This window comes from Equus przewalskii, chromosome 10 (assembly GCF_037783145.1).
Source record: "Equus przewalskii isolate Varuska chromosome 10, EquPr2, whole genome shotgun sequence".
NCBI lineage: Eukaryota > Metazoa > Chordata > Mammalia > Perissodactyla > Equidae > Equus > Equus przewalskii.
Genome location: NC_091840.1, coordinates 10050756 through 10194934, shown reverse-complemented (window position 1 = coordinate 10194934; position 144179 = coordinate 10050756). Strand labels below are relative to the sequence as shown.

General features: G+C 37.2%; 3 long non-coding RNA genes across 4 annotated transcripts; 2 read left to right on the top strand and 1 right to left on the bottom strand.

The window, feature by feature from the left end:
- Positions 1 to 29707: 29707 nt before the first annotated feature.
- On the bottom strand, positions 29708 to 143394 carry LOC139073854 (uncharacterized). Its single transcript, XR_011522940.1, has 6 exons — positions 143143 to 143394; positions 56278 to 56345; positions 43082 to 54567; positions 41925 to 42005; positions 40160 to 40601; positions 29708 to 35176 (listed from the first exon to the last, which is right to left on the bottom strand). It is a non-coding gene; the product is annotated as an uncharacterized lncRNA (long non-coding RNA).
- LOC139073853 (uncharacterized) lies at positions 35158 to 49920 on the top strand. Its single transcript, XR_011522938.1, has 3 exons — positions 35158 to 35617; positions 35737 to 35796; positions 49790 to 49920. It is a non-coding gene; the product is annotated as an uncharacterized lncRNA (long non-coding RNA).
- LOC139073851 (uncharacterized) lies at positions 100386 to 118459 on the top strand. Of its 2 annotated transcripts, none has more exons than XR_011522936.1 (3): positions 100386 to 100966; positions 111766 to 112069; positions 115761 to 118459. It is a non-coding gene; the product is annotated as an uncharacterized lncRNA (long non-coding RNA). The 2 variants fall into 2 exon arrangements; XR_011522935.1 differs by having other exon boundaries at positions 115758 to 118459.
- Positions 143395 to 144179: the final 785 nt, after the last annotated feature.

Below are 144179 nucleotides of genomic sequence, written 5' to 3'. Positions count from 1 at the left end.
TACATATACATAAGCATATACTTTTATAAAAACAAAAATATACAAATAAAGTTTTGAGTTGTTACTTATTAGCCCTTTCAGTTATTATTGACAGGTTGTCCGATCCAGTCTCTGGTTTCGCTTTGGTTTCCACACTTGTTATCCAAATGAGATGACTTTAAGTGTAACAGATTTTGGAGGGTTGTTTGGTTATTTTTGTGGTGCTTGGTTTCAACTTTTGTTGAACAAAAAGCATTTATAATAATACTAAACAAAATATGTTAAAGTCGTTTATGATACGACGGGCACTGCAGTAAGTGTGTTGCACATGTTTTCTCATTTTAAAACTGCAACTCTGTGGGGGCTGCACTATTATTCCCGTTTAATAGATGAGGAAAATGAGCATCAGACAATTGGGCAACTACCCAAAGTTGTTCAACTTATAAGGGAGGATCTTAATTTTGAATGCATGTCTAACCGCCTCCAGGGTACATTCTTGTCAAAAGAAGCCGCTAATGACCCAATTCCTAGTAATTTAAACAATAGGACTGGATATGTTGCTACTGGGTAAATAAAGGACCTCATCATGTTTAAAAAAAAAGTATGCGCAACTTTACCTTACATAAGACTTTTATTTTTATTCTTCTTGTTTTTAATCAAGGGTCAGCAATGTAAGATACCTTGCTTGGTATTTGATAAGTCAAATCACAGACTTCAGGATAAATGCGCTGACTTAGAGGTGAGCCTCCAAAGAATGAAATGTTTGGTACTGAGTGGAAATTTCATTTACTATCAAATAATCATAAAATTATTTGAGTTTCAAAATTATAATGCCACAATCCTGTAAAAATATCACCTTGGACAAACCCGAGTGAGGGATGATTGGGTAAAAGTTTCTGGTTTACTGCTATCTTGATTATCGCTCCTAGGTTGTTTCAGGAACTTCCAGGCTGTAAATTTCCTGAGAGGCCATATTGTGATTAAGGAAATTAATTTAGTGGACAGCCCCAAAAGGAACAAGATACTGGGGTTGACCTGTCTCAGAGGCAACCCATGTACACTGATTCCAGTGGAAGAAGGTGTTTACTAGCAGGCTCTCAAGACTGATAGAAAGCCCGGGGCAAGTGTCAAATTGGAACAACAGCTGTGGAAGCTGAGTTTATCCCAAGGTTGAAAGAAACTAAACAATTGATTAATGAATATACTATTAGGTCAACCAAGATCATAGAGGAATAGGTCAAGAGAGATTCCAGATTCTGGGAGCCCTGAGTTCCCAAGTCTCCAAGACAGGTAAAGGCAGTGATTAAAATATTATTTCAATATGGTAAAATTTGAAGCTTAAGGGGTGAAGGGGGCCGGGGGACAGATCCAGATTAAATGTCTCCATTCACAGCCGTAAAGTCAGATCCAATATAAAACCTCCAAGGACATGAGATATATTTTGAAATTTCACTTAGATCTGGGATCAGAGAAGCATCGAAGTCTATATGCAGAGAAAGATAAGAAGCAGTTACTATAAGAGTCAAGAATCTTCTTTGTTCTAGAGAGAGTGTAACTTTAAAAGTTTGAGCATCTTTACACAGCATCTAGACTTTTAAGCTTTAAAAATATCTTTGTATCTATATATCTATTTTTTATAAATATGATGAACAAAAAGTATCAGTGGCATCATTGTATATATATAGAGAGAGAGAGAGAATAGAATCGATATTTTTTGCTCATTACATATAGAGAGAGAATATGTAGAGAATATAGAGGTAGATAAATAGATATATAGCTATCATGAACCACTTAGAAAATCTTATAACAGCTATTGAGCATCTCCCCCAAAATAGTGCTCATAAACATACTTGAAATATTTTTCCTAATTCCCTTTCACTGATTTGACATGTTCAAGAAGAATCCTGAAAATAAGGCAAATTAAAATTTGAATTTGTCTATTTCTTTTGTCGTAAATTATCACTCTGCATAAGTCAGGGTTCTCCAGAGAAACAGACCAGTAAGACTTTATTTATTTATTCATTTATTTATTTATTATGAGCAATTGGCCCCCAAGAACATGGAGGCTGAGAAGTCCCACCATCTGCTGTCTCCACAGTGGATACCCAGGAAAACCAGCGGTGTCACTCCAGTTCAAGTCCACAGGCCTGAGAACCAGGGGAGCTGATGATGTAAGTCCCCATCCAAGTGCAAGAGAAGACTGATGTCCAGCTCAAGCAGGCAGGCAGGCAGGCAGAAAAAGTGGCAAATTTCTCCTTCCTCCGCATTTTCTTCTGTTCGGGCCCTCAATGGATTGGATGATACCCACCCACATTGGGGAGGGCAGCCCACTTCACTGAGTCCACTGATTTAAATGCTAACCTCATCCAGAAGTACCCTCACAGACGCACCCAGGAATAATGTTTAACAGATATCTGGGCATCCTCTGATCCAGTCAAGTTCACGCACAAACTTAACAAATACACCTTGTATATCTCAAATGATTTGTATTTTTGTTGATTTTATTGGTTTTTAGTAGTAAAACTGCCTTTCAAAGCTTCAAGGCCATTGCGGATTATGAGGAGAAGTAAAAAGTGGGCAATATATAATACAATTAAAAGTAGAGGCTTCATTGCCAGATAAACCTCTGTCTAGACCCATCTCTCTCATCTTATAGCTCTGGGAATATAAGCAAATTATTTAAATTTCCAGTCTCAGTTTCCTCATGTATAAAGGGAGGATTAACTTCCTCAAAGATTTTAGTTAGGCCAAATAAGATATATTTGATACACAGCAAATTCCTTGGTAAGTACTAGGTACTCAGTATACGGAGTCCCAACTTCAGTGTGTGGTTTGTGTGTTTGTGCGTGTGCGTGTGTGTGTGTGTGGTAGGAACTCTATTCTCTCTCATGAGAGTATTAAAAAGAATTATATAAAAGTCCAAGAAATGCAATCTCTTTGAAAATTTGCCCTGGAGAAACTCGGAGACATTTTACTGCTCCTTGAGTAATGATGATGGTGGTGGTGATGTGTGTGTGTGTGTGTGTGTGTGTGTGTGTATGTGTGTGTGAGGGGATATTCTCCCTTTGCAAATAATTGAGGCAGAAGTGCGTTGCTTGTTCCACATAAATGCTCCACCACCAACAACAAAAACAAAACAAAACAAAAAAACAAGAAAGAAGCTCTAGATAATTAAGAAGGATTCCAAAAATCAGAGAATTGGCAAGGTAGCCCAGATGTGCAAGTACATATAGGTTGTTCATAAATTAAAATTTGAAGAAAAGAAAAAGTGTGTGAAAGAAATATTTGAGAAAGTGCATTAACAAAATTGTCTTATTTTCAATATCAAATTATCCCTTAAACTAACAACAAAAAGACACACAGAGAAGGACAGCAGACTATAAGAGCATTCAGCTGGGACGGTCATAGCAAATGGATTGGAGATGAGGGGACTCACTGGTGACAGCCGTGAATGGGAATCTCTGGCAGATAAGCAGCTGATAACAGATTGTTCCCTTCCTGGGGCTTCCCATCACAGAACTTCCAAATTCAAATTGAAGCAAAAATATCATAACCATGTTTTTCTTTTGTGATTAACATGTGGGTAGAATTCTAAAATTGCACCGTGCCAGTGATGCCATTGATGCTTTTATTCAAGTGAGGAATCTTCTATAGGCAAAGACCACTCAATATGCTATTACTGTATTTACCTCTAGAAAGGTCGATTTCTGCGCCCCAGAAGAATTGTCCTGTATTAGCTTTCAATTAAGATTTAATCGTGACAGATAACTTGTATCAGGCGTTCATCTTAAAATTCAGATTGAAGTCAATGCCTTAGGAGGGTTGTTTTCAATATTTGTGGATAAAAGTGACTGGTCAGAGTACTAGAGAATTTGGAATGGCTGATCAGTAGTTCATCAAATAACTGCCAGCCTAAATATACCCCAAATAGTGTTTTCTTACTGAGACTTCATTTTGGCCTCTCATTCCAAGACCCAAATCTTTCAACAGGAAAGCTCTATAAGCCAAGCATCAGCAAGAAAACATAATTATTACTAAAATTGAAGCAGGTACTATTAAATTCATTTCAATTTGGAAATATAAGATGAAGAGTTTAATATTAACTCAATCAGTCAGTTTCAATTAGGTCCCTGTGTATTACAGTTAATAGCATTAAGGTCACTAACACAGCTCCTTGAAAAACAAACGAAGTATTATAGTTAGTCCAAGTAGACATATTCTACAACGATTTGATTATATTTATATGTTTTCTTGCAAACTCCAGTGGTATTTCTCAAGATTTTTTAGGTGTCAACATATGGTTTCAATTTCTCTGAAATATATAGCATAGCTTGTTCTCAGAGAAAATGCTGCCAAACAGGACTTGTAAATGTATCTTGAGGTAAAACTTAACATCTCGTCCTTTCCTATAAGGCTCCTTGGCTAATGCCTTCATAACCACCTCTGATGGAAAATCGCACCATTACCCAAATGAACGTTTCTCAACTGAAAAGGGAAACAGGTTTCCCTTTCTTAAACACACCAACCTATCCTACAACAAAATTTTTGCCCATCGGGAAGATAAAAATATAGACATGTTTAGCTACTTCAAGTAATTGCCAATTATGATCAATTTCATAACAATTCACCCTAAAGGAATCAGGCTACCAAAAGTAATGAAACGGAATATTTTCAGGAGAAGAAATTTTTAAATTACTCTTAAACTTCTTTGGTATGCGTTTGCTCCAAATGCAGAAAAAGGGGGGAAAAAAGATTGCATTCCATTACTAATAAAATATTGCCAGAAATTGTGATAATGCTGTATTTCCTGGTGTACTAAATATTTGTACAGAACTGTTTATCTTTAAGGTACATTTCAAATTCACTATTTGTGCATTTAGTTAATACACATTCAAAAGTTTTCTGTTTATCTTTAGTGTGTGTGTGCATGTGTGTGTATACATATACACACTGTGTGTATTTATCAATTTCTTAAAAAATAAAGCTCTGGAATGTAAATTTAAAAATTCAGCTTGACATTAGTATGTTTTGTCTATATTATAACTCAAATCTAAGTCGTGTATGTATCCATTTTTATACCTAATAGCTTGCTGTAGATATTTTTTTATGTTGTAAATTCTCAGGGAACATGGGATTGACTTGCTTTGCTGGTTTTATATAGTGTCCATCCCTTTAGAATATGTACATACTCGTTGCCGAGGAAGACACAACATGGTTCACATAAAGAAAAGATTTTAAAATTTTGTTTTTGTGTTTAGGTGGAAAAGAAGAGAAAACTGGTGAGACAAGGAAAGATTTTGTCCATGAAGTTTTCCCCTCAGTTCCAAAGTATTATCTTGAATTCATAAACAATCCAGCAGTCCATTAAACTGCGTTCCTAAATTATTCAAGATTTCCATGCTTGACCACCTTCACTATTATTATTTCGTCTCATACCCATGGCGTTTATAAAATATGTATATAGGAACAGACTAAATAGAACTGGATCGCTCTGTGCTTCAGTGAGAACAGATTGTTCAGCGCATTTCCCCCTCAATTTTAGGAACGCGCTGCAGGAAGATTAAAACTCCAGTTACTTTTGTTTGTTTAGTACTGTCTTTCTTCTGATTATAAAAATAAAAGAGGTTATATACAGAAAAATGTCAAGCAAATATATGTTAAACAGATAAGCAAAAATAATGAAATTAAAAAGTATATAAGTTGCTATACAGAGATGTGTGACTATTCACATGTGTGTTTCTATCCTCTTTTAAGCAACTTAGGCCCATAACCTACACACTTTCGTTAACATATGAAGACAGATCAGGAACATCTTTCCTTTCCAGCAAATACTTTCAAGTTGCTTTTTTTTTTACAGCATCATATTAAAGTAATTATAGTTATGATGTTTCTGGAACACACCAAATTGTATTTACAAAAACTGTTGAACTTTGAAGTTATTTCCCATCTTGTGGTTATTTTTCTTATTTTTAAAAACTCACCATAAAAAAGACTCCTAGTTACTGCATGTTTACGACGTGTCCAGCACAGTGCTCAGTGCCCCACACGGGTAATCTTGTTCAGGGGCCACCACACTATGTACCACAGCCCCATCCAGACCCCTGCGTGTCTGTGTAAATAAACTTTTATTGGGAAGCTGATACTCTCATTCGTTTACATATTGTCTATGGTGGCTTTCCTGCTGCAATGGCAAAGTTAAGTAGCTGCAACAAACACCAGACGGCCTGCAAAGCCTAAAATATTTGTGTGCTAACCTCTGATACAGGTCCTATAGAACCTTCTGTGATGATGGAAATGTTCTAAATCTACGCTCTCCAATATGGCAGCCACGTTCTATGTGAGACTACTGAGCGCTTGAAATGTGGCTGATGTGACCGAGGAATCGAATGTCTAATCTTATTCAATTTTGATTAATTTAAATCTGTGACTACTGGCTACTGTACCAGATAGGACGAATCTGGAAATTCTGGTCTGTAATATCTCAAAGCCAATGCCCTTCATGTGTGATTTCTGAGAATTTCTGGAAGGCTAAAGATTTGGTAGCTAAATCTTCTGTGGTTGTCACTGTTTGTGCACTAAATTTTGGTTAATTTCGCCATACTGTATGAGGCAAGCTATCAAAACTGTTGTTATTTTAACAATGAAAGTTGCTTAAAATAATCACGTGACAGGGTAAACAGAAATAAAACCCTTTTTTCCCTAAACAAAATCAGAAAGTTATATTCTCCAACACTCAAATAAAATGTTACTTCTGTTGCTACTGATCCTTACTTAATTATTTAATAGACTAGCTGAAACACAAAGAGAAAAACAGTCTCCGAGTCTCCCAGTTTCTCATGAAATAAACCATAGAAATGTGAGAATCCTTATCCATTCTCTTTATGAAACCATAGAGATCATTTTCTAAGAAAAAAGTCATTTTAGTCTTAGATTCAGTTATTAATATGACTAAAAGGGTTGCCTTTTTTTTTTTTCTCTTTGATTCAGTTACTTGTTAGGAAAAATTGAGAGCCTGCGGGTGAATAGTTACTTTCTCCCGTGAGCAGCCAGGGCCACGTTATGACTTTCGAGATCCTACCCATTTTTGCTTTCATGGCTCCTTTCCTTCATTAAAGAAATAGGAAGGAGGGAGAGAAGGAAGGAGGGAGGAAGGAAGGGAGAAAGAAAGAGAGAGAAAGAAGGAAAAATAGACCTATATGTAAAATCGTATTTTTCCGACTGTATTGCTATGAAAATGAATCTTAGTATTATATATTAAAACATTTTCTTTGCCTGTGAAGTACATTTTGTTTCTTCTGATTTTAGAAGAATTTAAAACACTTTCGTGAGCCTCTGAAATTATTATGGAGCCTAGTACCTTGTCTCCTACGCTTCCTAGGATCGATAGGTCACATTAAGTATGAACTGCCTTTCGCTGGCCAGATTTTTAGGAGCGACACTAAAGAGGTGACTTGATCCTTCAAAATTCTTTCCTGCGCTTAGTAATTGATTCCTTTGGGATAAAGTTTAATTTATCCTTTCAACTGAAAGTATTTCAAAAGGTTAGATAACCAATGGAAGTTAATTAATTATGATTAATGATAATTAATGTACAATTTTGTAGAGTCATTTCCAGTGACCAAGAGTGATGATGAGAAAGGCATTAAAATAAGCTGGGGTGGCACAGACAAGGGTGTGGAACTATTAGGAACAGGTGGCTATTAAGAGCAAACCCATTGTGCACACGTGCTTCCTTCTGCAACTAGAAGAATGCATTCATACCTCCTTGCTTCTTTCAACACTTACGAAGCAACTGCCACATTCTGGGGAGGCTGCGCAAAGCAGCAGTTAGCCGCCCAGGTGCGGGAGCCAGGCTTGAATTCACATTTGGATTCTGGTTCTCTCCCCTCATAACTGTGTGCCTTGGGAAGTTTAAGCAAACTCGTGGGGCCTGTGTTTTCATCTGTGAAATGGGATTAGAGTCCTTAGTCTCATTTGGTTGTTGGGAGGCATCCATGAGTTAATAAATTACAGCTGCTAGGAAAGTGCCTGGTACACGGCAAGCACTGCCTAGGTGTTAGCTCTTATTGTCGATAATACTCAACCTAGGGGTAGAAGGATAAAGGCAAGGAAGCCTTGGCTTTGAGGAGCTCTCATCCAATACACGGATCTGCTCTGTCTCGTGTGCTGACTTCAACTGGTAGTAGGAGCTGCTTGGGCTGATTGTTGAGAACTCTGAGGTTTTTATTCAAATTTAGAGAAAAAGAGTGTCCTGAGTATAGGAAAGGGTATTGTCATATTATCAACCATTTTCATCCTTGGTCTAATAAGATGAAGGAAAAACAAAATCAAAACACTTTAATGAGTTATTTTTGTAAAATAATTATCTCCCTTAAAACAAAGATGCGTGGCTTAATGTAACTTAAATCTCTTTCATTCATAAGGTTTATCTATTTGAGTCAGTTGCAATGAGCACACAGACAGCAATTTGTTTCGTTTTTGACACATTGTTTTCCCAACCAAAGCACTGTGTTCTTCAATTTCACAAGAAGGAATTGAGAAATTGTAAAGAAGACATAAAAGAACAATAATTGAGAAGTGATGATTGCGTTTTGGAAAAAGAGCCAGTTTTTGTTAGAGCCGTCTATTTCTAACTTGGCTCTCTAAAGTTCTGTTCATCATGCATTTCGTTGCAAAAATACTTGGCTTTATAATGATCTGAAAGCCTGTTTCTGTTGGCTTCAACCTGCCACAAGCAAACGGAGGCAAACAAATGCTTTGTAAATGAAGAATGACCAAAACGGCCTAATACATCACTATAGCCAATAACAAATGTCCTCTCTGGGTAGCCATTTACAAAATTACTGACAATGCAAATCTTGATCAGAAAAACAAATCTATAAGGTACAATTCTTTTAACTTAAATTAATCGTACATAAATCTGTAGAGTTACCTGGCCTTGAATATATGCACATATGTACACATCTTTATCAATCTCCATGCACATCTCCCTATTTCATTTCCATGTAGGTAAACATCTGCGGGAACTATATCGTTCGGCGTTTACTTGAATTATAGCAAAGAGCTTAACTTTAGGTACTTTTTTAATCCTTTTCCATGAAAAAAGCATTAAAAATGGAAAATTCTTACCACAAAATTAATATTTATATAAATGGATTTTCTCTGTGTATAACTAAACAGTCAAATAAATCATTGGAAACTTAAAAGGTATTCTTTAACTCCAACAGCTACATTTCACATTTTAAATGTTCATTTTGTAACTAATTCATTAACATTACTTTTCCCAGTTTAGCAAAATAACAGGAACATATCAACATCCACTATACTCGTGAGATGTAGAGATGCTGCAATTAGACTATAATTTGATTTTTATTAAATGCACTTTTATTACTGAATAGTTATTTTTTGCAAAAATATGTGTTACTTGTATTTTTAGAGATCAAGTTAACTAGATGTTGTCTTTGGAGCCTTAATTAACAGAATATAGTTATAAAATATGAGTTCTTGTTTGATATACCAGAACCAAAGTGTAGAAATAACTCAACAGATTTTTATACAAATTGGTTTCATTTAAAAGTGTTTCTAGTTCCTTTTCTTTGATTTTCTAGTTTATAGATATCCCAAAAAAAGGCGAGGAGAAGGGGCGAACAGAAAGTCTGTAATTTCAATCTGAAGTCAAGTACTGTTAACATTCAAGCTTATTTCTTTTGAAGTAATTTACTTATTTTGATTTTACATAGCCAATATTACACTGTATATAATTTCCCATAGTGTCTTTATTTCCTTAACACTGTAATATCAGCAATTTCTTACATCATAAAAACCAACCACCAAAGGAAAACTAACTTTGTAAATAGGACTCTAGCGGCTATTCAGAATTCCATTGATCTATAGAGGGAGTGGGCTGACTTCTTCCATAAAGGGCCACATAGCCAATATGCTCTGCGTTAGGAGCCTATGGTGTCTTTCCCAACTATTCAGCTCTGCTCTTACAGGGCGAAAGCAGACTGACTACACGTGAACAAATGGACACAGCTGTGTTCCAATAAAACTTTATTTATGGACTCTGAATTTTGAATTTCATGCAATATTCACGTTATAAAATATTCATCTTTTTATGTTTTTCCAAACCTTTTAAAAATGTAAAAACCATTTTTAGCTGACAGGCTGTACAGAAGACAGGATCCCAGCTGGATTCAGTGAGCAGATTTTAGTTTGAGGATCTTGGTCTATAGCTTCACTGACTTGATCTTGCCGAGTCTCTCCTGGGCTGATCTGTCCTATAGCAGCTACGCTCTTCTTTACCTGTGTTGTTTCTACATCAGCCCTTCTTATATTATCTGAGAAGACTGCCAGTGGTACTTTACTTTTAATGAAAGCATTTAACAAACTGGAAGATTTTGTTGAAAGGGGTTTCTGGAAATTAATTCTAACTTTACCATCTCCCAGGGTCTAAAAACCAAGCAGAGGGAGGGGAGGAGAAGTCTTCCTTGACCTTCTTAGGGTTCCTGGCTGGGTGTGAAAATTAAACGGGCAAAGACAGATCAACGGGAGAAAAGCACACAAATTTATTTAATGTGAGTTCTATGTGACACAGAAGCCTCCGTAGGGAAATGAAGACCCAAAGAAATGGTAAGACCTGTGTATTTTTGTGTGCGGTTTGATGAAGAGTGGACAGTCATGGAGGAATATGATAGGGGAAGGAGCAGGGGGTAATTGTAGGGAACTGGGGAAACTTAGCAGGGCCTGTTAATTGGGGTCCTTCCTGGAGTACCTCTGTTCTCAGAGATAAGAATATTCTTTCCTTCAGATATAGAGATGCCACCTCTCACCTGAGGGTTTTATGACCTGTTTCAGGGAAGAAAGACAAAAAGGGGAGGAGGTCAGTGTGACCTTCCTGCTTCTGCTATTTTCTGAGACTCTTTCAACTTAAAATAGTCGATATACCAAGGTGCCATATTTTGGCGTAGCGTGTCCATATTGGGGTAGCATGTCTATCCCTGCTTTAGACACATTTGTCTGAAATTGTTTTTTGATCAGTAATTATAATTTGTCATTTTTCTCTCAAATGTTTATTTTCAAAACAATGACAGATGATGTAAGATATTCTGCATAGGGTATTTCTTAAACTTAGAAAAAAGGAAATCAACAAGGCCACCATGAGGATGAGGCTTTATTTCAAAATGCAAGCTCTGAGAGGGCTCCAAAGGAGCATGCAGCTTGGGCAGGGAGGGCGGAATCTCCTCTACGGCTTCAGCAGTGATGCCTTTCAGCAACTGTTTTCTGGAATCGTTGGTCAAGGATGATTCTTAGAAGAGGGAGAAATTGTTTCTGTGAATTAGCAGCCATTGTTTGGACAATTGGATTTTATCAAGACAGCCGAGGAGGAAGAGTTAGGGGCTCTCATCAAGTGCAAGAGAGGGTCAGGAGAAATGGCTGTGGTGACACACACGGGGGCTGTGGTGCAAAATTCACTGTCACACTATGGCACTAGTAATGTCTAATGGGGTATTCAAATTAGAAATATACTTTCCTAATAAGCCATTTACCAGAGTCTGTATCATTTGTTTTTCTATTGCCACTATGGTAAAAAAAAAAAAAAAAAAAAAAAAAGAATTATTGTGCTGGCTTAAATATGATAGAAAAAGTTAATATTAAATTATCTACTGATTATATAGAACAGGTTGTTGGAGTGAATTCAGCTGCAATTGATCAGATCCATGCAGAAAGGCGTCATTAAAAATTCCCAAATACTGCTTAGGGTGTGCAATATTCAATCAACTACTTAATTTCCCAAAGCAATGAAATAACAAGAACAATAATAGCTTTCCTAGAATGAAGGATGAACATGTGACAGGGACATTATCTTGTGCAGATTTGTAACAGTACCTTGAACTAGGTATTATAATCCTGATTTTAGAGATGAGGAAAATGACACAGAAGAGATTTTAAATAAGTTAGATCGCATAGTTAATCGAAATGACAAATTTGAACTTGGGTCAGTCTGACCCCTACTCTCTTCTTAACTATTATGTCAGCGAGATAAGACTTGATCTTTCACCACAGCGAGTTAAAACTACTTAAAGATCTTATTTGCAGAATTTATTTCCTGACAAATTTCATTTCTAGCCAAATAATTGGCAAATGTGTAAACAATAGTGACAGTTTCCCACTATATTTAAAGATTTCTTTAGTGATTTTACCTTCTGTTTATACTTATCCTCATAATATTCCAAAAGTGTAACATTCAACCTTATTGGAAAATCTGTCCCTGAGAGAAGATTCATAGGAAGCACCCGCAGTCGGGTTTTTTCCCTCCAGGATTAAGAGCCAAACTCTCACATTTTCTTTTAGATTTGCTAAGAGGAAGGGGAAAAAAATTACCCATGAGAGTACACTGAGACAACACAATTTGCATATCTTAACAGCCTCCCATGGTGCCCTGCAAACGGAGAACAGTTGAAGGATATAGAGTTCCTTTTACACAGGATAACCAGCGGAAATTACCATGATGTTAATTTGAAACAGAATGAGATAGCTACACTGAGGTGCCTTGAGGAAGTATACAAAGAGAGCCTTCTCTTGTTCCCGAGGTGCTGACAGTGTGGGTGAGAGTCCATCCTGTGCAGCTGATGTCAGGAATGGCACATCCTTAAATCTCAACACCTGGATGGAGCTTGGGAGATTTTGAAAGAGAGCTAGACAGACGGTTTCTCATAATGACACTGCAAAAATCCCAAAAGGCGTCTGCAGCTGGCTCACTTAGGAACTGAGTTTAAAAAAAAAAATCTTTTTCTGGAAAGGCTCATTTATCAGTGCAAACAGAATTAAGCTATTTAATAAATCCTTTCTACGTTCCTATTTGGGGTAGACATATTTGCATTATTGCTATTTCTGGGAACCCTGAAGTTATTGGCTGCCATCGACCTGTTTTAATTCCAAGTACAGTCTGAGAGCAGAGAATCGTCAGTTCATATTTAAAGCAATCGACCCTTCCCTGCCGAACTTCATTTTCTATTTGTTTTTCCTGTGAAAAATATCATTTCTCCTCAATCCTTATGTGATACAAAATGGAATTCATTGGGAATTTTATGGATTGCCCTTTGATAAGACATGTGGCTTAACCTCTGTGACTATGACTCTGCCACCAATCTGTCTACCTTCCAAAATAATCAGATTCTCTGTATCCATTAAACTGTCCATCGATGTCTCAAAGATGTGTGATTAAAATACTGGCTCGGAACCAGAAAAGTATTCTTCCTACATGGTGAGAGGCATACTGGGGAGGCAGTACAGGAAAGAAAACTTACTCCGTCAGAGCAGGATCTGTTTTTCTCTAACCTGTAGAGTAGTGACATATAGCCTCTTAATGTATAGAATTGGCACGAGGTTAAACAGAATGAAAATGATATAAAGGCATCATATAAGTGTACAGTGCAAAGCCATTCATTACAAAATAATTTATTATTCAGGTTCAGATACACTGCCTTGAAAGTCACTTTAAACCCTTTTTAGAACAAAGAGAGATAAGAATAAATAATGAAGAGAAAATAGTTTCCTCTGGTTGTATCATGAATTCCTAGCCTACATAATTTACGTACATTGAAAGGCTAAATTTAAAAAAGGAAAGAAAAGAAAGAAAAAACACTTCTGGCTTTCACCCCGGAAGCACTTACAACTTGTTTTAGGGTTAAGTGATATTCTTTGGGAATAAGTAGATAATCACACACCAAGGAGCATCTGTCACTAGATAATGGGACACCAACTTTAGGCGTCATGGAATTCCTCAGAGAAAGGAAATATCTCTACTGTACCTAGCAATCCTGCAAGACTGAGCTGGGCCTCCAAGGCAGGATGGAACTTATGTTGGCAGGGAGGAACAGGGGAGAAGTCCAGAAAAGAAATCTTTATGAGATAAGACCTTGAGATGAAAAGGAACAAGCATACATATTTGAGTCTGGCTATTGCAGGAAATGGAAGGAAGCTAAAAGTACAGTTCTGTGAGAAAGGAATGGAAATTTTGTACTATGAACAGAGGGAATAAATTGTAAGGCTATGATAGTTTGTGTTTGCATATTAATCTCTAAAGTATTCCACTTCAGGAAGTACTTTAATACAAGGTTGATGCATGAAGAAGAAAGACAAATCTCCCATTCCATTTAATCCTCACCGCTACCCCATGTGGGAGGCATGTTGATCTCCATTTAACAGATACTCAGAGTGACTCTGCACAAGGATGGTACTCAAGGTGGTGTTACTACACAAACATGGGGTTCTCCTACCCCATGCTTGTAAAAAAGCCAATTATTATGGCATCAGCTTTTGGGAAAAGACAACAGCTTTATTGCTAGATCCATCTGCAAGGAGACAAGGAGGTGTGAGGTCTCAGACCTGTCTCCCCGATCCAGGGCTTGGGGCAAAATTTACGGGATGAAGGGCAGGGTGGTCTGAAATGTGGACATAAATGATTGGAGGGAAGGAGAAGTGAGGTAATTCATGATCTGCGCAAGCACAGTCAAGCTTCACGGCTTTTCATAGGACACGTGTTCATGGACTGGTGGTGTTCGTAGGATCTGAGTGTGGAGTTTTCAGCCCCTTGATGTCAAAAGGGTCATTTATCAGGTGTTTGCTCAGGCCCAGTTGAAGGGTTGGTGGTCTCAACCGGCCTGCACTGGACAAGGGGTCATTTCTCAGTTCCTGAAAAACCGCTCTTAATTACTCTGTTGATAAGATGGGCTCGGTTAAACTGGTCCTAGTAGGTCCGTAGTTACAGTGGCACATCTAGTAAATGGAAAAACCCCAGAATTTGATGCCAGGTCTAACTCATTTCAGAGCTACTTTATCTACATCAAATACTTGTCCTCAAACATTGATTCTGGGACGTGGAGAACAATGGAAAGTAAGTTTAGATAACTAAGGTGGATGCAGTTTTCTGAAGATATTGCAACAGATCCAGTACCATTTCATGATTCCATGACAGTTTTCCAAATATTGCTGAATGGATATCTGTTTGTTTCTTTTTTTAAAGATTTTATTTTTCCTTTTTCTCCCCAAAGGCCCCTGGTGCATAGTTGTGTATTTTTAGTTGTGGGTCCTTTTCAGTTGTGGCATGTGGGACACCGCCTCAGCATGGACTGATGAGCAGTGCCATGTCCGCGCTCAGGATTCGAACCAGTGAAACCCTGGGCCACCGAAGCGGAGTGCACGAACTTAACCACTCAGCCACCAGGCCGGCCCCTGTTTGTTTTTTAATTATGTAATTTTATCATGGTGTACTTAACATTTATTTCAAAAGATACCTTTGTCCTGTGCTAGAAGGGGTGTTCTCTACTAGGGAAGGAAGATGAGGTAGATGCATAAATCAGTAGCACATATTTATAAGCTACTTACTGCCTAGTACTTACCAAGCATCTGAGGGAAAAAAAAAAAAAATCACAATATGAGACATGATTTGTGCCCCAAAAGAGGTTTAATCTCTTAAGAGAAGAAAGCCAATCTACACAAGGAAAACAGAGGCATAATCACAAATAATCATGTGATGTATTGTTTTTTAATAATAATATTATTATTAATGAAAGAGTTCTATGGAGAAGAAAAACTATGAAACAAAAAAATAGGAGAAAACGTATAATAAAAGTTTAGTGTTATTTTAAATTTCCAACATAGAAAAAAATTGGCTAATGAAGGAGTAATTGGGAAAATAATTCTGGCTGGAGAGCAAGGTAAACAAGTTATGGAGGCAGTCTAATATGGGAGAACTCTGCATCTGGCTGGAGAAAACGTTTATTTTTTTCAAATTAGTTCTGATCAGATGATGGAAGGCTTTGATGTCTAAGCTAAGGAACTGAAAATGAATGTAGCCACTTCCATTCTCTTAATGCTCTTAGAGAATTCTTCCAACTCCAAGGTTCTACGATCCTAGGTGTTATACAAATCTCAGCTTCTTTCAGTTTAAGTAGTTTTCTCCTACAACCCATTTTAAAGGGTAAGCACACATTCAACACTTACTTAATTCTGGAAAAATCTGGTTCATAATAATGATCTACTTGAATGAGATAAAAATATGAATTACATGTTTTATGATTTATTTTGTTTTGTTTTGTTTTGTTTCTACCGAAAGGCTGCTCTTTTGTTTTCCAGCTTTACTGAGGTATAATTGACATATAAAATTGTGTAAATTTAAGGTGTACAATCTGCTGGTTTGATACACTTATGTGTTGAGAGATGATTACAACCGTATCATTAGCGAATACCTCCATCACCTCACATAAATTACCACTTCTTTTTTGTGGTGAGAATATTTAAGATCTTCTCTCAAAGGCCACTCTTAAAACATTTTGTGCTTTATGAACAAATTTAAAAAGTTGGTGAGAATTCTATATGTTCAAGCGTGGTGAAAGGGAAGCACATCTCACTATAGTATTCAGATGTGGAGTAAGACTATGAATTTGGCTGCCCATCACATACTATCTGGTTGATAAGAAATTGGACCAGATGCTTAAGAATTTCCTGAATTCTTGGAGACACTGGGGTAGGCTCTTCCATGTGGGGCCCGAAGATACCATCATGGAGTTCAGCCAGTGCCTGTTGAGAGAATGAAGCAACAACACAAATGAGGGTAACCAAGTTACATGGAGAATTATTAGGACCTTTGTATAACCTAACAGTTTAAATCCATCAATTACAACAAAATAGCTTTGGGGGCTGAAAGTGAGAAAATAATTAAAAAGAAAAAATGTTACTAGGCTGTGTATTGGACAAAATTATAGTGCCACATCTGTCCAGCTGAAATCGAAACTTAGAATTACTGTTGTGCATAAAATGAAGACATTAACATTTAATTACTTGGCTAAAAGAAAATGCCACAGCATGGGAAAATAAAACTTCACAAAATAAGGATTAGATTAAAACTGTAGGCTGTCACCCACTGCTTCAGTGGCTCCTGTGAGCTCCGACAGCTTTCAAATTGCTTAAATAGTTAGTAAGGTGACTGTAACATTGACCAGCAAATGACATAAATCCAGAATTAATTATAAAGACTTAAATAAGCAAAAAGAAAGGGCTTCCCTGCATCCAGGTTTATTGTGAGATGTCGGCATAATGAAATTTTAATCGGTTTGTTTATTTAAGGAAGAATTAATTGCATATCATATTGCAGAAAATACAGTAATATAGTAAATTTACCTGACTTCAGACTATTATTTAAGTGGATTGCTTGTATCTTAATTTTCTGAGACAATTTATATAGTTTTGAGGTTTTATCAAGCCTGTGTTCTGCTTGTCACATTGACTAACATTAAACAATGCTTACAAGGTCTCTCAAGGGATCTCTTGCATCCTTAGGGAACTGCCCATCTTTGCCATCTCCACACCTCCCAAAATGTCATTCTCCCATCTAATTTGGAGTAAGTCATTATTTATGGATTGTTTTTAATTTATGAAGTGATGAGGGGTGTCATAGTTAACTGGATGCCCCTGTGAAGTTCCACAGATCAGTGGTGAAGCCATCCATTTACCAATTGACTTTTAACCTTCTCTAGCTGACAAAACTTGATTTATTTTCATGCAAAGAAAATGAGCTAAACCTTTGAATACAACTGGGTTTTTACATGCAAGCTGAGTACGTTGCACCTGAAAATCAACCATTTCCTAGAAATACAGTATGGATCAGAGTCAGTGCTTGCCAAGAAAGAAACCATAGGGCATTAATGTTCAAAGCGGGAATGCCTCTTTTTATTGCATTCATTCAGGTAATTTCTAAATCAGTTTCCGTCTGTGGAATAATTGTCTTATATACACATTAGAGGCTACAACAGCACTAAGATTTTCTTTGCTACCAAAATTTCTTACCTTTTATCCTGGAATTTAGTATAAGTAACAACAAAATGAAAATGAGACAGAGTGAAAGAGCTGTGTTTCAGGAGAACAGAATTCTATATATGACATTAATAATTATGTAAATTGTTATTTGAGCAAGGATTTATTGGAACCTCCAAACCCACTCACCTTGTCCTAGATAATGCTTTGTCAAGAGTCCAAGACTGCATGTTACTAGCATATGTTATTGAGTGTTTAATAGACACCAGGCACTGTTGTAAGTGCTTCATGTAGATTATTTCCCTTTTAGTCTTCATGGCAACTTTATGAGTTAGGTGTTATTATTATCCAAGTTATAAACAGGGAGAAACTGAGGCTTGAAGAGTCAAATAACACTCTGGTGTTACAACTGCTAGTGTACTATATTAATGATATTTTTTATTTTCTATATTTTATCATGATTTGATATCTTGGGGCCTTGCAAAGCCTAGGCCTCCAGAGGTACTGGTCCTCCCAGGACTAGCTCTTTCCTAGAGACGGCAAAGGATTTGCTGTGGGCACCCCTTTGATACGCAAACCGTCCAATCCAGAGTCAATACCTCAACCAGCTCTTTTACCAAATTCTCACACATCAAGCCATTCTTCTTCATTTAAATCACCCCAGGGCCAGCCAAAAGCTTTCAAACTATCCAATCCTAAACCCACTCAGCTACTTACCCTGCCTCAGCCCTTTCTTCCTGTCAAAATCACAATAAAGGCTCTGGTCCACGCTTCCTCGTACTCTGTCTGCCTCATGACTAACCTTGGTGCTTTCTCACGTGGTCCCACACAGCATGGCTCCTGCTCTCCCCTCTTGGAAACTGTGAATAACAAAGCATCTTTTCAACGGCAATTGTCTCCTTATCTGTTGACCTCACTATACCTGAATAAAAACAAAATCCTAGGTACATAATAAAACATGTACCCAGGGTTGAACTAAGGCCCTTTGACTGCACAAACTTCCCTCCACTCTTCTTTCAAACCCACAGGTCATATTCCTCTTCCTCCTTGCTTTTAATTTTAAAATAATTAAAGTTTCAAAGGAAGACACAAAGAAATATACAAGGAGGTCTCGTGCACCCTTCACCCAGCCTTCTCCAGTAACTACACCTTGCCCAACTAGAATTCAATATCACAAATAGGAAATTGACATTGGTACAATCCACAGACTTATTGGTACAATCCACCCACAGTTAAACATTCACTTCTTGCGTATATGTGTGTGTGAATGTGTGTGTAGCTCTGTGCAATTTTACCACATGTGTAGCTTCCACAACCACCACCACAATCAAGATATTCAACTATGCTATCACCACAAGGCTCCCTCAAATGAGCAATTTATAGCCACACCTACACCACCTCCCTATTTCCTACTTCAAGCAACAACTAATCCATTCTTCATCTCTATAAAATGTCATATGAATGGAATCATGTAGAATCATGTATCCTTTTGAGATTGACTTTTTTCACGCAGCGTTATTTTCTTGAGGTTAATCCCAGTTCTTGTACTTATTCCTTTTTATTGCTGAGTAGTATTCATTAGTATGGATGTACCAATTTGTTTAACCATTCATCCACTGAAGACATCTGGGTAGTTTCTAGTAGCAAATAAAACTGCTATGAACACTTGTGTACAGGTTTCTGTGTGATACATCGATGGCTCCTAGTGAAACACACGTCCTGATGTGCACACCCTTGTATAATCCTTTCCCATTGAATAAGGGTTGGCCCTATGAATCATACGAACCAATAGAAGGTGGCAGAAGTGACATTATGTTAGTTCTGAGCCTAAGCTTTAGGAAGCTTCTGCTCTGGCTCTTTTGAAAATCAAATACCTTGAGAACCCAATGCTATAAGGAAACGCAAGCCACAACCACCAGCACAATCAAGATACTTAACTGTACTATCACCACAAGGCTCCCTCCAATGACCCATTTATAGCCACACCTATGCCGCCTCCCTAGCCACACAGAGAGGCTTGGGGGTCAAGAACCGAGAAATTCAGACAGAGGCATGAACCAAATGCAAATGATACAGGTGAGTTCCAGCAAAAGATAGTCATCAACTTGCCAGATATGTGTAGCCAGCTTGGAAGTGTAGTCTTAAACACCTCGGCTGATTGAAGCAGGTGAGCCACGCTTGCCAAGCACTGACAAATGGCAGAATCATGAGCAAATAAAAAAAAGGGTTATTATTTTAAGCTACTAAGTTTTTAGGAGGTTTGTCCTGCCAAAAACTATACATAGCAATACATAACTGGAACAGAAAGTCACATCCTAGTGTAAGTGGATCCTGGATACACATTCATTTCTCATTAATTTGCTAAAAATTCCAGGCTTTTATTTAAAATAAATACAGTTATCAACTGTATGCATTTAAATAGGTAAAGTGCGACAATGTATATTTTATACAGCCTAAACATATATCACTTTCAGATATTCCAGAAATGCTCTGGATCTGGAGTCACAAGATCTAAGATCAAGCCACAGCTCTATCACTAACATTCTCTGAAACATCCCATATCATGGACAATGGTTAGGATCAGATAAAATAATTGATATAAAATTACTATGTATACTGTAAAACATTAAACAAATATAAGGTCTTTTGTGATACTGAGCCACTATAAAATACCATGTATTTATTTAATTTGTTTAGTTATAGTTGTTGATTAATACATAGATACAAAGGAAACACAGATGTTAATTATAGTTTAAGAAACATTGAATTTATCCCATGGTCGTCTTTATTATCAAACTCTCTGAGTATATTCAGATATTATACAGAGTGTATTATAATTTCATTAATTTGTTTAGAAATCCATGGTTTTTAACAAATTGAACATTTAATAAACTGTATGTGAAAACATAAGTGACTAGTAGTAATGTAGCTAACTTGAATTCAGCAAAGAATTGCGTTTTATTTTATAATTTCATTTCGTTTTATAATTTTACTTAGCAACTGCAACACCAGACAGGAGAAAACAATAATTAAGCTTTGTTCCCCAAATATTTCTAGCAATGAGTGTCAATCATCTTCTTTTTTTCTCTTTTCCTGCCAACAAAGAAAAAATTGTGGCTTGACAACATCTGATGTAGTGGCAGACATACGCTTTCCAAATTTGTTTGTTTCTGAGCTATTTTTGGCTTGCTTTCGTCATTTAGTCCAAATTAAACGTTGGTTAATGTGGTTACATTTTACTGGAGCTACTAAATAAGGTTACATAAAGCAGAAAATGGAAATAAAAGTTTACAACAAGCTTCATTCTGCTTTCTTTCTTTGAAGCTCAGTGGAAAGTATGACAGCATTGCACATTCAAGTCTTTGCATATTATTAAACTAAAAAAAATTATAAAGAACATGACAAGCTGAAAGGAAAAAGAAGTACAAGCCAGAACAAATTGTAGCTGTTGATTATTTCCCAAAGATATTCTCCTCCATGGTGCACAGAGAAAATCATCACAAATTCTGTCCAAAATCATGTTTCCCTAATGTCCAAAACCTGGAAAATTCGGAAAGTAGATTTCTTTGGGTTTATGCTGCACTAAACAATCGATTTGTGGCCAATTTTGTCCTCACCTAATTTGCCAGTTGTTTGCGTATTCATCTCATGTGTGATAGTCCTCAGAGTGGATTAAAAGCAAGTTAGTGACAAAACACAAATGGAAGCCTTTGGTCCCATTTCGTATGAAATTCATTTCAGAGAAACATGGTCACAAAAAATAGGTGAATGAAGAAAGACACTAAGGAAATTAAAAAGCTGTCACATACAGGTTAGTCGGGGCCATTGCTCAATCTAAGGCTTCTCTGACTCAGATTTTTTCTCTTCTATGTAGCATTCTTCTGACAAATTACACAGCTTAAAGTTTTTTGGTTTTTTTTGTTTGTTTGTTTAGGTCTTGGCCTGCAACATAAAGTGCCTCTCAGAGGATTTAAGGCTAGAATCTATTTTTTCCACTTTATATTGATTATAAAAATGAGATTGTAACAGAGGAGAAGAGGTTAAAAAATTATTAGAATCTAAATTTAAAAACAATTCAAATTCCTCGCTCAGTTGAGAGTATTTTGAAAACAGTCTAATTATGCAAGTGCTTAATAACAATTTACTGATGCTATTCTATGCTAACCAAGCCACGTTCTGGACATAAAAATTGCATCAAATTATAAAAGCTAAATAGAGAAATAATCAAACACGTTAATAACTTAGACCAAAAGACTTTGAACGGCACATGATTAGGCTGCATGCCAGAGGGTGGGTGGTAATAATAAATATTTGACTGATTGCCTAACTTCTTTTATTTTACTTATTTTTGCACATGCAGGCATCACCATTAAGCCACAGTTTCTCCAACTCTGACCAAAAAAGATATACCTCAAATGATCATATTTTTTAAAAAAATACAAATAGCAGTGAAATTAAGTTTCACTTAATCTGCTCCTATATTCCATTTATAGATCTAAAAACTTCATAGATTATGAGTATAAATCTGACTTTGACCTTCAAAAATTCATCTAGATTTTAGACATATATTTAAGGGTAGTCTAGATCTCTCTTTGATTATATGCTCTTCATTTACTAAGTGTGTAAACGCAATATTACATACAGTATGTTGGACAGAGAGTGGGTATGAGGACTTGGCAAGAAGTAGTCAAAATTCAGATATGTTTATTTAATTTAATAAAACTAATTGGAGAAAGAAAGTAAGTTTTGAAGATCAAAAATGATTTTGGATTAACTTTAAAAAATTTTTTACAGTTGTAATATTTTCATACATGGTTGTAGTCTTAAATATTATAGCCAGAAAGTCTGTTCCACCTCTAAGATTGTTAAAAATTAATCAAACAAAAAAACTACTCACCCGTATTTTCTTCTAATCCTTTAGTATTTTTATTTTCTGCCATTTAAGTCCATTTCACCTAGCACTTCCCTTTATGTACCTTAAGTTTTATTCATATTCTAACTATTTTTCCTAACTTTATAATCAAATAAAACACTATTTCCTCAGTGTGTTTGACATGCCACTTTTACTAAAAACTGCTTCACGGTACCTAATACCTCTCTTGCCTTACCAGATCTGTACAGTCCATTTGATACTCCAGTCATTGCTGCAGCAACCAGCGGACTATAATCTGACTGCAACTTGCCTCCACCGAAAGCAGAAATCTCTCCCTTTCAGCCGCAGGACTTTTTCTGCTACAGTTGCATAGGATGCTTGGTGAAACCACTCAGCCACTATGACACATGCACAAATCTGGAAGTGCAAGTGAATAGCACCCTGGACCAAGGGCAACATCTGCCCTGTGTGTGGGTCAGGAGAATACATAAATACGCTCCTCTTCTGTCCCTCTCTGAAGATGTATTTTACGTGGCTCCTCAGTGTGTCCCCATGGGACTGAGTCCCAGTTGCCCACTTGAGTTATTAGCTAGAAGACACATCCCTAGATTGGCTTTGTCTTCTTCCTCATTCCAGTCTTCCAACTTCCCTGCTCCTGTCCCTTGAAACGATTCCGTGCATGCAAAGCTATCTGGATGCAAAGGTTTGTCTTACACTCTGATTTTAAAGCAAACCCAACCTAAGATAATCATCATTTATTCTTGATTCTATTTCTTGGCTCTATTTTGTACTGTTAACCTTTGTTTGAAAACTACTCTTGGCTGCCCTCATGGAGTTATCTTTTTCAGCTTGACTTTGAACCATTAAAGCAATTTCAAAGTGCTCTTAATTTTTCAAATTAGAAATAAATTATACATTTCTATCTAATTTCACATTTCTCCAACTACCAGCAAGTGGACTCAAGCTTTTTCCTTCTTTAAGCCCCAATATCCTTTTTTATAAATTGAACAAAATAATTCCTTCTTCACTGAGTTAATATGAATAGTAATTGGGATATAAACACACATACACATGCACATGCTAATCATTATACAGTGGCTGACACATAGGATACCCTAAACATTTAATCAATGGATGGTATATATGCTGACATCACTATAATATTGAGTCTCCTAATCTATAAAGGTAGCAAATAATTTACCTTATATTCCATAGTAAAATCTAGCGTTTTCCTTTTTATTGTCCTATATTTTTTCCCTAAAATTTTTCTAAGAATTTTTTTTTATATTTCAATGACAATTTTGGATGAGATCATTTTAATTTCATTTTCCAACTAATTAAAACAAGTATGTTATGTTTCTTAAGCACTTCTATGATAGATATGGTACTAAATGCTTTGTGTATACTATATCAATTATGCTTACAACAATTGTTTGAGATGGGAACTATTATTACTCCATTTTACAGATAAAGAAATAGGTACAGAAAGGTTGAGTCTACTCCCGCAACTAGTAAGTGACTAATTCCAAATTTAATTCAAGGCTAACGTTGATTTTTAAGAAAGCAATTGATCACTCTATGTTGTTTTTATACCTAGCCACCAACAACTTATACTTGTTACTTATAATCGTTTTTGTTGGTCCTCTGTCCTTTTTGTTTTAGACAATCACACTAATTCTAACTATTGATAATCTTGTGTCTACTTTTCTAATGTTTATCTTACTAACGTTTCGTTGAACAAATAGAACTTTGATGAATTAAAAGCAATACTTTTTTTTAACTCATATTTTATGTTGTTAACAAAAATAAAAGACAAGTGTCCTGGGACAGAGTGTCCTCCACTTTTCCAAATCTAAAATATTTTGCTAAATTGTTTTGCCAAACCCTGAACACCTAGAGGTCCCCCATCTTTTTTTAAAAATAGGATACTGCTACCACCATATAATTGTCCCAACCTCATCTTGTGGACATTTTCTGATGCTTGGCTTGTAAGGGCAAACTCTCAGCTACTCGGGAACACATGGCCGGGAAAGGTGTTTGGGATTCAGGTTAACCACCTTTCCCACCCAGGACACCACATTTGGCTCACATTCGCCTCCAGTAAGCCTCACACAAACCAAAAGGCAGGAGTCTGGAGTCCAAGTTCTGAGTGAGCAGTTTAATTTTCAAAGGGCACATGACTAAGAGATGACTTAAATTTTCCAAGTCCTTCAGCTTCTTTTTGCTTCAAATTTATAGATTGGGACATTGAAATGGAGGCCCTGCATGGTGGTAGCTCCTTTATATGAAACTTGATTATTCACAAGACCCAAGGCATTGAACCGAAAGTTCTATTCTTAGAGAGTTACCGCTTTACCTCCTGTGAGCCAGGGATAGGAAAGAACGGCAGCCAAACATAGAGAAGGAGCAGATCTGCCCTCAAAGGCGAACCAGGTGAAGCAGAGAAATGGCATCAGCAAGAGAAGATTCCAACAAATCATCAAGGTCATTCTATGGTTGTTGTTGTTGTTTTCAGTTTTTTATTTTTATTTTTATTTTTGAGGAAGATTATCCCTGAGCTAATACCTGCTTCCAATTCTCCTCTTTTTGCTGAGGAAGACTGGGCCTGAGCTAACATCCGTGCCCATCTTCCTCTACTTTAGATGTGGGATACCTGCTACAGTACAGCTTGCCAAGCAGTGCCATGTCTGCACCCAGGATCCGAACTGGTGAACCCTGGGCCCTGAAGTACAATGTGCACACTTAACCGCTGTGCAAACAATCCGGCCCCTCTGTGGTTATTTTATTGATGGTTTTCCCAGATGATCACACGTGTGTTGATTAGTTAGACTGAGATACCAGAATATTTGTTACACATTTCCAAGATGTTCCAGTGTATTTCCTTGAAGACCTTTCTCAAACTTGTGTGATAAATGTTTCTACAACAGCGAGAAGGTTAAATGAATTTACGTAGTTTTTGATTTAGAAAAATAGCTGTTTTTTCCCCATTAAACTTTAAGAGACAGAAGACAAGAAAAGTATCACGAAAACCTCTTTCCATTAAAACAAAAAACAAAACACTACAGATTGAGCACCTATTTAGTGATAGGACGTTGGGAGTTGTCCATGCATTATTCCTAATATTTCCAATAATCCACTAACCTGATAAAAGAAATCTCCATCTTAGAGATGTGTACATGGAGGAAATAGAAACACAGTAGGATACATATATATATTTATATATATAAATGATGTCTATAAATGGAATAAGTGAAGTCTTCCGGTAAACGAAAGTAACATAACACCATAATAGCCAGGCTACTATCCTTTATTAGTCTTGAAATAAACAATGCGCAAAATGCCAGTACTGGCCCACATGTCTGTAATCCCCCTATGATAAGAGAATCTATGATTTGCAGACAAATGTATGTTATAGAGCACATCCATTGTATTCAACAAAGAGCAATAATGGAACTACTCCCGTAACTCTTTTACTGAAAGTTCCAAGACTAGGAACCATGCTTGTTTAAGTAAAAGTAGATTATCTAATCGCTAAAATAGGTAAAATACTCATTCTTTCTCTCTCAAGTATAGTGAACCGAGCTCTTTTTGGAAAAGATCACAGTACTTTGAGAAATCAGAAAAGACAGAATGACAGCTTCAGAAAAAACCAGGAAGACAGAGGGGGAAACAACCAGGTGGAGGAAACAGGAAGGCTGCATGAAGAGTTTAAGAGATGTGTGCATACAGCTGAGAGATGAAATACGCGCAGCCACGTGACTTTTATAAGGGAAATGATTTTCCAAAGAAATAAAATATAGAAGTGGCTAGTCTTGGTTTAAGGAATAACAGAAGGCCCAAATTAAATAGCGTTTCATTAGCTTTTTAAGTGGAGTGATCCAATAAATGACTTGTTTTAAAAACACAGACATCCAATTAACCAGACTACTGAAAGTGACAGTTGAAGAACCACTAATCTGAAGGGATATTTCCCTTCGGGCTTCTGGAATAGATCCTTAATCATTAGTGTGAGCACATATATATGTTTCCAAGTGGTATGTATATCCACATACGTGCTTAGATACACACCTAGAATTTTAAATTGACCTGCTTTCAACAGTGGACTACTGATTAGAACTCCCCCAGGCAAGTGGATGAAAGTGAATTCTTTACTAAGAACAAGGACACAGGAGTGGATAAGAGATGCTAAGCGTCCGCACCACGTCCCTCCAGCCCCCCTTCATCTGCGGTTTCTGTCTCCCTGGGATTGCCCTGCAGAGCGCAGTTACCTGCGGAAATAGCCAGGCTCCACTGCGAGCACCAGGCCGTCTCCCAGAGCCCCTACGTAGCCAAGCGGAGCCGAAGGGTTGATCCCCGAGCCCCCATACACAGCCTTCCTTTCACCACCTTCCGTTTATACAAAGACTGGCTTATCCCAATTTTTTTTTTTTTTCTGTTGCCTTTGCAATGAAAAGCTCTCCACGCGCAGCCTAATAAAGTTCTACGCCTACCCTACCCCCATCCCAAAACTCCCTGCCAAAAAAAAGAGAGAAGGGAGACTTAAAGCTGGAACTCATTTAGCTAAAGGGACTTTAGTTAACAAGAAAGTTACCCATCATGAACTGCAGGTAACACCTCTCGTGATCCTAAATCCATTACCTGGAGACTTAGCCCAGGCTGAGTTTGATTTTATGAACTGTGAGGTTGCAATGTTGAAAGTCTGCAAATTGGACATAAATTGGACGCAAAAGACTGGGGGAGCCGAGTGATTTTCTTTCTAATGGTGTAGCAGGCTTTGGCTCTTACGAGTGAGTCCTGTAATCTGGAGCAGGGACCAGGATGAGTGCCTGTGTCTGAACCTCTCTCAATCTAGGATCTCCCTCCCCTGCAAAGAGGTTTGTCTCTGACTCAAGCAGCTCTATCCAGAACAATTTTCTACATTACCATGTGAAGTCCTCATAATCACACTGCAGTGTTTGAGCAAGGAATCTTACACATTGCCCCCCCACCCCCGCGCCCCCCACACCCATGCAGCCTGAGATCAGTAACAGAAAATGAATTTTCTCCTACTCGTTGCCCCCTTCCTGTCAACAATGTCCTATGATGCTTTTTGAGTCAGTTGTCATCTGGTCCCCTTGGCATTCTTTCACAATTCTGTTCTGGAGACGACAGCTGATGCCCTGAGTAATGCAGTTGTCAGTTTCTGGGTTTTAAATAAACACAGACTACTTTTAGTTAGTAGTATCTTCTCCTCTCAAATTAAGTAAGCATTTATTTACTTTTACCTTCTTTGTTTATGTATTCATGTATTTTTGCTTTGTGAAAGGATGCAAGGATGATCCAGAGATCAAAGCCAGGGAATGCACACGTGTCATAACTGAAGTGTAAGACCAGGTATAACAAGTTCTCTCGTAGAGATGAAATATGAAGATACAGAGGAGGGAAGATTAAATCCAACTGGAGATTGAAAAACAGGTATGAAAATTCAAGCTTCAACAACTGAATTGTGATTAATCAAACGGATAGTGGTATTGCTGTAAGGGTGGAGAGTAGGGGTAGGTATCCCAAGCAGAAAGAAGGATTCTAGAAAAAACAGCAGGAGAAAAGTTCCTGGAACGGTCATGTGGGCCACATGTGCCTGGTCTCTGTCATAGGGGAGGAGAGGAGCAATGGCTGAACATCTGAAAGTGGCATTGTGGCCAAATCCAGACGGCAGGCTGAATGGTTGGAGCTCTATTCCATATATAATAGGAGGTTCTGGAACATTTTGAATGAAAATGTACCATAAATTTGTGTGTGTAAAAATGTGCTCAAATCAGCAATAATAGCCTACATGTCAGTGTTTCAAATGCATAAATTAATTACAGTCCATTCAAAGGATGGCATACTATACAGCATTTTAAACAAAAGAACTAGATCGAGTACTTCAAAAAAGTGAATGTAAAAAATGATTTTAAAAGTTGTATATAATATACTATCATTAAAAATAAGAAACAAAACATTAAGTATTTTTTATGCGTTCATATATATCAATTTCCTGATGGTAATTACCTATGAAGTAGAAGGGAGAAGAGATGTATTTATAATGTTTTACTTATTTTTTTAAAACAGAAAAAGTGTAAAATTGGAATCTCAAGAAAATATGGCAAAATGTTAACATCTCTTTTATCTGGGTAGTAGGTACTTGGTTGTTAGCATTTTCTTAATTTTCCAAAGAATTCAGATAATTCGTCATTTTTAAAACACAAATTCCACCGTCTCTTTCCCTCCACACACTCAGCACTCCAGCTCCATCTAAAGTGTCCTGAAGAATTTCTCAGAGTCTTGGGGAGCTTCTCACGCATGGTCACAAATAAATGTGGGCAGTGGCCAGGGGGTGACCCTACGTAGCGCTCGCCCTACAGCAGGGACCCAGGGCAGCTTCCCTGAGTCTCCGTGTGCCTCACTGAGCGCCTGCACGGTGCACCGTGTCTCCTTGGTATCTCTGAGCGCACTTCTCCAGAGGAAAGCTATCCTGCACAGGATTCTGTGCCTAGAGATGCATTTTGGTTCCAAAGACCCCTGTGGACTGCAGAGAAATGACGGCAAGAAAACTTTCTCTTTGTGTTACCCACAGTTTGCAGGATACCAAGTCATGATTATTTTGCTCTTAGGATATAAAGGGTTTTTAATAAAATATATCTTCAAGCTTTAGTCCCACAGCTTTCCTTTGGATGAAGACTCTAAATCCAGTAGAATAATCATAGGCTCCTGGCTGAACTCAGCATCATCTCTCACCTCTGACAACTCAGGTTTTATTACTTGACCAAGCTTTACTTTTTAATTCTCTTTTTCTCTCAAGATGAGTTTCTCCCAAGAGGCTCCCTGAACCCTCCTCCAGATAAATGTCTTGTCGTAACTGTCCATCAGTTTAAACGACATGCCCAGACGTAGTTTAGGCTCAAGTTGGGTTCTCCACTACTCCAGGAAGTTTATTCTGGCAGGAGAATGTGGGACAGGCTGGAAACAGGAAGAGGCTGGAGTCAGGGAGACCAGTGAAGAAGGAAGCTAGTGCAAGCATACAGGCAAACTTTTATTTTCACATTTAATCCTTTACAGCAGTCTTTCATGATGTATTGTGGATGCTTTACAGAATATACACTATATATTTATCCATTGCAATGGTGTTTTCTCTAGTTCTTCAAGTCTGAAAATCAACATAGTGAAAAACTGAGTCTTCACATAAATATCTCATTAGTCTACCTGACTCTTCCTAATATGTAGCTGTGGCCCTAAGCTAAAACTCTCAAGAAGATAAGAGAGGGATGAGGAAGGGGGAAGAAAGAGATATTTAGATTTGCAAACGATAAGTATTGCCTTTGTCTGCCTTTACATATTTAACACACTTACCTCTTTATTCTACCCAGAACTACTACTTATAAAACCAGCCGCACAAAAGCAAACAAACAAATAAACAAACAAACCAAAACAACAATAGTACATATTTAGAATCATTGATCAGGCCACCTTCTCTTATCATTAAAATTTTGAGTTCTAAAAGCAAAATGCCTACAGATCTCCTGGATGGAGCCTTATTGATCTTAAATGGTTATTGGCATGGTATCAAGAAGGATAAAGACAGAATAAGAAATGAGCAACATTTCAATAATCCCTGGAAACAGATAAATAGTTTCATTTGAGTAGTTCCGATTAATACAAAAACTAATGTCTTAAGTGAATACTGTTTTTTTCCAGTATCATTTGTGGATATGTTAGGTTTCTATAGCTTTGGATGTTCGCAGAATTTGCCTGCCAATTTTGGTAGCCAAGAGTATAACGGGAGCAGAAATGAATGAACCACCAAATAGAACACAGCGCAACATACGTCTAAAAGTACTCTGTGTTTTGTTGATTGTGGGGTAAAAATTCAATCTTGGCTGGACAGGGCAACAAGAACAAACTTTTATCCAGAGTATAGGTTTCCAAGTACTCACAGTAGGAGGAAAGATAGGGATGGGCTGGACAGGAGCATGAGGTTGCTCCAGTCTTAGGCATATTTATGTGGACAGCACAGCAAAATAACTCTACGCCCTAATTAAGCTAATTGCTACAGAACAGAATATGAGAGAATACCTTTCCTAATGTCTTCAATTACTGTCATTACCACCGCTAAACAACCAACAAAACATTTTAAAATGGTCCCCCATGTCATTTGCCATTGTGACATTATTTTAGGGAGGGCCCAGATTTCTAATAAACTCTGCTTTCTTTATAAGCATTAGGAAAATGGAAGAACTTCCTCCACATGGAATGAGAACATCCTTCCATCACTTCTGCCTCTAATTTTGACATAGCCAAGTCAATCAGTAAAGGCAAATTATGGTTGACATCTTCACTGTAGGGCAAGAGAAATCAACTTTGACAACAATATTATTCATTTGGATTTGTTTGTGCCCCAAATGCAGTTGGAAGCAAAAGCATAACCAGGAGCATGTGATTCTACAGTTAATTTACAACTTTATTGAAGTATATTCTGCCTACCTCTCCCCACTCTCCATCACAGAATAAAATAGTTATTCTTACATAAGGAAATTTTAAAGAATTAACTGTTGTGGGAGGTCACATCTTAAATAATTTAATTAAGCTTCTTAGTAAGAACTGGATAATTGCCTAAGCAATTGCCAGCTAAAATAATGACAAAAGCGAAACGGAGTCCTCTGCTGCAGGGTGTAAGCTGAGTAACAGCAGTGGCTTGAGAAGGCATTTCCCTCTGCTTATTTATTCATATTTACTGGACTCTCCCATTGCAGGAAAAGCCTGAGGGCACAGTTAGGAATGGCTAAATGTGGTGGCATGTAAGGTAGCTTTTTATCTATCTATCTATCTATTTATTTTTCTTTCTGCATCTTACAAGGGCATATAAATACAGGAAAAATTACCAGTCAGCAGTAATTTTGTTGCTTGAGCTGCATTATGGGCTGTCGTTGTGTGTATACATGGATTTTTCATCATCCTAAAAACACTAGGGACCAATTTTCATGAACATATGTGTATCTGATTGAGATATTACTGAGCTTTTATTGTCATAGTACAAGCTGTACTTTCTGGTTGAATTAAGAGAAGAGAACTTCAAAAGAAAACATGAACACATTTAAAAAAGAAAAACATTTTCGTGACTCCATCTTCTGTTTTCCACTCATATATTCTGATCACTGTAGACGACGCGAGGTTGTTGTGTAATTTTTACACTTTATAGCTGTGAATTTATAATACTCACATTGGGATTGTATGGTTATGACAAAGCACCACATGACCTCTTGTGAGTGGGACACAAGACTACTCAGGTGAACAAAAGCTTTCTCTGAGATTAGATAATTTCACAAACAGGATTTATTCACGGGACCCTCCTAATGCAGGAAAGGCTTACTGTCTGGGCAGCAGCCAGCCAGGTATTCAGGGTTAGTAGGAAGGCAGTCCAGTCGGTCATCTGAACAACATCAGGGTGTGCGTAGCGTTTGAAAGGGAGGCCCATAAGAGGATCTCTAGGAGCACAGTCCTGAATGTTGGGAATTTATCAGGGGAAAAAAGTCAATTCTAGAGGTTGCCAGGGCACCAAAGCAGCAGATGTCTACTTTAATATTCTGATGGCCACCGGCCTTTGGAGCATCGTCAATGTTTATGAGGACATAAGTGCAAGCTCCCAAATCTGAGATAAGTCATTCTAATTCCACCTTATGATTTTTTACTGTGCAACCTGATTCTCATTTCTACAAAAGGAGTCACTAAACGTTACAGTTACTCCCACTAGAGCTCTTATCAATTTATTTCTTATTAAAAGGTAATTACATGATTTAAATATAATTTGGGGGAAAATTGCTTAAAATAATATTTTCAAAGTTCAGTGCTAACAGTGGTTGGAAACATGCATATACAAATGAGTCATTATGACTCTCACTCTCTTTTGCTTAAAAATGGATCACAGCCTATAACCTGTTTCAAAATATTTTTCAAATTAATTCTGTGTTATGAAAATTTCCCCATATCATAAAAATATTTTTCTATAACCTGGATTTTAGTATGAGTACTATCTAATTAAGTTAACTAGTTATATTTTTTGATATTTCAAAATTTTGGTTAGCATCATTTGTAGCTTTTCTGAATATGCCTGTACACATTACTACTGTTATTTCCTGGAAATGCATAATCTATAATGTAGGTTACAAAATCAAGTGAGTATTTGTAAAGCTTTTGACGAGTACCACCAAATGCCTTCTAGAAATATTTTGCTCATTTTACCCCCACATTTGGAGCCCCTTATTTTTAACATGCTGATGTTGATTTTCTTTTAAAGTAACATGGACAATTTAGAGTATAACGCTTACAAAGCATCAATGTGTGAAAAGAAATGTGTGTCCATCTGCAGTTGGTTTGTAGCTGGTCATTGCTTGATCTGTGGGAATAGAACCATTGTATACAGCTCCACAAGGACAAAAACCATTGGCACCTTTTCCCTGAATTTCCAACATTGTCTGCTAAAGAAACTCTTCAATGAAACCACCCAAGTACCGCCTCAGAAAAAACTCATGGCCCCAGACAGCATTTTACTCTCACTGGGTCTCCATTTTCTAATTTCTAAAACCAAGAATTAATCTCAATCATATTTATTCTCATTGCATCAGGACACTGATGGACTCACAGTGACACAGAGTGAAGAATCACGACAAAGAGAATATTACTGTTGCGGGAGGAAAATGTGACAAAAGTGAGGGAATGTCATTTGGAAAAATTTTAGGGGAATCCTAGACACAAGACAAGGTATGATCTATGCATATCTCCACAACTGGAGTTGGAGTGACATTTACGATTCTGGAATTTAAGGGGAACTTCTTTCCTGCTCTGGGAAAGAATAATGAACTCTTCTCTGCTAGCAGACTGCCATTTTCTTAGCATACCTTGTGAACTGCCATTTTTGCCACGTTTAGATTAAATCGTATAATTTGCAAGTAGACTGTCGAAATAATAATAATAGTGATAGAACTGTCAAAGGTGGAATTCTGATTACTGCAGTTAACCAAAATCAAAGCTTCGTATCAGGGGCCGGCCCCGTGGCCGAGTGGTTAAGTCTGCACGCTCCGCTTTGGTGGCCCAGGGTTTCGCCAGTTTGGATCCTGGCATGGACATGGCATCACTCCTCGGGCCATGCTGAGGTGGCGTCCCACATGCCACAACTAGAAGGACCCACCGCAAAAATATACAACTATGTACTGGGAGGATTTGGGGAGAAAAAAAGCAGAAAATAAAAAGGAAAGATTGGCAACAGTTGTTAGCTCAGGTGCCAGTCTTTAAAAAAAAAAAAGAATTTAAAACATTTCATTTAAAAAAACAAAAAACTTCGCATCAAAGACTCCTTCAAATTAACATGGTGGGATAGAGAAGAGTTCTAGGCATCTCTAGTCAAGTAATTAGGAGGATTGGTGTAGACGTGATGATATAACATGAAGGAAAACATGTCCAGCCTTTGGAGATTAACAGACCTGGATTCGAATCCCTGCTGTGTGAGACTGCATGCATTTCTTAACCTCTCTGAGCTTCAGTTTCTTCATATATTGAATGCGCAAAAATTTTCCTTTGTATTTTCTTTTTTCTTTATTCATAAGGATTCAGGAAGATAAAGTGTATAATGACCTGAATGTAGAATAAAATATTCAAAGAATGGTAATTATTATTACTAGAATTAAGTGTAAAACTGCATAGAAATATCAAATATAAATGTGTTATCCAAGTTTCTTCACAGCTCTCCCATCCACTGGCAAATCCAAAACTTTTAAGAGTATGCCTGGAGTCATCATATAGCCCACTAAATAATTACCCCGTTTAGTTTGATCCAAATCCCCAATGATTATTAGCAATGAACTGTAGTGGGCTAGGTCCTAAGGTTATAGAGAGAAATAACTCACAATTTTGCTCTCTGAGAACAAATAGTTAGAAAACAACAAATAACTATCTGAAGATAGAGGAAAGTTTTCATCTCTACTCCTTCATATACCATTCTTGAGTTAATAATCAATTACTGCTTGCCAGTCTCCCATTTTCCAGCTTAATACATGTAACCATTTGTCTTTCCTCACATGAAAACTACTCAATTTCCCTTCTTATTTTTCTGGACTTTCCCTAGACTTTGCCAGCTCCACTGTGACTTTTGTTTTGAGGACTCGTCTGTGCAATGTACTTGATCCACTCCTTAATTAAGAATCATGAAGGAATTCTGAATTACCTGGGAAGGAATTATTGAAATTAAAGATTACCCGTGAATATTTCACTTTTAAATTCATTTGAACATTTTCATTGGTTCAGCTAATTATGCACTTTGTGGAAACAGACGGGATATTTACTTAAGGTTAGACTAGCAAGTAGAAAAATTTTCAAACGCCAAAATAAGTATCTCTTGCCCTGGAGAAAGTGCGAAGGAGCAAAATTTGCAAAAGACTGCTGTTTTTCAGGTTGGTGGTTTGGAGCAATCAATCTCAGAAGTGATAAAAATAATTCCTCCTGTGGAAAGAAGATGAGAAGAGCTAAGCGCAAAGGCAAAATGAGAAAGATGACTTTTCCTCATTCAACTTCGTTATATGAAGCATTAGATTAAGAGCTGAAAAAGTTCTATGAATGACATCACTGCCATCATATTAAAGTAAAACACTTCAAAGACCGAATGGAAATGATTGAGGATTATTCTCTTTCTAGAGTTAGCTGTGGCATATTTTGTCTCCCTCCTTTTTTTTACCCTTCAGTGCAAATAACTGATAGTTGACTGTGTGAGATGTCAAGTGGGGGCTGGTTCAAGACCATCACTCTCCTTGGAATATAAATGAGTGTATGCAGAGTACAATGAATGTGACAAAAAAGGCATTCCTACTCCATTCTACAATGACGATACTTTGCGTAATAAAGATGACTTGGACATTTATTTCTCTTCTTGTGAGTGGAATCAAGGTGGGTAGACTTCTTTCCTTTCCCCTCAAATACTAGCTCAATTCTCTGAATACTAGAACATTATTTGCAGATTAATTTATTTTGCGGATTTTTGAATCCAGTTTGTTTTCTTTTTGCAGTGTTTCTTAGGAGAGATTGAACAGAGAAAGGAAAGAAAAAGAAAAAAAACACACATTTGGGTGAGTAACAGAATTAACACACACTGGAGCCTTTGATAGGTGGGAGCAGGGTTTGTTCAGAGCCAAGTCCGCTAGAATTTTGAAAAGGAGAAAAGAAACACTAAGGCATTTCCGTTCAACTTTTGGTAACATGTTAATTTTTGGTTTATAATTAATTTGGGACCATTAACATTATATGGGGGGAAAAAAACAAAATTCCCCCACAGCATCTCAATTCTCCTGTGGAAGCATATCCAAAATAAATGCTGTCCCTTGATACTGTACCATGAAATACATTTCTAAGAAACCGTTGGCGCCTTTTCCCTGAATTTCCCTGAATTTCCAACATCATCTTCTAAAGAAACTCTTCGATGAAACCACACAGGTACCGTCTCAGAAAAAACTCAGGGCCCCAGAGAGCATTTTCCAGCCAGTTAGCTGGATGGATTCACACTTTTCATATTAGCCAAGAGATGTTCAGGATAGCATCCATAGCATAGGGATCTCTTCCAATATTTTAGACATATTTTTCTAATGAGACTGCGTCCTGATCTCTGTCTGTCTTTGTTTCTTTCTTTCTTTCTTTATTTTTTTTAGGCAGATTAGCCCTGAGCTAACATCTGCCACCAATGCTCCTCTTTTTGCTGAGGAAGGCTGGCCCTGAGCTAACATCTTTATATGTGGGACGCCTGCCACAGCATGGCTTGACAAGCAGTGCCATGTCTGCAGCCAGGATCTGACCCAGCGAACCCTGGGCCGCAGAAGCGGGATGTGCGAACTTAAACGTTGCGCCACCAGGCCGGCTCCAGTGTGTGTGTTTCTATATGTCTCTCTCTGTATTTCTTTGTCTCTCTTTCTGTCTGTCTCTCCCTCATTTTAAATCAGTGTCTCCTCTACAACTCAAAAGGGAGACATTCTCATAAACTAAGCAACAGACGCACCCACATTTCAAGATCTTAGAGTATTTATCTTACTACTGCTTTCCAATGTCATTTAAATAAATTATTTAGCAAGTCTAGTCTACTGTTATTTATTAACTTATTAGCTTTTTAACATAGATATGAATTAGGAAAAGATATAATTTACAATAGAAGGAATTATGTAGGGAAAGGGTATAAAGTATTTATTAAGAATATAGATATTTTCCTCTATTCTAAAGAAAAAAACATACAGATGTTTCTTAGCAAGAAAGAATTTTGTCTCAGATTAGTTGGGGGAAAACAAAACAAAATAAAAATCACGAGCATTAGGGTCATTGTATTTTTAAAATTATAATTCACAGACCATTTTTATAAGAATGAATCATGAAAGAAATAATACTGATAAAGCTATATTATGATCTCACTTTATATACTATCAGTACTACCCTGAGACTCAGAAAAGTGAGGCCTCACACTGGGTCCGAGCTTCAGCGTCTCCACACTTTAGAATGTTTTATAATTGTCATCCAGGTGTGGTACTCCAAATGGGGAGCCACCTGCACCTGACACCAGTCCCTGTTTTCCCCTTTGAGGCATTTTCTGGTCCTCTATTCAAGTGTGGGGCTGAACAGACACCTGGAATCATCCCAGGCCTTGGGTGTGGGGAATGCTGAATCAAAGAGGATAGCCTGGCAAGTGGACCCTTTGCATCTTGATTACTGTCTTCCTTTCACCTCCATGTTTCTTATAATTCTTGACAACTTTGATGTTCATACAGATGGATTGTCCACTAACCTACCAGTTCTTTCGCTTCTTTAGAATCTACAATGTTTCTTTACTCATTTGACTTTCATGGTTGTTTAATTTCATGGCATACCCAAGACTTTGTCAACACCAATAACTATACCAATTCTAAAATCTTAATTTCAAACACTACTGTCTTTGGCCATCTATCAACTACTAACTTTCCAGTTCACTTACTCTAATTCTCCCACTCTAGCAATTGACTGATATGTCAATACCTCCAATCCATCAATAGCGTTACATTTTCATTATCCATCAAAATTGCTTTGCCTCCAAGCCTTCATTTTTCTTCTTAAGCAATCTGGATCCCATGGTCTAGTACTATAACCAATTCCTTGCATATACTCTTAAATATGCCCTGCAATACCTGACACTAGTCAACTCAATCAGTCCCCTACTCAGTGCCAGGATCTGAGGATCTGAATACTTCCTGAAGCAACACACATGACAAATTCACTATCACAAATAAGCACCAACATAGAAGTATACTATTTTAGCATTTTAAAGTAATCATTTTTTTTCCCTATCAAAAATGACTTTTCTCCACTATCTCTCACCTGAAAGTTAAGGTGAGTTAAAGACTCATCCAGATTAAAGACTTGATTCATACTTCATAAAGAAAATAGATCCAGTTCAGTAAGAATTACTTTCTTACCAGAACCACATCTACCAATTTACCTACCTCTGTACCACATGTTGTGACTTCTCTCCTTTTATAGTATATCAACTTTCCCTGCTCCTGTTTAAAACCATTTATATACTCTGCATCTATTGCCCCATACCCTCTTAGGACTTCACTCCTGAAATTTCCCCCTTTCTCTCCTGCTTCACCTACTTCTTATCATTCCAATGGTTCATTCCCAAATGTATTTTAATATCACCCATCTTTAAAAGGAATTCCTTAGACCCCCATATCCACCTTCAGTTACTGTTCCATTTCTCTCTTCCCTTTGCTAGCAAGAGTCATCAAGAGTTGTCTATGTTCCCACTTCCTCAGCTACTCTTCTGTCCTTAGATCATTCCAATTGGATTTTCATTACCTTCATTCCATAGATCTTTCTCTTTTAATGTTACTAACAATCTTAATCTTTTGAAAGATGATGCTCAATTCTCTGTGCTCATTTTAAACCACATCTTAGCATCAGTTGACGCAGCAGACCAATCCCCTCTTCTTGAAAGTCTTTGTGCTCTGGTTTTCTCCCAACACCAACGCCCACCTGGTTTCATTTGCAAGCTTATCTTATCATCCTTTTTTCCTCTTTTTTACTTGTTTCTTCTCCCTTACTGGACCTCAAAATATTAGAATGCTCTAGAGCTCCATCCCCAATCTTCCTCTTTTTCAGCTTTACCTAATTCTTAGGAGATTTCATTTATTTTCATAATTTTAAACACTATCTGTATTCTAAAGTCTCCAATTTTCATCTCCAGACCCGTCTCCTGAGCTCAGGAGTTATATTAGACCACGCTTTGGGTGCTCCAATAGAATATTGAATTGCCATCTCAACAGAACATACCCCAAAAAAGAAAGGATTAATTTTTACCCACAAACTATTCCAAATCTTTAGACATTTCAGTAAACAACGTCACCAGCACTTTGTCCTTTAGAAATAGAATCTAAGAATTTTCACTGATTCTGCTTTCTTCTTATGCAAAGTAACTACTCCATGAGTAAGTCATGTCAGCTCTGCTTCTCAAATATTTTCTAAATCCAAACACTTCTTGCCAACACTGCTAAAATTATGTTGCAAGGTCAAAGTCAGCTTGCTTGGACTATTCTAATAGCTCTCTAACTGGTCTCTCCACCTCTAGCCCTATCCTCCCACCCAGTGCTGCCTACCTCTCCATTCTCTCCACATGGCAACAAGAATGATTTTTTCCAAATTGAGGCTTTTCTCACAACCTTCCCCTGCTTAAACCTTTCTAATTGTTTGCAACCAGATTATCCTCAGCATGGATTACAGGTCTTTTATGATCTGACACTTACCTACTTATCTGATCTCTACTATCTTAATTCTTCCCCTGTTCCTTTTGCATACGCTACAGTGCTGTCCTTCTGTCTCAAATTTGACATGCCTATTATTGTCTCAGAACTTCCATTTGCTATTCCTCTGCCTAGGGATTTTATTCTCTGAAGTTTCCTTGGCCGCTTGCTTCTCATCACTGAGATCCCAAATCATAAGTAACCTCCTCAGTGATGCCTTTCCTGACCACCTTAGCTAAAATGGACACCTGATCTCTATCACATTACCCTCTTTTATCCTTCTTTATAGTACTTATCAGTAGCTAGAATTATCTTAATCATTTTGTGCTCATCTTTAGTATCTCTTCTTAAACTCAAATAGAACGTAAGCTATTAGAATGCTTTGTTGTATCCCAAAACCTAGCAACGGAAGTGTTATTTTTTTTTTTTTAACTCATTAAATTTGTTTGCTGGACTAGCTACATCTGCCTCCATTAAGCTACAAACTGCTAAGCACACTTAACAAATTACAGCAACTTTAACGCACTCTCATCAGGTGATTGTAAGCAAATGATGAATAACAAAGTGACCCACTGCCTCAGACAATTGTCTACAGGTTAATACAGGACATCTCTACAACCCCGGGCAGACTGTGCCAGATCAGACTTTGGGGCAGTATTGTCGAGTCAAACCAAGGTACCTGGATTTCCTTCATGCATTGAAGAGCAATGATGATAGTGCGTATCAATAGAGGATCTCAGTGCCTTTGGGGTCTTTGGAAAGCAACTGGGTCATATGAAAGACTCCTCTGTCCCTCCTTTTCTGCATGTCAATCTTTAATTTAGAAGAAAAGAAAATTACAGCTCTCTATTTGGCTGTATTAAAATTTATGGGGCAGGGTGGTTTCCAAGCTGCTGCTCCTGCCGGGCACTGCTCTGATGATGTATGACTGCGACATGTCACCAGTGTAGCCGGGCTCTGATGATCCATTGCAGCAACAAGTCATTTGTCATACATCACTGCCTCAACAGCTGCCCCCATCCGGGCCTCTCCTGTCCACTCCAGCAGGGAGTCCTGGCTCAAAACAAGCTCCGTGTTCCTGCTGCACTCCCACGTTCACTGCATTCACCATGTATTTCTTACTGTGAGTGGGAGGGAAGAAAAATAATTTTTAGTAGCAAACTCTATTGGAGTGTCTTAAGACTTTTAAAGGTAAAGGGTTCATATATTCTGATGCCATGACCTACTGCAAATGATGATTTTGGGAGGTGCTTTATGCTTTTAGAATGCCACACTAATCCCAAAACTAGTAGTTAGGTAGCTATCATTTCCTGACAGCGAGTCTTCTAAAGGATTTACTGGCATTAACTAATTTAATCCTTTAACAGTCCCGTAAGGGAGGTGGTACTATTATCACCCATTTTACAGATGAAGGAAATGTGGCACAGCAAGATTAATTCACCCACTGTCACTCAGCTAGGTAAGTAGAATAAACTGGATATAGATCAAGACAGCCTAGGTCTGAAATCTTTGCTCTCAACCACTATGTCATGCTGCATGCATGGACTTTCTTAGACCATCCAAGGGGTTCTGCATATAGGCTTATATTGACCCCTGCCTTCCAGGGCGAAATAAACACACAGACACAGGGCAGGCATTGCATTTAATTTTTGTAGTTTACTTGTTACTAGTAACTATCATCATTGATGATAACACCATTTAACAACTGCTTGTTAGATTCTAAGGGATATAATAGGTGCTTTGCTTATGTTATTTAGGTCTCCCAACCTTGCAAGATATTGCTCTCTTTCCTGTTGTGTTTTAATAGATGGGTAGAGACGTAAACAAAAAGTTGTTGACAATGTTTTCAAGGAAGGCACATGAAAGGGGAATAAAGAGGGAAGACCAGATTGGGGACAGCTCTAAGTTGAAAAAGCGAATGAGTGACTGGAAATAATTTCTAGAAAATAGTTGAAATATCATTTGTTTACATTTTAAATAAATCAACCTAGTTACAATTATTCAAATGTCACTGAAACTAATCTATAGAGTATGTCTGTTCTTTTGTTCCAACTGACAAAGTTTTATGGGGCAGAAAAATCCCTTCACAGATTCATATTGTTTACAATTCTGAGCATCCAATTAAAACAGATTGATCCATGACAGAAAAAAATTGATAACTTGGACTGACTTAAAGTTAAAAACGTCTGCTCTGATAAACCACAGATGAGCTTATATTTGTAAAAAACATATCTGATAAAGGACATGTATCCAAAATATACAGAGAATTCTTAATCTCAACAGTAAGAAAATAAACAACGCAATTAAAAAATAGGCCAAAAAATCTGAATAGATACCTTACCAAAGATATGCACGGATAGAAAATAACTATATGAAAATATACTCAGCATCACCCACCATTAGGGAAATGTAAATTAAAATAACAATGAGATACCACTACTCACGTTATAGAGTGGCAAAAATCCAGAAAACTGCTGATACCAATGCTGGCAAGGATGAAGAAGAACAGAAGCTCTCATTTATTGCTGGTTTGGATGTAAAATGGTACAGTCACTTTGGAAGGCAATTTGGCAGTTTCTTACAAAGCTAAAACATAGTCTTAACCTACGATCCTGCAATCATGTTCCTAAGTCATTACCCAGCTGATTTAAAGCTTATGTCCATCCAAAACAAGCACATGCATGATTATAGCAGATTTCTTCATAATTCTCAAGAAGTGGGAGCAACCTTTCAATAAGTGTATGAATAAACTATGGTTCATCCATATAAGGGAATACTATTCAGTAATGAAAAGGAACTGGCTATCAAGTCACGTAAAGACATTGATGACTTTTAAATGCATATTACTAGATGAAAAGAGCCACTCTGTAAAGGCCACACATTGTGTGTTTCCACTTATATGACATTCTGGGAGTGAAAAAAACTATAGAGACAGTAAACAGATCAGTAGTTACCAAGGGGTGGGAGTGGGTGGGGAAGCACAGAGGATTTTTTAGGGCAGTGAAACTATTCTGTATAATACTATAAAAATGGATACATGACACTAAGGGTTTGTCAAAATCCATAGAACTTTCCAGTACAAAGAATGGTCTTTAACAAAATCATTTAGGAGTGAGGGGGACCCCAGGATGTAACTGAACTGTATCACAAACATATGAAACAGCGGTACTCAAGGAGATAGAATCTTACTCAAGCACTGGTCTGAGTAACTTTGGAAATGAGTTAAATCCGTAAGACTAAAGGCAAAAAGAACAGTGCTTAAGCCCTGTTGCTAGTATTGGATAATATCACAAAGGATAAAAGAAATATCCGTGAGTGCCTACTGATAGAAATAAATTATTTAGTAAATAGATAAATGCAGAACAGCCAAATCTCCCATGCAGACTTCCAAATAATTTATGTAGATATTCTGCCCTCATTGAAATGGGGTTTAACTCCCACTCCTTAAGTGTGGGCTAGCCATATTGACTTCCTTCCAAAGAGAGCAGTATGGAAAAGGGAAAAAAGAGCACCTTTACCGTGGAGAAACCTGACAAACTCTGTCTCACCCAGGTGATCAAGATTAGTAATGATAGCGATAAGTTATGTTGATAAAATGTACCTTTGATATGATGGCATGTAAATGGCACTTGGCCTCTGTGGACTTCCTCTCCAAAACCCATAACCCTAGTCTAATAATGAAAAAAAAAAAAAAAAAAGAAACACTTTAGACACATACTGGTTGAAGGGCTTTCTACAAAATACTGATCTGTAGTACTTCAAACAGTCAAGGTCATCAAAAAACAAGGAAAGTCTGAGAAACTGTCATAATAAAGAGGAGTGTAAGGAGTCATGACAACTAAATCTAACATGGTATGTTGGATGGAATCCTGGAAGAGAGAGGATATTAATAGAAAGTGAGGAAATCTGAATAAAATATGGACCTTAGTTAATAGTAATCTATCAGTATTGGTTCATTAATGGTGACAAATACACTATAATAATGCAAGATGTTAATAAGAGGGGAAATGGTACGTGTGATGTAAGGGACCTCTGTGCTATCTTCACAATTTTTCTGTGAATCTAAGTTAAAAGATTATTAAAAAATAGATTAGTATTTCTCAGATTTATTCCCAATAAAACAATTTAACAACTTATTTTGCAAAACACAAAAAAGAAGCCCTCGAATGCTTGAGTTGACAGATATTTTTTAAAGACCTTTTTAACGTGAAAAAATTCACAGGCATTAAAGGAACATTTGAAAAAAACACATTTTAAAGAAAGGCAGGAGAGGTAAAATAAAGTCAACTGAGACTGTTTACCACGAAAGTCCGTTATGTCCTCAAATTCTGAGGAAAGGGACTCATACTAAAAGCAGAGAAAATAATAGACTCTCGTTAAAAGGTTAAATTATGAAATTCATTGATGATTAAGTAATGTGATTAAGTTACTACAAGGATTTGATACTTGGTGTATGTAGAAAGCTCAGCTTTGAATGGATGAATAAGTACTGTGAGCTGTTCAGAGACATTATTTTAAAGACAGTATCAGGAGGCGATATTTTTACTTGACTTACTAACATTAATAATGAATAAAGACCAACATGACAAATTTTGCTCTGAATATACAGAAATCCATCTGTACTTTTTCCTTGAGGACTTTCCATTCTCCGTGAATTAAGTTATAAACTTTGGTGCATTTGACTCTTTAAGAAAAAGGTTAGAATGCTTTGTCGGGACAATATAAGCACCCTTATTTTAATATGCTTCAAATATTTTGGAAATGTTGCTGGATACACGTTCAACATCCTTCCTTTTTTTCTGTTGCTCGGTCCATGGAATCTTCAGTTGGTTATTGGGTTCCCCAGTGAACAGTCTCATCTCAAGAATACCAGCTCTGCGTTTGGAAAACATTTCAGTGGATCAGGGTCTGTGCCTTAAACTGTACCAACTGCTGGTTTTATCTCTTTGCATGCCACTGGGTGGTGGAAAAATGACAAATTCACCATCCGTTTCCTGAAGCAGTCTTTTCTGAAGGCAGGGCTAGCAGATTCTTAATATCTGTGGGGCATGGCCTCCGAAGCCAGACATTCCTCCGGAATATTCCCCCAGGCCAGGCCTTTTATTCCACGCTGAATATTGAGGCCAGCAATCAATAAGTTGGTTCTCCATCTGCCTTTGACAGAGGAAACACCAGGCTGACACCAGCCAGTCTGGGATCAGCTGTTTTCCTGCCTTTGATCTCCTCAGTTAGGGCTGTCTAAACGCCCTGGGCGTCTGCTTCAGCTTAGATACAGGCCACGTCATGCTGATATCTCCTCCAAGGCCTATTGTGGCCATTGTATTTGAGGAGGGGATCACCTGTCAAAGTGACTGGTTACAACCCCTCCTTCACTGCGGGAAGCCTTTTTGATGCGGGGCAGATGATAATGAGAGTCTAATTGAGTGATAAACTACCTCAACTGACTTGGAGGTTTTAATGACACCTCTACATCAAGGTCTGCGTTTCCCAGCAGGCCCCCAGTTTGTAACTGTATGGCCATGATATTTGCAATTATAAGCCTTTCCTTTAACCAGCAGGAATTTAACAAATGGACTGGGTTAATCACAGCTAGATAGCCCTCACATCTGACTTTGTGGTGAAAAACATGTATAAATTCAAGCACATGATTGAATTATTAATGCAGGCCATTCCAAGTCCATGGTCCTAGACATGAAATAGAGACCAAGTTTCAGAAGATTTCGGCAAACTAGCCAAGCTATATGATAACCAATGTAAGCTTCAATAGAGTAAAAATTCCATATAGGTAAGAGCCGGTTTTTAAGAGTTGCCATGTATATGAACCTTCTAAGCAGTGAGAGTCGGCCTAGATATACTGTCTTTAATTAACCGGGTCTATTAATGCAATGTTAAAAGGAACCAGTCTCAGCGGGTTCTCACAGTGGGAAAGGTATCCAGGGCTTTCAATTTACAAGGTCTTATTACAAAAGTGTCCTGCTGTTCTGGTCCTGTTCTTTCTGCCTGGGAGCAATTTCATGATCTGCTTTAGAGCAGAGAAATGGTCAGAGAGAAAATGTTCAGTGTTATGTGTTAGCGATCAAATACCCAATGGAATTTACAATGGTAACCAGACACTTCCTTTTCATATCAAAGTAGAACAGGGACAATGACATCAATACATTTGATTTGAAAAACTGTAATTGAACAAACTGGCCATCCTCTGTGAATGTTTGTTGATAATATGAGGTTGATGTTGAGCATGATGCCAACACAAATGATATAGATGATGAGGACAATGGCAAAGAAAAAGGAGGGAGAGAAGGAAAAGGAGGGAAGAAAACTTATTTAAGGATAAGAATATGGCTTTTGCCTTGAATGTCACTTAGTAATTTATTCTTCATTTATTCAACATTATTTAAGAAATATTTATAATTATCTACCATGTCCCAGGCCTTCCACTGCCTATGCTGGGGAAACAGCTGTCCACACAATGGTTTTGGACAAGTGATGAATTCGTGCATTTTTCCTTCTTTTATTCATTTAAGAAACTATTGATAAATGGCCATAATTTGACAGGTATTATTATACTCTGTTGATGATATTTTACTTACCTTTATTTCCCAGAGCTAAGATGCAAAAGGCCTAAAAACAATCATCGGTGAATGAACAAACAAATGAATATTTACTGAAAGATTCCTTACCCAGTCAACGTGGTTCTCGTTGAAAGCACAGACCTAAAACAAATACTTATGATGCAATGTGATACAAAATATCATAACAATCTGTACTTAGTGTTAAGGAACTGGGGAAGAGAGGTTAGTAACTCTCCCTAATAGACATGACTGAGAAAACATTGAGGATGAGAAATTTCAACCGAATGTATTGAGTTTAGGGTGTCATTAGAGACGGGAAAATTCTGAATCTGGGATGAGCTTTGGGCATCTGTTCTTTTGAAACACAGATTCTAAGATGTGTGAAGCTTACATTTTACAGATATGGAAGGACTATTTCCAAAGGAACCAGCATAAAGTAAATCACATAAGAAGAGCTTCAGAATCTTACATTTTCAATCCTCAAACCGCAGTTACCCCTTAGAGCTTTGTCTTATCTTGGAATAACATATTAGAATAACAGGAAGGCACATGGACCAAGTGGCTGTTTACACTTTGAAATTTAAGGAAACACTGTGAAATTTTAACTCTACATTCTTATCTCACCTCCACTTTCATCACTAGAATTATTCTTTCTTCTCGTAAAAGTGAAAATGTCGCAGGCGTGTTACGACAGCAGTCCAAAACAACTTTGAGGTTTCCCCTAGTCTTGTTCTAATATCGTAGTCTACTTTCTCAGATTAACCTTCTCTGACCTTTGAACATACTATATGCCAGAGATAGTTCTAGAATAAGAGGAATTAGACCATTGCCTTGAGTCCTAAAATATCAAGCTCCTCTGGAGTAATGACCTCTAAGCTATCACTAAAATCTTGCTCCAGGTTTAACTTAAGAATCATTTACATTCAAAGATGATTTACACTCATACTGTATTTTAACAATCTTTGGGAGTAGATATAGTATATTGAGATGGCAAATTTCCTGAGTTCATTGAATTGGACATTGTCAGATCTTTATTTGAAACAACTAGAAAGCATTACATATTATATAAAATAGAAAGCATGGAGAAAAACATTGTTTCTCTACAAGTATAGTTATTGCAACCATCTTGCTAGAGAACGGGTCTCTCTAATACAAGTTTGGACTAACTGGACCACTTGAAAATTCAACCCATGGGAATACAGTAAAGCCCTGACCCCTGGCTGGTCACACATATGAAGTATTGTTTGTTGACGCTACATATCAAAACTCTAACTAAGTTTTAGCAGATAGTGATGAGGCATTCTACAAGTAAGTACATGCAATGAATAAGCAAATTGCTGACGACAGTAACTCAGTAAGTTTGTAAGGTATAATTGCCACATACAAAAATAACACTTTCTAGTGGAAAAGTTGATAAGGGCAGACAATTTGAATCAGGTGGGGCAAAAAGGTAAAAATTGATGACGTGGAAAAATGCAAAATGATCATATATTACTTTCATTTAACATCTCATATGTGCTGACTCTAAGAGGGCACTATACACTACAGGTTGGATTTTATGATGTGTGTGGGGGGGCAGTTAATGGATGAGGTGGGACTAAGACAATGATATGTTGCAAACAATTACTTAGTTGCAGAAAATATCCGTTCACCTCTATCCTGAGTGTAACTCTCATCTGTGATTTGAAAATGCCTAATAACATGTCTTGCCACACAAAAGACCTCACAAGAGAATCTCTATTACGTATATATTTTTCATAATCTTTGAGTCTTTATATGATAAGATTTGATATCTCTATAGCTTTCCCTAAAAAGAATTTTTTTGAATCAAAATTAAGTCACTGAAATCGATAAAAATATTGTAACAAACAATGTTACTTTGAGTATTCTATTTCTTGAAGTTTTGCATATAAAAATTATACCCTTCAAAGATATTAGGCTATTGCGTGTGCCAGATTCAATTTAACTATTTTGTCTATTCGAATATTGAAAATCCATCTAGGTGGCAACAGTTCTCATCTGTAAATGAACCCTTGTTAGAATTCTCAAGCAAAAGAAGCAGTCATTTTAGTCTGTACAACCTTGGGACTTACATTCTAGGATGAAGCTATTACAGTCTTATCCAAATACTAATTTCAAATGAATAGAACATGTCTGTTCTTTCTTAGAAGTACGACTTAGAGAAGTTTACCTGGAAATTGTATGCACACATACACACACAAACTCACACACTGGATGGGTGATCTTACACGCTAGAGACAGCCTTCAAATAATCTATGGTGGGAATGAGGAGGACATGAAGCACTCTAAAGAACGTTAATTTAGGAGATTGAAAAACATTGAATATTCATTCTCCTACCATATATGAAGGGAAGTTGAACATTTTAATTCATGAGAAAAATCACTAGCCAATAGTCTGTAAAAAACATAGACTGTCTGAGCCCTGAAACAGTAAGGAAAGACCTCATACAGTAACAGTACGGAAAAGACCTTGGCCATTTAACTTCATAAATGATGAAAGGAAAGCCCAAAGAGAGGATATGACATGTCTACAATTACAGAGCTATTGGGTGGCCTAGCTGAAGTTAGAGCCCAAGTTTTCTGGATATACCACCCTGTTTTTCTGATTTCCATTTGCTACTCTTACTTCTGCCTAATGTGAATCTTGTGAAAAAAAATTAGCATTTCTCCTGGAGGAAAGAAGCTAAGGTCCACTAGCAAGATTGTTATTGATTCGGGTTAGGTCCGATTGGAATATGGTGGAATGTGGTTTGCTTTATTTGGCTGGGAACGTTTCTCTGTAACCTGAGGATTCATTAGTTTGAAGTGCTGGCCTTTTGCCTCTTTCCAAGGCCATTTTAGATGCAAATTGTACCCTAGACATCATTTTTAAGTGACAGGAAAATCTCTGGAGATAACAAGAATCAGTCTGTTAAATTTATGGACCCTTTGCATTTCTAATCCTTCTTGATGAATAACTCAGTTTCCAGCCAGGGTTTGAACTTAAGAGTTGATAAAGCATCAGTTTAAGCTGCTGGCTACTAAATCAATGTAAGTGATGGCTTTATCAGCCTCTCCACTCCCTCTGCTACCTTCCCACAGAATTCCATCAGACTTCTATGGAGCCAGGTCAGCAAGACACAGACATCCCGACAGGCCATTTGTAGCCATTAGATAGCATGGAAAGAGAATGTTGACCAGCAAAATAATTCAATTCTACCATTGAGGATATTGGTATTCTGCAGAGCAAGACCAAAAGTCTTGACTTAGAGATTGCTGAAATTTGGGGAGGAGCTGTGAAGGTGACGGGGAGAATTTTGACAAAATGAGGAGGAGACAAACAAGTTCTGGTAGAAGGATAACAACTGGGGTCATTTATAGAGAAGACACCTTTGGTAAAGTTGTGTACTTATCTGACTCTTTAATCCGTAATAAGAATTCATGCCTAGCAGCAGACCACACAGCAAATTAGAGGGGCAGTTTTGATGCTGAAAGACATAAATGTGCCAGTACAACAAAGATGGTCCCCCTTACCTGGCTGCTGAACTGGCGGCCACTGGCTGGGTCTTTGGCAGCAACTACCAAAACACAAAACATTTTAAGTGAGCAATGACACTTGTAGTCTTAGCGTTTTAGGTTCATAGACCAGGTTCTGTGGCTTGTGCCGTTGTGTCTTCTGATGACCAGGCACTTTTACTACAGCTATTTTTTAAATGCTTCCTATCTCGTTGTTGTAGATCAGTGATCCTCAAACCAAGGCCCTCAAGTTACAAGCAGCACTGTCAACTGCACCACGGCAAAGAGCAAGAAGAGACCACCGTGTTATGCAAGGTGTCCTTGGCACCCACCCCAGATGGCTTTGCAGTCACTGTTTCTGCTAAGTTGCTAACCAAAGATTTGGCATGTAGTTTTAAGCGTAGGTTGATGTTATATAGAGAAATCTCTATCGCCATTGACTGATTACCCAGTGTGGTAGTTTGCCTTATTAAAATTATGTTTTCTGTATAAATATGTAGTTTAATTACAATTGAGAAGAAAGGATAACTAAGCTGTCCAGTGTTTAACTAAGGTGGCATCTTTCTACACCCAGACCCATGAAGAAGCATCAGTCCCACTCTGGCTCTTTTGCTTTTGTGCATAGGTAAATCGATAATTTATGACTCTGCAATCACTCTCTAAGCCAGATTCCTGGAGAACATGAAGAACAAGAAGATGAAGACTATCCGAGGGGAGCAGTAGAGTCATTGTGGTAAGAGTGAGTCTTGAAGATAAGCATGTGGATTTCTCTATCTTGTTTCTTAGGACCTGAGTGGCTGTCAGGGAAATGTCTGTTAATAGCAGGCACTATGAACTCCTTGACTAAGAATAAATCCACACCGAGGGGAGAGGAAGTCTGCTTTTTAGTGAGGATCAGTGTCTCCACATTCCTCTATATGGAGGTACTTTGGGTTTTCTAAAGCTTTGCTACTTAAATTGTGATCTCCCGACTAGTTGCCCCAAGGAACTCAAGGGTGAGTTTGGAAGCATTAAACTGTTTTTCCAAAACTTTTTTCCTTTTGTTATGTTAAGAAGATGCAATCACCAACCATCCTGAACCAGACCAAGCCTTACTACCAGAGCCATGCCTATGACCTTTGCCTTATTTTCGATGCTAAGATCTCTCCAGGGGGAGCTTGGACTTTCTTACCGTAACCTGCAGTGTATGTGGAAGCATATTTTCCAGCTGAGCCTGCACAAGATAATACCCTCCTCTCCCTTTTGAATATTCATTCTCCATCCAAAATATATGTCTCTGCTTCCCTTTGTTCAAGGATGCCATGACTCTGGAAATGATTCCGCATGGTCTGCTATTTGCTGCAAAGGTACCTTACCTTGTGAGACAACTACTTCTGGTGGAGAGTCGGATTTAACTCTCCTCTCCAGGAGGGAACCCACTTTGATTTCAGTAACAAATGGACCAGCAGCAGTAGCATCTCCTGAGAGCTTTTTAAAAATGCAAAATCTCAGGTCTCAACTCAAACTTACTAAATAAGAATCTGCAACTTAACAAGATTTCACGTGATCCATATGCACCTTTAAAGCTTGAGAAGCACTGTTCTAAAGAAAGCACTAGATAAAGGTTTTCTCCCTTGAGGTTCTTGGGACATTCACCGCAGCCCAAGGTTCTGTGATCAGATCCATCTCTTTGAAGAGAAACAAGTTATATTGTAATTTAAATTTTGGGAGCCACTTTTTATATGCATAAGACTCTCATTGTATTGTTAAATTATTCAGATGGATTGAAGGTGTTTTTTCCTCTCTCCCTCTCTTCCCACCAACCCCTACCCCGCCTCTCTCTTTCTATCACTCTCTGATATGGAGAATCAAGTCGATCGGTCAACATATCTTCAGTATTTTAGTGTGAAGACAAAATCATTTTGTCTTATGGGTTTAAGGGTTTCAGGATCTCTATGGAGGTCAGAGGTTGAGAGTCTGTATTCTCAGGCATGAATGTGAGATTTTGCTGGCAGAATAATTGATAAAATGGTATCTGTGATCCTCACCTGGATTGCAATAAAGTCTCCTCAAAGCTGTATCCATTACCCAAAGCTTAAACCAATAGGATCTGTTATAGAAATGCAAATATTTTTCACAATTAAAAACGTAACATTTTAGTTCAGGTTGCACTAAGGTTTAGGTTTCCTTAAATGGGTGGACCTGCAAAAATAAAACTTATTTTTCATCTTTTTTGGGAATGTACTTAAGTAGGTACAAAGAACTTTGTGGCCACATGGGAGTTTGTTTAATAAACCAAAAACTTGCTCTAAAACCCAGGTTCCTTTTTTTAGTGGATTTTAAATGAATTACTGAACAAACAAATATTTACCTTTAGCCAATTGCTATGCTATGAGAGAGAAATGATAGGTTTTTCTAGTAATAACTTTTGGATTTTCATGTATACACTTAGATCTGCAGGGCTTCATTTCAAACTCAGGGAAAATATCCATGATTATAGATATAAACTGGTTTCCCTGAAGTTTTAAAAATATTTTCTTCCAAATTATTTTCCACATCTAAATTTAGACAAGAAATGATCCGATCTTTCCTTCTGATGGCAAAAGGGAAACACTCAGTATAAGGGAATGCAAATTAGACGTACTCAGAGCCAAACTGGATTTCCTAATAATGGTAAACAATGATCGCTGCTAATGATAACAATGTTTCCATACAGAAAATATTATAGTTTTAATACTTTATCGATAATGTTGTTCTTTGGGATTAGAATAACAGCAGCATTCTTCCTGGAAGGGAAATAATCCTAAAAATCCTATAGATAATTGAATAATGATAATAAAACTAGAGGGAATAAGCAGCCCATCCTTCAGTTTCTGATTTATATGTGTCTGCATATTTTTTCATTTATGATTTTCCTATGACCAATGTCACAGCAACAGACCTTGAATGAGACATTCACATCTGTAGCGAAATGACAATTCACATTATTCTTGTTAATATCATGCCCCTAAGTAATGAAATTCTATCATGGCCTGCTGGGTAGTCAGGGAAGATTCATCAGTCAATCAATCTATCTATCTAGCCAACTATCTTTTTTTTTTTTAAGGGAGATCAGCCCTGAGCTAACATCTGCTGCCAATCCTCCTCTTTTTGCTGAGGAAGACTGGCCCTGAGCTAACATCCATGCCTATCTTCCTCTGCTTTATCCGTGGGACACCTACCACAGCATGGCTTGCCAAGCGGTGCCATGTCTGCACCCGGGATCTGAACCGGCGAACCTCGGGCCACCGAAGTGGAACGTGTGCACTTAACCGCTGCTCCACTGGGCCAGCTCCTGTCTATTTATTTTTAGGAGCCACCATTAGATATTTTCTGGGTCTCCAGGAAAACAAAATTAACTGCATTTTGTGTGCGTGTGTGTACAGGTATATTACCAATAAGGAAATTTGCTTGTATCACATGCTTAAATAAACTAAACTAGACTAAAATAGTTTAATGAATATATGTTTATGATTATTCAAGCATTCTACTCCTTTTGCACATAGTATTAATTTTTAAAATTATTGTTTATGTTAAATTACACAAACAGCAAAATTCATTGGAAAACATTCTACAATACAGAAGCATCGTATTCTCTAGGCTTAAAAGTATGGGTATATAGGGGCTGGCCCCGTGGCCGAGTGGTTAAGTTTGCTCGCTCGGCTGCAGGCGGCCCAGTTGGTTTGAATCCTGGGCGCGGACATGGCACTGCTCATCAAAACCATGCTGAGGCAGCGTCCCACATGCCACAACTAGAAGGACCCACAACTAGGAATATACGACTATGTACTGGGGGACTTTGGGGAGAAAAAGGAAAAAAATAAAATCTTTAATAAAAAAAAAGTATGGGTATATAAATTATTGATTTTAGAGAGCTTCTATGAGAAAGAGAGAGAAAGAAAGGGGGCGGAGAGTGAGGCATAAATTTTTAGAGGAAAGGATATCCATTAATTCAGTATTATTGACTATCCTCTAAGGGTTCTCTTTTCCTCCTGATCTCTCTTGCACTCCAACATTTCACCAAGTTTTGTCTTTAAATTTCTACCCAATGGCATGGTTAGGATGTTTTTCCCGGGAAATCTTAATAAGGAAACAGATGTTAATACCTAAAATTGATGAAAATCCTTCACCAATTAAAGCTATATGACAGCAATTCATCAGCAGAGAGCAGGCTACGAAAATAAACAAAAATGGAAGATTCCGAGGTAAGGTGTTGGAGTGAGGAGTAAGGACTCTAGAATGTGGAGTCTTGCTAGGAAGTGTGAACTCAGTTAGAAATCCAGAATTAAGGACATAGGACTAAAGAGAAGGTTTATAAGTTTCTCAGAGCTGGGAAGTAGGGCAGGTTCAAGGCAAGCTTTGCCTCATTCAGGATTTTGCCATTGCTAACTGTCAGAAATACGTGAGAAGAAAAGTGAAGTTGATGAAATGCTTTTGGAACAACCTGGTTCATAGATTTTGAAATAGTGGATTGGTGTGCCACCTTTTAGTCATTTCTGGCTTTTAAGTTTCTGGGCAAATATGAATAATCACATACAGAGTACACAAAGTCATAAATGTTATGCAGGGCTAGCTAGTAATTGTGGTTGGTCTTCCATGCAGGGTTTGCTATCCAGCGGCTCCACCTGAGAGTGGTTCCTGAGCAGCTGCCACTCCGTCTGCTGCATCCCCACACAGGGGCTCTGCCCGCTGCCCAAGCAGCCTGGTCTCAGAAGGACTTCTAGGGTCCCACGAGTCACGAGAATCAGTTCTTGCTGCAGAGCTACTCCCGGCTGGTTCGGCAACTTCAGGAGGTCAGGCAAAAGACACAGTAGTCTTCTTCATATCTTGATCCCTCTCCAGATTCTCTTCTTCATTAAAGGGTGACTTCTTGCTTGGGTACTCTTTGCATATCTTAAAGGAAAAGTGAGGGCCAAAAGCAAATTTTATGTTTTTGTTTCTTGTTTGCTTTAATGAGATATTTGAAGTAGGAAGTTGAACCCTGCAATAGAGAGTTCCATATTAGATCTTAAGGTAAAAGGTTTCATGAGGAACATAAATCCACTACTAGTCTTGAGTCCTAGATATGCCCACAGTTTTCCTGAAAACTCACATGTATAAAGCTGGGTCCTCTCAGCTCCTTGAGATCTGTATAAGATAGGGCACGCACTCAGTTTCAAGCCCAAGGAAAGCAAAGACCTGCTCCAATACTTTGTAACTTTTATCTCATTCTCCTTTCCGGGCCCATCTTTGCATACCCAAACATATCAAAACACTCAACAGAGCAAGGCTTTCCATTTAGTGACGTTGCAAGAAGACAAGTGTTGCTGTAACTAAGCATTTTTCCTTTCTTTATACCTATAGAAGCAAAAGTCCTGCGCTTAACAACAGTCACGCTTCTTAGAAGAGAGCTGTTGCTTTAATAACAATTTCACTCATTTATTATACCAACTGTGCTAACAAATCTAGAATTTTTCCTGAGATCATTAAGATGTCTAAGGGAATGAAAAATATATCTTTGTGGCTTCACTGGCCTTTTACAATCCAGGTTTGCTCAATCTGAAGATGTGAGGTCCTATGGTCTGAAAATGTATGTCCGTCCCCAAATTCATATATTTAACTCCCAGGGTGGGGGTCTTAGGAGGTGGGGCCTCTGGTAGCTGATTAGGGCACAGGGGTTGAGCCTTTGTGATTGGGATGAGTGTTCTTATAAAAACAACCCGGAGAGTTTGCTCACCACTTCTGCCATGTGAGGACACAATGAAAGACCACTCTAATGACCCAGGAAGAGGACCTCACCAGAACCTGACTATGCTGGCGCTGTGGTCTTGGACTATTCCTTCAGAACTGTGAGAAATACATTTCTGTTTTCTATAAGTTACCCTGTTTATGATATTCTTGTTACAGCAGCCTGAATGAACGAAGACAGGAGGGTAGGTAAGTATTTATTTATTTTGAAGGAAGTTTTTGTTTATGATCTTATCAGAAATTTCTACTCTAGGGACAATTTATTTTTTAAATTTTTACAATTTTCACACTGCCGAAAGTACCTAAAGCAGTGCCTTTGAGCTGTATCTGTTAGTAAAGAAATAGATGGGCGGATCTACTAAAAGACAACAAATGTGCCTTAAACCCTGACAGAAATGTGGCAAATGAACAATTAAGTAAATGCTAGCTCTGAAATCCGTCGTACAGAATGAAGCACATGGTTAGACCCAGCAGTCCTCCAAATCTTTCTCTCATTGTCTGTTGAATATATTATAGTTTTGTTTTTATTAGCATGACTTTTTTTTTTTCCCCTGAGGAAGATTCACCCTGAGCTAACACCTGTGCCACTCTTCCTCTATTTTGTATCTGGGATGCTGCCACAGCGTGGCTTGACGAGTGGTGTAGGTCCACACCCGGGATCCGAACCTGCAAACCCGGGCTGCTAAAGTGCAGCATACTGGAGTTAACCACAATGCTGTGCGCCCGGCCCCTTATTATCATGACTTTTTTCCCCCTAGATTTACTCTTACAATGACATCTTCCCTGGACACTTATTCCCTTGGCCCAGGCAATGATGCAGACACACACTTCACAAATAATCTGTAATCAGAGGAAAGCCTGGCTTGGCATTTAGAACTAATGCACAAAGTAACAAACTGACCCAGAGATAACTCAGCTGATTGAAATTGCAAAGACATAGATGAAGTGATGTCATGGAAAATACCTGGAATCTTGGTTCAGTTCTCTCCTCATTGAGAATGTGGTATCAAGTACTGGTCCGTGGGGCAGCACCTGAAAAGAATGCATGGAAGCAACTTGTCTCTTTCAGAATATATGTTAAAAAATAAACCCTAGTTCAGATATTCTGTTGAAATTTGAGAACAATTTTGTAAGGAAATGTATAGCCCATGTTATACTTCACAAGAAAGTGTTTATCCAAAGAATTAATACAGATGAGTAATCTCACACTCGAGTGCCAGTTCTCTGGAGGTGGGATTCCCGTAAACAGCCAGACACTTTGAACTTATGGTTTTCACTTTATGTCATACTCCAACCACTAAAACAACACACTGCAGTGGAGTTCTTCCCTGCTAAACCCAAACACACCCACCTCATGGAAACTTACTCTGGAAAAATGAGAACGAGAAGTATCTTCCTCGAGAAAATGCATGTTCTTCTCCTGGATATTGGTTAATCTTTCACTGCAAATAGGCCATGGCTGCACCCAGCACTCTGGTTTGAGGTCAGGGCAACTGGTTCTGGAGGCACAGTCAGTTGCTCTGCAAATATAATCTGCTCCCACAAGCTACAGATAACTCTGGCAAGATCGACCTGCTTTGGAAATTTGACAACCTTTCAGCTTGCCTTAAGAAAGTGATTATATTGAAGATTTCAGAGCTCCTCAGGTTTTCCCTTCACCTAATATAGACCTCTAATATAATACATTAATTATTCTTTCATCCAACTCCCCTATTTGATTGTATGCTGCTTATAGTCAAGGGTCGTATCTTATTAGTTTACTCCTAACACAGTACTCTTATGACAACAAGTATTTGTTGAATGAATGAATGAATGAATGAATGAATATCTTTTCATTATTTCAATTTATTCAATTTAACATAGTGACTATAAGAATGGTAATTGGTTTTATATTTGAGGACAGTTGATTTTAAATTTAAAACTTCTTTTTAGTACTTGTCTAACTTAGAGCACTTTATATAAACTCAGAGTTTTGTTGTTTGATTTGTGTATGTGTGTGTGTGTGTGTGTGTGTGTGTTTTCTGTAGAGTACTGAAAATAATACCTTGTAACGACCACTGGAAGGATTAAATTAAGGTGATGTCTTTATTCAGAACAAAGTACACTGGAAGCGTTTAATGAAATGTGGCTATTCATTTAAAATGGTCTTATTGCTATAACTATCTGGGTATCCATTATTCAGAGCACTGTCTCTATTCACCAAATCTGCACAGAAAATCTCCACGAAAATTACTTCATAAATGTGGAAATTTTTCACATCCTGAGGAGACAGTGTTAAAGTCTGAAGTAATTTTTGGCCTAGGATGAGTGGTTGGAACATTGGAGGCCAGTGTAGAATTTAACCCCTGCCACAATGTAGGAAAACCCTGGGCATAGTTGAGATTGCCTTTTATTTATACGGACAATTATTTTATCTGTATATTCCAAGTGATGAGTTAAGGCAGTTAATGGAATTTTTCAGACCTTTGGTCAAGCTAGAAGGGAGGAGAAATCAAAAGACAGGAGACAGTGAGGGATTGTAAAGCTTGAACCATCAAGATTTACTGCCTCTCAATTGCCGTGTCTCTGATGTGTTTTAATCACTCGTAGGATGTGTTGAAAGTAAACTATTATGAGCAATAAAGAGTAGAAGTTTGTGAATGATTTATAGATGGAAATATATGGAACTGCTTAAAAATTCTTTATAAAAATCTCTCCCTCTAATTTCTGGGGATTTTTTAAAAAAAATTTGTATTGAGATGTAATTTACATACACTGAAATACACAGATCTTAAGTTCAACGAGTTTTGACAAAAGAATACACCCATGTGACCCATATTCCTATCAAGAAAATAGAACATAACCATTACCATCACCACAAAAAGAAACCCCATTCCCCTTTCAAGTCAGTCCCCACCCTCCAGCCCCACTTGTCACCCTCGTAGAGAAATGACCATTCTGATTCCTTTAACTGTAGATTAATTTTGCCTGTTCTACAGTTTCACATAGACGAAGTCATACAATGTATACTCATTTGTCTATAGCTTCTTTAACTCAGATAACGTCTGTGAGATTTCGTCTGATGGTTGAATGTATCAGGCATCCATTCCTTTTCATTGCTGAGTGCTATTTAACTGGGAGACTGGCCTGCAATATGTTTAGCCTTTCTCTTGATGCACATTTGGACTGTCTTCAGTTTTTGTCTATTATTAAAAAAATTACTATGGACATTCTTGTGTTTTTGTAGGTAAAAACCTAGAGGGGGAATTCCTGGGTCATAGAATAGGTAGGTGTATATATAACTTCACGAGAAACTGCCACAGTGATTTCCACAGTTCTTGTCACATTTTATCTCCTCACTGCAATGTTTGAGAATTCTGGCTGCTCCATATTCTCACTAATATTTGGTGCTGTATGACTTATTTTAGGCATTCAAGTGGGCATGTCATGATATCTTATAGTGGTTTCGATTTGCATTTCCCTGCTGACTAATAATGTTAAGCACTGTCCTAGTTCAGGCTGCTGTAACAAAAATACCATGGACTGGGTGGCTTATAAGCAAGAAACATTTATTTCTCACCATTCTGGAGGCTGGGAAGTCCAAGATCAAGGAAGTAGCTGATTCTTTATCGCTGTGTCTTTACGTGGCACAGAGAGAGAGAGAGAGAGAAAGCTCTAGTTTCTTACTCTTCCTATAAGGGCACTAATTCCATCATGGGGGCCCCACCCTTGCAGCTTCATCTAGGCTTAATTACTTCCCAAGGGCCCTACCTTCAAATACCATCACATTGGAGGTTAAGATCTCAACATATTAGGGGGAGGCAAACAGTCCATAACAAGTACGGTCCATAGCAAACACTTTCACGTGTGCTTACAGAAATTTTTATATCTTCCTTTTTGAAGTGTCTGTTCAGTCTTTTGTGCATTTTTTAAAAACAGGTTTTTGTCTTTTTATCATGATGTTGTTGGAATTCTATATGCATTCTGGATATGATGACACTAGTTCTTTATCAGATATTTGTATTGCTAATATTTTCTCCCAGTCTGAGGCTGGCTTATTCATTTTCCTAACTGTCTTTTGATAAGCAGAAGCTTTTAATTTTGATAAAGTCCAATTTATCAAAATTTTTCTTTTATGGTTAATGCTTTCTGGTTTATGTCTAATAAATATTTACCTACCTCAAGAATATGAAGACCTGCTCCTAGTTTTCTTTTAGAAGGATTATAGTTTTAGCTTTTAAGTCTGAAACCTAATTTGGTTTTTTGTATGGTAGAAGGACCAAGGGTCATTTTACGTTTTTGTAAATATCCAATTGTTCAAGCACCATTTGTAGAAAAGACTCTCCTCCCTCCTTGAATTATTCTGGGAAATTAGTCAAAATCAATCAAACATATAAGTTTGCGTCAATTGCATGTGGACCCACAAATAAAATACCATGCCACCAACAGGACTACCTGCTTGCCAGACCACCGTTCTGGAATCAGGGCCCAACCATTAGACGTCAGTATGATACCGTAGGCATGAGTCCCCGAGTTCCTCAGGCATGAGTTCAATCCCACACACGGAGCAGGAGGTTTCTTCCAAAGGAAAGAAACAGGGACCAGAGCCCATGCGCGTCCTGGTCAAACTCAAAATGCCTGAGCCATAGGGCAGTTCTGGCCCCAGCCATCCCAGGCAGTGGGGTGTACTAGAAAATCTGAGGCAATTTACTTCAACATATGCCCCTGCCCTGAAGCCTGGAAACCAGAGCCAGGCCCCTACTTGTCAGGGTCTAACTTCACTATCACCCTTTTACGTAAGATCATTTCCTCAAATTGGGAAGTCTTTTTTCTCAGTTTCTTTGCAGCATCTTGTCCATTCTTTACCTATTCCAATTGTCACATTCTCTATAAAACTTTTACTACTTCTCCTAACTATAGATGATGTCTACCTCAGTTTTTAACCTCAATATTTCCATTGCCATCTTTTCCTTTTTTATGGTTCTTGGTACACTGGTTTTGTGTCCAGTATAGGATCATTTTTTGAGAACAGGGACTATGCTTCATTCATCCTTGTTTTGCTTAGAATGGAGATAAGTAATTTTAAAATATTCAAATGGAGTTTACCTAAGAAGTGATTGTTTTCCTGCCTTGTTTCTTATTGATACCTAAAAATAAACTGCTTTTTAAATTCAATTGTACACATCCTCCTCTGTAGGTTGTATTCAAGCCCTGCCCCCAGCTGATGAGACCAATGTTTGTTTGGTTTTCCCAGCTTGTTCTAACTATGGATTTAGCTTAAGCAACTTTAAGCTGCTATGCTTACTAACTTGGGCGAGATTCAATTCTACCATATGTAAAATAGGGATATGTATGCCTCTTCATGAGATTGATGGGAGATTAAGTCATTTCTATACAACACTCACTCAAGGGCTCCTAAGTAAATTGCAATTGGTATTTATAAATGGAATGGGTTGTAATACAGATATTCAGAGGAAGTGACCTCTAAGTTATTAATGACTAGGTATTTCGGGGGCCCAGAAAACTTATTATTCATCCATCAATGGGTGAATGGATAAAAAAGACGTGGAATATATGTTTTTGTATTATTCAGCCATGAGAAAGAAGGAAATCCTGCCATTTGCAACAATGTGTATGGACCTTGAGGGCATTATACTAAGTGAGATAAGTCAGATAGAGAAAGGCAAATATTATATGATATCACTTTTATGTGGAATCTAAAAATTAGCTGAACTCATAGAAACAGAGTAGAATGGTGGTTATCAGGGTCTAGGCGGTGGGACAATTGTGGAGATGTTGGTCAAAGGGGATAAACTTGCAGTTAGAAGATGAATAAGTTCTAGAGATTAATGCATAGAATTGTGATTATAGTCAACAAGACTGTATTATATACTTTAAAGTTGCTAAGAGACTAGATCATAAATATTCTCAGCATGAAAAAGAAGCGATTATTCTGTGATGTGGTAGAGGTGTTAACTAACGCTACAGTGGTAATCATATTGCAATATACAAATGTATCAAATCAACATGTTGTACATCTTAAACTTACACAATGTTATATGTCAATTATGTCTCAATTTAGAAAATCTTTATATGGGAAATAAAATCTGTGTAGATTTAAAGTTTAATTTCAAGATTTTTTTTCTCCTGGAGTTTCTTCCATCACTCATTTTTAAGATCCTTAAAATAACGTGCATCGTCTTTTCTTTCTACCAAAAACTCTGTCCTCTATCTAAGAATAACTATTCTTTAAGCCTTTTGCTTCCCACCTTCATTTGTGTGTTCATAGATGGAAAGGCTGTATTGAGGACTAAGTTACATTAAAGAAGGATCTGACAGCAAGAGTTTTTTGCATTATGCTGGTGAATAAAGATACCTGGCTTCTTGACTCCTTTTAAATTACCTTGTCTATTTATTCAAAAAGGTAACTCAGAGAGCATTTCATTTTCAGGTGTTCAATGAACACCCGACAAAAGGTTACCCAGGGTTCAGTTACAATCTATGCAAAAAAGACTAATGGTATACTGCACAATTAACATATCTAGTGAATGTAGACTTTGGTGTACGTTTATTGACACATCCTTCTCCTGGATTTAGAATGAACTTGAGATGCTATATATACTTTCTTAATAGGCAGCCTGTTCTATTTCAGCCAACATATATTTTCCGAGCTGAAAATAATTTAGTATCTTCATTTCAATATACACTTGCTAACGGTCAATTTTAATCAGATGGTGCTACGTATGCCTGATCAAAGATGATTAACAATAAATATATTAAATACAGTTATCAATGAGTTCATGATTTCCTCTACCTCAGGTCCAATGATAAATTCTAGCTATTTCTGCTGTTTCTTACATGATCTTGAGAGTTAAATATCAAAAATCATATCAACATTAATATTAACAATGAAAACAGTAATAATAACCATTTATGAGTGCCAAATACTACATTGTTGCTAACGAATACTCCCATCAACACTGTAGGAAGGATATTTTATCCTTAACATATAGATAAGAATCTCATAGTACATAGAAGTTAATTGTTCTTCTATAAACAATAGAGCTGACACTTCAACATAGGTCTCTCTGACACCAAGTCCCAAAGACTGAACAACTGCACAATCTTGCAAACTCACATGCAAGTTTCAGTACTAGGCACCGTCTGTGGCCAGTGAGGAAGGGATACCAGAACTTGGCTTCCAATCTTACAACAGTTTTTCTTGATGTCTGAAAAATTTAACCTCAGGTTAAATGAAGCTCTCTTAGATATGACAACAAAACCACAAGTGATTAAAAAACAAAGGATAAATTGCACTTCATCAAAAAAGGAACTAGTGAGTCTGCCCTGGTGGCCTAGTGGTTGAAGTTTGGTGCACTCCACTTTGGTGGCCCAGGTTTGCTTCCCAGGCACGGACCCACACCACTTGTCTGTCAGTAGCCATGCTGTGGTGGCAGCTCACAGAAGAACTAGAAGGACTTACAACTAGAATATACAACTATGTACTGGGGCTTTGGGGAGGAAAAAAAAAGAGAGAGAGAGAGAGGAAGATTGGTAACAGATGTAGCTCACAGCACATCTTCTCCAGGGAAAAAAAGTAAAAAGAGCAGTTGTTATATTAAAAAAAAAAAGGAACTTGTATGTTTCAAAGAATGCCACCAAGAAGTTAAAAGACAACCCACAAAATGAGAGAAAATATTTGCAAACCATATCTCTGATAAGGTAATTACATCTAGACTATATAAGGCATTCTTACATTTCAATAATAAAAAAACACAAAATTTTTAAATGGGCAAAGTATCTGAATAGACATTTCTTCAAAAAAATATGCAAAAGTCCAATAAAGCACATGAAGAGATACTCAACATTATTATGAGTGAATAGACAATTCTCCAAAGAAGAAATAAAAATGGACAATAATCACATGAAAAGATTCTCAACATCATTAGCCATCAGTGAAATGTGAATCAGAACCACAACTATATACCATTTCACACACATCAGGATGGCTATAATGAAAACGACAGAAAATAACAAGTGTTAGTAAGGATGAAGAGAAACCAGAATGCTTATACACTGCTGGAGACAATGTAAAATGATGACTCCACTTGATAAAATTGTTTGGCAGATCCCCAAAAGTTTAAACATAGAATTACCACATGACCTAGCAATTGCATTCTTAGGTATATACCCAAGAGAAATGAGAACTTATGCCCGCATAAAAACTTGTACACAAATTTTTGTAGCAGCTGTCTTCATAATAGCCAAAATGTAGCAACAACTCATATGTTCATCAATTGATGAATGGACAAACAAAAAGTAACACATTCATGTCGTAGATATCACTTAGCAATATAGAAGAATGGTGAACTGTCACAAACATAAACCTTGAAAAACAGTATGCAAAGTGAAATGAACCAGCCGCTAAAGACTACATATTATATAATTGTATTTATTTTCAAAACAAAAGCAAAGATAAACGCAGCTCAACCTATGTGAGAGTTATCCACATTCTGACATTTAAATGTACATAGTGCTTCATTCATTTAAATGTATAGTGTTGCCTAAGAGCAACAGAATTAACAACATACTAAATTCTGTTGCCACTTTCTCAGTGGCTGAACTAAACTGTTCTTTTATAGCAAGGATATTCACTTGCGGGAAAGAAAAATTAGGGTTAATTTATTTTCCTAGGTGGTAAAATTATTTTGTATTTTGTAGGGGGTTTGCAAATACTTAACTATTCTTTAGAAATTCTCCGAGCATGTGTGTGAAACAGAAAGATATCTCTTTCTTGAAGTCCGTAAACATCTGATTACTCCTGGGAAGAGTTCACAGAAGGTACCAGAGTGAATGATGAAAGTGCTCTTTACCTTGAGTTGTAAATTCCTCCCAGACATTATTCCTATATGACTAGACAAACCAGTCATAACATAATTCACTTAACAGTTTATTTCCTCCATCAACATTTGGACACTACTATGACTCACTGTCTAAATTTGGTATTACAGATAAAGTATTTGATAGACACAGAGCTAAAAGAATGAGCAGTATAGTAGGTTGGCTAGGAAAGTAGATCGAAATTACTGTGGAATGTGTATGTGCTGTAAGAAAACAGGTACAATGAGTTCTAGGAGCTCAAAGAAAGGAAACTAACCCAATCTGCGATGGTCAGGGAAAGCTTCTAGCAGGCTGTAAATCTTTAATTTAAGGAATAATTAAGCTCTAAACAAGATGAAGAGGGGAGTAAGGCAAAGAAAGGGTATTCTTGACAGTAAATTACAAGGTGCAAAGGCAAGATGATGGGGGAACACGCTTGTGTGCTATCTGCAAGTAGTTTGACACATGAGATTATCAGGGTACATAGTGTGTGGGGCTGCCATGAGCTGAAGCAAAAGATTGATGACTCTCATGGACTTTATTCCAAGGAGTTTTGAGTTTGTGCCGAGGGTGTATGTGAATTTTGGAAACCCCACCTTAGCTACAGCATGGAAGCTAGAGTAGAGGGGCATAAAAGTGAAGCCAGGAAAATAATTGCATTAGGTTGAACTATTCAAGAGAAGCTTGAACCTGAACTGAAGGAGAAACGCTTGAGACATATCACAATGGATGGATTTTAGAGCATTTAATAGACATAATCAACCTAAGGGTAATTTGAATAAGGGGATGAGTGAAAAGGAACATTTCGGGTGACTCTTGGGTTTCTATTTTGTGCAACTGAAAATAAGATAGTATAATTTATTGAGAAAGGGAATTTGGAGAAGCAGTGCCTGTTTGCAGCGTGAAAGATTTTGAGATGTGCTTTGAACTTTTGGTTTGTGGTGTCTGTCAAATGTGAAGAAGGTTGTGGGCACAAAACTCTGTGGTACAGGAAACTCACCTTCACTCAGGAGAACATTGGAGAGTTGTTATCATTTAACGTGAGTGGGGAAGATGAGTGGGGAAGAGTTGTTCATGGAAAAGACTAAGAATGACCAGAGAGGTTTTGAAAAAGATCATAAGTGAGAGTGTCATAGAATTCAAGGAGATGGAGTTTCAAGAAGGGAGGAGTTGAGAGTGACAAATCATGTAGATAAGTCCTGAACTGAAAAATGCCCATCAGATTTTTTGGCACAGGGTGGAGTCCAGACCTTGATGAGGGCCATTTCGTGAAGTTTCCAGAGTCAGTCTTCACGGCTGGGTGTGAAGCGAGTGGACTGATAGATGAGTTAATGCAGAGAGTGAATAATTATCATGCAAAAAGTTTTGCTGTGGAGGAGGAGACAGAAATATGGTGGAAGCTGGGAGTAGTTGTGAACATAATTTCTCTCATTTTTTTTCAGATTTTAGTAAGATATTTAGATTGTTTTTATGTTTAGAAGAAGGCAATGGTGTGGTGACGGGGTGGGCCCTGGTATTTCAAGATTGAGGAGAAATACCAGAGAGAAGTCTGAGAAGAGAAACGCCACCCAGCACAGCAAGAAGAATTAATTTGGATAGATGAGAGACCTTTCTTTCTTAGAGAAGGGAAGATAGATGGAAAGACAGATAACTAAACAAAACTTTTCCTTATTTCCTTTGGAAATCCCAAACAGTAAAGAAACACAATTTCACTGACCAATAATTGATGATGCCATGTCGAAGTGTCTCCATCTGGCAGGAAGAGCATATGATTTAAGACAGAGAATCTGCCTCCCTGGCTGCTTTGGGACCATTAGGTGGGGAAAAAAATTGGCTTGGTGAGTGGGAGAGGGAGAGGGGACAAATGAACCCTCCCTGGGTCCAATCTCACTATATTTTTATTCTCTGCGGAAGAGAACAGATGTTCTCTTTTTCGTTGAGAAAGCACCATGCTTCCTCCTGAACTTCATTTTAAACAGGAGGTTTCAAGAGAGGCCACCCACGGCTCCGAGTGTTCCCACTGAGAGGAAAAATAAATGTCAAACCCATGTGCACGGAGCAAGGAGGAGCAGCTGGAAAAAAACCCAACAAAACTCCCACTCTACAGCCAGACCCACTTGGCCGGATTAGGGGCAAAGATTAAGCTTAACAGCCTTTTATTATTATTTTTTTGACCACTAATAGTTCATTGCCATTGATAAAACTCAATCTAACAACTAATTAGTGATAGCCCACTTTCTAAGTCCAGAAAGTCTGGAATTTCTTAGAAAAGGATAACATAGTTTTGTTTCCCCCCTGGAGATTAATATGGAATGGGGATGGTATAGAACTCAGATTACGAAAGAGTCAAAAATTATGAGTCTACCAGTGGTGATCAGAGGTTTTTCTCAGAGGGAAGTAGGTGGGGACTGAGTGTCCCTGGAGATAAAAAACAAAATCTACATTATAATACTGGCTGCTGACTTTGCCAAATATAACCTTGTGTGGCTTTGGGAAAAATATTTAACATTTCTGTGTATCAATTTTCTTGATCGTGAAATTCTGGGTCTAAAAGCACATTCTTTATAGGGTTATATAGGTAAATAAATGCACATGTTACATACACATATTTTTAATATTAATTTTATTATTATACATCTGCATACTATGTTTATTTATTATGATATATACTTTAATCCATCAAGATGCTGCATAGATTGTTCAAATGTAGACATTTTAAAGAAGGAGCTACTTACAGAGATAAAGGTGGGACAAGGACACATAAAGGGATAGTAAAGTGTGCAGAGAATTAGCAACTGTGGGAGGCCCTTAACACCCCAAAGGACACAGAGTGAAAACAGCGTTATCAGAGGTAGGTATGACCTGGAACGGCTGGCACCATGGAAAAGGGGACATCCTAGTGGGGTCGCTAGTCATGAAGGCATATGCACCCGCCAGAAACTTGATGTCTACACAGAGAGGACGCAGCAGAAGAAATTCCTAATCTTTTCTTCCACCCTGAATCCCCTTTGATGTCTGCTATTGGCTGAAGTCAACAGAATCCAACCAAAAAAGGGAATGGTGATGCTTTCTGAAAAGGTCCAAATCCCAGAGTACAGAGCAGGACAAAGACGAGGATAGAAGGGACCCGAATCAGAATAGCATTATGTAAAACACTCAAGGTAGTTCCTAGAAAATAGTGAAAGCGTAATAGATATTATCTAAAATTATTATAACTACCTAGCTGATTATATTGACAAAGAAGAAGATAATGATGATAATGACCATGTATTACAGAGAAGCCCAAAGGAGGGAAGTTTGAGGTATGCATATATTTGTGTGTTTCATAGAAAAATTAAAGTGCTAGGCCTGGGGCTGGCACCTAACTTCAAGGGTTATATAGAATTGATGGAGGAGACAGATACTAAATAGTTGCAATAGGAAGTGATATAGTGATATATTCTGTTTGGAGAGGTATATATTCAGCCCTTAGGATACTAAAAAAAATAATTAATTGGTTAATTAATAATTAATTTACTAAGAAGAATAGGAGAAGATTTTACATAAGCTAGCTTACCATGTTAGCCTGAGATTAACATTCTAGTCTGTTGATTCAATAACTAAAGAATTGCTTGACACAGAATTGGTAAATTTTCAAAAGAAATTCCAATATAATACACATTACTAAAATAATGCAAATAATAAAATGAAAAGCATACTGAACAAAGAGTAAGAAAAGCTTCCTCTTTATTTATTGAATGAAGTCTTATCTACTTTATGCTTAACTTAAAAATCATCTAAATTGTTATTTTTTATTTTCCTGTGGGGTTGATTTTTTCCATGTGTGTCATTGACCATCAATAGGCCAAAAAAAGTTTCTTCACTCCTGTTTAAGCTAAAATTATTAAAAAGAAAAATAACAGATAACTACTCAAGTATTTTTAGTGTATAGCGTTTATCCATATCACTAGAAACATTTTCCCTGATATTTACAAATATGCTTGAAGTTATAATTAAGCATGTAGGTAACAACCAATAGAGATTAAAGATAACTAGAGCTCAATTCATACAATTTCTTCCTTTTGTTTTTTTTTTGATGAGGAAGATCTAACATCTGTTGCCAACCTTCCTCTTTTCGCTTGAGGAAGATTGGCCCTGAGCTAACAACGGTGCCAATCTTCCCCTATTTTACGTGGGATGCCTCCACAGTGTGGCTTGACGAGTGGTGCTAAGTCTGCACCCTGGATCTGAACCTGCAAACCCCAGGTGGCCAAAACAGAGTGCGTGAACTTAACCACTATGCCAACGGGCTAGCCCCACAATTTCTTCCTTTTAGTGATAGAGAAAATGGGACACAAGGAAGCCAAGCACCTAGTGTCACACACAATATTCAGAGGCATAACTTGAAGCCAGGTTTTATAATTCTTATGTCAATGATGAAATACAGAGAGAATAATTTTCCTTTGATACATCTCTACTTCTCTTATCTGTTATTTCTCAACGTTTTCTTGTTGGAAAAGACTGGCTTATACCCTTAGTTCCTGGAAGTTTTGGCTCATCTATGTGGTTGGTTAACTCCAACCCTGGACCTTCTGGATGTCTTTCCTCTGCCTCGTCAAGGCTGTACTTCCTGCTGCTTGCAAGGAGAAAGCAGAGTACACAAGGCCCTGGAGCCACTGGAGAGGGATCTCGTCTCCCAGTTTGGCAGCTTTGCTGAAACTGACTCTTCTCCAGGAGGTGTTCCTTGGCTATGAATGGCCGACAGAGTGTGTGCATCCTTGCAGGTAATTTATGGCAAAAAAAAGTGAATGTTACACTAAAGTTAAAACATTGGTTAGGTATGGCTGGAAACTGAGACACCAAAGGAATCTCGGTGTATTTGTTCAGTCTTTGGGGGAGTTGTGGAGAATAGAGAGGAATAGTTTCAAATCCGAGTTCAATCTTCAGATCCAGATCAAAGCTGTGTCAGGAGTTCAAAAGGAGAAAAGAAGACAAAGGCCAAAATCTTCCATCTTAACTTCTTATACCCTGACACATGTCTGATATTAACAGTGTTGCTGGTCTTTGCATTATTCTTGCCTTGCATTTGAGTCATAGTCATCTTCTATATCAATATTTAATGCATACAGATTGCCTTCACTCGAAATGTAATTGAATAACTAGTCACAACTAACCTTCAGTTCGTCGGCAAGTTATAACTCACTCGGAACAACATATATTTGGAAACATAAATTTAAATCACAGATAAACAGAATTATCGACTGAAAAAATATTCACAATAATGTACCTTTAAAGTAACCAGGTCCCTTTTAAGGTTAAATGTGTTTCCATTTATGAAACTGTGAATTAAAAACTTTATAAAGTCAAAGTTCCTATATTGCCTCCAGTCTGTCTCTTCCTTACGAATTCTCCTCACTTCAAAAAGAAGTAAAATAAAATAAAAAACTTAAGCTGGCAGTGATCTTTTATGGTTTAGTTTCATAGAGCACAATATTTAAATAAAATTTGCTATGACACATTTTTATATATGTATGTATATGTATGATATATTGATTTTTATAATAAGTTTAAAATACTCTCAAAATTGGAATATGTTCATGGAAAATCTTCTAAATAAAACCAATCAGTCCAGAAATGAAATTAGAATGGAATCTCAGTTTATTCATCTAAGACCCAATTAATAAATGTAAGAAATTTCCATTGTCTTTTCTAAAATTTGAAACATAAAGGTATATTTCACATATAAAATAATTCTTAGATAATATTTCCATGGATTTTGTATGAAATTAAAATATGAGATAATTATAATGACATCAGGATGAGCTTAACATATTATTTATAAGAACTTCTTATATAACTTTAACTGGAAAAAAACTGCAACTTCTTTCACCTCCACCAGTATCCCCCTCCACCAAATGGACCAAAAGAGAAGAAGGTGGCCTTTGTCTGAGAACTTTGTAAGGCAGGACATGATTTCACGTATTTCAAAGATCTAGTCAGGTCACTGCATATGCTGACCATGGCAAATATCTTGGAAAGGTTAACGTGTTCCGCAGGAAGAAACCGAAAGAGTTGTACTGTTGTTCTTTTGCCTCCAAAAGTAAGAAAACACAAGGCGAGGAATTGAGAAGGAAGGAAGAGAGAAAGGAGGACTGAGTAACAGGCTGGAGGTTTAAGCTTCAGTTGTGCTAATAGCCAATCAGCTTTGCTCAGCAAGTTATTCTCCCAAACAATCTACATTTCTTTCGGCTCACCTGTCTCACCGTCTCTGCCCCGATCTCAGCAAATGATTTCTCTTCCTACTTCACTGAAAAAATAGAAGACACCAGATGGTAACAGCCTCAAATTGCTATCCACCTCTACTTAAAAACATAATGAGATCCCCACGTTCCATTTTACATCAGATGAAGTCAATTTCTCTTCCTTTCTTAAATAACCTCTCCTTCTCTGTTCTGGATCCAAACTCCTCAAACGCTTGGCCTATTGGTCCTCTACCTTTCTCTATATAAGCATGTCTGCCATATTGGCATGTCTTAAAACAGCATCAAAATTTCTTGACTTTTATTCATGTTTCCCTCACACCAGTGGGTCTTCAAAGAATTGCCCCCACTTTCACCAATGCCTCACCTCCACTTCGTTTCTCAACCCTTTTGTCTTAAGCTCATCCATGACAAATGTGTTAAAGTTGCTCTTTTCAATTCAGCAATGACCTATTTGTTTGATCCAATGAACATTTTTCTTTCCTTTGGCATTTGAGCCCTTTGCAGAATGTGATAACCGAGCTTTTTCTCCCTTCAGCCTATGTGGTTAAAGTCTCCTGTTTTGTTCTATATGCCTTTTTAGAATGATTATTATACCCATAACCTCAACTAGCACTTATGTCCACACACTTGCCCGGAATTTTAAACTACTGTATCAATTCTCTCTACTGACATAGCTGATGAAAGCCGCAAAGTAACCCAAACTCAAGATGTCTAAAATTCAACTCTTCCTACTTGCCCTACCTCTTCAAATCCAATCCTTCTTTTATTCCTGATCTCGAGGAAATGGCATTACCATCCAGCAAGACTCCTAAGCCAGAACTCTGAGACAATTCCTCCTTATTATCACCATTTCAGACACCATCAGGCCCCAACGTCTGTGGCTTCTCCTTCTAATGACTCTCATAGCTAGTGCCTTCCCTGCATCAAATTTTATTTCAGGTTTTCATCTTTCCTTTTCCAGAATAACGCAGTTGCCTCCTGTCTCTAATACAAATTTGATTAAGGTATCACTGCGTACTGCTGTTATAAACGTAAATATGATCCTGTTATTTTCTCACTTGCAATCCTTCTGCTGGTCCCCAAACATGATAAAGCCAAAACGAGTTGGCATAACATACATATTTGTCCAAGATTTGATGTGCTTACATCTATGACCTCATCTCTTCCTTCTATCCTATAAAACATCCAATATTCTCGCTGCACTGAATTAATTTAAGTTTCTTGAATGTGCCATGTTCCAAGGGGGCTCTCAGCAGTTTGTTCCTGCATCATCTTTTTCTGGAATCTTCTGCCATATTCACTGCTTGACTCACTTCTACAAGTTTATTGGATTCAAACGCAGAAGCATCTTCTCCAGAGTGCCCTCCTGGGAACTCTCACGCTAACTTTAACTTTTCTCTTTTGCTTTTTCATACTACCTTTTGCATAATTATCATTTATTACACTGCAATTTAATTATTGAGTTAATCATTTGCCTTTTCCACTAAAATGTGAAATCCTCCAAGCCCTAGCTTATATCTTTCACATCTGCATCTTAGACACTCATGGATATTCTGGCATCAAGCAGACTTTCAGTATATATTTATTGACTAAACCACATTACTATAATGCTAGATGAGATGCACGTAGATGTTACAATTACACACTATATTGAAGTTCACATTAACAGCTGGAGAAATCAAGTCAACTCATTAACAAGGTCTTATATATTCTTATGCTGCCAAGGTTAATTTTCTGTTTGACTACTTCAAGGTTATTGTTCTAAGGATAAAATGGTCATCTCCCATTTGAATTTCACGTATTTTGCCTTTCACAGCAGGGAACTCCACTAAGTCAGCATTTTCATGTCCTAAACTACCTTCAAGGCATAAGGTCTTACTTAAAATAATAAATGATCACCCTTCAAAAGTCAATTAGAATCAGAATCATAACAATTTCTTTCTGGAAAGGACAATCTTGAGAGACATGTATTCAGCTGTAGTTGAACTGACTCATGAATCCGATAATTGTCCTTCCTGCTGTGAACATTGGCTTCTATTCTGCTTTTAGCCCAACATAGATAGCCCCTTGCAACCGTAGAATCTGTTGAAAACACTCCCAATTTTTAAACCAAAATGTACACTTATTTAGCGGCTGTTTCAGTCATTCAAAACAGTCTGGAAACTATAAAACTAAGCCAAATAAAAATTTCAAGGATGGAAGTCATGTTAGTGTTTTTCCTCAAACATATTGTTTTTAGCCTAGAGCAAAGGAAAACTTTAGAGCAAAGGTTCCCGCAGGGCTATCTGACACGCGGTGTTCAGGAAGCTAAAGAAGTATCCAGCAAGTGTAAAAGAGTTGGTGGGGCTCTCTGTGGTCCAGAAACTTCTTCACAGACATTCATGCTATGCCTTTGACACACAGATCAAGGAGATATGCAGATATAAGAGCTGGGTCCCGGGAAATGCCTTCACTTTGAAAAGATTACCATAGAGTGATGATATACATATATATCTCTCACATATATATGATATATAAATATATAATCTATCATATAAATCATATATAGCATATAAATATATACCATATCATATATATATTTGTTAATTTTAATCTAATGTGTTTGATGCGATGATAAACTGTGGACAGTGTCCTATGGAAACACAGATGAGTGACAGTTAGCTCCAGGATCAGAAAATAGTCCCCAAAGGAGCTGATGAGCAAGCACAGTTGTAATGAAGAGATTAAGAAAGAGGAGGTTCATGAGGCTAGAGGTCATGCAGTGGTTAAGTTCACGCACTCCACTTCAGTGGCAGGGGGTTCACAGGTTTGGATCCTGGGTGTGGACTTACACGCTGCTCTCAGGCCATGCTGTGGTGGTGTCCCACATACAAAAGAGAGGAAGATTGGCACAGATGTTAACTCAGGGACAATCTTCCTCACCAAAAAAAAAAAAGAAAGAAAAAGAGGAGGTTGATACATTTATTACCTTACAGAGAATTTGAAGCAGAAGGCATACATAACATGGCATGAAGAATGGAATGGAACAGAGCACATATCTGGCAATTTCCAAGCAATTTGGTGTTAATCAAAAAGAAGTGAAGGCCAGGGAGGAACAGAGTGAGGTGGCAACATGAGAAGAGACTGAGACCCAGAGAGTCTCGGGTTTTTTTCGTGCTGGTAATAGAATGCCCTTGGAGGGTTTTCAAGCAAGAGAAAGACGTGGCAAGAGTTTCATTTAAGGAGAACACTCTGACAGCAATGTGGAAGACGAATTGGATGGAGGAAGCTGGAAACCAGATTGGAGACAGCTGCAATATTTAAAGTTACTGATGTTGGGGCCTGTTCTAGAACTTTGGAAGTAGGATGAAAAGAAAGGCACACATTTGAGAAATACGGGAAGGGCCAGAAATTGTTTTGAACGAAATCTAAAATCTAGCACATTTATCTGGCATTAAACACATTTAAATAATTTGCTCACATCAAATCCATTGCTATTACTGTTCACGCTCTTAAAATTTCCCATTCCAAGCTGTTTGACTCCACCACCACCCCACCACACATGCGCACTCACACATAGACACACTCATGCACACACATGTGCACTCCCTGGCAGCACACCGTTTATAATGTTCTGCTTAAAGTGTGCGGAGCCGTTCATAAGTGTATCACAAACGAATTAGGGAAATTCAATTTAGGGCCTAGGCGTAGCTCTCATTAAGGTCACCCCAGTTTGGGAAGTTAAAAAAAAAATGTTGGAGTGGAGACAGAAGAGGAAAAAAGTCATAGGGGAGCTGACTTAGCCTCGATTCTTCATTTCACTTTGAAAGTAAATACACTGGCCTTGGGCTGTGTGCTACAAAGAAAATAGTGTGCAATTATTCAATTAATGTGATCACTGTAGACAGTGAAACCAGATAATGTCCGCTGCACTCCTGCTTACATCCTCCCCTCCAACTGCATGTTGTTTTGTCTGCACAGACATGTCCAAATATAGCCCAGGTATGTTGTTCCAGGAGCCGAGCCGCTACTACGGTTTGAGGTTTGTCTTTTGGTCCAATTTTGCAGAGTGCAGTGTCTCAGGAAATCACGAAATAAATGTCTTCTGTTATATGGAGACTGTTGAACACCAGAGGGAGTTCAGGCTTTCCTTCAGCAGCGTGATCCATATGTTTGGTTTATAAAAGACTCTCATAACAAAATGGAAATGGAGAAATAAATATGCTTATCCTTTAATTTTCAAGGGATAGCGTGAATATATAGAGCTGCTCATTTGTAAAAATTCTGCTGCATTAAATTTTTATTTTTTTTTACTCTGTGAAACTGAAGAATGCAGTTGATGTAGAAATGATCTGCCCTGTTTTGAAGGAAATTTCCAATGTTCAGAAGTCCTTTCTTGTTGCAAGTGAGTTTGTTTTCAGATTTAGGCAGAAAGAAGAAATTCCTCTCTTCTTTCTTTAATTTAAGCAGACTTTTCCTAAGTGCATTTTTTAAAAAGCTACAGAGGTAAAACTAGGCCACAGTGGTGATATGAGCTCCAGTAAAAATAGTCTGATTTACACTTGAATGCAGTTATTTCAACTTTTCAAGTAATGTAATCTGAGAGAGACGTTGGTTCCAAAAATATGACAATGTATTAAGTAGGAAATCAAACTTCACAGGATCATTTTATTTCCATTAAATTCCACTCTGAATATTTCAGAAGGCAATATTTGGTTTTATTATTGCTAATTCCAAATATAATAAATATTCGTCTCAATCTGAGTTGATTTATTATCATTTAAAATAGTAGAATATTTGAAGCTTTCACTATATAGAAGATATCATAGGATTTGGTCCAAACGACTGTTTCTTTAATGCCTATTTTTCTAAAAGTAGCATAGTCTAAGTTCTTAGAAAGCATATATTATAGACCTAACTTTTTTTGAGGAAACAATAATAATTTGACTTGCAGTTATTAAAGAATATAACTTAGAAATTAATGTTTTGTGGAAAATAATAATAATAATACACGTGTAGTTATTAGAGAATATTGTCATTATATACTATGCATGTGTACCATTTTAGAGTACTAATATTGGGCTTTTCTTTTTCTAGCTTGTAATTTCCCTATGATTAGGCTTTAGTTTTTTTTTAGGAAAATTAACCCTGAGCTAACATCAGCTGCCAATCTTCCTCTTTTTTGCTGAGGAAGGCTGGCCCTGAGCTAACATCCATGCCCATCTTCCTCCCTTTCATGTGGGATGCCTGCCACAGCATGGGTTGACAAGCAGTGCATAGGTCCACACCTGGGATCTGAACTGGTGAAGCCTGGGCTGCTGAAGCAGAATGTGCAAACTTAACTGCTGCACCACCAGCCGGCCCTGAGAAGGCATTTTTAAGCTTGATATAGCATCTTTCAAACAAGTACTGAAAAGTTCTATCTAAAATAAATTTTAAAAATACCTTTGAAACTAGTCTATACAGTTCAATATCCTGCTATTCCTAAAGTAATCTGTTAATTTCTTATAAGAATGCAGTGGTTCTTATCTCTAATATACTTAGAAAGGGAGAACAAAGTGTCTGAACTCTCTTATCACCAGGAAGCTGACACTCCATGACAGGAAGCAGAAGGTAGTGTTAAGAGCACAAATGGTGGAGACCAAGGGCCTGGATTAAAATCCTAGCTCTTCCACTTACTATCTCTTTGACCTTGGGCAAGCTATTTGATCTGTCCGTGTCTCATTATCCGTACCATATTATTCTGAGCTCTGTCATTTTTTTGTCAGCTGTTGGAAGAGGCTCACAATGGAATGAGATGGTAGAACTCTAAGGATTATTCAAATATGCAGCAGTAAATTCTTTGAGTTGTGTCTGTCATATAGTATTATAAATGGTCACCAATACTATTTGTATATATTGGCTGATTTGCATCATAATTGGCATGCATTTTGGCGGGGAGTAGGTGGGGTGTGGGAGGCAGAGAGCTGAGATAGCAATGTTTATTATACTAAGAACTTTTTAAAATGAAAGGGCAATATTAGCCTCATTAAGATTTTCTTAACTAGGTTGATGTGGAATTGGGGATGAGAAATAAACATTGAATCAAAAACCTACAAAGAAGGTAGTGGGCCTTCCTCTTTACATATGCTGAATAAATGAAGGCAAATGAACAAAGTCCTTTGGAAGTAAATACAAAGAATCTTGAGGCAAGGGACTTATTGGGGTTTAAATATTTCACTCGTAATCCCTGACATCAGATCCATATTTATCATGCATCGAATTTTAAATATCTGCACTGCTCCTCTCAACACCTTTCTAACATTGTTAAAATTTACATTCAAAAAAATTTGCATTCAGATTTAGCATCCTTTCAGCACTTGCAGTAAAGGAGCATTGAACACAGAACGTAAGCTTAAATGAAACGTGTCACTGTTCTTGCTAATGCAGACAAAAGGACCCTTTGTAGAAAGGGCTTCTTAAGAACTTTAGTATTTTAGATGCAGTAATTTCAATTCAAATAAGAGTATATTATAGCAATGAGTAAGAATATTAATGCTCCTTACTTTGAGGCAAAAAAAAAAAAAAAAAAAAAGACATCTCTGCTGATGCCATAGCCTTGAGGGTTAGTAAGCACGCCATTTGATTGTTTTCAATCTGCTGTATGAATTGCCTGCAAGACCCTTTATCTTCCCCAGACATGATTAATGTGAGGAAACATCAACACCAGGGGCTTCTACTTTCTCTACTGAGCTTCCCTTAAGAGGATCATCTACCACGGGGAACAATAAAAGATAGCTGGAACTTAAAAAAAAAAAATGGATAAGAGTGGGGAGAAAAATCCATCTATTTCATCACTAAACCTCAAATAAATAGATGACCCTGCTAGCAGTGCCCTTGGAGCCCCGATGTGATACAAATTGATCGACAAATGTTCTCCCTATAGAGAACGGTGACCTATCCAGCTCAGAAGAGCCAAAGACCGAGTTAAATCTCTTAAAATATCACACCCTTGGTGCTTCAACCATTTTCCTTTGTTGCTCTTTAATTTGAGACATTTGTCAAGGACAGAAAATATACGTCTTCTGGGAAACCCCTTGTGGAGTTACAAAGGATGCAAATCTGGCCTGAGATACAGTAAGCTTTCCAAGAACGTCAAAACTCATACTGTTGCTTTTCTCATTTATTGTCCAGTTTTTCAGCTGGGGCTGGAATATGCTCCCCAGCTCCATCTGACAGTGCTTTTTGTAATGGATATGTACCTATATGAGGAAAACTTGGACCAAATGCTTTAGACACTCGTAGCATCACTGCTGAAACCAAAAGACTAATTTTTAATCCCCCAAATTAAAAAAAAAACAAACAGAAAGGAAAAAAGAAAACAAAAAGATCATGGACATGTCATCAGGAAGAGGAAGCTGATGAATCTTGTGGCTTGTTTTGCTTGCTTATTCCAGAATGAGATCCTTCACTGGGGATTTTTATCCAGCTTTGTGTTATTTGGAGCAAGCCAATTTCTGCCCCAGAACCTCTGATGAATGAGGTTCATCAATTTCCTCCTCTAATGTATGAAAAGATTAGACTATATAACCTCTAAGCCCTCTTCTGAGTCTTTGATTTTATTATTTAATTTAGTTAGGGAGATTTCAGCCCTAAAAATCAGCAAATGAAAATTGCCAAGGATGAAAACCTGTGAAAAATATAATTTTCTTAATGACTTATAAGAAAACAAAAATACCAGGCAATACAAGATGCCAAAAGCTCATTATGATTTTGGTAATACATTTAAATTAAATTTCTTTATCCCCAAATTCTTAACCTGAAGAAACCTTGTGCCCAGATCCCAGAATCTCAAGTTGCATATGGATCCTTGGGTCCTACTGCCCTATTTCATAGAAGAGGAAGCTGTCGCCTATTTCAGAGCTCCTAAATTACAGGAGGGACAAAGAGATGAAGAATAACTGTAAAAGAGGGGAGATGTACTACTTCCAAGACATGCATGTCCACATACACATGCACGTAACACACACACACGCTTAAGTCAAAGAATAATTATTAAAATGCTATGGAGTGAAAGTACAAAGCTGAAAAACACTTTATCTTTTCCCTTCAAGGGACTTTGATATGGAGGCTATGATATATATAGGTAAATTCAATCCATGGAATTATGTTATTAGAACAGATAGAATGGTGTTAAGGAGGAGGGAAAGCCATTTCCCACAGGGAGAGTCAAGAAAGGCTTTGTGGAGAAAGTCATTTGAGATGGGCCATAAAACATGGGTAGTGTTTATATTTTAAAGGCATTTTGGGTGTAGGAAACAGAATCCATCCATTTATTCACTCATTCATTTATTTACTCATTCACCCAACATGGATTATGCAATGACAATAGAGGAGGCATTGTGTTCGATCCCAGACCATGAGATCAAATAAAACACGGTCTTTGCCCTTAGGAAGAAGTATGTATGTGAAAACCAGCTAGGTGATCAGTTCATCTCTATCATAAAACGTACGTAAGGAAATGAAGGGCATGAACCAGGGAAGGCAGATTGGGATCTAATTGTGCAAGGATTGAATCCCAGTTGATCTTTACTTGACAGACGATGAGAAGGTCACAGAGGTTTCTGAGAAAATTGCAGGTACAACATTATCAACAATGTGCCTTAAGTAAAAGTCATCAAGCAGCCTTAAGCAGCATTGACAGGCAAAAGTAAACTGGATAGAGCTCAAGATGGGGAAAAGGAAAGAAAAACTAGCAAACAAGCAGGTTAATAGCGACTTAGTGCCTCTATTTGCATAACCTGACTTGGATAATTCCCTTGCACTCCAGAACCAATATTTCTTCTGAAATGGCTCTTCTGAAGGGTTTAAATACTTTTAAAACACAAATGTTTGAAATCTCAGGGAGACCGGAAGGACTAGATGGGGGCAGTGAGGCCCAGAAAGGTAGAGGGACTTGTCCAGGGTAATAAAGTGAGTCAGAGAGGAGTCAGGAAAAGGCTGCATGAGTCACGGCTCCCAGCTTCTGCTCTGACCACGAGACGAAGCTCCTCCCTAGCAACAGAGGGAGGACTCTCTCCTGATGCAGCCAAACTGGCTCTCTCTCCACGTCTTTGGCCTCCACTAATGGCAGGACTATGTCCTGTTACATTTTGTTCCACAGCCCAGAATAAGTTCCAATGAATACTTTTTGGCTAGGTGGAGAAGTGGTAGCAGTGAGATGGTTCACCTCGTAATACTGTGCCACGACTGCCCAGCGCAGGTCGTAGGGCCAGAGTTGAAAATGGAGGGAGAAGATTCCAACAAATCTGAAATGGGGACCGTTCAGTTTACAATTCGAGGCACTCAGCAAATCAGGAAAAGATGGGAAAAGAAGACCATGGGTTGAGTGAGATGTTGGGAGTGTCTTCTCTTTATTAACGAAACTCTTCTGTTCTGGCATAGCAGATCAGGGTGAGGAATGAGTATATTAAGATCAAGGTGGCCTGAAGAGTTTATTGATGATATTGTCATGGATGCTCATAGTTTGTTTGTTAAAATATATACGTTTGTTACCATCCCCCCACCCCCATCCCTGAGATTCTAATTTACTCTCTGTGGTGAAGAGGAGGATTTTCAATGCGATTGTTTCAGAACCTCCAAAGTCAACTCTGATACTCACCTTGGATGGAAACCACTGTTTTAAAAAGCCAGATTTGTGGCATGGGCTTAAATGTTAAATTTTCTTTTTTTAAGTGACTTGTTCTTGTCGTCATTCTTCCTTCAGCCTTAGAATCTTCTTTTCTTGTTAATCATGTATGGCTCATTGAAATTGTTGTTAAAATTGCATTTTAGTAAAGCTTTTAATGCACAATATTAAAAACATACCTTGACCATTAATGGTATAGAAATATAAGTTCTCCTTCTACAGATCTGTGGGCACGGCTTGTGGTTCCTAGGCAAAGGTATATTTACAAGCGTCTGGGAGAAATGAGTAATAATACCTTTTTCTTATGAAAATATCAATGTGCGAAAGCCAGTATATTCAATAATTCTTTATAGTGGAGGGTGTATAAATCTGGGTTTAGTACTTGTGTGAGAAAAATATTGCATTTAAAATGTTAAATTTCATTTAAGTAAACTATACTCATACTTGAAAATTCAAATGGTCAAAACCATGAAAAGCTAAACTATATTGCCGAGAGATGGCATGCACATGTGATAATATATAAATGAATGCAAAAGTTATTATCACAAAAGTCAGGACAGTGTTACCTGTAGGAGTCGGGAGGGAGGAGGTTTTGCTCAGAGAGGGCACGTGGGAGAACCCTTAACTCTAGGGTCTTGGCAATGTTCTGTTTTTTGACCTAGGTGGTGGTTACTCAGATGTTTGCATTATTATATTGTTCAACTGTCCAGAAGTGTTTAATACAGTTTTCTGTAGGTATGTTATAATTCACAATAGAAAGTTTTAAAAAGTCGAATAGTACCAGAAGACATAATGAAATACAGCTGTTTCTTACTCCACTCGTCCTCATCTTTAATTCCTACTCACCCAATAAAGCCACTCTAGCTGTTTCTAATGGTATTGATCTTCATATTTCTAAAGAAATGCTTATATGTCTATTTTTAATTTTTTTTTTTTTGGTGAGGAAGATTGGCCCTGAGCTAACATCTGTGCCAATCTTACTTTACTTTGTATATGGGACACCACCACAGCATGGCTTGATGAGCAGTGCGTAGGTCTGCACTCAAATCTGTGAACCCCAGGCCGCCGAAGTGGAGCATGCGAACTTAACCACTATGCCACTGGGTTAGCCCCTCTAATTTTAATTTTTTAAAAAATTTTACACAATATATTTTCATTTGCCTCTATAGCTGCCAGAGAATTAACTCCTGTACTCGTTCCTCAACGCAAACACAGGCACAAGTGTGTCCTTTCGCTCCCTCCCTCTCTCCTGCTCCCAGAATTTTTTGGTTAAATTAATATTCAGTGCACATCACTTTATGACTCCAGTACCTGAAGATTACATTTTATTTTGTTTTGTACATTTTTATGCTCTCCTGACAGTTAATAGCTGCCTCTGTTATGTTTTTCCTTGCCTTTTGCTCTGTGTAACCATCACTTATTCAGCTTCAAAGATTTCCAAAGGACAGTTAAATTTCTATCAATATATTATTTCAACATTAGGCAGTCTATCAGTTTGGAGGTGTGCATGTGTGTTTGTGAATTTTTGGTATCTCCTTCCTGCTGCCTCGACTCACATAAGCTATTGTTAGGTTGGCTACACCAGTTGTCTTCCTAAGGCTTCACTTCACCATCATCTTGAGAATTGTCTTCACTTCTTCCCTATTGCATAAATCCTACGTATTCCTCTTTTATGGATTACTGCCCTGGAGGATGACACCACAAGCTTCCTGGAAAAAGATGTATGACAGGTAATTTTTCTGAGAGTTGGCAGGTCTGAAAATATCTCGATTCTACTATTACACCTCCTGATGGTTTGGTTAGGATTATAATTATGGTTTTGGAAATATTTTCAGAGTTTTGGAGACATATTTCTACTGTGTTCTAACTCCCAGTAATCTCATTCATGATTTTTCTTTGAATGTGCCTTACGTTTTTTTCTGAAAGCTCTTAAGATGTTTTCTTTAGTCTTGGTGTCCTAAAATTTTATTATGAGGCACCTTGATGTGGATATATTTTCTTTGAATTAGAATGCTGGGCACAAGGTGATGTCTTTTAATCTAGAAACACATGCTTTTCAATTCTGTGCAAAGCTCTTATACAAATTTTTTATAATTTTTCCCTTTTCTTATTCCTTGTTCTCTAACTACCCTTAAATGTTGGGTCACCCTAGTCACCCTTTCATTTTTCTTTTTCTTTCTTATTTTCTTCTCTTTATCTTTTTGCCTCCAAATCATTCAGTGAATTTTCAGTTATTCTATCAGATTTTTCATTTCTCCATTTCTCTTTCCCTCTCATCTCTTCTCTACATGAAGGTATAATATGCTTTTACAAAAGATTGACTTAGTGACCCCTTCCTGTTTAAGATACATCTGCACATCTTCCTTAGGCTAAAAATAAAACCCTTCAGCACACCTTTATGATTTGGTTCTTACTCAATAGTTCTTACTCAATAGTTCACTATCGTGCCACTGCCCAGAATTATGAATACACTATTGAACAACTCCCTGCTCTTCAAATGTGCTATGTTCCCTTTTATCTCACTATTCTTTTTTGCCTTGATATTTTTATGTCCGTCCTTTATCTGGCCAACTACTACTGATTAATTCTGATTTAGAGCATAATCTTCAAAGTTTTTTCTAACACACTTCCCTTAGGCAATATATCTTTTCCACCTGGTCTCAGTGTTCCTGCTAAGTGCTTCATAGCATCATGCATGACCTCCTTCAAAGCATTTATTGCACAGTATTATAATTGTTTCAGCATCTTCCTTCTGAGATCTATTGTGTACTGTACTTGGGTAGGAAATACGTCTGTCTTGTTTACATTGTGTTCCCACCACTTACCAAGTTCATGGGCTATAGTCTGGACTCAATTAATATCTCCTGAATGGATACAGGGATAACAGTTGTTGCATGTATTGAGTGCTTGCAATACTCTATGCACTATTTTGACTCCCCTACATGTTTTCACATATATAACCCTACATCAAAAAACCCTAATGAGGCTGCTCTTATTGTTATTTCTTTTACAAAGACAGGAAAAGTGATGTTAAGTGGAATGCCTAATTCACTTGTAAGTGGTAGTTATTGATCTGAACCTAGACATTCTGGTGTCAGACCCTTCGTAATAAATACATGAATGAGCATAGGCAATGAAACACTTAACTAGACTTTTCCTAAAGGTCAGATAATTCCCAAATTATTTTTGTAGAAATGGCATTACTTGGAAAAGAGGCTGACTTTTGTATATCTTGGTAAAATGTTTCTAAGATCCTTTTATTAGTCATTCTAGATATAAAAACTTTATGCAAATTTCAATCTTTTAATCTTTAAAAAGAACTTCCAAAAATATTTCAAAAGGTTAGCTAAATGAAAGCATCCATTTTACGTTAAAAAAAGTAAAAATATCAAACTAGTTTTGTCTTTCTCGAATAGATAGTGGGAATGTGTATTTCAAATCTATTTAAAAATCACTTTCATAAATACCCAAATTTCGAATCTTAAATATGCTGGTGCATAACCCAAATGGAAGATTTGGGTTTCGCCAGTTTAAGGGGTTGAACAGGAAGGATTTTACCCCTGAATATAGGGGGGTCAGCTGCAATGTGTAATTAGAGAGAGATGAAGAATAGTTGTGTCTTATCTCACGAGTAAGTGTTTTCTATATTTGTTTTTTTTTTTTTTAAATAATCCTCCCTCTGGTCATTGAAGCAGCAAAAAGACACAAAAGTGTGCCAGTGAAATATCTTTGGGATTCTTTTCAAATCATAGCTTTACCCATGTGTGAGAAGACTCATCACAGAAAAACTGTAAATTCCATTTCCAGACAAGGCCAGCTTTATGCCAGGCAACCTGTGCTGTCCCCAGGGCCCTGCGCTTGGAAGGGGCCCATGCTTGGTTTAATGCTCTGCTGTAGGTATCTTGAAATTCATCATAATTTTTTAACAAGAGACCCACACTTTCATTTCGAATTGGGCCCCACAATTTAGGTAGCTTGTCCTGTCTCTGACAAGATGCTCCTTTGCATCAGAGGATGTTGTGGTTGAAAGGCCAAAGCTGGGGCTGGGGAACTGGCATTAGAAGGTTTAAATATCAGCTCTAATGAAAGAAATCCATGGCCTCCCATAAATCATTCAGCCTGTCCCACTATCATCCATTTTGACTTCATGGTGGGTCCACTGTCTCCTTCTTTCTATTTATTTAATTCACGGCCTCATCATTGCCTCTTGACTGAAATATTTCAGGGATGTTTTTACTTATCTTGTCTTTAATTTTCCCAACTCAATTTGCTCTTCAGACCACTGCCATGTATATACAAGATTAATTTTCTTTTTCAAAATAAATGTCCACATTTCTGGGTCTGTGCCCATTCTGTTCTTTACCGAAAATGTTCTTTTCTGATGCATCTGCAGACTACAATTCTTGTTCATTGTATTAGGTAGGAGTCTTTTATTTACAGATGGCAGAAAATCAATCCAAGCTAGTTTGAGAGGAAAGAAGAAAATTGTTTTGTAATAATAAAAAGTCCATAGATAGCTCCTGGTTTCAGGTAAGGCTGAATCCAGGACACAGAAGGTTACTAGTACCTGGAATCTCAGCACTGAATGGCATCCTTTCTACTGTGTTGGCTTTATTCTCAAGCTATGCTTGTGACTCCAGCAGCCCCAAACTGACATCAAAAGTAGATCTAGATGGCCGTAGATCCTGCTTCTTTGATAGTGATAATAAATGCCCTAGGCTTTATAATATTTACTGACCTGAGATCAACTCAGTGATGGGGTTTTCTGATTGATTATGCCTATAGTCCTATACTTGATGATTACGCCTATAGTCCTATACTTGATTCTGAATACCCGAGTGGAATTTCTTCTACCTGAATCCTATAAGTAAAAGTCAGAGAGGATGGATTTCCACTTCACTCTTACAGTACTATTGTCACAAGAAGAGGGAGTTGATCTTGCGATGACCCTCACTTTTATAACCACTTGGATTGATAAAATATTGAAACACTCCTGCATTTGTTGATAAAGAGCCCCTTCCCTAAGTTCCCTGAAATCTCCAAGCCCATCCTAGCCAGGCTTCCCAGGCCCATAGGATCACACTGATCTCTCTAAAATCTGTCAATTAAAGGGTTAATGACTAACACAGCAGAGGATTTATAGGACTCAGCTCCAACTCCAAGATCAGTGTTCATTCATCTCGGCGGGTAACTGTGCCTTATCGGTTGTTTTATATTTTTATATGATGTCTGAGAGAAGAGGTTTCATCCTTAGGAAAACCGGAATTTTTAGTAATAGTGCTTTAGGATTAAATTTGACAGTAAATGTTGGAAAATCCAATTATCAGTGGTTTAAACAACATAGAGGCTTCCTTCTTGCTCACATAAATTTACAGGTAGAGAGCCTGGGGCTGCTTTGGCAGCTTCTCAGTTATTGGAGACCCTAGTTTTCTCTATTGTGCTGTTCCGCCATTTTCGTAACTAACTACCAACTTGTAATCCAAGATATTTCTCAAGCCCCAGACGTCACCTTGTATTCCGTATAGCATGAAGATGAAAAAGGGAGCAGAAGGGCATGCCCCTACTGTTTATTGATGTCTCCTAGACACCATTCATATCTCCTAGAAGTTACCCACACAATTTCCCTCAACCACAGCTAACCTTTTCGTAGTCCTTGACTTATCCTGGGAGAAGGACCTTAGGAAAGAAAATAATTCTTTGAGAAAAGTTCGATGGGAGTTTTGAATCTTAGTAGCAAAAAAGGAAAAGACTCTTATTTTATATCCCTAACTGGTGATGAGAGACCATCTAGAAACCATGACTTTTATTCTGAGGAAGGAAGATCTCTCTTCTAAACTCTATTTTTCATATCTTCATCCTATGTGGGTGTTTTTCTTTCTGCTTGATCTCAACCACACATGGCACCTGAAATACAAGCAGGAATTGTATATGTTCAAAACTCTAACTCCTCTGGCTAATACTTGTCTCTCTCTTCTTCAAACTCTTAAAACACTTAAAATTTACATGAAGCAATACAATTAACTCATTGAACAAGTATATATTGGGCATCTGCTATACGTAGAACATTCTTCTGGGAGATCAACAAACATTAGTGTACAAAACATACATATTTTTCAAGTGTAGGGAGACCAAAAATGAATAAGTAAATGACAGTGTGTGCTATATATTGGTAAGTATTAGGGGACAAAATGGAGGAAGGCATGGAAGTTTGGGAGTGCTGGGAGTGAGGACTTGAAAATTTAAAATAAGGTGCCTCACTGAGAAGTAGATCTTTAAACAAAGGAGGCAAGGGAATGAACGACCCAGAAATCCAGAAGAATATTTCAGGCCAGGGAGGAAGAAGTTTAAAGGTTATGAGGTGGGAGCATGCCCAATTTAGGAATGGCACTGTGGTTTATATCTGTATGGCTCTCCTGGAGTAAGCAAGTGGGAGATGAAGCCAGAGACTGGATTATAGAGTGCTTGGTAGGCTATTTAAGACTTTGTCTTTTACTCTGAGTGAAATGTGAGGTCATTGCAAATTTCAAGCAGAGGAGGATCATGATGTGTTTTAAGTTTTAGAAGCATCCTACAGTTTGCAGTATTGAGATCAGACTTTATTTTTTATTTTTGTGATGAGGATCAGTCCTGAGCTAAGATCTGTTGCCAATCTTCCTCTTTTTGCTTGAGGAAGATTGTCACTGAGCTATCGTCTGTGGCAATCTTCCTCTATTTTGTATATGGGATACAGCCACAGCATGGCTTGATGAGCGGTGTGTAGGTCCATGCTTAGGATCTGAACCCGTGAACCCTCGGCCGCCAAAGCAGAGCATGTGAACTTAACCACTGTGCCGTCAGGCCAGCCCAAGGAACAATGATCCTATGGCACCATTTGGATGGGTCAGCTTGAGATAGGAGAGAAATAGTTCACCTAAGTCACAAGAAGGCAAGTATTTTGGCCGATGAAGATTTAACAGGTGTTCCTTGTGTCTTACCTTTAATTAGTTTCTCACTGTCATTGATATTATATTGATTTGTTAAGATTGTAAATTTCTCCAGGCCAAAAGCCATCTTACGCATTTTTTCAACACCTATCCAGCCAAGCTATGATTAATTGTTTATTTAACTTTGATAAATAACACAACAAACGGGCACTCTCCTACTATAAAGGAATACTTAGCTCTAAAAAACTTCAGGCCAGAAGGGTTCCTGTAAAATCTTGTGTGTGATATTCACCAACAAAAGTTATCCTTAACAAAGGAGATTTTACCAATAGGTTGTTAAAAAATGGATAAAACCAAACCATTACAATTTTTTTAAAGTTCTGCTCATCTTAGTTTAAATGTTTTTCTTTTCTTTTATTGTGAAATGAATTATACATGGAAAAATGAATAAAATATATTATAGTAACCTGACACATCTAATTAAATAAATATAACACTACTTGCAGTCAAATTAAGAAAAAGAACATCATCTTCACCTCAGGAACTTCAAGTTTTATTCTCTGATTGTCACACCCTCTGAGATAACTGCTAACCTGACTTGTGCAATAATTATATCCATTTTTTCTTCATTGTTTTATCGCCTATGTATGTACCTTTAAGCAATAGAGTTTAGTTTCATCTGTCTTTGAACTTTATATGAATGAGTTGTACCGTACATATCCCTTTGTGTGTATTTTATTTAGTGTGTTTGTGTGTTAAAAAATGTTAACATTTGGAGAATCTTGGTATCTGAGTGAGGACTATTTGGTAAAGTATTAATATTACATCATTTCTGAAAGCCTGGCATTAAAAATAAAAATGAAGAATATATAAGAATAATATAATTAATAAAGTAAAATACTAGGTATTTTACAAAGTGTGTATATTTATGGTCTGTTGCTGAGCTATCAAATATGTTTGTATTTATCTATATATTGATCTCTGTGCAAATTCCACATTGTCTTAATTACTATAGCTTTATAATAAGGTTTAATATCAGGAGAAGAAAATTTTCCCACTTGTCTTTTATTAGAGTTCTTGTCTATTTGTGATTTGTTGCACTTTCATGTGAATTATAAAAAGGGAAAAAGTTGGAATTTTTATTGAGATTGCATCAAATCTAGAGATCAGTTTGAGCAATTGAGATCTTTAGAATACTAAGGCTGAAATTCATAAACATTTTCTGTCACCCCATTTATTTATTTAGGTTTTCTTAAAATTTCTTCATAATGTTTTATATTTTTTCTTACATATTGTATACACTTTTGTTAGATTTCTTCCTAAGTACATTCAATTTTTGATGCAGTTGTAAGTAACATTTTAAAAGTATATACATTGTGTATATATTAATGTATATATTATAATATACATTCAGAAAAATAAATGTAAGTGTATAGCTTGATGCATTTGCAGAAACTGAACACACTCATGAGACCAGCACTCAAATGAAAAACTAGAACGTTACCAGTTCCTTTCTTTCTGCCAGTCACCGTCTCACAAAGATAGTCACTATCATAACAGCACCTTTTTATTTTGCCTGTTTTTGAGATTTCTATAAATAAATCGTACAGAATGGACTCCTCTGTGTTTTTTTCATTATGTTTGTGAAATTCATCATATTGTTCTGTGTACTTGTAAATTACGTATTCTAATTGTGTTTCATTCCATTTGATAACTATACATCAAATTATTTATTCATTCAACTGCATTTTGACAGTTCTCAGTTTTGGGTTATTATGAATAATGCCACTAAGAACATTCTAATCTATGTCTTTTGTAAATATGTGTACACATTTCTGTTGAGTATATATATCGAGGAGTGGAATTTGGCGGATATAGGACATGCATACATTCAGTTTTGTTAGGTGTAGCTAATAAAGTAGTTACACCAATGTACACCCCCACCAGGGTGTATGAGAATGCAGTTTTCTCCACATCCTTGTCACTATACTTGGTATTCTCTCTCTTTTTTCATTTTAGCCATTCTTTCAGGTGGATAGTTTCATCTCTTGTGGTTTGGGTTTACATTTCCCCAATGGCCAATAATCACCTTTCCATATATTTATTTGCCGTTTTGATAATTTCTTTAGTGAGCTGTCTATTCAAGTCTTTTGACTCTTTTATTCTAATGAACTCTTTTTCTTATTGATTTGTATGAGTTTTTATATATTCTGTATACAAATCCCTTGTCAATGGAATGTATCACAAAATGTTCTCTCACTCTGTGGATTGCCGGTTCACTATTTCAATGGCATCAACTGATGAACAGAAACCGTTTTAATACAGTCCTACCAATTCCAAGGTAATATCTTTTGGTCAATCCTTACAATTGTTCCTTGGGTGCTCAAAAAATAACATGAATTCTGTAATTGTTCACTGCAGTATTCTACATGTGTTTATCAAGTCAGATTTATTGGTTACGTTGTTCATATCTGCGCTATTCTTTTTGACATCATTGTTTTCATGATCTAGTAATTACCAGAGAGATATGCAATAACCCCTCGCTATAATTATGAATTTTCCCATTTCTCTTTTAGCTATGTTTATTTTGGCTTAATATATCTTAAAGACGTATCATTTAGTCCATATACATTTAGAATTGTTACACTTTTCTGGTGAATTGAATCTTTTATCACTATAAAGTGACTCCCTCTAACACAAAAAATATTACCAGTATAAAATCTATTTGGTCTATATCTGCTTTCAGCAAGAAATTTGGTCTCAACAACTTAGGCTATTGTTACTAGAAATGGAAGTCTACATTTAAATCTTTAATCCTTCTGCAATTACTTTTTACATATAGTGTAAAATAGGGGTGCAGTTTCATTATTTTCCAATGGCAAACCAATTGCTTAGTGCTATTTATTGCTAATTCCTCCTTTTCCCAGTAATTGGTCAGGTCATCTTATCATATATCAGGATTCCATATATGAGTGGGTCTGTTTCTGTACTATACTTGTTTCATTGCTGAAACATATGTCAGCACATAGCAACGCTGACAAGATATTAAGGAGTGACTGCCCCAAAATTTATGGGAAAGCTGGAACCAAGATAGCTATAAACAAAAGCACCGTGATATACTGCTGATGGCATTTACCTGTACTGGCAAACCTGGTCTCTGACTTTGACAACCACAAGGGGGCAGGGAAGGGTACTGTTTGGGTCAGAAGTCAAGTCCCAAAGCCTTCCCAGTGTAGAAAGTTAAATAGAACTTCCCACATCAATATAGGACTGCAAAAGGCTATAGCATATACTGTTATGAAGTAGGAGGAAGCCGTAGAAACAGATAATTACAGACTCATTAGCATTTCATAAATATTTCTTATTAAATATTAAATCATAACACTAAATATATAATATTATGAATATGCAAATATTAAACTCTATGCATATTCATATAAATAAAGGAATATTAAGATACATATGCAAATATTAAATGTTTATCCATGTCATTTTCAGAGCTATGGAAGAGTATACTCTTTTTGCCTCCAAGCAATTGCCCATATATATAATCTCATTTCCTCCCTTTTCTTCCTTGTGTGATTTCTCTCCATTCTGCAGTTATGTGTAGAGATACAGTTGAGGGTAAGGAGTTGGTTTCTAGTATCTCTAGCTTTAAAAACAACAAAACATTTTAGAAATTTTCATCCAGGTATACCTTACGTGTGAATATTCATTAATTCTTTCATCTTTTTGTTAACTCAACTCCAACAGAATCTCTCGTTCAGGAAGTCTTCTGTTTTAGTCAAGTCAAATTAAGATTATGAACTCTGAAAAAGCTACAACTGAATGCCAGTTATAACAATATATTATCTTTACTTCTTAGCTAAGGGGAAAGAGTTAGTGACAGAATCTTGGAAATAAAATGTTTTCTGTACATTGAAAGCAAATAAGTGAAATGGAATATGATTATTTCAGCCATAAAGTTAGCCATGCAGCTCCTGAAACCTTGAGCCACGGACTGAGACACAAAATTTCTTGAAGGGAGGCTAAAATATCATATTGATTGTATCAACCTCAAATGAAAGTTCTGATAAATCATTGTCCTGTTCATGCTGTAAACTCTCAAAGCGGTTTTCTCCACTGGGGTTCCATAAAAATTCAGAGATATTTTAATTTGTAAATGAAATTAAACCTGCTATTGTTTTTCCACCCACACATTCATTGAAAGCAGCGCTCAAGAGCTAAAATCTTGGAAGGCAAGTCTTAAACTTAATGATTAAATCAGGTTCTTGATCGAGCTACCATCCCAATGAAATGGCATTTTCTTTCCCCACATGTGTGCAAGAGCTTTTTTGCCTACATGGATTTATTTTTTTTCATCTTTTCTCCCTTGTTCCTTTTCATTCAAAAGACAAACTAACATTGCTTTAAGACGTTTTCCACCTTTCCTTATCTTCTTAGAATGTTTAGCTAGTGTTGGAGGAGAGTGAGAACAATGTATGAAAGACCTAATCAGTAGACTATCTTTTAAATTATACTTTCAAACATCCTGAAATTCTACATTTCCTAGCTCATTCCCTTATTTTTGATCAATTTCAGCCTCTTTTTTGTGATTCTCATTATGAACAGCATTGGCACGAATATTCCTGTTTGTAGAAACTCATATTTTATATATAAATTTACATTGAGCATATATAAGTGAGTATTTTGTTTAAATATTTTCATATAGAGGTTTTTGTGAAATAAAGCAAAGAGGAGATCGATTCTAAACTTGGCTCATTGCCTAATTTATTTTATTACTACCTGATTTTATTTTACACCCAGACACAAGTTTGTTTTCATGGCTAAGATAAAGAAACTGGACAAGCAGTTCCCTTCTGTGGGAATTTGGTCTCATTTATGTGACACCACCCAGATTCCCTCCACCCCTTCCTTACCACCACCACTATACTCACCTAAAGTGAGCTAAAATATTTATTGGGTTATGGGAGTAAAGATTCATTTTTCTAAAATTTCATATAAAATAACGGTGCAGTATTGGTCGTGACCAGCACAGTCTAAGGCTCCTTTGTAATCACTAAATGTAAGAAAAACCACAAATTACTGTTGGAGAGGGGTTGGCCTTGGGTTCTGGCTTCAATGACCCCCCTCCCCCTAGATTCAAATACCTTGCATCTGTGTAAATAAACATTTCTAGGTGTATGGTAAGGGAATATTTAGCACGAATATGTTTCATACAAAATTAGCAGCAAAGAAAAACTTTAGACTTGTAATTATATGAAAAAAATTTAAGCCATTAGTGTAATTAAGATGTTTCTTCCTTTGCCCTTAAACAGGTAGAATATGATCCATCATTCTTTTGCATGGATACTCTCATTGATTGAGTTTCCAAAGCACTATTTTGTTTTTTCTTTCCTTCCATGAAGATTTATAATGATACTTTTATTCTGGCAAGAAACTAAAGTCTAGCATTAAATGTTTATTAGTTATAAACGCTAAATTTAGAGTAGCTTTCTGCCAATGGGGTCTAGGAAGCCAAAAGATAAGCTTCTTACTTAAGAGATATTAGCTAGACATCTTATAGTTAATCCATAAATAGAAAGGAAGTGAATTCAGACAAGATAAAGACTGAGTTATTTGACTCTAGATAGTGTGTCTATAGTTGTTCACCCTTGTTTTTCCCTTTTTGGTTGTTCTTTCTCTCTTTCCAGTTTCTGATGTCAAAACTACCTTTGAAAGTAACATTGAAAATTCTAGCTTGAAGCTTCTGTTGCTGAGGTAGTAACTCACAAAAGTGCTGCTACTAGGATAGTGATCATGGGAGTAGTCTATTCCGTCATCTTCCTTCTGTGTTCTTGAAGCTAATCATATCTTAACACCCTTAACGTTTTGGAAGAGAACATACAAGTAACTTCAATTCAACTGGATTTTGCACATTAACCCCAGGTAACTCGGAAACCTACTGCCTACGGATTTATCCCATGCTTAGTTGAAGAAATGGAAGTACACATTATCAATTTGTGTCACTAGCAGGCTTTCACGTAATGGCACTGGAGAAACGTATGAAAATCCTTCTAAGAGGAGAGAGAAACCAATAGGAAATTCTAGTCCTTTGAACTTGCATATACAGCTTTCAGACACATCTTTTTGGACCGCCAATGTCATCAAAAGCCTTCAATGATTCTTGTCTCCTATAAAATCCAAACAGATTCCACACACACTAGGCTGTGGAGGTCATTTGTTCCAGTCCTCTGATTTACAGGCGAGATAATTGAGCCCCTGAGAGGTAAAGGTTGTGGGAGAATCAGGTGATAGAACTAAGACTTAATTCTCTTGACCAATGTTCTTTCACATTCGTTAATTCTGTTTGCAAATAGTCTCTAGTGTTGTTTTTCACATTCTTGTACTTGTCTTTCAAGGCCCATCAAAATGTTGCCCATCTTACCATTTAATTCTATTTTCTATTAGTCTTACAATATAAAATTTTATTACCGTAAGACCGAACTTCTTGCTTCTCTTTACCAACATCCCTGCTGAACTTCTTACTTCTCTTTATTCCATGCTATAGTAACCAACCATCCTTGTTTGCCCAGGACTGTCCTGGTTTTAACACTGAAAGCCCTGAATCCTGAGGACCTCCTTAGTTTCAAGCAAATAAGCGGGATTAGTGACCCCACCACGTACACTACTTGGGTATCATTGCCTTAATCTTCCTGTCTGCAATTGTCTTTCCTCATATCCAAATCTTCACGATAATTAAAGAAAGCTCAATCCCATTTCCTTCAGGTAATCTTCAGTCCTCATGGTCTAACTTTCTCTGGTTCTTAAATCGTGCTTCACACAATTAAGCTTTTTATAAAAGGCTGTCTTGCCTTGCTTGAGAATTATTTTGGAGACGTTATCTTTCATTCACAAAATAAACTAAAACTTACTATAGAATAGAGTCAAGAAGGTGAAAAGGAGTTTGTCTCTGGGCAGCCCTGCGGTGAGACAAGAATTGTACTAGGTCCTTGGTCCCATTTATAGCACCATAGCCTGTGAGGTTGGTATTATTACATCTATTTTATAGAAATCAATTAAGTTCTGACGGGGTAGTAATTTGACCACGAAAATTCAAATCCAGACCTTTCTGGCTCCTTCTGCTACACTACATTTACTGCATAGGAAACAAGTCTAATGCTTTTGAATTTCTCACAGCCCTTAACAAAGTGCTGAACCTAAAGCACATTCCTAAGAAATACTTGCTGTTGTGTTCTAAATTGCTCTTCCATTTAGATCTACACACTCATGCTAATGGTGGCAGGGAAGATTTTTTTTAAACAATAGCAAATCATGGGAAATTTGTCTTTTATCCAATTTAAGCATAGCTGTATTTCATTGATTGGTGTTCTAATATCCACAAACGAGATCATTCTATGTGTCTTCTTGTACTTCTAGTCTTAAAAATAAGGCCACACATGTCCTATATCCATGTACTAATAATAGATAGATAGATAGATAGATAGATAGATATAGATAGATAGACAGATGGACAGATGTAATTTAAGTCTTGCCATCATTTTGACTTCTCCTGACTTTCTTATTTTTCCTTTTCTTCATTCTTTAGGTCTTCACTACCCAATACAGTAGCCACCCGTCAAGGGTGGCAATGGAGCCCTTGAAAGGTAGTTAGTCCAAAATGAGACATTCTGGAAGTGTAGAATATACACCAGATTTTGGAAACCTAATAAAAAGGAGGAATGTAATATTTGAATTCATTAGTGATTTTTTATATTGATTACATGCTTAAATGATAATATTTTATATATTGGGTTAAATAAAACATTATTAAAATTAATTTTTCCTGTCTTTTTATACCTTTTTAAAAATACGGCTACCAGAACATTTAAAATTATATGATGTGGGGGCCCGGCCTGGTGGTTTAGCAGTTAAGTCCACGTGCTCTGCTTCGACAGCCCGGGGTTCACTGGTTTGGATCGCCGGCACAGATCTACACACCATTTATCAAGCTACGCTGTGGCAGGCATCCCACATACAAAATAGGGGAAGATAGGCACAGACGTTATGTCAGGGCCAAACTTCCTCAGCAGAAAGAGGAGGATTGGTGGTGGATATTAGGTCAGGGCTAATCTCCCTCAAAAAAAAAAATTACCTATCTGGCTTACATTATATATCTATTGAACAACACTGCTTTAGATAATTTCTAGAGACACTAGGTGATGAATACTTTTTTATTCATTTCCCTTTGAGATAATCCCATGTTTTAATATGGTCTTATAGACATTTCCCAATAAAAGTATATATTTAAGTATTGTATATTAGGTGTTTAAATTAATGAATTTCAATACATTTCCCTACACATGATCGACAATGATTCTTTTCTCTTGATAAAATAACCCAAGGTAAAAGAAAATTTGTGCAGGTCACGTGAACATAAGTGACAGCGAAATTCCGGTATTGTTCTTGAGGCGTGAATCATGCTATTCAAAGAAACACATTTAATAAGCCTCTTCCTACTGTGGATCTCTATGTGTTTACTATGGAACTTAACTTTAACCAAACTGACAGCAGAGAAAAATAAGACAGAACAAAATAAAACACTCACAGCCTCTAGGAAAACATAAAACACTCTTTGTGGGGAAAATATTTCACAGTTGAACTATTCTTTAAAACCTTTTGATATCTAGAACCTGATATTCAGACCTGTCAAAGTTATAAGGCCTGTAAAATATACTCTCCTCAAAGAATGGCAGTAAGGTGCTTTGTTAAAACTCTTACAGGAAGCAAAATGCTCCACCCTCTTGCAGCTAGTGTGAAGATGTAGAAATTATGAGCAAATGTATTATTTCTAAACAATATAGCTTTCCACAGTCCCATTTCCAAGTCCTAGTCAACAGGCTGATGTAAAACCACAGAAAAGGAAGGGGCGTGGGTATGGTTTCATTGTGTGTATGTATGTGTATGTGTGTATGCGTGTGCATGTGTGTGGATATGTATATGTGTGTATGTGTGCACATGCATGTGTGTATTGTGTATGTATGTGTGTATATGTATATGTGTGTATGTATCTGTAAGTGTGTGTGTGTGTATAGGGGAGTAGAAAAATTGTCCTAATCTCTATTATGACTAAGTTTCCCAAGAAGCTGTGCTTGTTAACAGTACAGACTTTATATATTTTGAGTTAGAGTACATTACATTGAGTCCAATAAATTTATTGATGTCTAAGCCAAAGTATTCAATTTATCTATGGAGCTGTTTATTCAACAACTAGAATGAAATATCTACCTTGGTTTATTAAGAGATGTGTTTGAAGCAAACACTTCAGGAATATCACTTTTAGACTGAATTATCAGAAGCAAAAGGAAGAACTTTAGAAGCTTTAGCATTCTAAAAGCTTGTTTGCAAAGTGTGGTCCATGGATCAGCAACATCATCATTATTTCAGAAACTGTTAGAATCTCAGGCCTCTCCTCATACTAACTGAATCAGATTCTACATTTTAACAAGACTCCCCAGGGCCTAGCGTGTACATTAAAGTCGGAGAAGCACTGTTTTGCAGCATCTATGGATGACGAAACACATTTATCCTTTTGCATAAACAGACCAGACTGTAGTACCAAGGTGAATTCAGATGCCCTGAGAAACAAAGAGCAAAATGGGATCAGATATGTAAGAGCTTTATCGAAGAAGGGTGCGGGAGAATGTAGGGAGAGTTTTGCAATTTCAATACAGGTCTAATATCTGTGGAAGGAGATGAGGAAGGAAGAAGAATTGGACAAGAAGAGTATCAAAAGCAGTGTAATTGCAAGAAAGTTTCGGTCAGGCCACAGGGACTCCTCGCACCAAGTTGCCATTTGGAGGAGTCTCACTACTGGCTTACCAGGATGAACCTACCTTAGTTGCCCACTGTGCTCAGTCATTGGCTGGAAGCAGCCCTTGGGCAACAAGGCCTCCAAGAAACATGGTGTTGAATCAAGAGGGGCTGTCAATTAGTAAAGCTCCTTCTAGCAGAAGGTCCGAATCATGCATCCTCGTGGCTACCACATAAGGTAAAGCACAATTTAGCAAACCTGGCAGTGGCAGAAAAAGAGAAGGGTGTTTTAGGCATTAAAACTGAATAGAGTAGTAGATGAATGAATAAGTAATCTGTGGTCCATCCAGACAACGAAATGTTATTCAGAGCTAAAAAGAAATGAGCTATCAAGCCATGAAAAGAAAAGGAGGAATCTTAAATGCATATTATTAAGTGAGAGAATACAATCTGAAAAGGCTACATACCGTGTGATTCCAACTTTAAGACATTCTGGGAAAGGCAAGACTATGGAGACAGTTAAAAAATCAGTGGTTTCCAGGGGTTGGGGGAGGGAGGGATGAATAGGTGGCACACAGAGGATTTTTAGGGCAGTGAAACTACTCTGTATGACACTGTAATGGTGGATACATGTCATTAGACATTTGTCCAAACCCATAGAATATATAACACCAAGAGTGAATCCTAATATAAGCTACGGACTTTGGGTGACAATGATGTGTCAATGTAGATTCATCAGTTCTAACAAACGTACCACTGTGGTGTGGGATGTTGATAGTGGGGGAGGCTGTCTGTGTGTGGGGGAAGGAGGTATATGGGAATTTTCTGCTCGATTTTGCTAAGAACTTAATTACTCTAAAAAATAGTCTATTGAAAAAATACGGAATAGAGCGATCTTTCAGATGATTTTATTTCAGCTTTGCCTAAGGGAAATGCCATCAGAGGGATGCACATCCTTTAGAAATAAACATACCCACAGGCCACAAGATGGGGCTTTCATGGGTTGAAGCCATCTCACCAGATATGTACAAAAGGTATAGAATGTCCTTTGGTCATTGAATAAGTGCCCCACGAGAGTCTGGGGTTTCCTGCTCCAGGGAACCCAACAGGGTGCCTGTTTTAATAGCTGAGGGGGCTTGGAGTTCAATAGGGCAGGCAGCAGCCTTCTTTAGAAAGTTTCCCATTTTTATTATTCCAATCTCTTATTTAAAAGCCTCTAAGGAAAATGAGTTTCCTTGATTAAAAAAAACACAAAACACCTGCACGTTACAGGTGTCGACTTGAGTCACTAAAGAAACAATGACTATTAGAGTCATAAAATAATTCTTAGACACTTTAAAATGTTCCTTGTCAACAAAGAGCCAGAGCAGGCATTACGAGAGGAAGACAGGTGTAAGGCTCCCTCAGCAGCCTTATCAGCTCCGTGGCTTTTGGCTCTATCTGCAGGGATGTGGTCCAGCCACTCGGGCTCTTTGATCTCAGAACCTTCATCTTTGAACAGCAGAGAAGCACTCATATTTACTTTTCCCTTGCTCGGCACCTCAAAATTACTCTCAGTACACTTATAAAATCATTGATGATGATAGCTTCCTGAGGATCAAACACTCTTAAGGGTATTTCAACAAATAAAAGTAATGTTCATAATAGCGTCATATTTATCTCTTTCAGGAAATGGCTGATACTCATCAGCAGACGTTTACAATGAGAATTAATAATGTAGAATTTCTGATTAAAGTGTTGAGGGCGTTTGGTATCTTCAACCATCTATCAGGCCATGAGCCTCTCTTGCAGGAGCAATAATCAGCATAGGCATTTATTAAGCACTTGCTGTGTGACAGTCATGCTTCTTGGCCCTTTATATGCACTATTTTACTCAATCCTCAAAATAGATCTGTGATAAGATACTATTATTACCTCCATTTTAGAGAGGAGAGAATTGGATCCGGGGTTTAAGAAATTAGTCTAAGGGCAACATTTAGTAGCTGGTGGAAGGTCTATGAGCCAGAAAGACGAATAAGTGGTTTTTCCACTTTGGTCATGCATGAGAGTCACGGGGGCAGCTTATGAAATCACAGTCCTGTGGGCCAGCATCAAAGGTTCTGATACAGGGCTTGGTCATCTGATATATTTAGAAGGTCCTTGAAGGAATCTGATGTACACGAGAACATCAGGACAACAGACCTAGTATCTGCAATGCTTGGTGGTCAGTTTCTCCACCACTGTCATTCTGCAGGAGTTTGACTCCTCTTGAATGTGATTTAGTTTTTAGAAAGCCTTTGCAATTAACGTGGAAGCCCCGGCCCTCCTTTTTGGCAACGTGTTCAGCAGTTGGCTGGTTTATATGCTTCTTCCTCTTGGCAGAACTCAGTCTTTGCATTGTTTACCAGCCTCCCTGTGTGGAGAGATTAGTTATTTATTTCTCAGCCTTGGCTTCAGTGATTCTGCTGATAGGATTCATGCCAGAAAATGAATGGGGACCTTCGTTCTTGATGTAGAGACCTGGGCTCTCCATAAAAATGATACTTTAGCTCAGCCCTCAAAATCCACAGAAAGCCTTTTCAACAGTTTGTGCACACCTCATGCCAGCCCCCACTTCCTTTTCCAGGCTGAAGAAAGGAGAAAATGCTTAAAGCGCCTGGTGGAGGAGGGAAGATTAGACATAGGAAGTGCAGTACAGGAGGAGGGAAGAAAGTTGGTCATTTCTGGCCTCTCTCCAGCTGCCTTTGCTCTCTGTTCTTTGAGATTTAGAAGTGTGGTGGGTTTAGATTAATGTATTCTTGATGCTGTTTCCTGTTTCAAGGAAAAAGAAGAGATGTCAGCGGTGTCTGATATCAAATAATTTAACCAGAACGGTAGGTAAGCTAAAGCAAAGAAAGGTCTAGGCTCATTTTTCAACAGGCTACAATGAAGAAAAGAAAGCCTTAGACATGATTCATTTTGATCCAAGGCATGTTGACCAAACACCTACGAAGTACTTTGAAAGGTTGTTGTTATATTGTGGGCTGGAAATAGATGGGTATTGAATGAATTTATTAGTTGAAGGCATTGTGTTGTATACAAATGCAAACGAAAGCTGGTGCCTGCCTGTTGTGGGAGGAATGAAAATTTTTGTGCAACTAGCTCCAGCGTAAGGCAGAATGTGACAGGTATAAGAGAGGAAGAGGGTGCTCTGAAGTTACAATGGGCAGAAAAATTTGTTTTGACCGGAAAGATTAGATGGTAAAGGAGTTGGCTTTTGATGTCCAAACAGAATCTAACAAAAGTTTCAGATACGTATTCTCTTGGAATAGTTTAAAGGTCATGCTGACAGGGGAGAGAAGAATCCTGTGGAGAGGTGGTGGTGATGGGGTGGGAATGGGAGAGAGGGTAGATAAACAGGCTTTCAGGAAAACTTGCAAATGTCTCTTATAAAAGGATATGATTGCCACCTTTGGGGATATGTCAGGAATGAAAAAAAAAAGGAACCCAAACAAGGATGCAGAAGATTGGTTCTGATCTAAGCTGGCTGTCAGTTTCCTGATGCCATGGGTTCCCTGAATGTACTAATTTCCTAGGACTGCTGTAATGAAATACTGCAAACTGTGGGGCTTAAAAGAGCAAAACTTTATTCCTTCAGAGTTTTGGAGGCTAGAAGTCCGAAATCAAGGTGTCAGCAGGAAGAATTTATTCCATGCCTCTCTCCTAGCTTCTGGTGGTTGTGTCAATCCTTCGCATTCCTTGGTTTATGGACTTATCACTCATATCTCTGCCTCCTTCTTCCCTGTGTGTCTCTGTCTTCACATGGCCTTCTTATAAGGACACCAGTCTCTGGACCTAGGGCCTGCCATCATCCAGTGTGACCTCATCTTAACTGATTACATCGGCAAAGATCTTATTTTCAAGTAAGATCACATTCGGAAGAGACATTATTCAACCCAGTCCACTAGGTCAAGGTTTTGAGACTGCAGTTTAAAAATCATAACATTACTAACTGTCTTGGATAACTTCCAGAATTCCGTAAAACCTGGACATAGAGGAACAAAGGTGAGATCAGTATCTTAGGATTGAAAGCTGATTGGAATCAAAGAGATGAAAGCCCTTATTAGGAGTCTGGCAAATCAGGAAGTCTATTGGGAATCAGGAGCCCACTACAGGAAGATGGAGAAATCTACATTTCATAGGACCTGGCAAAGGGGAGAAGATTGCTTTCAGGTAGGTAACTGCCTTAGTCTTCTAAATGGAAACTCTTGTGCTTTCCATCCTCAAACAGGTTGCTTTTACCTGCCTATTTCCAAATTCCAGTGGGTCTGAGGCTCAGTGATAGTCATAGTACATTTTTAAAAATCTATTGTGAAAGAATAATGAAGCAGTATTCAGTTTCATGGTTATTTTTAGAAGCATTGTATGCAAAACTAGTATTAAAATGGGAGCTGGCTATTGATCTGAGTATTAAAGGAAGGAAAGGACTTTATAAGTGGAAATGAAAGACTCCTCGGCTGAAGGAGTAGCATAGTTTGAGAAGTGAGAAAGTGATGTTTTGTTCAGCATTATGAATTCTCCAGCTTGGCTAAACTGCACTCGCATAGTAAGTGGGATCTAATGGGACACGGTTCTGAAAGTTATGTTGGGGTCAGACAGTGAGTGGCTTGGAATGACAGGCTAAGGAAGAATTTGTCCTCATATATAAATAATAGATGACATTCAAGATCTTTAAGCAGGAGGTGGCAAAATCAGGTCATGTGGTGGATACACGTGAGAGTGAAAATGAGGAGGGAGAAGTCATCTTTCAGTAAGGATTTGAATAACCCAAGCGAGAAGTAATGTGTACCTGCGCTAGGACAGTGGTAATACGAATGGAAATAAAACATCTTAGAGAAACTGCAGAAATAAAAATCATAGGTCTTGATGATAAGGCATTGAGAGAAAAGGAAAGTTCAAAATTACTTGGACTTCCAGATGGATAGATAGAATGATAAAATAAACAACAATACAGTTAACCAAGAAAAGGGAGCCTAGGGGAGAAATATACTTTTATTGATTTTTAGTCTTTGTTTGTAGGAGAGATCATACATTTGACTATAGATATATTGAATTTATGGTGCCAGTAAACTATCCATTTAGAAATGTTTAGGTGGAAGCTGAAATATGAAATCCTGACCTTGGTAGAAATGCCGAGGTGCAAAATGTAATTTGGAAGAGAGACGCAGGAAAGTTTCAGCTGTGTGACGAGATATGTTTCTCAGGAAGGGGGTGTGAAGGGAAGAGAAGAGAGCTCCAGATACTGAAACTTTAGTAAAAACCTACAGAGAAGGGTAAATTGAAGAAGGAGCTAATTAATGAAATGAAATGGCTATAGACAGTGAAATATACAAGACAAACTCAAAAATTTTGTTGTAGAAAATGCAGGAGGATTTCCAGTAGTTTCAAATGCCAGTAGGGTCAAAAGAAGTGGACTTGAGACAAGTTTTTTCACTTATTATCTCTTGATACCTGTGCAAATCATTTTACATCTTGGAGCCATAGTTTCTTCATTTATAAAATGGGAGAAATAGCAGCACAACTTGTGAGAATTAAACACAGCAGTTAATTTGAATGTAGAACATCATGAAATGCAGTAAATATTACTATTATAGAAAGTTTGGGCTGAGGAGAACCAAGAAGAGAACATTGAGAGAGTGGCACACTGGGAGTGCGGAAGTCTTTGCATCTGTTTAGAGAATACTCTTTCGAAAATGGTCAAGACTTCAAGGCTGGAGCAGGTTGAGGAGCAAGGATAACGTGAAAAAGTGGAATCCATGAGAGCAAGCTACACTTAGATATTTAGCAATGAAGGGAGGGAAGAGCATGAGATGGTAGTCTGAGAAGGAAGCTAGATTGAAGGAGGATTTCTTTGTTTTTCTCTTCAGGATTGATTAGATTAGAACATGTGTTTATACTGAGCAGAAGTCTGGAGACTACTATAAAACAGAAGAGACAAGTTACATGGAAACTAATAGGAGGTAACAGAATGCAGTGTAATTTGGAGGTAATAGGAACAGAAGAAAAGAGCTCAGGTTAAAAGTTGGTTTTGAAAAGCAGTAAGGGTATATATATTTGAATTAAGAACAACAACAAAAACAAGAAAAAGAACTAGAAAAGACTGGTTGGGTTAAGAAACAAATTCTGAGATGGAGAGGTGAAATGTAGAAAGATTTCTTAACGGATGGATTCTATTTTGTCAGTAAATTGAAATAGGAGAATCAAGGAAGTGAGGGATGAAATAAATGGAGGCTTCTGGCGATAGCGTGTTTGAAATGCCTGTCACTGGTTCACGGCTGGGAACACGGCCAAATAAGCTCAGGGGGGTCAGAAGGACCGCAGGAAGAAGGATAAGTTAAACGACTGGAAGTTTCCACCGTGATTATGAACAGGTTCAGTTGCAGTGGTACAGTGGGAGATGTGAAAAGAGAGAAGACTATGAACAGGTACATAAAGCATTTAGATCAGCATCTGACTCTTTATTTTTTATATTTTGATATTTTATAGAAATGATATTAAGCATTTTATTTTTAAATTTGCTTTTTTTTGTTGTTGCACAGACCCAGCTACTGGCCATACCCAGAAAAATAGATGTCTGGCCTCAAGAAAGTGCAGGAGACAGCTCCCATGCAAAGAGAACTGACCAAATGGGATAATGCCAAGTGGGAAAAACAGTAAGATTAGCTTTTTCTGGGATTTGACTAGAAAAAAAGGAGATAATTGGCCAGTTGTTATTAAGAGAAAGGCAGAGCAGGCACACCAAGAGAAATTGAGATGGCATTAAGAGAGATCATGCAAGCTGTGGGAAGAGAGGGCAAGTTGGCTTTGTCGTTCTGATTCATGTGTATCCTTAAAAGAAATCCTGTCTTTTAAGGAGCCTAATTAAGTAGCCAACCTTGCATAACAGGGTTAAAAATAAATACACGGAGAGCAGGGACCACACAAGTTTGATGAGTTCCGTGAACCGAGGCTGCTTAAGCCTCATTGTCAACCCCACTCTCCATGTGTGTTCACCTCCTATGGGAACTTGGAGCATCTTTCATCACTTTTACAACAATCTGCTACGACTTCTAGGCACTATGTTAAACTTCACACACCTGACCTGAGTTTTAAATACACAGCAACAGTACGGCAGGGTCGCCTTGAAATAATTGTTTCCAGTCTTGGGGGACTAATTAGCAAAGCTGGTGAGTGTTTACCTGAATCATTCTTTTTCGCTTTAGAAATAAAAAGTATTTGGAAAACAGCACCACCAAAAATCCTATTATTCTTCCAGCGCTACACAGATTTGGGTTGTTGTTAGCTAAACGGATGTGAGCATACTCGATCTACTGAATTGACTCCCCTGGCAAAGCCAATAGGGACCTGGCATTTGTTTTTCGCTTGCAAAGTGATACAAATGTAGTATTCCAAAGAGGCCAAAAAAAGTAGGGGCTCTCAGATTTCCTTCTTCTTTGTTCATTTCTCTTTCCTGTTGGATGTTGGGAGGGGTTGACCAGCCTCTAGGGATTAAGACATTCAAAGTGGTCAGTAATTTCCTTAACAGGATTCAGTGATCAGATTTGAAAGGAAAGAAAAACTAATAGGAAAGGATAGCAAGGATGAATGACTGTTATAGAGCAGGCTCTGTGAGCTGGGAAATGGTCCTGAAGAGAGCATTTTGTTAGCCTTCAAGACGTACACAAATACTAGATATTTTTTAAAGGTGAGGAAGGCTAAGATATTCCGTTAATACCTTAATGGAATAATTTCTGTTCCAATAATGGGCTACAAGATTGAAAAAATAGGAAAGATATTTTGAAAGGGAGAAAAATGGAAGTGGAAAAAAAACAGCATTCAGCTGTTGGAACAAATTTTTGGAAGAGTAAATGGATCTCTGAGAATAGGCGGGAAGAAAGAAGCTGAGGCCAGATTCGTTGCTGAGCTTGACTTTTAATGAATGTGTGATTTATAGAGTCATGTCTACAGTATTTTCTGAAAAAAGTAATAGCTTACTTTTTTCATGGAAGAAATGCTAAATGAGTTTGGATTGAAAATCTGTCTCTCTCTTTCTTCTTAATATGTGTCTTTATCCATCTCAGACTCACTGCTTGTCCTTTTGACCATATCCCTGTATGCATTTTCGTGTTTTAGGTAGTGATGTAACGACACTAGCGCTTCCAGCGTAGAGGTTAAAGACAGGCTACAGAGTCAGACAAACCCAGTTTCAGTTCTCCGTCTGTTGATCTCTTAAACTCTTGAGCTTCAGGTTCCTTTTTTTTTTTTTTTGAAGACTTTCTTTTTCTACAGCACTCTTAGCTTCACAACAAAATTGAGAGGGAGGTACAGAGATTTCCCATGGACTCCCTGCCCGTACACGTGCTTAGCTTCTTCCATTATTAACATCACTCAACAGAATGGTACATTTTTTTTTTCCAAAGATGAATCTACAGTGATACATCTTAATCCCCTAAAGTCTATAGTTCACATTACAATTCACTTTCGGTGCTGTACAGTATACGGATTTGCACAATATCATAATGAAGTATATCCATCATTATAATATCATGCAGAGTAGTTTCACTGCCCTAAAAGTTGCATGTGTGTCTACTAATACAAGAAATAAAACATTTGAAAATCCTCATTTGAAAAAAGAGGACATTAGTAGTATTACCCTATGATTAAATGTGATATTATAAGTAAAGCGCTTAGCAAATAAAGAAACGTTAGTATTACTTTATTACTGATGATATTTAAAAACTGAATTTTTCATCCTCTGTTCCATTTCCCTTTTCCACTCCAAAGGCAATTACTATGGTGAGTTGGTTTATAATCCTACAGTTCACATGAAAGTTGCTAACATAGGTGCATTTTATCCTGTATCTATGTGTGTATGTACACATACATATCATGCTTTAACTTTTACGTAAATAATAGAATAATGTTTGTTTCCTTCTGCAACTTGTTTTTTTCATTCAATTTAGTTTTTGAAAATTATCCATTCTGATACATATAGCTCTTGTTCATTTCTTTTAAGTGTTATACATTATTCTGTCATATAAAAATCCCATATTTCATTTATCTTGGACCTTTAGGTGAACTTTTAGGTAATTTTTGACTTGGAGCAATTATAAGCAGGATTGTCATGAATATTCTCATGCATATATCCCTTCATAAGTGGCTGAGAGATTTTTATTGTTTTAATAAACTAGATACCTAGAAATGGACCTTCTGAGTTATAAGCATGCACATTTTTAGTTTTGCTAGGTATTTCCACATTTCTTCCAAAGCGGTTGTACCAATTTATACTTCAGCAGTTTGTGAAAGTTCCTGTTTACCTGCCTTTCAGACCGTGAGTGGTAATACCACACTTAATTTTTGCAATTCTGTAAAAATGCATTTTATTTTTGCTTTGACTTGTATGTCCTTGATTGCCAGTTAAATTGAACATCTCATATTCTTTGAATATTTGAGTTTACTGTTTTTGAAATGCTTTCTCAAATATCTTGCCTAATTTTCTTCCAAGTTATACGCTATTTTCTTATCGACCTGTTGGTCTTTACACTGAATATTAACGTCTTATTGGCTGTGGCTTATGATTTAACTTTGTTTATGTTGCCTGTGGCTACACAGTTTCTTCTTTGTTTTGAAATAGTCACATTTATTAATTTCTAATTTTATGCTTTAAGCCTTCGCTTGAAATTGTGTTTTTGCATAGTTTTATGCATTTCCAAACAAGAGTTTAGCATGTACCGCAATCATTTGGAGAGCTGTTAAAAGTACAGAATTCCTGGCCTTGCTCTCTTGAAGATTCAGTTCTGAAGTAAGGCATGAGCACAGTTAGGTTCTTTAAAAAGAGATTTTCACGCAAGGTGATCTGCAAACTTCCTTTGGGAAATGCTGGAGTGTACCATATTGGAATTCCACTCGATCTTCTGACCAATAGTCTGCCCTCCAATGAATCCTTTTCCTTCTTTTAATTCTTTTGTACATTCTTGTGCGAAGCAGCTGTGTATTTGAAAAAATGCATGGAGAAAAATGTGCAGAATCACTCCGATGACCATGAGAGAATATTGTCTTTCTTCCAATTTTCCTGATGTTCCTGAAACAGGGAGATATTTGAAGTCTGTCAAGCCCAACACCTCCAGTGGGAGGGCCCATCTTATAACAAGAAGTGCAGGCAATTAAAAAAAAAATCCTGCTAAGGTACATTTCCAATATTTTATCCACGACTTCCATTGAATTTTTAAAAACAATTCCTCCAAACAGCTGTTGTAAAATAAAAAATGAGTAGATCACAGAGTGTTTAAACCATAGGTTTTTAATGAAAATAATGTAAGGGATAAAGAAAAGTTGAAGAATACCATGAAAATTTGGGTCATCAGGAAAATTTTTTTTCTAATTTTAAGGAATTTAGGAGAGATCAGACTTGGGCATTTTTCTTGTTCTCAACCAGATTTATTTCCCTTTTGTATTTATGTGCAATATCAAATGTTTTAATGTTGTGGATTTGTTCTGAAGTCCATTAATAAAGTGGCTTCCTGTCTTAGCTTAGGTAAGCTATTCACCTAATTTAGGAAACAACTGATCCATGTTTTGAGACAAAGCTCTTTTGTTTAAAGGACCTTAAGATTAGAATGACAACCAAGGGACATTTGACCCAAATCCCAGAAAGTCCTGAGAATGGATTTTCTCTGTTTAGCACATTGCCGCAGTTGAAAACATTAAAACAGAAGAGAACTGTCCAGGAGAAAAGCTCCCATTTACCCAGCAGAAGTAGTAGAACTGATATATTCTTTCCAACAGTCTTTGTTTATACTCCTCAGAGGAATAGATGAATTCTAGTTAGGTGTTTTGGTCAGTTTTATTAGGAAATTGACTCAGGTCTGTATTGCTTGTAGAAGCCAGACAGAGGGCAGGAGGCCTACTCACAAATCTTTAGGAAGTGTTGAAAGCTGAGTCATTTCAGATGTGTAAATCCTGTTGCAACAAACAGCACACATTTGCTTATTTTGGACAGATAGAGAAAGAAAAAATTAGATGTGAACTGAATATCAAAATGGAGGCTGAATGAAATGGATGAAAAGTATGGTGAGGGGGCAGAGAGAGATGTGTTTCTGCAATTTTGTTGTCCTGCTCTACCTTAAACATACCCTACTCTTTTCCTCCCCCGCCCCCACTCTCATCCATCAAAAGGAATCAACAGGCAACTTCACCATCATACATGAACTCAGAGTAAATTATATGATGCGCTCTTTTGAGAAAGGTGTACCCTAAACGCTAGAATAAATGTTACCTTTATACTGAGAATGATAAAAATATTCTAGAAATGAACAATGTTTAAAGATACACTACCAATCCTTGCTGTATTCCAAGTTGATTTTAAAGATAATGGATATATACATATACGTTTTGTAAAGTCTGTGATTCAACAGCGTAAGTGAAAGAAGCCTTCCAAATGAACAATTTAGTCATTACTTTTATCATAGAATCTCAAAGCCCTCAAAAATACATGCAAGCGTTTGTCAAGAGCCTTTAGAAAAGATATAATTTCTGTTTTATAACTCGTTGGTTAACAGAAAATTCTTCAGTGATTTTTTTTCCATGAACACAGGCAGCCAGGGTGTTAAACAAAGACTAAAAAGTTGGGGCTCTGACTCCAATCCGGCCAGCTCAGATGGTAACACCATGAACGGCCACATGTCTCACCTTGTTCCTGAACTTTGACAGTAAATATTTGACTGGTGGAGTTGGTGAGGACCTGAATAGTAAATATTTTATGAGGGGAAATGGGAACTCCCCTTTTCTCTGTCCTTCTCTTACCTTAAACATATTAATTTATTTTAACTGGGAACCAGATAATTCTCTATTTACCCCGTCAATAATTAGTCATCATCTTTAATCCTGAATCCTGCTTCTATCACAATAGGATGCCCTTTTGGTTTTTTGGCCAGTTTGGGATAAATCTAAAAATCAGCTAATGCAGCACACAACACTAGACTGAGAAAAATCACAAGCCTTAGATAAGATATAGTGCACATGGAAATTTATTCTCTAATAACAAGGAGAATTCTCAACAGAGTAATCCTTTTTTCTCTCCTCCTTCTCCTCAAACTCCATCTTTCTTTAAGGACTTAATAGGTGAGATCCTGGGCTGCTGATTCCCTGCCTATCCACCCAGTTTCTAGAATCCTTGGCAGAGCAAGCTTTTCCTCTTTTCCTCTGAGGGGCAACAGCTGGTTTTCATTATGTGTCAGATTATGATACACACCAAAAGGAAAATGGTCAAAATGAATAAAAAGGGAGTTCTGGTAATACTGTGGTTTGTTCCTAGGGGTGTCAAGGTGAAGAATCCATCCTGTTCTTCAGACCACTGTAAACTTAATCCATTTCATCATACACACGAGTGAAATTCAGCAGTGTTTTCTTAAGAATCTCTGTCGCTTTTATTTACTGTGGGAGAGGCCCCTTGGTTTTTCTTTCTTCTTCCTTTGGTATAACACTAATGCATTTTATATGTCCTTTAATCTCAGTTCCAGTTCTGTCAATATTTGAGCTTATCTTAAAACGAAGAACTCCAAAGGAGGGTCAAAGAAAGTAAATTCTCACTCCGGAAGGCAAATAACAATTATTTCATTTAACAGCCAAATCACAAAGCACCCCTTGGACCAGTTCTTGATATAAACAAGAGGGTGCAGTTTCTCCCAAACCCTTCTCCTTGTGATGAACACTTTAAAAGTCCCAAGTTTTCTAATATGGGCTAGCTTTCCTAAAATGTATTGTTCTGCTAAGAAATTCAGTGACAAGTAACTGTAAGAGTCCTGATCTCTGAATGCGTCTCTATCTTTGGAATGCCTGTTATTAAAGATGCGAGGTGGGTAGTAGGGACCTAGGTTTTGGTAGGTAGTAGGGGCCAGGTTGGCCCGCTGTGCTTTTCTAACAAAACATTACTGGAAAGTGCAACTCAGCAATCAACATCTTCCATATCAGCCAAACAATTAGTATTGCCTTCTGACCCTTCACAATGTGATGCAGACAGAAACACGGACTCAAGTTTAGCCCACAATCATCTATGCCACCAAGGCTGTCATAGTTGCTCAGCCTGTTTGAACAAATATTTATTTTCACATAAGCTTCTACTTTGATAAACTCTGGCCGTGGTGTTCTCTTAATAAAAGTGAGCCCAATGTCAAAAAATCATTGTATAAAGACACACTTTTGGTTCCCCATACTGTAGCATCTTAAATAATAGGAAGGTAGCCAGGTGTGGTTGATGGGCTTTCACGCTCTCTATAGGGCAGGAAAATACACACACAAACATATACACAAACATAGGCTATTAAAAATGGAGGTGGCTAGAGGTTTTTCACACTCACCTTTCCTTCTGGGTTCTAGCAGGGATAGTAGTAAAGAGATGCAAACATTCTTTTAGCATAATAACTTAGGGCACTGTTCATATGGACAGTGTGAAAATTCAGTTTGTTCGCAGATTCCACAATAGGAGGGCAGATTCCACACACTGTTGTGGCTCTTTTTCCTTCTCCTTCTTTTGGCTTTGACATCATTGGAGATCCTGGCTCCATCCTGCTGGGAAGCAATTAGTGCTGAAGGAATGACAACCAAGACACAAGTGGCAGGCACATGAGGGTGGGGAGCAAAATGGAAAAAATGAAGGAAGGGGTCATGGGGGAATGAAATAAAAAAAGCTAGAGGTGGGGTTAGCTTCCTCTGGATGCTGCTAATGGAATAGCCATCTGGGTACCCCCAAAGGTCAAGTACTGAGACCTTGAATTTTCATAGAAACCAGCAAAGATAAATCTAGTGGAAGAGGAGAGAGCAGTGCTGTCCAGTAGAATTTTCTGCAATGAGTCAATATTCTGTTATCTGCACTGTCCGAAGTAGTGGCCATTAGCCACATGTGGCTAGTGAACATGTTCAGTGTGGCTGTGTAACTGAGGGAGTGCAGTCTTGGAGGGGAACTGAGTTGTTTATTTTATTCATTTTGTTTAATTTGAATAGCTGCATAGTGACCGCCACACTGGGCTGTGTAGGGATAGAGAACCCCCTCCCAGATTTTCACGTCCTTTTGTAAGCCTTTTAGCAAGTTGGTATCAAGACATGAACCCCAAAAAGGACTGTTTTATATATCATTATAGATTCATTGTAAGTGTTTGGCTAACATAAAGAGTATTTGGGATATGGATTTCCTTTCTAGTCTATAATAAGCCTGGATATATTAATAAGTGTATGCATCCAAACAAAATGGGATCAGAACTACCCCATTAGAGGGCACAGTGAGCAAAGTCTTTGGAATCAGTTAGAACCCACCTTCCATCCTAATCTTACCACATTCTGGTTCTGTGACCTTGAGCAAGACACTGAATCTATTGCATCCTTTGCTTCCTCATTTGCCAAAGTGGAATTAAAATGCTCCATTCATTGGAGGGTCAAGATGAGTAAATTAGATAATTTTACCAAACATTATAATAGGTTTTTTTCCATTGACTACTTTTGGTATTTAATCCTAGGCAATTTATCCCAGGATCATTATAGACAAAATAATAATGATGATAATAACAATAATGAATTCAGTTAGCACTTCATTTTATTATATCCTGTGTGCACTAGCTAATTAGCTTTGCTGTAACAAAGAAACCTCAAGACATAAAGGATTAAAGAAGATAGGTATTTATTTCTCCCCCACATCACTGTCCCAAGTTGAGCAGTTCAGGTTAATGGGGTGGCTCAGCTGCATGAGGTCCTTCAAGCACTCTACATTTTCCCACCTTCTTTCTCCACTACCCCCTAGAGCAGGTGTTGGCAAGCTGCAGCTCAAAGTTCAGATCCCACCTGCTGCCTGTTTTCATATATAAAGTTTTACTGGAAAACAGCCACACCCATTTGTGTACGTGTTATCTATGGTTGTTTTGACACTACAAAATCAGAGGTGAGTATCTCAGTGAGTGACCACACGGCTATGAAGTCTGAAATATTTGTTATCTGACTCTTTACAGAACTAGTTGGCAAACCTCTGCCCTAGAGCGCTGTGGTCATCTGCATGCTTGAAGCTGGATCATAGGCTCAACCACGTGTCAGGGAATAGAACAAGGCAGTCGTTTTTTCAAGAGAGGCAGAAGTTGCATACATCACTTTTTCCTCCGACTCCATTCATTTTTTAAATTCATTCAACAAATATTTGAACACCACTGTGTGCCAGCCACAACTCTAGCTACTTGAAACATATCCCATTGGTGAAAATTCGGTTACATGGCAACCTCCAGCCACCAGAAGGTTCAGAAAAAAATATGAAGCCGCCAGGTAAGGCTCCGTGGCCGGCTTGAGCTCATTGTTAGCTAATAATCCGCGTTGCAACTATAGAGTTTTAACTGGTAATGGGATCACGTGATTAAGAAAAGAACTGAGACTAGATAGCCCTGGGAAAGAACTAGGATGAAAAGCAAGACATCAAAAATAACATTTTCTTGTGATTAACATTCCATAATAGAAAACTGGGTTTCTTGCTAATAAATGTTTCTCAAGCTTCTGCTATATGCCAGACGGGTCTCCATGAATCTTGAAATACAACCACATGGTCTCCATGAATGTGAAAATATAGCAATCTACTTCATAGTCTGAGAAGCTTGTGTGTGACATCTATGTTCCTTCTAAGATGCTTGCTTCGTACAGGGAAGAGCACTGGTAAGTTTTCTACTGAGCACAAGAAATTAGTTTTACCTAAAGACAAACTTATTTTTGCTTCATCAGCTTCCTTTCTCTTAAGTCTGAACTGCAGCTCTATTCTTTCCAAGGCAAGAAGAAAAATTCCGAACACAGATATTGGTGTATATGTGATTTTCCATAAAGAACCTATAAGCTAATTAATATTTTAGAAACAGTATAAAGAATAAACTATATCAAAGAGTTCTAGATTTGAAGAGAAGCATTCCACTAAATTTATAATTTGTAGCATTTGGCTATTGATTATTTTGTGGGTAATGCTGTTATAATTACAGTGGAAGCAAAATACCAAAACAACAACAACCACCTGATTGACACGTACTGAGTGTTTTCACTTACAAGTCAATTTTATAAAAGTCATCTCATTTGATCCTCACAGGAACCACATGCTATAGGTATGATTTAATAGGTTAAGGAGATAGGAAATAAAGCTGGGAATCTGAAATCTGATCTCTGAATTCTGCCCCTGAAGTGCATCTAGTTTGTTTGAAAAATTAAAATTAACAAGAATGAAAACCTAAGAGGGCAATTGTGTGTAAGTTTTGAGTTTCTGGCACCAGTGGAGTTTGTTACAATCTGGATAGACGTTTACAATAATAAAATAGAACAGAAGAGAATGAGAAAATCCAGGACTATGAATGAAGCATTGTGCTTGTTCAGCTTCTGGATGTCCAGTCCTAGTGAATCATAATATCGGGAAACGGGGCCCAAGAAACTGTCCACTTAAGGAGCCACCTAGGTGATTTTGATCAATAGTCCAATTGGAGGGCTACAATCGAAAAGAGTGTTCTGATGTCTGAGATAAAGTAAAAAGGATATGACACAGATTCTGGCAGTTGGAATGGAAAAGAGAAAGGTTAGTGAACATTTTTTTCATTTATTTATCAACAAATATTTACTAAGCACATATGATATGCCAAGCCCTGTGCTAGGTGCTGGGAGACAATGGTGAGCCTTTCTCCTCATGAAATATACACTCAAGATAAACATTTTAAAAGAAGCAAAGAGAGCACATGATGACAGACCGGATAAACACAACAAAGCAGAGGAATCGTTTTTGAATTGCTCTAAAATTTCTAATAAGAATATTTGGGAAAGTGTGCTTTCATCTAAATGGAGGAATTAAGAAATGTGATTACTATCATAAAAAATATGTTCCTTTCAATTTTGTCAAGACTGGCCTGATAAGAGATGTTGAATTTAGGATAATCTCTGAAAAAGTAAGAATAGAAGACAAGGGCACAAGGTGGATACAGGCCTGGGAAAGCAGATGTACACGGAGTCTGAAGAAGAGTTGAAACCATGAGAGTGAATGAATGGATCTAGACAGTGATACTGTAAAGAGAAGACTGATGATAAAATTTTTGGTTTTCATAATCACAGATAAGAAGTAAGGCAAAGAAAAGTGGTAATCTTAAGCGAAGACAGAAGCAACAATGAGGGCAGAAATAGCTGAATTAGGAAACCACCGGTTGGAAACAGGGGAATTTCAAGGACGAAGTTGAGGTCTCAGAGAGGCCAAAGAGCATAAGGATTGGGGATAGCCATCTGAGTAAGTCAAACTGAACATTTTTGAGAGCAGATTAGGAAGATGACAGGAAATGGAAGGGAGATTTCAGAGTGCTGGACAGCAAATAGATAAAATTTAGAGGCAGCAGATACTGGCTGGTCATGAAGAATAAAACTTCACGAGTTGCTCAAAGACATATTGGGCTACAGTTAAGAGGATATATAAATATATAGAAGACCCGAGCATTATTGAAAATAAGAACAAAAAAGCCCATGCAGAGGAAGTCATCGATAACTATAGAAAAAGAGTGAAAAATTCTATAAATGGGGAAGAAGTGCGTCCAGAGGAATTTGAACGATTAGGAATACCATGGCATTTTAAGTCATTTTATTCTGGAAAATGACCACCTAGATCTATTTAAAAGCAATTGGTAATAGTTTTTACTTGCATTTACTTGTTTTAGGTTATGAACATAGAAGGGGGTCATTTTTCACAGCGCTAAGCACTGAGCTGACGTTGCCAAGGCGAAATTGTCCAGTTTATGCATATATGCCTATCTATGCTTTCCTCAGGTGACCATCTAACCCCCTCAATATTTTTTCCACCAGGTGGCAATGCCCCCTTACTATTGAAGAACTGAAAACTCAACATGATGAAAACAGTGAATAATCTCGATTTCTGAAAGAACATTCTGACAACTGTCTTTGTTTAGAAAGTTGACATTTTCTTCAGAGTTACCTCCTGGAAAATCCATTACAGATTCCCAAACTGCTGATTATACACAACTTGAGTAGAAACCTAAGCGAGGGTGACGGAGTGCTTTCTATCAAAAGAAGGCCACCTAATGTCTTGATCTAAAAGTCAGTTTTTCTAGAAAGAAGGAAAAAAGATCTTTCATAATATGAAATTTGAGGAGCACTGGGCAAATAATAGAAATTCGGAGATATTCTCAAGAAAGAAAGGAAGGGTGAAATAATTGATTAAGAAAGACCACAAAATGAAGGAATAAGGGAAAAATTCAGGGACTTGTAAATATTCCTAAATTAGTAATCAATACGTATTTGTTGAATGGATGAAAGGAGAGAAAAAAAGAGATCCTTACAAAACGCAGTTAGGAGCCAGTCCTCCAGAGCTTGTTGAAAGTATGAAAGGAAACACATTTTTTGAAAAATCAATTTTGAAGCACAGAATAGGAAAGGGTCAGCAGTCTCCGGTCTACGGCCCAGATCTGGCCTCCTAGCTGTTTTTGTAAATAAGGTTTTGCTGGAATAGCCACACTCCTGCATTTGCACATTGTGTGTGGCTGCTTTCATGTGCTGTAACAGCAGAATTGTGTATTTGCCACAGAGACCATCTGACCAGCAAACACTAAAACACTTCCATTTGGCCCTTTACAGTAAAGTTTGCTGATCCCTGGAGCAGTGTTGAAGGGTGTGAGTTTTGGAAGCAGACAGATCTCAGTCTCAGTTCTAATACTACTGTTTGACCCTAAACAAATTTTAAGGATTAAAGCAAGCTCTGCTTATAAAACACTTAGCACCCTGCTGGCACCTAGAAATCATGTTACCCATCGCTATCTTTCTCTCATAAACTAAGTGAGAAGTTGAGATAATTCCCTCGACCCCCATCAACCCTCAAACATGAAAACCAAAATCCTTTCTCATTTATAGGACAATGGCTGAGAACAAGCGTAGCAACTTTTTATTCTGGTGAGGCTGCTTTCTCCAAGTAATACCTCTCTGCTTCTTTCTCTTTCAGCAGAGTCAAACTTCTGATGATGGCATTTAGCGGTGAATAAATGTCTACTGTGCTTGTGGCTGTCCAGATCTGATACTCTCCACAGTCCCAGACCAAAGGCCTGGGTCCTGAATCTTGCAAAACGCCGTGGAAACACGAAGAGTAGAAAGGATATGGGACATGTGTTCTGAGGTTACCCTGAGTGCCTCCGACCCTGGATATCTAATGACCCAATCTGGCTTACAGAACAAGTAAAGATGATTTCGAAGGTTCTCATTCTAGTTTCTAACTAATTCAGCGTTTAGCTGCCAGTAAAGGCCTTTGGCAAACACCTATACGAGAAGTGTCTAAATGCAAAGTGTGAATCACTGGAAATAGGAACTCTGTCAAAATAAGGGAATTAAGTTCATTAAAGGTGTGGTAGCTTAATTTACTGTGCCAGCGCACAATGATCAAGGCTGGCACTAAATGCTCGACTAGTGCAAACCCACCCAAACTTGGCAGAATAAATGACCCCAACCAACTCAGCCTCTTGGCTTCCTCTCTAAGTTTAATGTGCTTAAATTAGTAAAAATCGGGTTTGGACTGTGGGCCTTTCTTGTTTTCAAGATGGGCGCTGTGTTGTAGCAACACTGTAAGGACAGAAAGCAAGGACAACTCTGCTTATGAGGCAGTGGGGTTGACATCTTCGGGTGAGACAGATTGCCTCTAAAGTCCCAGGCTCTTGGGGAGCTATATCAACAACTAGGAGAATTTAGGTCTGACCGCCTTTAGATCCCTGCCTCTTGAGAGGAAAGTAAGCAGGTCCCTGGAGAAAAAGCAGGTCCCTGCCAAGTGAGACTGCTCCTGGGACCACTGTAGCCACATTGGCCAGGGCACAGAGTCAGTGGGTAGCGGGTAGGATGTGACAGTGGCCCATGCTGAAAACCTAAGTGAGGTTTATGTGGGCATGTGGCAAAATGTCAAAACATAATATATTTGCTACCTTCTCTGAGGAGAAGAGATTTTCCTAGTCGTAGAAGGGGAAGCTGTACCTGTTTCAAATGATGCTTTCTCAAATACTTCAATATGTTTAAATCCTGTTTTGCACGTGATTTGCACAGATGAATTTATTCACGAGAAATTCATTTAGTGCTTTTCTAAGTGCCTTGGGTAGAAAATGACCACCCCGCCACCATAGAACTTACATTCTGGTACAGGATATAGGCTTCAACACAAACAGTTATAGAATCATTTGAATAATAGTAACTCCAAGGTAAGGGCAGGGTACTAGGTAAACAGAGAAAGAAGTCAAGTAAATTAACTGCATAACACTTCACCAAATGGTGACACTGGACTAGACCACGAAGGGTATGGCAATGGTGAAACATAGAGTTACTCCCTGGCCCTCTTCCCTTCAATGTATTTTCCAAGAAGAGAATTGAAGATTTACCAAAAAAATAACAATAGCTGTAGATGTATATTCTCTCTCTTTCTTAGCAGCATATTGTATTAGTACTGGTGAATTTCCTTAAAATACAGGTGAAACAAGTGAAAGTTTAGAAAAGAACATAAAGGAAAGCAGTATACCTATGTTGCATTACATGTGGGTTATTTCTTTGAAATTTCAGTCTATTAGCCATAAACAGACAAGTGGAAACATTACATAAACCCCCTGATATCAGTCATGTTTAGAGTTACATGGGGGAACTAGCAGACTTGGCATCATTTTTATTAAAAGAACAAAGGATTGGGAAGAGACGACCAGACTTGGTTAGAAAAAAGGCATAATTGGGCTTCATTTTTTTAATGTGCTTTTTATTATTTGTTAATTTGTTTTTCATCATAAAATCTTTATGGTTAAATTAATTGAGATATCTACAATAACTGATGGTTATTTTTTGACATCTTGCACAATACAATTGGCCTAAATAATATATCCTAGCCATTATTCAGCCAGAATAAATGAATTATTAAAAGGTATTTTGTAAGTAATCCATTTAATAAACATTTATTGAGCACTTTCCATGTGTGATGTCAGGCAATGGACACAAAAGAAGCAATTGCAAGTGAAGCAGACACAAACCCTCACCCTCCTATCTAACGAAAGAAATAGACGTTATTATCATAGTGATGATCCAAAAAAAAACCAGGGGCCAGCCCGATGGCATAGTGATTAAATTTGTGCGCTCCGCTTCGGCAACCTGAGGTTCCTAGGTTCACATCCTAGGTGCAGACTTAAGCACCGCTCGTCATGCCATGCTGTGGCAGCAACCCACATACAAAATAGAGGAAGATGGGCCCATGTGTCAGCTCAGTGACAATCTTCCTCAAGCAAAAAAAAAAAAAAAGCCAAAAACATTTTTAAATTATTTATTTATTTATTTATTTTGAGGAAGATTAGCCCTGAGCTAACAACTGCTTCCAGTCCTCCTCTTTTTGCTGAGGAAGTCTGGCCCTGAGCTACCATTCATGCCCATCTTCCTCTACTTTAGATGTGGGATGCCTATCACAGCATGGCTTGCCAGGCGGTGCCACATCCACACCATGATCAGAACCAGTGAGCCCCAGGCTGCCAAAGCAGAACATGGGACCTTAACCACTTGGCCACCAGGTGGGCCCCCAAAAACATTTTTAACTAGGAAGTGAAACAGCAAGAAAATTACAATTGCATGGAAAGTGGGAACGTGGCTGAGAATGGAAAATGCAGAAAGGATACCTAATTAATAGAGAATTGGCTTAAATTTTATTGGCAGGGAGAATTTTTCATGACTTTTTACTGTAGCCCTCAGGCTTTGGCTGAATGAAAGGATTCACACTAATGTGCTAGCATTTTAAGAGGAAAAATATATGACAAAGAAGAGTAAATGTGGCGAGTGGTGAGAAAAGGCTAAAAAAAACCTGACATAAAAAACGGGAAAGAAAAAGATAACTGGTTTTAAGAAATGAAAGAGAAAAGTTGAAAAATCTATTACATAAGAGTTTTCCCTACTGCAGAAACTCTAACCTCAGCTGACGGGGCCTATTTTCCCCACCCTCCGTTCACTTTCCCTCACATCTTCCACCCCGAGTTCTGCACTGGACTCTTGTTCGCTGGATACAATGGAAAATGTTGACTACTTCCACTCTTGGAGATGTTAATGCATATTTTTCTGATGATATTTGTAGAGAAATTGCAAGGAGAAAAATCTGTTAATCAAAATACGAAAGTTATTTCTGGATTCATCCTTAGTAGCCTTTCTAGTGTGCACCTGTAGCTATTTAAGGGAAAAATTGTGCCCTTTTCCAACTTCCATATTCACAGTGTGAGATACTGGGCATTGCAAATATGGGAGTAGAGTTGAAAAGTCTCTTATAGGTGATGATATCTAAGAGGGTCAGAGCTTTGCTATAAAATAGCATTTAGGAAGCATTTTTTTCAGTGTACTAACACTGAAATCACACTAAAGGTGTAATATTTAGACTCCTTGGGCATCTTCCAGTTTTAACCACTTGAGATTTATGTCATTATGTAACAAATAGAGAATAGAGTCACTTTTATTGTTTTTCCTTTAGTGCTATCACTAGGCAAACTTTATGGCAAATTGGAGTTAATAAAAATATCAACAAATAATATTTATTTTGTATTTCTTTACTAGCTATCCATTGGGAAAACTGAAGTCTTTACCAAATTATCTGAAGGAACCTCTGAAACCTTCAGTGACAGAAATGTTGGATATTCTTATCCTATACACGTCATGAAAAGAATTGTATTTATTGAACATATGCAAGATATTGTTCTAAGAGCTTTACGTATAGTAGCCCAATCTTCATGACCACTTCACGGGGTGGTTGTTCCTAATTATCCCTATACACAGAAGAAGAAACTAAGACAAGAAGCGGTTAAATAACTTGGTCCAAGTGTCCAGCTGGTTAACGCTGGAGCCTGGATCCCAACCTAAGCAGCTTGATTCTTGTGCATTGAAATACAACAGCATGCCATAGAAACAAATCAACACACGCTTAACAGCGGCATCATGACCTTAGTTTTTGAATTTATCCTTTTCCCACAGTACAAGAGTAAAATATGCTCAGTGAAAAACACACAGAAAATTTAAGAAAATCTTAGGAGGACACACAGGCACTACTTCAGTCACTAGTGATTTCACAGCCCGGGCATCATCTTCTTAACATGCTGAGACTGCCATGTGTCATTTTAGTGTTTTTATAAATCTATTAACGATATTGTCCTATTTTATCGTGGCTTGCTTTCTCATTTATCAACATATTCTCATGACCATATGTATTTTTCTGAATCAGGGATCAGCAATCTAAGTTCCACAGGCCAAATGTGGCCTGTCATCTTTTTTGTAAATAAAGTTTTATTGCAATACAGCCATGTCTATTTATTTACGTGTTGTCTGTGGCTGCTTTCAGGAGCTGCATTGGCAGAGTTCATAATTCTAACACAGTCTCTGTGGACCACAGATAACAAAACATTTACTATCTTGCCAACTCCTTGTGTACATCTTGATTTCTAATAACTATTCTAATATGTTGCTAACAAAATTCTACAGTAGTATTCAAGTAAATAGTGGTGTAACATACTGTTGGATATTTTCATGGAATACCAAAACTTCTCATTGCTTTGAGAAAAAAAATTGGGCCGATATTTGCTATGACGCAATAAAAATGCATTAAAATAGTTACTTATCATCGGCTTCCTAAAAGAACAATGTACAGGGTGTCATATGATGCATCATTACATTTATAAGCTGGACGGGATAACAGTAATGTACTTGGATCGTCCATAGAAAACTGAGCTCTGCGGTCACTACCTAACATTTAACACTCCAGTCATTAATTTCGCATTTCAGCTAAGTCCCCTGTTGCATTGAATTCTGTCAATTGACTTTCCAATCTTCCCTTTTTTTCTCTGCTTACTTCTCTTTCCTCCTCCATCTGAATATTCCTCAAGAAGAAAATCATCTTCATCCTAGATAACTAAGGCACCCCAAACTGCTCCTATCCGCCTTCAAATGCTCTCCCTGTATCGCAAATAAAAACATCCCGTGCGTTTTTACAACTAATCCTTTAGATCTTCATGCCTTGTCTCTTGATTCCTGACAACATTCTTTGCACAATTTGTTCACTAGAGAATACACGAGTTTTATGTCATGCTGGAGCCATTAAAGTCAAACATTTAGAGAAAGAAGGGAAAAAAAGTTAAAGAAACAGGGAGTTTCTTTCCAAAAAATGCTTCATGGTGGCTCCAAATGGGCCCCTGCTCGGAAATGCTGAATTCTGTGTATGAACCCTTCAATGGCAAAGGAAAACAGGCCACCCTTATTAGAAATTTTCTACAGCTAAAGATGTAACATCATAGCTAAATTCAGTTGGAGACAGGTCGAGCAACAAAAACCAGGAGCCAAGGCAGTCTAGTCAGCTCTGAAATTTGATTCAGGCACCAGATTATGAATAGATTTAACTAGTTCGCCAAATGAAAATGTAGATTTTGGCACCGTCTGAATTTTTTTTAGGGGGGGAGGCAATATTCTATATGTGGAGTCCCAGTACACACAGCGGGGATATGAAAAAGAGCTTTTCATATTATATAACTACTCAGTGTATGTTAAGGGGAAAAAAAATTAACCCAATAAATGCCAAAAATAAATCCAATCTCTTTGTACTATCTATAGCATCCAACTTCTCCTATTTACCTTACTTTATAATGCAAGCTTTTCCATTATTCAAAATGACACAGCACCAACCGTCAATATGCAAGTAGTTACTCATGTAAACTTATTATTAAATTGCTTACATCTGGTCCTGTTCCTTTCTGTAGGAACTGTGATATGGCAAGAGGTTCAAATCCCATAGCAGGTAAGTAGCACATTGTCAGTAAGGATATGGAAATCAAATTTAATTGTCCTGAGGGTTCTCAGATTCCCTTCCTTTTCCTGGTGAGGGTGGCAATGTGTGCCACTGACACAATGAACTTCAATTTCCTTCTATTTCCTTAGCATTGGCCCTCACAGCACTATTATTCCAGGCTTTGTGATGATAAACAAAGATTAAAACAAATGAAAATAAATGATGGAGCACGGAGATCCCTTTCTACCTCAACATTACAACCTGCTGCTCCTCAACCTCCAGCCTTAGACCACTTTGTCTTAATAAAAGTTTTCCAATTGTCCTTCGTTAAAACATACTGTTCCAACACCAAAAAGCCATACTACATTGTAAAGTTGTTCCAGTGCAATTTGATGCACACAAAAGAGAATTCAATAAAACATATTTGATTAAAAAGGAATTTATTACTAGGAATAGCATAAGCAATTTTTAATAACTTTCTTTTACCTATAACATGGTGTTTCTGGATGGATTGAAGACTAGCATTCAAATCAGTTTGCTTATGTTTTACATGTGTGTTGAATGAGTCCCTAAATTGGAGTTATTCTGATCATTTCACTGAAGAATGTGACTTTCTGTCTGTGCCTGATGAGAAAAAAAGACTGTCAGACCTTGCATCTTTAAAGGTTATGTAATGAGGTGTAAGAGACCCAGGTTAGGCATCAAATGCTGACTCTGTCACTTTATGGCTGCATGATCTTAAACAAGTGTCCTAATCTTCCCAAGACACAGGTTCCTCATTTCAACACAGCACAATGCTAGCAATCTAATGAGATTTTAAAACATGGTAGACATTATAGGAAAATTTTCCATTCAGAACACATTCAATGAGTGTAGATTATGCACGAGTCATTGAGGGGATATAATAAATAGGAAAGTTTCTACTAAAAAAAACCTGACCATTCAAAAGCAAGCAGACAGTTATAGACATTTCTGAATTTAGTAGACACTAGTCAGGGGCAAAGAAACTGAATAGAGAAGGAAAAGTGAGTTTCTTGGGTGCCATGTGGGAATAGTACAGAGAAAAATAATAAATAAATAGTACCAAAAAAAGCTGCTTTGCTTTTTATTTTAGCTTTTCTGTTAGGGTGAGAACTTCATCTCCAATGGTACAGATATTTGACTAATATTCACTCTAAAATATAGCCAGGTTATATCAGTATGGTCACATAAATTTCAAAAATCTAGTTTCTAATACGTTGAGATGGACTAATTGTATTTCTAAAGCCAGGCAACAAACCAATTTACAGCAGCATCTGCTATGTCATTAGTCACTTGGATAAGCAGTATTTACAGTATTATAAATGTCTAGGCTGAAAGTGAATTATGCCATCATAGAGCTCTAGCACTGGAAAAGTCGATGTCTTCTATTTAGTCTTGCTCTCTATTTTGGCAAGAAAGAAATCCTAAACACAGAGAGAAAGTGCTGTGCCCAAAGTAACCAACCCAGGAAACAGTGATAAACCCTATTCTCAGACTTTTGTCTAATTGCTCACTTAGCTCCTAGCTAAATCCCAATTTCCTTCAGATTCTTATTTATGTTATTAGATGCTTCAATAAGATACTTACTCTATTGAAATTCAGCAATATTTTGCAAATATCTAATTTTTCTTGAAGTCTAAGTTTAGTGAAGACGCAAATCTCATAACCTCTCAAATCCTCCTTTTCTTTGGAAGCTTTGCATTTTCTTTGTTAAAAGAAAAGTAATTAATTAAAAGTTTTAAAAAACTTAAAAGTCACTCTCAATCACCAGTTCCTGAGGATATGTGTGTAAGTAAAGTTATGGGTAGCATAAGCTACTGGAAGAGAGGGTATGCAAGAAGAGGAGAAGTAAAAAGAAAACATCATTAGCTTTTTCTTTATATATCATTGGTATGTTACTCTTGGTAGGATCCATACCATTGGTTGCCTAAATTAAAATAAAAGGGAGCAATATTTTAAAGGATACAAATGTGAGCAGTAAGAAAATTTTGCTGACTTCAAATTGGGGGATGGCAGTAAATATTTGTCAGAACGAATGTCTCTTGGTTGCTGGAATAAGAATGCCAGAAAAATAATATCAAATCTTGAACACAAATATGACTCTCCCAAGATCTGTGTGGTGTCTGCAAATCATAGTGAAACTGGAGTGTGGAGGGTGGGAAATGGGGATGGGGAGAGTCTGTAGGGCCAGTTGGTTGAGTACCAAATGCCTTCCGGGTGGAAGACTATCAGGCTGTAGTTGAATCTCAGAGAGGTATAGTAGTTTTGGAGTATGTGTGTGGGTTTTGAGGGATGCTCTGATACAGAATTCTGAATGGGAAGTCTTTAAGATAAAACAGAAGTTAAAAACATTTTGGCTTAAGATCCACCAGTCAGCTGACGTTTTAGTAGACTTGAGATGTAAAAGCTTTGCTACGACAGAAGCTAACATTTTAAGGGGCTGATGAATTCTTTGCCTTATAGAATCACTCAGAAGGAACCAGCGACTTGCATTTTACAAAGAGTGTGTTTAAACTTTGACCCGTATTAGGTTAATAAAAACTGAAAATTGCAAATCTATTTGATAACTTCAAGTGAAACATGGGAAAGGAGAGTATGGCATTTCAAACACAGAACAACATAATAAATATAATTTTTATTTTAAAATCTCAGGGAGATTATTTTTCTCTTCATTCTTTACACCCTGAAAGAGGACTTACAAGAGTTTCCTTTTGTTTTTTGGGTTTTTAAAAGATTTTAGTTTTCCTTTTTCTCCCAAAGCCGCCCAGTACACAGTTGTATATTTTCAGTTGTGGGTCCTTCTAGTTGTGGCATGTGGGACACCACTCCAGCATGGCCGGACAAACCGTACCACGTTAGTGCCCAGGATTCGAACCAGCGAAACCCTGGCCCACAGAAGCAGAGTGCGCAAACTTAATCACCCAGCCATGGGACCGGCTCCTACAAGAGTTTCTGTTTTTCCCTAAGCAAAAGAGATACATTGATATTGATTATATCGCATTAACTATTTAAAGAAGTGGCCTACATCTTATTTCTCCCTAAGATGTAAATATATTGGCATTATCATTCAAACCATCATAGTATGCTATGACTAGAGAAATACTAGTTGTCTTCATTAAAAATGTGTATTTCCTATTTCCAAACACACTGTAAGGATCTGACAATGAGAGAACTCGGAGTGAGGAATTTACTCACTTCCCATCATTCAGTTACTAGTGAGATGTGATTCCTAGCACTGTGGGTGATCTAAGATGTTGCCTATTGCTGATGATTCTTTACATGGTTTAACTATGTTTCACTTTATTCACAATATGTGCATATAGAGGAGGCAAAACATTTATGCTAATAGATTGACTCGTATATAACTCAATGCATTCTGTGGAATAAAGGGATATTTTTGTAAAAGATATTGAAGTGGATATTTCACCCATATACATTTTTAAATACCACAAGTCTATAGACCACGTGTGTACAGATAGAAAAATAAACATGAAACCGCGAGAGGTATATTTTGATTACAGATGCCAGTTACTCGCTCTGATTCTGTTCAGGTATGTGATCTAGGAAGCAGTAAAGGCAGATACTTAAAAAGTAAAATACAATAAAGAAGAAAATGCAAAGGAACAGCCAGATATATGCATATTTTCAGTCTATTAGTGGTGACATATTGTGATGAAAGGAGTCTAAGTATTTAGGGTATTTCATTAGCAGAGGAAATACGCCTTTCTTTTTATTTGCCTTCACTGGTGACACCATTGAGATATCAACCCAATGGGCACTAGGGTATTGTTACCAGGAACAGCAGTTTGGAAGGCAATGCTACCATGGCATTTGGATATTTTCATTTCCTACAGTCAGTATGCATTGATTGAAAAGGAAAAGATAAAAATGGAAAGGAAAGCCCATCCAAGAATGAAAAAAGTATATAGCTATGTCTTTCTCTGATCTATTAATTTCTCAGGTTTCTGTGATAGAGCAACAAAAGTCTAAGACAAAAGCAAAATTATTCGTTGCTTCCTCTTATTTGGTTAAGCTGAGTAGAAATACTGAGTATAAAATAATTTGTTGGAACAGGCAATATGAAATGTTTAAAGTAGTGTAGTAATGTTATATGATACTGACAGCTAAAGTATGGATTTGATATGGCACGCATTGTTCGTGAGTATGAATAGGGTTAATATGTGTGCATGTGTACCTTATTTATATAATATATATGTATAGAAACACAAATGTATATACATAGTCATTTTGTTTCTTATAACTTAGAAAAAGGAATTAAAAGTAATGAAATTGAATGTTCATTCCACGTTTTGCTACAGCCATTTTGCTCATAGTAAACTCATGGTCAAATTCTCCCAAGGAAAGTCTAATCAAAACAAAACAAAGCAAATCTAAGGCCAGTGAGTTGCCAAATTTTAAAGAATACAGGATATGATACAATTAAGATGAAATAGTTATTTAAAAGGAAATTATAGACGTAATACTTTTTATTATGTCCAAAAGTGCATTTATAAGATGATATAAGGACTCAGTTGATAGAATCTAAGCTTCTTCCTTATGTTTAAAGAAAATTTATAGGACTGCAAATAAAAGATATTTTCTTAACATGGTAAAGAACATCTTTCTCAAAACTAAGAGATCAAAAGCAATAGAGGCGTTTACAAAAATCACTACAGTAAATACGGAGACAAGTATCACCACTATTATTAAAATTTGTTGCACACACACAAAGATTTAGAAATGGCCCATAACATATGAAAAGATGTTTAATCTCCTTAATAATTTGTGAAACATATATTTAAAAAAAACACTGAGATATCATTTCTTCCAATCAAATTTGGCATTGGCATTCTCACGCATTAGTAGGAGATATGCAATCTTACTCAAACTTTCCAGAAGAAAATTCAGCAAAACCTGTTAAAACTACCCATACACTTGCCTTTTGACCCAGCAATCCCACTTGTGGAAATTTGTCTTGAAGATACACCTTCAACAGTACAAAAATCCATGTGCATAAAATTATTCATACATCATTGTTTGTAATTGCAAAATATTGGAAACAAACTAACCAACCATCTTTAGGAGTGGTTAAATCAATTATGGTATATTCACACAGTGGAATACTATCCAATTGTAAAAAATAGTAAGAAAGAGCTCTATGAACTAAGATGGAGTAATTTCTGGGATATATTGTTAAGTGAAAAAAATGAATAAAATTTTTTGCAGTATGCTTTATAAAAGCAAGAAGGGGAAATAAGAAAATACACATGTATACACATCTTCTAATTTGACAGAAAGAAATAAGGAAGAACAAGCCAGAGCTAATGGTATTGATCACCTAAAGAGGGTAGGTGCCAACAGGGGGAAATGATTGGGGGACTGGGAAGAGGGCATTAGAGATGATGAGGAAGTGACGTTTCTCTGTGTTTGCTTCCCCCACCCCGCCCCGAGGAAGATTAGCCCTGAGCTAACATCTGTCCCCATCTTCCTCCATTTTATATGCGGGATGCCTGCGACAGCATGGCTTGATAAGCAGTGTGTAGGTCCATGCCTGGGATCTGAACCAGCGAACCCTGGACTGCTGAAGAGGAGTGTGGAAACTTAATCACTGTGACACTGTGCAGGCCCTGAGTTTGCTTTTTTTGCATATGCATACACAACAAATCAACAAATAAAATCAACCAGTTTTTTGGGAAGAAACCTAAATAGAATGCAAATAGTAACAAATGAACATAACTCATTGCTAATCAATAGTATAACCAAGTTGAATGAGGTGGGGAAGAAAAGAACTAACCTGAGTAACTTGGGAAAAAGTATTTGACTAAACTTTTGTACCATAAGGCTAAAGACAAAAGAAGTCTACACAGATATTGTATTCTAGTTAGGAAATGGGTTAGCAATACTAAAAGTATTTTATGCATATCCTAGGATTGAGAAAATAAGTAAATATATTGTGGGAAACGATAGCCAGGTTTCATGCTCTTGGAGAAAGGAGTTATAAGTAAGGAAAGTGAGAAGGCCAGAAGTGGCCTTACGGTGTTGGATTGGAATCAAAGGTGTATGAACTCACTGTTTTAAAAATATAAACAGACAAATACGTATGTATTACACATTTCCTAGCTCTGTCCACTGAGAGGGCCTCAAAACAATGATAGCTCAGTAGCAATGAACACATCAAGGTCCCAGATCTTGGTTTATAAACATCATTTTCAAGCAAAATGAACCAAGACTCCTTGGGGAAGGAGCTGAGGCAGGGAAAGCACAAGATGAGCCTGACACAACAAAATTGTTGTGCCAGAAGGTAAAGAAGTTTTAAAAGAATGTTAGGGGTATGTCAAAGGACACAGGAGCCAACTGGAAGTAGCTCCCAATGGTCAAATCTGGGACAATTTGAACAATAAAATAAATAGTAAGAGTGATGGATTATAATTCACACAATAAATGTTGATGAGTCCAGGTTAATAGAAATAGTGAAATAGATAAATAAATGAGGGAAAAGAAAAAGCTCTTGAATCACATAGAATTTCGATTAATAAGCATAGAAGAAATGATGGAAATATAAAATTAGCATTTGGCAAGAACACACATTAACAATTGTTGCAAGTAAGAATGGATGCTAAAATTAGTAGGCAAAAAGTATGATGAGAAATAGGATATTTGAATAGCATCAAATTATTTTTCCACAATATACTTATTAGTTACAAAAGGAAATACAGTGACTACCGTGGAGAAACCTAACAATCTTAACCGTGGGATCAAAGTTAACATCACCAGTAATAAGAAATATAGCATCGTGTACTTGCTCATACATTATGATAAGGAGGACACAACATGGCTTCTGTGATATTCTTGCCGAAAATGCCTAACTTCATTCTAATCATGATAAAATATCACTCAAATCTAAAGAGGAACATTCTACAATGGAATTAGCTACTTCTCTTCAAAAGTGTCAAGGTCATGAAAAGCAAAGAAAGACTCAGGAATTGTCCTAAATGGAGAAGACTAAGGAAACTTGATTAAATGCCATGTGTGATGGTGGATTGCATCCTGGCCCAGAAAAAGGACAATGGTGGGAAAATTACATATTTAAATAAGGCTTATAGATCACTTAGTAGTACTGTATTTAATTTTCTGAGTTTGATAGTTGTACTATGGTTACCTAAGATAATGTTTGGGAAAGCTAAGTGAAGGGCATATGGGGACTTGGGGGGAATTAGTTTCACAACTTTTCATAAGCTTATTTCCAAATTTTTAAAAGTTAAAACATAAAAATAGAAAACATAAATCAGGATAATTGAAATTTTTAAAATGTGGAAATTTTAACCAATTCAATAACACCTTAACAAAAATATGGTGATATTCTAATTATTTAAGTTTTTATGACTATCTACCAGGGGAAAATACAATTGATTTAAAACTGTCAGAGTTTGTAATAGAGTTCAAAAATAGGATGTAATTTTGTAACTAAAACTCAATAGGTTTCCAATATATCAGCAATAGTAATAAAATATTAAAAAATATATTTGCATGAGCAAAATTAATATTACTTCTAAGAGTAAGCTTAAGAAAAGTATAAGAACTATGTAAAGAAAACAATGAAGTATCATTGAAAGACCAGAAAAAAAGATATTAAATTAGGAGACAGTACTATTTTCCTGGATGGAAAAACTCAATATGCAAAACATGAAATCTTTTCAAATTAATTTATAAATTTAGTAAAATTCCTATTCAGATGATTATGAATTTTTTTAAGTTGCCAAAGTTAATATAAAATTTACCTGAACATTTAGGCCATTGGGGAAAGAAATGGAAATTGTCTTTAAAATTATTATAATATTTTAAAAATCTAACTTCCTTAACTAAATACAATAAAGCTAAATCATAATTATTATTATAAAGCAAAAAATATTTAAATAGTGTTCTGTTAGTGTCAGAATCAGTATACACATCAATTTTTTAAGATAGATATCATATATATTAAAAATAATATTTTAATATTCATAATCATGGCATTGTATTCAGTGTAAGTTCACAATTATTCAATAAATTATACTGGGTCAGTTGGTAATAAACTCTTTGGGAATAAAATTAGACACTCTCACGTTATACTACAAAACAAATTGCAATAAACAATTTACGTAAAATAAATCATAAAAGGAAATAAAATCATACAACTACTTTTATTTTTACAATTAACTTAAATTTACATATAATTTAAATTTAAATATATATGTATGTTTTACATGGTTGAAATTCAAGTATTTTTAACTGCATCCCTCTCTTTTCCTTTATATTATGCTGAAGTCATTTTATAATGTCTATATAATTTTCATAATTCATCATTTAAAGATCTAACCATAAAAATGGTGCATTTAATCATCTTAATTCAACGTAATTTAGTAAACATTTCCCTTAATGTTGAAAGTTGGCTTGTTTCCTGTCTTTGCTTTTAGGATCAGCTTCGGTAGTAACATCTTAATGTGGTATTTTATTACTTCTGTTAAATACTGTCTTGAGAATCAGGTTAAAGCAGCAGAATTATTGAGTGTGAATATCTTTATAAGGTTTTGTTATATCCCTTGATAATAGATAATGCTTTCCAAATGGTATGTATGTGTGTATACACACACATTAAAAAGTAACGTTTTATATATCTATATATAACATACATATAAATACGTATGCATACTTATGCCTATGTATATTGATGTGTGTATATACAAGTTTTGTAAATATAAAACCAAATTTATATATTGTTATGTGTATATCAATGTATGTTATATATGTGTGTATACATATATTTTGTTTTGCATCTTAATAAACGTGAGTCTTACAATCTTATAAAGTTTAATTTTTATTTGCATTTTTATATTATACCTCTGGATATTTATTGGTTGCAAACAACAAAATTGGAGTAGCTTTGCTTTTGGCAAGTGAACACCTGTGATCTTTAGTTCTTACTAAAGCCAATAGTATAATTTGTTTGAAAATCAGCCTATAAGATTACAGTTCTTTGCTCTTCAGATTTTTTACTCTGGATTGAATCTGCTCATTTTTTGATGAATTAACCTCCTTCTGCTTTGTCCTGAAAACAAATAACAGGAAGGAAAACAAATACCTCCACCTCTGTCTTCCATGTGTTATGGAGTGAGGGACATACTTTGCCTCCCAATCAAATGCAATTCAGTGGTTGGAAACATTTTTCCATGTGCTTCTGAAGTCCATAGGAGCATTACTTGATCCAGAAATTATCTCACTAACTTGGAGGCCAGTGGATTTCACACTGGGTAAGACTTCAGCACAGAGAATCCACATGCTGTTTTTGATATTCATTAATCATCTAGCTAATTTGTTTTAACATAGGAGCGCTGACAGCAAACGAATGTTATTATAGCAACGGTGACTGCATAATCCAGACTATTATGGCATTAACATTTACGAAGCTGGCAGTTCCATGTTAAGATATGGTCAATGTTGTCTTTCAGTCTAATTGCAAACATATCTATATTTAATTCACATCTGCAATATTCATTGGGTGGGCTAGATGGGGCCAGTGGGATAACTGGATTACAACTTTTTTTTTCTTATTTTGATCATTATAGCAATAAATATATTGAAATCCTGGAGTTTATGAATATTAAATTTATGGATTTTATTTTAATATTCTGCAATTTAAAATGAAAGTAAATTTTACTGTGCAGTATAACATCTGTCTATATTATGAATTCAGTTGTCTTGCGTCAAGTGGTGGTGAAATCAACCTGACTTGGGAAAAGCTTCGTCTCTATAAAGATGAGAAAAGTAAAGAAATTTATGGATTACAGATTATATGTCCATTTTAGAATGCTAGAAACTTCTGTTGTTCCACGTGTAGATATTTAATGGCTTATAGATTTTTTAACATCAAAATATCTTTCTCTGATATTTTATATTACTCTCACTCCATCTCTGAAAGAGATCACCTTATGATGTTGCTAATAATGATGCTTAAACGGTTACACAACTTATCTAAAGTCTTTCTACTTGTTAGTGGTTGAACTGGACTCTAATTAATGTCTGCTAATTCCCAGATTTAAGGACCATCCATCAACCAACACAAAGTATTTGCTTTAGGTACACCATGGCTTCTCAGTTTTAATAAATTATAAGCTGAACCTGGTATCCAAAACTCAAGGATAAAAGCTCTCTTCCTCCTTCTTTCAAATATGTAACATGAACATCCCCTTTTTTCACCCTTTTTTCAGGGTCATTTCAAAAAATTACTCTCAGGAGAGAAGATATTCCATTTTTTTGTGTGTTGTAATTTTCTGAGTCATTATCAGAAAACATTTAACAATGTATTTCTCGATTCACTTTATTCTCTGAAAGAAATAGAGTAAGTGCTTTTAATAGGTTGAGAGACATTAAATACAAGGGAAAATCAAGATGTTTCAAAAGACTGCTATTCACCGCAGCCAACTACAACTTTCACTCGGTGGGATAATAGAGGAAATAAATGGTTCTTTCTCTGAAATGTTTACGTTGTTATCTAGAGTCTTTTAAACAGTAGCAGAGCTGTGGTTCTCTTGATTTGCTCACTCATTCTGTTATTAGAGAAATTCTTAACTTCTTCCATGGGGAGCCATTTTTCTGTCTTCACTCTTCCTAGGGCCCGTTCCCAGTTCATCAGGATACTGTTAGGACGTTGAAAGTATGTCTCTCCTTCTTCCCTCTCTTATGTGGTATGGTTGCTCAGTTATCTCTCACACCTAACGAACTGGTAGGTTTTAAGCATGACAAAAGGCAATTCAACACTTTAGTTTCATTTTGTTTGTGGAATGCTGGCTGTCCAAGTGCTGGAAGTATTAAAAATAAAACAAGTGTCCAAAGCTGAAAAAGATGCACAACATGGACATAGAGGAGGATATTTTTCATAGTCAACAAAATATGTCTTTTACTTACCATGTAAAATGAAATACGTTGATAAAACAGTGAATTTTGAAAAAAAAACTGCTCTCTTAGATTTGAGTTATAACTTTAGATGATTATAAGTAAATAGCACACAGACTAATAAATCTTATAAATTAAGTAATTTCTAAGAAGACCTTTCATTAAATGAAGCCATTTAATTGAGGAGATATTACAACACCGGAACTCTGAGCTGTGTCTTTTACGGCAAGGGCAAGGAAGACCATTGTATTTAAAGGAGTCCTGATGGTCTTGAACCAATAAGTTGCTTAAGATACAATACATTGTTTCAGAACCTAAATGCAAACATTAGGTTCCAGTATCTAGCTTTTACACAAATATCTTCTTATTTCAATTCAGTATTCTTATCCAAAATTCGGGTCCTTATGGTTTACTTATTTTGTATTATTAGTGTTCATTAAACTGGCAACGACTATAAATGCAAAATATTACATAAAGGGCTTTAAAGAGAGTTAAGAATTCTCTTAAAGATGGTTTAAAAACAAAACTTTAGTTCATAAAAACATCATTTGAATTTACATCAGCTTAAGGGACTGCCGTCAGCATGAAAGTGCTCCTGTGTTATAAAATTGGAAAAACTGCTTGGATGTGATCCTTTTTTTCTTTGCTTAGTCATACCTAAGTTTTACTTTTCCTGTTATATGAGGTAGAGTATGCACCACATAATTTGATAATAATTATTAGATAGAAAAAATAATTATTTTAAAGTATATTTTGGAAGCGGCAATTAGCATCTTAACTTGGAATTTGAGTATTATTATTATTTAATTTACTATGTAAACATGTAATTCAGTACATTTAGATAATTTGTTTAAGCAAATTACTCTTAAGAAAATAAATAGAATACGTGCTTTTGTCTGGAACCAGACGAGGACATCCTCAGGGCAATTTCCCGTGTGCTTACTTCCTTTCTTTCATATCAGACCCTAAGAAGGAGGCTATCCTAAGACTGAGAACACTCATCCTTCAAAACTAAGCATAAATCAAGGGGGAAAAGATGGGTCCCTATTTTAATATCTGAAGACAAGCTGATTTGAAAATCATCCTGCAGTGGTAATATTTGGTGTGAGTAGCAAGACAGAAGTTAAGATGAGAAGGGATTTTTGAAGCCAAGACTTTTTTGGTTTCTTTATCTGTTTAAGAAAATTGAATTATTTCTATACTTTTAAAAGAATGTTCTTCTGATGAAATTTATTTTCATCTTCTTATTGACCTATTTTAATTTTGTTAAATATAATCAGAATATCAGAACTAACATTTTAGCATTATTATTAATCAAAAAGTATATATTGGAGTAATGATTGCTTTTTGAAATTATTGTTAATGTTAAACGTGATAATGCTTAGATTTCACTCCTGCTGAATCACAATGAACTTCCTATTTGCTCCTTAAATCTTATAACGTGAGGCAAAATTGCTCACCGATATAAAAAACTGAAAATGGGCTTGTTTTTCTTAAAAACCGTCAGCCAGTTTCTTGTTCTCAGTTAAGACATAAGAAAACTAAAGCAAAAAACAAGCTTAATGACCTACCTCAGTTCCTAATAATAAGTGGCAGGAAACTTTATGGAAAATTGTAGCTCCTACTTCTATAAACTAATGAGTCAGTCCTCAAAGTTCTTGCAATAATTTTGGTTTAATTTCTCAGGATAGGGGTTGAGGCAGAATGTATATACTAATCAAGGTCTTGAAAACCTAGCAGAATCATGACTTGCCCTTCTGATTGTATTTTCTATGTGACTTGGTTATTGAGGTATAAGGATCTTTGTCCATAACCTAAATGTATTGTAATTTATATCTCCAAAAAAAGGAAAGTCAATACTTTTTCTACCACATTTCAATTAATTTTAGTTTTATTTATATCAATATAATTTAATAGTGTATATAATTTCTAAATAATTTTCCCCAAAGTTATATCATTTTTCTACTATAGAAAATAGTAAGGAAGTATAGATTTCTACTGCTCCTAGATCTAAGTAAAATTAAAATAAATAAATAAAGCAATGTGATAAAATATTTGCTTTCAAATCTACTTTCTCCAAAAACGACTTACCTTAATTTTTATTTCTAATAATCAACTTTTACATCTAATAAAGCAGCATAGAAGTCATACTGAGTATATTTATCATCTTGTATCAACATGTAAATTTGCATATGTTTAATGATTACAATATATTTCTTGAAACTATAATAATAAATGGAAGGTGCAAAGAAGACTTCTAAATTGTGGTATAGAAATTTTGTAGATTATTTAGATTTGGTCATTTGACAGAATAAGAACTATCTTAGTACATAACCCATATAAACATGCCAGTGAGTGCAATTCAAACATAAGTGAAGCTTAGGGACATAATTTACTTTGGAAATACAATAATTTGTCTTTTCCTGTAAATGTAAACGTTGACTGTTTGTCTGGAGTCCGTGATATACATAAGTCTGAACCTCTGCATGCTCGGCTTGGAGATGATTTGTCCGTTTCCATTGTCTCTTTTCCCACAATTTACGTAAAACATAAGTGAGTAGAATGAAACAGACTTGAAATGATACTCAAGATAATAATTAACAGCACTTAGTGACCTCTAGCACATTTATAATCAAGTTAAATTTTTAAACAATGGTCATCATAGAATGATAACTTCAATCAAATGAAGGAGGGAAAAATAAGAGAGCTTTCCTGTAATTTATTTCCAGCTGGTCTGAAAAAAAATAAAAAGAGAGAGAGAGAGAATCAGGGAAATCTCCCATGAGAACTTGGTCTCATGGCATTTCTAACCTGATTTCCAGGCCAGAGAAATTCTGATGGATATTCAAACTTTGAATGGCTATGCAAATCAAACTTATGAACCTTTGGAGAGCCATCCTTCATTAGGCTTGACTTCAGTGGGGAATAAGCAGTAAGAACAGATGGGCTACTAAGGCAAAAGGTCTCCATGCTAATCATATCAAGAAAGAACAAAACCAAGGAAAGGAAATCCACAGTAGATTCGTGACTGTTGCGGTCCTCCAAATTAGAAGGCTTCTCTATGGTTTATTGTAGATGCCAGCTGATTTTTTAAAAAGTAGTTAGAATTTTTTCCATACCTCTGCACATGAAATGAACACAGTTTCTAGGGGAAGAGCAAAGCACAATCTCCACAGCCATGATACAAGCTTAAAGAGTCGATTTGGAGAATCCTTGTTATGAATGTGATTTTTATACCATGGGGCCAGAAGTTAAGGAAATTAAAGTTCAAACTCACTTACGAAAAGAGTCAAAATGAGAATCAAAGGAATGATACCCAAAAAGCACATGTGTAAGATTCTGGGTGATAAAAAGTGACGCCTTGTGTGCAAGCATAGACTACCAGCTCTGTTGCCAATTTTATGAGTCACGGAGCAAATGCAGCAGATGCGTCTGCCCATGCTTAGTTTATAGGATGCATAATGAGAACAGGTAATTCTCTTTCCATTTCCCCCAAGTGTTCTTCATAGCAAGCACTGTAAGACATATTTATTCATCAACAGAAAAATCAACGTAAAAGTACAAATAAAATGTAAATACAAATCACAAAAGAGTAATTCCCCTTGTGGTGCAAGTGGATTAAAACTTCCAGTCTTTCGTCTCTCAAAATTGAATTGGGTTGGATCCCAAAGGACCTAAAATCTTCACTTATTGATTGCAAAACTAGTTCAACAAATGCTCTACTTTGACTCTGCATTCTTTCCTTCTGCATTTTACAAATTAGTGGCTTGACAGAGATACCGTATTCTACATGAATGAAAGAAAAATAATTTCTCACTTTTCCTCCTAGCTCATATAGCAATCAAAGTGAAAGAGAAAAAACAAACAAACACGAATCCAAATACAGTATAGGTGTTTTCTTTTCACATTTTATTCATTCTCCGCCTTCCTAGCTTTCTTCCTTTTTCCCTTTCTCTTTCTTCTTGTCTCTTTCTTACCTCCTCCCTCTCTATCACCTCCTCCTCCTCATTCTTGTTTTCCTCTCGCTTTCTATCCTTCCCTCTCTTGCTCTTTGTTCCTATTTATTTCTTTAAAAAGAAACACTATTTTTTTAAATGAACACTAAAATAAAATTGCAGACCTGAACACCGGAGTTGTGTCTCTCTCTTCAGGCTCCTTGCCACAAGGTAAATGATTTATGAATTAGGACGGAAAAAAAATTGAAATAAAAAGTGTCATTTTTTTCAGACATCGTCAACATGATTACTTGACCTTTGAGATAGGCTAAGGAATAAAAAGGAAGGATTCTTTTTAAGGCTTTTCTTCTCAAGTGCCTGATACCAAGTGTAGCTAATTGTCAGCAGCATTCTGAAATTCTAAACCCATTCCATGAACCTTTAGTTAGAAGCAGACTTTGGCCGAAAACGACTCAAGCAAACTTTCCTTCTTCCCTCCTCCCTTTTTCCTCCCCTATTTTTGGTTGTTTTCCCTCCATCCATTGTATGACATCCAAGATTTCACATGGAAACACCCCATGGCTTGTTTTTCATTGCAGGTTAAAATCAACTTTAATTTTGTTATTTTTCCCCCTAAAATGTCGCCCATCCCATTAAAATGATTAGGCTTTTCTTTTGAAGAGTTACCTGAGGTAAAAATCTAATTGGCACATTGGCCCCTGAAAAATGATGCCAAGGGCAAGAGTGGTACCAGCCAAGCTGATACATGGCAAGCCGTCATAGCAGGGGCTTGATTTCACGCCATGGTTTAAGATACCACGTGATCAGCTCTGATGATAAAGCCTCTGTGGTTGCTAAGCATTTGAAAATAGAACTGTGTTTCCTCAACAGAGAGGAACTAACCGACATTAAATATCACATTTATGTGCATAACAGCCATATATCGAATGACAAAATATAACAAAGGTTCCTACTAGGGGGACATTTAATGTCTAGTTTAGCTGAATTCGTAGTTTTGTGCTGCCTTTTATTCACTATTGGAAGCTCCTGTATTGCCAACATGAGTTACAAAACCGTCCGTTTAATGGTTTAAATGGAAATTATGTTTTACAAACTGGGTTTTCAATGTGGTAATATGATGCATTCAACAGTGCTTAAGGAGAAGACAGAGGAAAAGATTTAATAGCAACTTCACATGTTCCCTTAGCAAGACAAAATGGCACTTTACACTCAATGGTACAGTGTAACTGAATCTGACCAGCGATAAAAAGATTGTTTTTAACCAGACTAGAGTAAACTTCTGTTCCGGAAAAAGATATTCTGTTCGAGAAAAAAAACTATTGAACACTGGTAAGCATGAAAAGAACTAATAGAGACTAATTAAGTAGAAGACATTTCTTTTTACTTTTCCACCCTTTACAAAACTCGTATCAGACAGTAACAGAGATAATCCTGGCAAAGCTATCATTGCAGCGGTGACTTCTAGGTATTAAGGCTCGAGTTCTCGAAGTTTCTTCAAGAGATAATTAATGTATGTGCTAGCAGGAGCCTGAGGGACTTTGAATCAGAACTGATTCCAGGGGTCATGATATCAGGGTAATTTCTATTCTTGCCTTTTCAGCATACGGTCCAATTGGGTTTGATTCCTTTTCTTTGGAATCAAACACCTGATGTCATTTTGACATTAAAGGACTTCCCATTAAGTAAAAATGAAAAAGGATTCAATTGTTAGCCCATTGGTTCTGTGAATTTAAGAAGAGAAACATAGAGTCATCTTTCCAGAAGCAGCTTCCTGTCGTTACAGACACACTATCCCAATTAAAAGATCTTCCTCCAATCCAGTTCATGAAATTAATTCTCTAGTTCTCAAAGTTTAGAAGTCATACTCTCTTTCAGTGTTGCATGCTTCTCAGTGTTAACAATGTCTCCCTTTAGCCATTTTAAATTTTTCTTGTTTCAAACTAAGTTTACGTAGTATGTATGCTTGTATGTGTGGGTATGTTCTGTGCAGCCTATTTGTCTTAGTCTTTTTTAGTCTTTAGTCTTTGTTTTAGTTTTTCTAGGAGCATAAAGAAAAGAACACATCTTTGGAGTACAACAGATATTTATTTAAAGTCTAGTTCCATCCTTTACTAATCATATCACATTAGGGAACTGACTTAACATGTCCTCTCTGAACCTTATTTAGTTTGCTCATCAATAAAATCAGGATAATTTGGTGAGAAGTATGAAAAATGCATATGAATCACCAAGCAGAGTCCTTGGCACATATTGGCCACAATAAAACAAGTAATGTTAATATAAAAAATGTCAGTACCTACAATAATCATTTTTATCCTGTTGGAAATTCTCTTTTGAGAATCTAGAGTAAGTTATTTTTATCACTGTAATATTTATTGTCAGAATAACCAACAAACTTTCTGGTTTTATCACTCAGGTATTGAACTAACTCATTAAATATGCTAAAAATGATGTCTTATGCGTAGAGCCTCCTCAGTTCCATTAGGTTGGTTTCAAACTTGATTAGGAGTTTCAAACCCCTTTCTTCTATTTGTTTGGTACCCTAGAGCTCCCAGAAGAGTGTTGAACAGGCAGTAAGAGAAAATGTGTCACGTGGAGTTTGCCAAACAGACGTTGTTGTATCAATGAAATTTTGCCATGAGCTAAGTATGGGAACTTAGTTTTCACTGTGCACTGGATTGTAGTAAGTATTTTGAGTTCCTTGGAAGTGTCTATTCAGAGAAGCCTCCACCCAGAGACAAAGAACTGGGGTAAAGGTTTGCTGGCCTCTGTGGTGAACAATTTTTGTCTCAGCTATTTAACATATTTTTCTTTAAAAAAGTTCTCTAATTTAATATCATGTTGATATGCTGCCATTGCTGATATTTTCCAAAACATTTTCATCCCAAATGCCCTTCCATCGATGAATGGATAAGCAAAACGTAGCATTACAATAAAATACTCTCTATTAATAAAAATAGAGTATTGAAATATACAATATCGATGAGCCTCCAAATGATCATGCTAAGTGAAAGAAACCAGACACAAAAGACTATACAGGGTATAATTCCCTTTCTATGAAATATCCAGAAAATGCAAATCTATAGAGACAGAAAGTAGATTAGTGGTTGCCTAGGACTGGTCTTGAGAAGGAGGGGCAACTGCAAGTGGGCACCAGGGATCTCCTGCAGATGATGGAAATGCTCTAAAACTGGGCTGTAGTGGTGCTTCCACAACTTGGTAAATTTACTAACAATCATCGCATTGTATGCTTCAAATGAGGGAATTTTAAGGTATGTAGATTATGCCTCAATAAAGCTCTTACAACAACAACAAAAATTTCACATTTGTTCTTTTTCTCCACCTTCATACCAACGGCAGAAAGCACCACGTTGCTTAGTACTCTTGTCCCAAATATTTTTGGTGTAGAAAACCCAGGAAAACTTTAAAAGCCATCATAAGGAAAGCACCAGTGGTTAGAGCCTGATTTGTGACATCAGAGTTGTTGACTTGCTGCTGATGGAGTATACCCGCATAACCACATAACTCTCAGCTTGATATTATTGGAGCAAGTGGTGAAATGTGTAGAAGACAGGTTCACAAAGCTTCAAGCATCAATTTTGGGACTTCTGTGTAAATTATCTTCATTACTTCTTATAGTTAACTGTCTGTCTAAAATGTTGACTCAACAAAAACCCATAAGGGGAGAGTCCTGGAGAATTATTTATTTATTTGTGTTTGCAGTGCCCTCTCTGTCAGATGTTTTACAGATTAAGAAGGGAGAGGAAAGTTCTGCACGAGGGAAAACAAAACTAAGGCCAAGTTTTCCTTCTGTCATTACTCTACTCCCCCCAACCCCCTCCCTGTTCCTTTTTTTTTTTTCCAGCCTCATATTGCGACTTTGACAAATGACAATGCAAGAAGAGAATTTATGTTGGGTCTTGGAGATTAGCACATTATCACAAGCAAAACAGAGCCCTCAGCCTCTGCCGCCAGGGAGCAATTGAAAAAGTCTTTGAATGTGATGCATGGGTCAAGACCCATTTCTGAAGCAGTGAGGATACTGTTATGCTGGGACAAGTCTGGATAAAAACCCTTGGAGAGCCAGGTGAAGACACTCAGGGCTGGACGAGGAGCATTTAGCCAGAAAGCTCATTCTGGAGAGGAAAGAGGAACCGGGTAGCTCCCTGAAGACCTCCGTGTTGAATGATTTAAGGCTACCTGTAGGAAATGCCTTTGCTTTATTGCTTTTTAGTCTTCCTTCTTTTCAGGGAGGAAAAAATGGAGCACAACACAGACCTTCCTTTCCTTCGACTCCCATCAGTATTCCCCAGGAAGTTTCAGCAGGAACTCTGTCCCATCACCGTTCCTATAAGGCTCTCTCACAATCACAAATGGTGCAAGTTGGATCCCAGACTAAACCACAGCGGGGAATGGAGGGTTTCAGTTTTTGAAGAATGTCCAATTAGTTACACACTTCTTTTAAAAGTTTGCATGCTTGGTTTACAACGCTGGGCTCAAACATCTGAGAATATTAGCCACAAAACAATTTCAGGGAAAAAACTAAATATGAGTTTTTGGACTGAAATACACTCAGGGCTTACACAATATCAATCCATTCCTTAAGTTATCAAAAAACTGGACAAAGTAATTTTCAGAAAGTATTGAAAAGAAAAGCTGTTTCTGAAGGTCGTAAATAGCTGAACATGATTGGACATCTAGCTGGTGACCTGATATTCACAACATACTACAAATAAAACATAAGCGAGGATGAAAAACATTGAATGGCAGGTGATGGGGAGGTATTTATAATATGGCTTCCCGAAGACTGTTTATTGGTGTCTGGGAAATTCACATTAATAGACTAGGATTTCTCAACCTAAGAATTATTCACATTTTGGGTCCGGTCATTCTTTGTCATGGGGGATACCTTGTACACTTAAAAATGTTTATCAGAATCCTTGGCATCTACCCACTAGATACTATGAGCATTCTACACCCTCCCTTGCCTGCCCAGTTGCATCAGCCAAAACTGTCATGGGATATTGTCAAATGTCCCTGGGGTGGGACGGTGGCAGTGAGGAGCAAAATCGGGCTTGGTTGAGAACCACTAATTTAGACAGAACGGTTGTAGACTCCAGTTTTGACATTGCTTTCATATGTGTCAGCCTTTCCAGTAGAAGCAGGATGAAGATACTGGCAGGATATGTCAAGCCCTTCTGCGGAATTTATTGGTTTAGAAGCAGGGGCTACATGTTTCTTCTGGCCAAAATTCATCTGGCTACTGGGAGTCGGCTGCTACAATTATACTTATGAAAGCTTGGCATCCATTTATTATGTTGTCTCTTCTGGACCCACAAGGGGTAGTTATTTGTACAATAGTAGAACAATAACAAATATTAAATGTTTCCAATATGTCAAATACTTAGCTGATGGCTGTACATTATGGTTTTCCATCTCACGGAAGTCATTTTATGTTGCTAACTATTACAATACCCATTTCATAGATGACGCTTAAATGAACTTGCCAAGGTCATTCAGTGGTGGGTGAATCTGGGATTCCTCGGTTTAAAGAAGGTATTATTAAGAAGGCTGAGGTTAAGGGCACACGAAAGGACATGTTTCTATCTTACCTTTTTAAGTTATAAGGCAATCTCCAGGAATGGGGGGCTACCTGTTGTTCCTTTCCTAACCCAAAAAGGAAATATACTCCCAGTGACTTCAGGGAAAATACCAGCTCACTCTTTTGTGTTGTCTAAGCCTGCAGACATCAAAATGATTCTCTTATCTAAGAGATGCTGTATATCTCCACATTTCTGTCAGAGCTGCATCTTCTCTGCTTGTTTTTATTTTTTGTTGTAGCTTCTTAGGTACTTAGACTAAAGCAGGGGTACTTTGCCAGAGCAATTTTACCCCAAAAGGGGACATTTGGCCATGTCTGGAGACATTTTTGGTTGTCACAGCTAGAGAAGTGCTACTGGCATCTAGTGGGTAGAGGCCAAGGGTGCATTGAATATCTTACAATACACAGGATAGCCTCACACAGCAAAAAATTATCCAGCCCCAAATGTCAGCAGTGCTGAAGTTGAATGAGAAATCCTGGACTAAAGAAACGCAATCAGCTTTAAATAGTAAGCAGGATTCCCTGCTGTGATTTTTTTGGAAACAGCAGTCTTATAAATTAGTTGGGATATATCATTAATGTTGACTTTCTGGGGGTAGCCAGTTATTCACACCACTCATCACTTCCTTTTGAACTCTGAACAGATTGAAATATAGATCCAGGGATCAGATAGAACTCCAAGTATCAGTTCTATTACCACTAAGGTTGGATTGCAAAAATCAGTGTAAACTGGAAGCCAACATAAGATTCCTACATCTTTTCCCATGAATTAAACAAATCTTTGCACAACTGGAGCAATTAGAGGAGAGACAAACTCTCCCCAAAGGGAACTGTGATAGTTAATTTTCTGGGTCAAGTGGGCTGGACTCAGTCTACTGGACCACAGGGTGTCCAGATTAAACATCATTTCTGGGCGTATCTATGAGGATATTTCTGGGTGAGATTAGCATTTGAATCCGTGGACTCAATAAAGTAGACTGCCCTTTCCAACGTGAGTGGGCATCACCCAATCCATTGAGGGCCTCAATAGGACAAAAAACAGAAGAAGGGAGGCTTCCTTTCCTACCTGCTTGTGGAGCTGGAATATTGGTCTTCCTTGGACCGGGATGTACACCACTGGCTCCCCTGGCCCTCAGGTCTCCAGACGTGGACTGGAATTACAACATTGTTTTTCCTGAGTCTGCAACTTGCAGGCAGCAAACTGTGGGATTTCTCAATCTCCCTAATCACATGAGCCAAATCCTCATAATAAATCTCTTTTTATATATCTGTTGGCTCTGTTTCTCTAGAGAACTTTGACTAAAATATAGAACCCTAGAATGTTTAGTACATGGAGTCTAAGAGAATGAATTTGGCCTGCGAGTTGAGAGGGAGTCCCTCTACACATGCAGTGAACTTTGTCATCAGCTCACCAATCAATGCAGTTCCTACTCTCCCAAGAGCAAGAAAAGAAGTATAAAGGTCCAGTACACTTGAGATGGCAGAAGTTTTTGTTGTAAAGGTCATGAGCATAGGGGAAGAGAGGATCTCCAGCACAAAAATCTTATTTAAAGCAACAGAAAAAATTTACTGTGCCAAATGGAGAAGGTAAGGGGAGGTCGGTCAATGCAAAATTTTTTTATTGTAAGAGATTTAGTTAGATATTTCTTGTAGAAAGGAGACACCGGTGGCAAGATTATTAAAGATTAGTATGGGTGAGGTTGGAGACAAAGAGATCTATTAGATTATTTTAATGCTATAGGTGAGAAATGATGGAGTCTGAACTAAGGCAATAGAAGTGAAATGGAGAAAGGAAGGTAACTATGAGGGCAATTAGATATAGAAGATAATTTAGAAAGAACAGTCTAGAAAAAATGGTCAGATTTTAAATCTCTAGCTCCAGGGACCTAGAATATGATGCAATTTATTTTACAAACATTTAACGTTCGCTATGTGGCAGAGACTATGGGAAACAATTTACAAATATTGACTCAGTTAACCATAATAGTGGTTCCTATGAAATAGGTGTGATCATTATTCCCTTTTACATATAAGAAAACTGAGGCATGTGGAAATAACGACACTTGCCCAACATAACACTAGTCAATGGTGAACTCTGGATTC